At 37.6% G+C, this 144179-nt stretch overlaps 1 protein-coding gene and 1 long non-coding RNA gene across 2 annotated transcripts; one reads left to right on the top strand and one right to left on the bottom strand.

Annotated features, from left to right (window-relative positions):
• Positions 1 to 85067: 85067 nt before the first annotated feature.
• On the bottom strand, positions 85068 to 123204 carry SLC6A15 (solute carrier family 6 member 15). The gene is made up of 12 exons (XM_075057713.1): positions 123185 to 123204; positions 111974 to 112455; positions 103097 to 103254; positions 102458 to 102584; positions 100384 to 100565; positions 98970 to 99080; positions 95190 to 95431; positions 94888 to 95080; positions 93519 to 93711; positions 90587 to 90746; positions 87793 to 87955; positions 85068 to 86343 (listed from the first exon to the last, which is right to left on the bottom strand). Exons 2-12 carry the CDS (start codon positions 112260 to 112262, stop codon positions 85972 to 85974), a joined length of 2190 nt encoding a protein of 729 aa, XP_074913814.1. The 5' UTR covers positions 112263 to 112455; positions 123185 to 123204; the 3' UTR covers positions 85068 to 85971.
• A 301-nt stretch (positions 123205 to 123505) lies between these two features.
• On the top strand, positions 123506 to 141378 carry LOC142044993 (uncharacterized). Its single transcript, XR_012654480.1, has 3 exons — positions 123506 to 123644; positions 126361 to 126427; positions 140913 to 141378. It is a non-coding gene; the product is annotated as an uncharacterized LOC142044993 (long non-coding RNA).
• Positions 141379 to 144179: the final 2801 nt, after the last annotated feature.

Here is a 144179-nt window from a genome sequence, read left to right as displayed (position 1 = left end):
TGTCTTACGGCAGCCAAGAAACAATTCCATCTCTCACACACATACTAGTATTAAATAAGAAGGATGAAAGAAATCCCATGAATGTTTACACATTAAGAGAGCGATAATCAATTTAAAGAGTTTTCTAAATAACTGCCGCTGAGTCACCATAGTGTGCCCCTAGGGAAAAGAGATTTTTGTGCAGCACGTCCTCCCCAGTCAAACAGAAGAACTTCTAATGCATCTCTTTGCAAGACTGTCACAAGTTCAGTAAAAGCACTACAAAACTGTTACAATTTTACTTCTCTGTCAGCATATAGCCAACATGAAATAAGACCAAAAAGTCGTAGTCAATGAATCTGCAGCTGGTGCATAGTCTTCCATTGCAGCCTGAGGATATACTGTATGGGAACGTTACTATGGTGTAAAGAGAAAAAAACCCATTCACCTTCCTTTCAAGTCAATGCCCTTGAGTCAATTTTTCACAGTTTGAAAGAGCCAGCACAGATTTTACTACTTAGCATGTCACACAGGTCCCAAGTTTTTTGAGGGTTTTGTTTTGTTTTGTTTCAGTTCACTCAGGACATGAGGTAAAATCTATACAACTGTCCAGATTTCCCCCTGGCTGAACAGGTCGATTAGGAAAAGCGAACTTCCCGATGGGTCACGCATCTACCTATGAGCCACCCAACAATTTATTGAACTGTAGCTCCTTCATGGTCCTGTTTAGAAACCTCGTGGGCACAGATGCAGTCCTCTGTTTTTATTCTACGACAATAATATTATCTAGGCTACTCCAGTTTTGATTATCCTAAATTTGCATAACATGTCTAAAACTTAGATGATGACCCTTTTCCCCCTATATCCCATCTAAAAGCCTGTCTATCTGCAGAGGCCATATTCAGATGACAGATTGCAAGGGAAGGTGACATATCTGGATTTTAGGTACCTGGAGCGTAAAAAGCATTCACACCAGCTGTTCCCCACAGTTGGTTGACTCCACAGTTACCTAAATTCAATCTGCAAAACCTAGCTGATGGACAAAATTTCCTGTTCAGTTGTTTTAACCAGAGTTCACTTCACCTATCCTGCCTGAACTCCATCATGGTTCTCAGTAAACATAGAGATGCCTAGAGTCCATCTTACTCTTTTTTTATGGTGCATCATCTGTTAAGAGTGTTAGCAACTGATTCTGATGTTTGGTTTCCAGACCTAGCCTGTTATCATTTCCCAACTCTCATGCTTCGCTGCACGGGAGCACTTGCTGACTGCTGTTTCGGGAGAAAAAGTAAGAATTATTTGGGAAAGTCTGTATATAAAGTACCTTTGTATCCCTTCTGTCATTGTTAAACAGGGTTGCTGACTGGGGCCTTAACTTTTCATGCCCACAAACCTTTTATGTTATCTTCTCCACAGTCTTCGTTTCTGTTTTGAAATCTATTCTAAAATTGTTTAACCAATTCATAACCAAATGGCAATTTAATGAAATGAAAATACAGAGCACAAACTGGAGACCCTGGAAGAACCACAATGATGTATCAGATCTAGGAAAATGCTAACAACATCCATATCCTCAAGCTATTACAAGTGCTTCCCTCACTTTATTAACCATTATACCCATGCAGCATACCACAGTGAACCTTGATGTGTACTCTTACCTACTGTCCCAAGTTGATACAGAATTATAATACAACTTGAACTTGGACAGTTGTCAACAAGATTGAGCTGCTGAATTTCTGAATATCTTCGGCTCACTGGTGAAGCAGAATTTGCCATGTAGCAAACTATAGCCATAATTTTCAAGTCAAAGATGATAACTGCTAAGGACTCGATTCTGGTCTGCTGGGTGGTTCCAGTCTGCAAAGGCCAAGCAGCGCCTGCAGCGTACATCTGACCAGACTGGGAACTAGAGAAATAAAACACAACCATAAACTTCTGTTACACAACTCTGAAATCCAGTGACACAGAGTTAGACGATCTGCATGACATGGCAGATGACAGCCTTGTTTCCCTGAGGCCCAAAAGGAAAGATGGGAAAGAGTGCAATCATGCCGTAGGTTAGCAGATACACCAATACATCAGAGGTGACGTTTCCATGGTAGGGGACAATACAACCGCTCACTGAAATTTGGCCACAAACTTCTGCAACATTTCCTTAAACACTCTATAAGCACTTACTAAACCTGCCTGTCAGAGGTGAAAAATTAAATTCTTACTGACATATTTAACAGCGAGTATATCTCCCACAAATTAACTAGGGCATTCCTGTTGACCGGCACTACTACTCTACAGTATCCTGATCACTTAGTTCCACTGTAGGATTGTAAAATTACTGTGAAAAACATACTGGTTTAGCTTGCATCAACATTGTGAACAGCAGCAATATTCAGAGACTAAGTCACAGCAAGATTACTTAAATGAAGCACTAAGTTACATATACTGATGTTTTCGGCACTTATTTGTATGATTTTTCAGGACTGTAGACTTGGGTGACTGCAAAAATAGGTAATAAGTAAATGTATTTTTCATAATGAGAGAAGTACGTTTGTTAGATCAGAGAGATCTGTAAACCTCACCTAGTACAGTGTTAGAGAATGGTAAGTTTATTCTATGAAGAGTTAAAACAGAATTTCAGTACTTGGAAAGAACTGGAAAAGAATGTGTACATACACTATATGGACACTTTATTAAGATATAAGTTAGGCAATATACACTTTATGCAGATACACTATATATGTATGCATGTATACTTTATAGAAGTCATATATATACACATACACTTTAGAAATATTGAAGAATATAATTAAAGTACATAATATGATTTTATTTCATTCATAAGAAAGATGGAAAGCCAGTGTATTATTCATTACTGCAGTAGAGTTTATATGTGTTTGAAAGCACACTGACAGGTATCAAAAACCAAATCTGAAGCTGCTATTATTGTGAAGAAGAGTTATGTAGGGGGAAATATTCTGTGTGGTCTCTGTGAAAGTGAACCTAAAAAATTGACAGAAATCCTGTTTTGAAGAAAGACCTGAATGCAGCAGTTTAGCATACTCATCACAATGAAGCAAGCTCCCAATATTCAAAACTGAGAAATACATCAGATGGTAGTTACAGCTAAAGGGGAGTACAGGAAAGTGAGAACAAAAATGCTAAGAAAGAATCTGTAATTTGTAATTTGTTCAAATAATTTTTTTCCTTCTATAATTGTTACTCTTTCTGAAAGTGCTAGCTTTGTTTCTAAGACTGAAATGTTAGCAGCTCTGAGCATTAATTTACAACTACTGAGGTCATGTTTGGTTTCTTTTTGACTTATGTCAAGATATTCAGGCTACTGAATGTAAATGATGGGACCAAAATGGTATTATATATAGTCTGTCTCAACAAAATGTGGACTCCCTCATGCAGAAATATACACTCTTTGTAATAAAATTAAGAACAAACTGTTCATTTCTTCAGTAGACAGAGATCTATAAGGTAAAGGTATAAGTAGCCTTGTTTATAAGGGGTTTTCTGTCTTGAAATGGTGTTATAGTACTATAGTAATGGGTTCAATTTTTTTTTTTACTTGATCTTCTGACCTTCTTACCCAACCTTCAGTTCAGGAGAGCTCAGCTCCCTGATAACTTCCTCACATACCTCACAGTCTTCTGTATGTCATCAGTACTTGGTTTCATAAGGGCTGCAACATAAACAACATAAAAAAAAAAAATCAGAATGAATTGGTTTACAACAGTAATGACATTGGGAAAATCTGTAGAAAAGCTAAGAATTCAATCTTTGAGGATTTCATATAAAATAATAACATATTTTTCATTTTTATACTGATATTAACCTCACAGCTTTTCATATTTTTCTCATTATTTTTGTAAGCTTGCAAAGAGAATTCTGTTGAAGCTGAATATATATTTTCCCTGCTTTCAAAGTCATGCTGAATAGAAAATGAGGCTTTAAAAGAAAGGCTATTGAGTGTGCACTTTATCCAAACAGCAGGATTATTCCTACTGCTATATACTCTATACTGTAAAATGAGTGATCTAAATTTATACAAATCTATATAATAATTTTTAATGTAATGTAAATGATAGGCAAGATTAGGCTGGTGTATTGTATTTTGCCTACAGGGTGTTCTTCCTTTCCAAGCAGCAAATTAAACCTGCTCCCATTATCTGTGGTGTTTCAGTCTTAGGGACTAGTTGTTACATACAAACATGTCCATTCTGAACTGATGGGCTTGTCTTGTTTTTTTCTAAATAACTTGTTGATTCTCAAAGAGGAAAAAGGCAAAATCCTTTATGTTATTCAATATATGATCTATATTGCTATCAAAGAAAAGTGGAACTTCTGATCTGAAGATCAGATCCTCCTACTCAGAAGCTGTGACTCCTGCAGTCTCCGTTTTAAAAGATGTAATACGTACATTTGAGGCACCGATCTGATGCGCTTCTTTGTATAAGGGACATTTTAACTACTACGGTCATGTGTACACACCAGATACAACAAAGCAGCTCCCAAGATTTTTCCAAGGTCACTGAGTCCTTTTGTGTCTTTGAGTGACTAAGACAAAGAAACGTTAGTTATCTGGATTATCATTTTGTCCTGGTCCCGTACCATACAGAGATGTTGGGAGTCTCAAAACATGCCGTGCCTTGCGCGTGAAGCTGTCCCCCTGGATTTCCTCTGCTTCCAAGGGATGGTGTGGGAAGAGGTGGTGCCCCTTCGCCCTGCTCTCTCCGGACTGGAAGAGGGACAGCAGCACACCTCATCCCTTCCAGCTGGGAAGTACTCTCCCAGTCACAAGAAAAATGTTGTATTGTTTACCACCAAAGGACAGCAGAGACTTTCTTTAACCTTATTTGTGTTCTAGGAAAATTCTACAGTATTCCCTCTTAATAAAACCATGACTTGCTGCTCTCCTTCATTTTCACGTTCCACAATTGCTAAAGGCATTATGCAGGACATGGTCTGAAAATTCAGGGAGTTTCATAGCCTGAACAGGAACTGAAAATTCCGTAGAAGATCTCCATAACTTTGAGTCATTTTCAAACTTTTTCAGTTACTTTTAGTCCAGAAGATTCTCGGCTACAATCAGATTGCCAAGACACTGAGGCAAACACATTAGAAGTCACTGAAGAGGAACATTTCTAATAAAAAATACCAGAAGCTAAAGCAGCCCATGAAAAAGCTGCATCTTAGAAATTGAATGCAGACTATTGGAGAGAGCATAATACACAATCAGTATTCTGAACCTGCATATATTTTCATTCACAGGGCATTTAAATACATTACTGCTTTCTTGTGGGGGAAAAAAAAAAAAAAGATTTTCAGGTGAAAAGAAATAAAAAAGAAAGAACTTCAAGTTCTTTCAACACAAAGAAATGATGCAACTTCTTCCTCAGTTTTCATAGGTGGCATTAGTTATTTGGGTTTGCGTTTTGGATACACAAGTCTTTCTTATGTTTGATCAATGAAGAATGAAATTTGACTTTAAATCCTGGGGTTCATTTTTAAAATATTTGCACAACTTCAGGTTCTGACCCAACAATAATTTTATGACTAGTATTCATATTTATAAAACATATAAGAAAATGGATTTCCAATTAATATAAATGTAAATTTTAGTTCATGAACGTAACATAATACTCTAACTGTATGCTTGAGAACCTTTTAAAACTGAACAAGAAAAGAAAATAAAAGACTTACAAGGTATACTCAGGTTAATGATAGTTCAGGTGGCAATCTCAGCAGACTCTGCACAACACATTAAAAAATGTAAACAAATCTTGATTTCCTTGCCCAGTTGCTTTAACAAATATAATGCTTTCCTGTTCTTGAAATAAACAAAACTTTATGTTTCTTTAGTGCTTGAAACCAGACTTTAAATCTGGGTATGCTTTATGTGGCAGAAATCAGAGGGGGGTGCAAGTACATCGTAATTAAAAAAATAATAAGCAAGTACTTTCTTGTTTTACTTTACTTCCTCTGGAAGTGTAAAGGGATTTTTAGGCTCTACCTCTTTTCATTGTTCCTGCAAATGAGCTTTCTCCACTGCTCGTTCACTTTCAAAACTTCTGCTCATAGAGAAGAAAAATCTCCAACCTTTTAGGAGATGTTAACACATAAACATCAGTAGATCACATTCTTTCCCTGAAATATTTTTGTCTTGCATTCTTAGGCCAATATCATTAGCCTTTCAGCACAGTAAAAATTAAATAACTCTCTTCAGATTCATCAGTGCTTGGAGACAAAATTCAATTCAGCTTTGGGGAGGCTCAAAGTGGAACCTGATGTATTCACAGTGTTCCCAATCTTTGCTGTGACCTCCTTGGGAATAAATCTTTAGTTTAAAAGTTTTGCAAAAGGAATCATGCTATAAAATAGGGTAATGATAGTTCTTGTGTATGACTTACTGTACTTTCCACAGAGATCTTCAGAACTTACTTGATTTGACTTGGTGGATAACAAGTGAATAGGCACAAATTGATAGGTCTGTAGGCCCCGTGTATAAGATGCCACAAGAAATATTCTCCAGGAGTATTTTTTTCAATAGCTGTAGTTGTTCTTGATGATTTATACAGGTTCCTATTCAACCACTTTAAAGTAAACTGAGAAGGAAGGACTCTCTCTGTTGGCTTCCACCTTATCTAGCATTCTGCTCAAGCCAAAATGAATGTCTTTCATTGTTTTGCACATTATGAGGAAGCAACAACAATAAAATGAGCTATTTGCTTAAATCAATTGCTCTTTTGTTTGAGGAGATGTTTCATCCTGGTCAGCAGCTGGACAGTTCTCACTCCTGGGACTCTGGCTCGGTGCAAGTCGGGTGTTCTCTTTTCACTGAGGAAGAAGCATGCTAGGTTGAAAATTACTTATACATTGCAGTTTCCATTCAGAATATGTATTTTATAACCCTGTATTTTTATATGTATGCTAAAGCATTACCAACTAGCAGCCTGATACTAGGTTTTTCAAATGATGTTGCAGTGTATACGGATGCCATAAAATTGTCTCTCCTTCCATGCGAAAACTATCACTCTGTGATTCATTGCAGATTCAGAAGGGAAGTATAAACATGTGGGAGTACAGGAAGGGTGCAACCTGCAGCCTTTCCAGATCACATAATGAAATTTACTTCTGAAGGATGTCATACGTCAGAGAATTATATATATATATAAAAGTGACACTTGAAAGCACAGATTAGCTGTTAAACCATACAATAGGTCCAAAAATATTTTTGCCTATGGATCATCATTTTATAGAGGAAAGGGATGTACAGAGACCTTTATACATCATACTAGCTTCCTTGCTCAGCACCAGATTCTTATAGAAGCAATGAATTGCATTCATCTTTCCCATCTCAGACACCTAAAAGTTGTACAGCTGAGGTGAATGCCTCTTTTAACCTTCAGTGAAGAGAGAGGGGTTTAGGATGAAATGGCTCCCTTTCTTCAGGTGCCTGTGTCTCTTTGCTAATAACAGAGGAATCACAAAAGGAATGATTTTGGTTTATCCTTCCAGACAATGAAGTTACTGCCAATGTATACCACAGAGTGACAACTTAGTGCTCTGCTTTGCCGAGCTGCCAATCGCCCGATCAGTGGCACTTCTCAGGGTGTCGAGGTTTAACCCCAGCCGGCAGCTCAGCCCCACGCAGCCGCTCGCTACCTCCCCCGCAGAGGGATTGGGGGAGAGAATCGGAAGGGTAAAAGTGAGAAAACTCATGGGCTGAGATAAAGACAGGTGAACAGGGAAAGCAAAAACCATGTGTTCAAGCAAAGCAAACCAAGGAATCCACCCACCCCTTCCCACGGGCAGGCGGGCGTTCAGCCATCTCCAGGACAGCAGGGCTCCATCACACAAAGCGGTCACTTGGGCAGACAAACGCCATCACTCCCAACGTCCCCCCTTCCTTCGTCTTCCCCCAGGACGTCCCGTGGGCTGGAATATCCCTGGGGTCAGCTGGGGTCAGCTGTCCCGGCTCTGTCCCCTCCCCACTCCTCGTGCCCCCCTCGCTGGTGGGGGGAGAAGCAGAAAAGCCCTTGGCTCTGTGTGAGCACGGCTCAGGAATAACGAAAACATCCCTGGGTTATCAGCGCTGCTTCCAGCACAAATCCAAAACACAGTCCCATACCAGCTACTGTGAAGAAAATTATCCTAGGCAAACCCAGCACACAGGATTAGGTTAAAAATTTCTTTCCTTATTAAGTACAAGTTTTACTAACCAGCAGAGGAAAAGATAATCATACTTTCATTCCCATCTGAATTATCCTTAAATGAATAGCACTATCCTAAATGGAATGTAAATGTTACTACTGCAAAATATTAAACGCAGAATATGTAGATGTATTTTAAAATGTACAGCAAACAATTTTGTATTTCCTAATCTAGAGGATTTCTTGACAAAACCAGCAGCAGAATACAGTGATACAGCATATGGAACAGGAAACACCACAGGAAACACATAATTTGAGGTAAACTCTCAGCAAATCAAATAAATACAAATTGGCCTTGTAAATAAAAATAAGATTGTGAGGTTGCTTATGTTGAAAACAGAATAATAATAATGAATGCTGGAACACAGTTCTGCTTCTGGTAGTTGAACTCAGAGGCAGTTTGCCTTTGGTTTCAGTGAAAGTACACTCAAAGGCCCAGATGACATTTTCTCCACTGATGAAATATTTTATATTTGTATATTAGCCTTTTCAGTAAATCCTGCTAGTTTGAAGATTTGCCTTTCAAGAAATTTAGCAAATAGTGTAACAGAACTTGTCATTAAATATCCAAATTCATTTATTTGTTTATGTTTGTCAGGGGAGCTCTTGTTTAATAATTTTATAGAATATGCCAAATGAATGTGCCAAATTTGTGTATGTTCTTTCAGAGTAAGAAGAGAAAACAACTAACTGCTACCCTAGTATTGAAAATAGTAATATTTTTAAACTCCTAAGAAGGCACAAATATTACATTTTTGCCATGATTATGTGAGAATGTGGTCTTACTCTCTACCTGCCTGCATCAGAATTTTGAAAAAGTCACTCATTTTTCTCAAAAAATACTATTTATTAAACTAGTTTGAAGGTATATCTGAGGAGTTTTATTCTTAATTATATAGACATACGCATATACCCAGTTTTATAACAATATAGGATGTGAAATCTTATGTCAGAACCTTTCCTATGTCCTAACTACTTCCCTTATATCAGACATTCCTCGCTGAAATCCCTGAACTGTGTTTGGTAGGAATCATATGTTTTTTTCTCAAACTATCCACCTTTCTTGTATGCATTTGAGAATACAGCTGAATAAAGATTCAGTAAAATGTTTAATTTACTGAACACTGTGTAAAAACCCTCCCTCAAGAATTTTCTATGCAGTTATAAGTAATCTCAGTTTATAAGAGAAAACAGTTATTATCTTTACACTGCAAAGGAACATTGGCATTATCTTTTGCATTTTTGCAAGCAGTCTTTTGATTCTTATTTGCATATCAAAATTATCCTTTGTTGCTTTATTCATTTGCCTATAGTAGGCAACTGTTTCTGATTTAAACAGAGAAGCAGAAAGGCTTACTGTACAGAAATGTCACACTAGGCTTAAAGCTCTTTTCTCAGTAGAGTCCTAAACATTCACAATAGGATCTTGGTTATGTATAAGATAAAATCTGTGGTTTATAAGATCAAAACAATTATCACTCAGCCTGGCTCTGCTCATCTTTTTTTCATTTCCATGAAAAATATTAAAATTAAATATTGCCCTTTTCAAAATTGAAATTGGTCATGTTCGCTTTTGGATATGTTATGCAAACATATTTCTTTCTCTGAGATTGTTGTGGTATATGTCAGCTATTTCCCTCAAGACTGCTCTGAAACATAAATCCCATTTCAAGAGATTCTTTTTCAAAGTTCTGAACCATCCTCTCATTTATAACAAAAACCACCAGCAGTCCCAGTAGGACCTTTCATAATAATTGAGTAATTCTGCAATAGTTTATGCTTTCCCCAGCTGAAACACTAACATATAACAGTCTTTAAGTTTCTGTTCAAACATTATAAAGAAGTAAATGTAAGAATAAAATAACAACTAATTTCCAATTCACTCATGATGAAGTGAATTTGAAGTATGTTTGCCTGTACAATTTTCCATATATTTTTACCATGCTTATTCTACTAGTTCTTATCCTCTTTTACTAGGTTTAGTCTATTATTTCTTTATTACTTTTCTATAGAAAAATTCTTAGTGTCTTTGCTGTTGTGCCAGTATAAGACTCATATGTTCAGTGGCTATGACATGCTTGATATTCCATTTGCACCTGTACAGGTGTGATGTTTTTATTTTAGCACAACTTAATAGTAAAGAAATTGTAATATTCTTCGTGAACCCTGTCTTCATGCTCTGATTTTTACTAAAGGTTTGCTGCAGTGCACCTGTTATGATTTGTACCAGCTGTCGATCCAGTCTACCTTTTTAAACTGAAGCCTTAACAGAAGTGTTTGCCCATATTGAAACCTCAGTAAAACCAGATAATTGGCTTGTATGGCGTTCTACATCTTCATCTAGGACTCTGTTAATGGAAATTGCAGTCAACAAGTGTCTGTAAAGAATTATGACATGAAGGACTGCTAGTGAGATGGATGGCTTAGCTATCAATGCTTGATTGCCAAACAGGCACCTAGATAATTAAAATATAATTTTGCTTCCTGAGAAATGAAGGTATTTGGCATACCTCTGAAATTGTCACCGTCAAAATTTGTTCATTTTTTGGAAGGTCACCTTGACGCCCTACGGGACTTCTCTTAGGACTGGCTCTACGGCCCCAGCTGCAGCCTGCCTGAAGGTTACACCAGAGTTGGGTGATGGCCACGGAAGGAGAGAGCTGCGCCGTAGGAACCGGGGAGTTACAAAGCAGCTTCAGAAACAAACACGTCAGCTTACCAAGCAGCATAAAAGACACGTGAAAACTTGTAAGAGGGGCTAGAGACCTTGGAGTGGAAAGAGAAGCAGACAAAATGAGATTTGGCGCTGCCAGAAGTTTCCCCGCCGTCCCCGCAGTGTGAGTGCCTCCCCCCTGCTGCACGCCACGAGCCTCGGCACTGCAGCTGATGGACTGGAGGTACCCAGTGGCACAAGTAGGCACCCACACCTCTCGTGTGCGTACGTGACCTCCCGGGGCAATTTCTCGCCAGCGCACGAATTAGCAGACTGCAGGGAGGCACACGGGTACACTGAACGCCAGAGCACCCCACACGTACACAGCACCCCGGAGCACACACACGAGGAGGGGGGGGGTGTGGAGGAAAGGGGGGGTGTGGATGTGTGGGATGAGAAATATTTGGGATTAATTCCTGAACGGTGCTTGGAGATTTTTAGGTCTACAGTAACATTTTGTATGTGCCTTAATATTGGGACTAACCTTTTGTATTGTTGGTACCGATTCTGCATGTATAGTTCACTGATTGCTGGTTAATTACACATAATTAATGAATCAGTGAACTGCTATCCCCTCTTCAGTGTTTTCCTCCCACCTGGAGCACCCTTTTCCCCTTTCTTGCACACCCAGTCCTCTGCCATCTCAGGTCCTTCCAGGTTGTGTCTCCCTGGCCTTCCTCCAGCCTGCCAAGCCAGGTGACAAGATTTTGTCATTGCCTGCTCTTTTCCCTGCGTACACCCATGGCTGTCCCTATGCCTGTCACAAAAGAAGTTGTTCTTCTCAGCACAAGGTACTTAATTGCACCAAACAAACCAATGGCACGATATCAGTGTCCCTCATGTTTCACTTGTGTATGCCGATCCCTCTGTCACGATCACCAGGCACCATTATCTTGGTGGCATCCCTGATCTCTCTTACAACCAGCTTCAATGATTCATGCCCCAGAGGTGTCATTATGGTAATTCCTTAAGTGAAAAACAGTAAATTAAGACAGGTCAGAGCTGTACTCAGAGCAGTGACAGGTTCAGAAAACTTACCAGTAGGATGAGGGAAAGTGTGTCCTCTCGCTGTTGGATGGGCAGGACTTGCCACTCCACCTGTTCCTGGATGGGCAGGACTTGTCAATCCACTCATTCCTAATTAGCAGGAACTACCTGGAAATGTAAAAATATTTCCCAGTACAACTCATTTTCTCTGTACAACCCTGGCCTCCCATACCCTCCAAACCCATTCACTCCTTCAAACAGCTCACCTCCATATCGCTTCCTCTTCGTTACCTGCTTTTCACCCTTCTTCCAACCCAGCTATGTGGTAGAACTATCTTGTTCCCAGTTAAATTTGCTGTTAATTATTTAACTGGCTTGCTCGTTGACTCTTTATTGCTTGCACATTTTAATCATGCTTAACTGACAACAAGCCAAATACCAAACAAGCCTTCTATGTGCTTTTGCTCTGATGTTCTATTTATCTAGTAAATCCTTCAGTCCTAGATGTTTGAGGACAGGTGTTGAAGCCACCAAGAGCATTGACTACCTGATGAGACTCCTGAGGATGCTGGAGGATTTAATGACAATATTTGGGTGCCTAATGAGGGCACTTGCCTATTCATTCTCTCTGGACCATACCTGATCTGATGCTTAGTTGTCTCAAAACCTTTATATCTAATTATAGGATGTGTCCAGTCAGTTTAAGTCTTTAAAGCATTCAGCTGTGCTGGAAACAGAGCAGAATGCAATGCTAATGTCATCTGAGATGGGTGCACACACTTAAAACTCAGTTTATGATATGGAGAAATGGACCCTACTTAATTCATGAAAGTTCCCATGATTAAAGTATCCTATATATGTAGGTGAGATTTAGGAACATTACTTTAGTCAGCTCTGCATTTCACTATAATTTACGACTGAGGCAAAATGGAAGTGCACATCAAACATAGGCATTTCTAAGCTGGTTTAAGAAGTAGTTTAAATATTCACAGAGTGTCATTCCAATAATGGGCTTTATACCCAGAGAAAGGGGGGGGGGGGGGGGGGGAAGAAGAAGAAGAAGAAAAAAAAGCACTGATAACATGACAAAAGAAACTACACCTAGAATCCTCCATAAGGTGACAAGGTATATTCAGGGGTTTTATCTACTTTTTGTAAATATTGATAATGAGAAATTTCTGATTCTTCCAGAATACATTTAGAAAGATGAGTTAAATTAGCTACAAAAAAAATACATATATAATGTTCTGAATGAGGAAAATAATCCTCTGCACAAACAAGTTCTGACAATTGCCAACTGTACTATAATAAGTTCACTAATGGAAAGCTTATAGTTTCTTAAGAAAACTTAAGTCCATTGTTTTTTTCTTAATCATACCTGACACCCTCCCCTTCCAGACATATTTTTCTACTATAGTGCAAATATCCCATCCAACAGAGATCAATTTGTGCCAAGTTATTATTTGCATGATGGTTAGAATAACACAAACACACAACATCTTCTCGATAATTAGCCAGGCATATAGAAGAAGAATTTAATTATTCTTCTTTTTTAATTAGCTTTGGCTAACTCGAATATTTTTTTTCCCCAATCGTACGTCATCATTCAAGTTGTTTTCCAAACACGGACTCTTTTTCTGTCTTGTTAATTCAATATATTTGATTGTAAGTAGTTTGCTTGTGGTGAACTAAAATTTTATTGCTTAAGCTTTTAACTATTGCTTTGAGGTGCATTTGGTTGGGTAGGAACTTGGGCAAAAAATCAGATTCTGTTTTTGCTAAAACATACCACAGCTCCATGATTCAGACTAAGTCATTGAAACATTATATTTTATTCGCACAAAACCATGGAAGCGCTAACCATACATGCTTAGAAGACAAAATGTTTTTTACTGCAAATATTTCACACAAAATGAAAACTATGAATTACTTTAGCTATCTTAACTGTCATAATTCAAATATTTCTAGTAAATCATAGTTAACAGCTCTAGAGATACATACTTTTAAAAAGAGCATGAGTAAGATCTGTTAAGAAAGCAGTATTACATCTACTTTGGGGTAGTTGTCATCTTTTTTCATACTGTTCTTCATAAGAAGGAAGCATTCATTTAGTCCCATGTACAAAATCCCCAAATACTCATAATTTTTGTAAAAGATTCAGGTGCAGAATACAGCTTGAGAAAGGAATCTTGACATCCTTGTTCATGCAAGCCTTGCTGCAGCTCTGGGCTATCATTCTTTCCCTTTGTTCAAGATGAAACTGTGCAGAACAGGAATTTCTTCACCAAGTTCTGACCAGGAATTGACTTTCTGAACTTCTGGTACATAAAGAGGCTGTACCATGGGACTGACCCAAGTTCTAGTGCTTGCTCTGAGGACACCCCATTTGTCTCCAACTACAACTGATGGTCAGTCTCCATCTCCAGCTTTGGGCACATTTGACTTCTCTGCAGCCAACCAGCCAGCCATTTGCAGTTCTGAAACGCTGCCTTACTGACCTATTTTGTCCTATGTTCAGATAGAACAGTAAGTACAGAGAATCGTCCCCAAATTTGCTAAAATTCTTAGAGGAATTCTGTCCTCTTCAGTGGGATGAAACAACACTGTGCCACAGGCTTCTTAAAATTTACTATAATATTCTTTTCTTTATTCTACAAATTCTAGCTATGCTAGATGATTTCCATGATGTTCACAAGACTTTTAGGCTGCTACAATATTTCATACAATCAGTGTACATAGATTGTAAACTTGACATGCTTGGTTTGGTTTAGTTCATCTTATACAGCAGATAGAACTCATGAATATTAGAGATGACAGTTTTAGAAATAAATCCCTTTGTTCTACTTACCCTATACCGGTGTGATCTCATGCTCTATATGCTCTAGCTAACCTCTAGCAGTACTGTTTTCATATTTAACTTCTGAAATGTTCAATATGCTATCTTGACCTTCAAGAGTAATAAAGACATTCCCAGATTCCTGATTTTCGACTCGAAGATGGTACATTGAGATACTGTATTTTTAACATGTTTAGCTGAAATGAATCAGTCTAACAAAACTAGTTAGTGGCTCAATCAGATTTAAAAAAACGCATCTGAGTATTAAAGCCATGTCTAACTAAACCTTCACATCCTATTCTGATTCATTATGCAGACTATCTAAAAAAAATTAATTTAAAAAAAAGTCATTCTTAAAAGATGGGAATTAAAACTCTTTCATAGCTAGAACAAGTCCTTTTTTAAAGAAGTGGCACAGAATGACCATTTGTTTGGGTACGAGACCCAGCGGTAGGTTCCATTTCCACAGCAGGCCTCTCGGCATTTCACAAAAGCAATTTTGTGCTGTGGAGTTCATAAACAGGAGTCATAGCTTCTGCTGAAATTTTTCACAAGAAATGCTTTTAAACTGATAAAGAAACATAATGGGCAATCGCTTTACTCGGTGATGTGCTTCTATCTTGTTGAATTACTTAGACGTTGCATGCAGTACCAATGAATATATATATGAGAAGAAGTTGGCAGTAAGTAGGCTTCACTATATGAGTTTAACCTTTTAATTCTTGAAGTGGAATTTTCTTCTGACTTCTGAACAAATGTCTAGCCTGGCAGGGCACATAGCTGTTAAAAAAACCAGACTATCTGTCATTTTTAAAAGTTAATCTTTCTAGATTTACTTACGTAAATGAATTTACAGTAGGGCTGTAAATTTAGATAATACTTCTAATAAATCAGGGACTCACTAATCCTATGACAGTTGGCTTCTTGACTGCCTGAATACACTAAGTACTCATTTTTTTAAAGAAACTTACTTAAGGCAACCTCACATGGTAATGCAGAGGTAAGAACAACGGCTCATTTTCCCAAACTGAGTCATCTTGACAGAAGAGGTGCCTTAACTTCTTATTTAACTTCTATATTATTGTCAAACTTCTATGGTCTATCTGGCAGATACACAGAAATATTATGCTGCTCAGGTAGATTATAATATATACATTCTGTTTGTCTTTCTATTTATGTATGTGTAAACCAGCAGGAGCTCATGCAGTACTGAATTACACTCATGGAAAACCAGGGAAAATAAGAGAATAAGGCAGGGTCTGCTGAGGTCCATTTAAAGTAACAGCATGTAGCCTGCAGTCTCCCGGGGAGTGAAAAAAAGTCTCAAACTTCAGGTTGTCCAGGAAAAAGAAGAAGGCAGACTAGCTGATAAACTATGTTACAATAATAACATGCTCCGTGGAGAAATGGAAGATCTTTTATGTCTTCTAGCCAAACACAGTAGAAATAATGAGGAATGAGTGAGGCGAGGCAAGGGGAGTAAGGTTTCTATAATAATAGTCATCAATGACTTTCTGCAACAGAAGTTAAAAACACAAGGGAAGTCTGGAAAATCTTCCCCAAAAGCACTGGGGGTGTGTGTGCTTTTTGAAAGTAAATTCAAAGGAGGCTACAAATGCCACTGTGTCTGGACACAGAGATGGAAAACATCCCAAAGAACTAATTACATGAGGTTTCTTGAGGATCTCCTCCCAAGTGTCATTCTTAAATAATGATGCCTTTTAAAATTAAGTTCCTCACAGTTCTTCCACTACTCTAAACACTTGGCAGCCAGAACAGGCTCTCTGAGCAGAACTGGAAAGAGAAGGAACATCTTAAAATTCCTCTTGTCTTTTCTCACAGACCTGCTTCCTTAGGAACTTTCCCTGGCCTTTATCCTGCCCCTTTTGAGCGATGTCGCGCCTCAGACTCTTCTGAGAACTAACAATACCAAAGGGCAGGCTCTGAACCCAGCTCTGATCGTCATGACGATCTCGTCTCATTAGCGACTGGTTGGTGCCGAACAGCAGTAGATGTAAGTGCCCAGTCTTTAACACCGCTGTCCTCAGAAGAAAGGACAGGGCAAGGGACGGGGCAATAGACCTTCACTGGAATGCTCAAAGATTGCCGCTTTCTTCTGAAGGGATTTAGAGTAGACATTCACAGTTCTAGTAAGAAACCCGTGGGTTTATGTATAGGAACCTTGGAATACGCTCTTAAAAACTACCACTGAAGAAACTGCATTTAAAATTATGATGAAGTTCTTTTATATTTAGATCTCAAACACCTGAATAATTGTCCTTTTTGGAACTCCTTCAGCTCGTGTGGACAGCATGAGCTGTCTTATCAGTACCTTCTGGGCAGCAACATCTATGTTATAAACAGAGACTGGGATCTCTTCTGAAAAAGAGCAATAATACTAACGTATTGCTCTAATTTAATTTGAATTAAATTAATTTCATTTAATTTCATTAATCAAACTAATTAATTTTATTAATTTAATTCATTTTATTTAATTAAGTTCATTAATTCTAATGAAATTTAACGTATTCTATTATTGCAGGATGAATATACAGGGCCTTGACTAACAAAATGACCAAGCATTAAAACTTCTTTCTCTGTGGCCGTGGTTAAACATGTTACTAAATGTTGCCAGCTCTTTTCACTGAGGGGCAAATCTACCAGAAACTGCTGCAGTCTGAACATAAAATGTCACTGCATGCACACAGATGCTTGATTGTATTATAAACAATTAAGATGGGATAGGAGTGGGTGCTACGTGTTTTTCCTTATGCATATTAATCCTTTCAAACATCCAGTACATTAAGTAATCTGGGTCTGGGGTTGAATTCATTACGTCACAAGGCTGCTGCGATTTTCTGAACTGTATAAATGTACAAATGTCATTTGCGTGGGAATTGTGCTGTAGTGGAACATATACAGTACAACAACATGTCCAGGAAGTCTCATTTACAAAGGCGGCATTTCAAAGAGTAAAACATGGGAGAAATTCCTCTCATCTAGACTAGGCAGAAAAATAATAGTTTGCCTAAAGTAACATGCTGACAACCATGGTAGAACTGGCCCTGACCAGTACATCTTGAATACGGTAGCTTTGTAATGGGAAAAGTATGAGAGTTATTATCCTTGTTGCTAATAATGAAGGACAGAACCAGAAGAAGTTACAGAGTTGAAAACTGTGATATTTCCTAGCAAAGTGAAGTGATCTTGTTTGGTGCTCAGTGGGCACTGCTGATCTGCTTGCCTTTAATTTGAGAGGGATTGTTGTGCTTCTATCAGTAAATCGGTTCTGAATAACAAACCTTCAGATGTGTAGCACTGATTTCTTTCTACACTTAGGATAAAGGAAAACTTCAATACCGTCTGTTACTCTGGTGAATGCAGAGATACCCGTGCAAGGCAGTAAGTTTAAGTTTCCCATGTGGCGGACAACAGCGGCAGGAACACCGCTTCGGTTTGGGGGGGGGGGGGGGGAACAGACAGGTTGTTCTATCTTGTCCTTCACCTTCCAAGCTTGATCTACTAACTGAATAGGAAACAGAAGTATCAGAACACCCCCGTGTCACAGCTGGACTGCTCCATTGCTGTACTCGCTTAGGCACTCTAATGTAGACCTACTCTGGCCATTTTTTTGTTCTTTGCTACTAGACTTAAACCTTTCTTTCTTTTTCATGTCTACCCAATTTACATCACATTTTGCTCATTGTTGGTTTTCCCTCAGCATCTTATTCTAGCCCAATCTTTGACCAATCAATAAATCCATCTTTGCATAATGCTGCAATTTTGTATATCTGTTTCTACTGGATTTATTTTATGCCATGCGAAAAAAAAAAATAATTACAATTTGTTGCCCTGTATTAACCTTGTGTCTTTGGAGCCATTAGAAACAAGGTCTGAGGCAAGAGACAACAGTAATTACTGATGATTGAGAAAACAGAAACTGCTGAATTTAATTCAGAGCAGAAATTAATAAGACATGAGGAATAGGATAACAGCTAATAAAAATAGTGAACACACTAAGACAATAAATCAGAGATTTCTACTCTACCTGTTCCTTCAGTAAAATGTGAAGGTGAAAACTTGAAATCTGGTAAGAATTTTTCATTTTATATAGTTAATCTAAAGCATTCAGGTGGCCACACAGTGGTCACAAAATGGCCACAAGTATCTCAAAAACCAAGATAATGGGACATTATCAAAATGATAAATATATTAAGATTTTAGAGTGAAATAAGTCCTTCATGATTCAAGACATAAACCAACAAAAGTCTGCTCAGAATTTGAAGACATTTTCAGTATTCAATTATGAGTCTGTTGCCAGGTTTCTTGACATGAGATATCTGCCAGTTGTAGATAAATTGGATTGGACTGGATTTACCATTGATTTGGTTTCAGTGGAAGTTACTATGAACTTTCTCTTTGCAATGTTTTATTTGTTTCCCAAAATTTCCAATAATGTTTAAAATATTAATAGTTGATATTTATCTTTATAGAGCTACTGGACCTTTGTGCTTATTTTCTCACGTTCTTTACCACAGAAGTTCTTTATGCTTTCCTCCTTAATTCAGGTTTTGTATCTCATTTCTACTTAAAAATATCCACAGACGAGTAAGATCAGTAACTCTCCTTACATTTTCCAATGTGACCATAATACATAATAAACATTCAAGAAAACTACTCTAAAACTTCACCAAGAAGTCCAAGAGAAAGTTTCAGTCCTAAAACCATGTACTGCAATGCGTGGTAGTGACTACTGTAAATAGCGACATTTACTTCGACAGATTTTTCACAGAATTAGTATTTTGCTAGGTGTGTAAATTGGACAACAAGAAAATAAGGCTTTAGAAATTAGTAACTTCATGTGCAAATGTGGTTTTTATTACAAATTATAATAAATAAGTCTAGTTTTAAAATTCAAAGTCTTTTGGGGGCTGAAATTTCATAACTCAACTGTAGAAAATTCAACCTGACTTTTGACCTAATGTGTTTTAGCTTTAAACTCAAGTCTCAATTTATTTCCTTCTGAAAGAAAAACCTTTCAAAAAATACCATGATCAGACCACCAGCATTTGTGGTAAAAATCTGAGTAGCTTTTTTTATAAAAATCCTAACCTTATTTTTTTACTTCTCTAAAGTAAGAAGTAAAAATCTTTATGAATTCAAATTTAATCTAAATCTGTACTCTACACTGATGACTTCTTTTTTTCCCTCTCTTTATATCCATTTGATTTTCTACTTTTAACTTAATGGAAAAGGAAACTTTTTCACATAATGGCACAGTCAACCTCTGCTGGAAGGTGACTTTGTACTATGCTATTCCCCAAATACTCATTTATAATGTTAAGTTTTCTGCCAGCTTAAGTAAATATATTCTAATTTATTTGTACTTGACAGAATGTTTCACACTGATAGACAGCTAGTTGAGGAGCGTAAAAGTGTTGTGAAGAAAAACTTGAGAACTTTCCTTTTTTTTCATTGCTCAGGGAGTTTAAAATGATACATACATAAATAACAAATTTGCCTTTTAGTTCAGTAAGCTGACAGGGTTTATAACTCATTTGACTTGAAATATAAGTTTCCAGATTACAACAGAGAGCCCGAAAAAAATCTAAAAAACATTGCTGTGATTACAGAAAGGCTGCAAGAAGACAGAAGGAATATAAGATTTTTCCTCTCCCTCTGGCAGATGGAGGAATGGAAAAACTTGAAACAAAACAACCAAATGTCAGGCTTTCAGGCTCTGACCTCTTACGTCACATTCCAGAGGAAAAAAAAACCTCAAGCCCTGTAAAAGGAAACCTTAAATCTCTTCTTAAATTTTTCCCTATATAAAGTGCTTTGTCTGAAAGCTGTTAAAGATCTTCCATAACTGTTCACATATTTTGTCCAATTTACTTGGATCCAAGATGAAGTGCAGATATACTGTACTAAAAGTAAATAATTTTTAAAATCTTTGAATATAGGGCGTTATTGCAAATCAGACTATTTGTTTGATACACAGAAATATCTTTCATATGTGTGTGATGAATGTCTGTATGTGTTGTGCTTGTGTATTTATCACTGCTGACTTAAAACCCACTTATTTAATTTAAACTTCAAACATATAATGTATCAGAAGTATTTTTTCCAATCCAAAAAACCAGTGTAATTTTATCTTGCATAAGAAATCTTTGTCATTAGAGACATGGCTTTTGATTTTACTAGCAAAATAATTTTGAATTCATCACTGTTTGTTGTATTGAGCAATCTGTAATTATCTCCCTAATTAATTTTAAAAGTAATTAGATTTTTTTCCCTCAGTGTAATAGAAAACAAAAAGGCAAGTCTGAATTAGTTATTTATTTGGAGAAAACACTAGGAAGTACACGAAGCAACCTGAAATCACTTTACTTATTAATTCTCCTGGTGTAGTCTGTCATTTTAGAAGATATTTATCAGGTATTAATATTAGTTTAAGTGCTGATTCTGTAAACACTGACCTAGGTAAATAATTTCATACTCTGGCTGATACGGGTAAGAATTTAGATAGGGCTCTATTTCCTGCAAACAAGAAAAATAGCAATTATAGTGATTTATAACCAAAAAGTTACACTTAGTGGTGTGATGTAGCTTACAACTTTTATAAATTATCTAAAACGTAAGCTAACATAGAAAAGTACGTGGAACCTGATGAAGGACTCACTGGGGTTGAGTTATAAGGGGAGCAGAAGTGCTGTTTCTTAGTATAGCACTCAGGATAACATAGAAATAAAACCAAGACAGACTGAAAATGTACGGTTGAGGAAGATCAGTAGCTGCAAAAAAAAAAAAAAGCTGTGCCGTTTTCCTGTTCAGATGTAGAAGGAAGCAATGTAGAATATTGTAAATCAAGGACAAAAATGTAAAAAGTTGGCTATGATAGCTAGACAGTAATGTCACATCTCACATAACTTTCCTGCAAAGCAATCAGATCAAATGAGAGAGTCGATTCTTAGAAGTCCATGTTATGGATATAAATTTCCCCTACCCTGTGCAAGAAGAAGAAGGTATCTCAGGATGAATCTAAAATACCCACAAAACTCGAAAAGGGTTCTGCTGTAAGCCACGCAGCCTTAAGTAACATGGAGAGAGTGGTGAAACATAAATTCTGGCTTTTGGGATAGTATCTTACTTCAGAAAGATCCTAGAACTTCTCCTGGAAGTTCTTAATTAGCAAGAGAAGGTCATGAATTTGAGTACCTTTCTAAGTATTAGTTTGGTCCTTAAAGACTCATCTAAAAAATGAGGATTGGGGCCCCTCCTCTTACAAGGCAGTGTGTTATCTGACTCGGTATTGTCAGTAACCCCACAGAATGACATGAGACTTTGGGCAAAATGGGAAGTGGGGCCAAACCAGAACACGGGTGAGGAGCTCTCTGTTCTTCTCCTGCTTGGTCAGCCAGTGTTTGTCTTGACATCATGTCTGGCAGAGGCAAGAAAAGCAAGCAGCTTGTGAACGGAGATACTAAGTACCACTTCGGGATGTTTTCTGATAGTACCCAGGACATTATTAAGCTAGGTATCCATTACCTGGGCGAGTTTGAAGCATATTTCAGGAAATGTGTGCAGCGCTAGGAGCGTTCCAGGAAAATGTTAACTGAGACGCCATTACCTAACCTGGACCTGTACTAAGACTATGACTGCCAACGAGCTGAGCTGTGATGTGAAGCTCCAAAGCCTCACACTGTACAACTTTGGCAGTTAAATCTTGCTTTCAACAAAATTTGTTACACTGAAATTGTAAGAAGTACTGCTTTTATTCCTGTTCCTTTGGGAGTCGGTTAGCGATTTACACTGGAGCCCACCACAGGAGGGACCGTTTACCCGTCCACTAAACAGCTCTGTAGAGTGCAGAGAGTTGGAGCGTTTCCTTCTCCTTTCCTAACCCATTCAGAACCTTAACACTTATGGAAGAGTTTAGACCACCCTGATCTAAAAGTTCAAAACAGATAACTTGACATTTTGGAAAAAATAGTATCTTCCTTTTTTTTTTTTTTTTCAACATGCAAGAAGCGTGGGCCAAAAGTCTTGGCTCTTGTGGCTGACAAACCTCTTTGTATTGTCAAAAATGTGTAGTCAATAACATAAGCTTCCAATAATTTAAAATTACATCCCTAGGTTATAAGACAAGGATAAATTTATGTCATTTCAGCCTAACCCAGACTTCTTTGGGCTGTTGTGTGTCTCACTATGGTAAGCAGAAGTTTTCAAAACAGTAATGCAGTCTCCAGAGATGCACAGCACTTCTGAGCAGAGTCTTCCACCTGGCCAAAGAAGGGACATGGGGAACTGGAACAGGGACTTCCAGGGAAAGTCAGTGTGACAGGACATGGTCATGGCACACCAGCTGCCCTAATCATTACTAAGGGAGTTTATGTTTTGTTTAGTCAATATTACACAGGAGGAGTTTAAGAGAACGCTTTGAAAGAGGCGTGAACATTTGTAAGAATGTTTTTTGTTTCCTGTTTTATATAAGTAACTGTCGTGGCAAATCTGCAAATGATCTTCTACCCTGCTTAGAAACCAAAAAATACAGCAGATGGTTGACTATTTCAGCCATCCCCTAGTAGTTTAACTCCTCTTTAATTACACCAGACAGTTAATTTACTTCAAAAAAACTGGGGTCAGACCCAAACTAAATCATCACGTACAAAAATCAAAGGCTGAAAATTATGACTGGAACAGATGGCAGTGGAGGCATCATGGTTTGAGAACAGCCAAAGAGTTATTGGTTTAATATAAATGAACACTGAAAAGCACCCAGAAATTTTTACAAGGATATGAATGAACAGAGTTAAGGATATTATTGTGAGTCAGTTAAAAGTCAAAAAGTACCTGTGACATAATAGAACTAAAGGTAGAAATTATTTTTCAAAAATAAAACAAAGGCTTTATTTTGGTGCTTTTCTGTTTTTCAGTTTGTAGGATACCTTATAAAAATGCTAAATTAAACTCATACTGCAGTTTGCATGACGTTTCATTTTGCCAACAACGTTGTGATTCCATATGTGTTGGCAACTGTGTATTTCTCCTTGCCTAGTTCAGGAACATTACCACATCTTTTTTTTCTTTCCCCTGCCCAACTGTCTCCCCTCCTCCTTCCTCCATCCTGAAAATAACAAATAATTCAGTACTGAAGGTTTTTTTCTATATGGGGGAATGTAATACAATATGCTAGTTGTGTTTCAGTAAAATATAACAGCCACATTTTCTTCATCCCTGAGGAATCTTCCCATCACATGCCGTAATCTCAGTCCTGTAATCTCTTCCCATAAGCTTCCCTGGGACTTCCGCCTGTAGAAACTTGCACCATCCTACATGAAAGACTTTAGGCTCAAACAACCTCCAAGTAGAGTATGGTGACAACATTCATCATATTGTTCCAAGCATAAGTGCATCACTGCAATCTGCCGTTAACATTCAACAGAGGGTTTCCTGTGGGCTGAAATTTGGCACGCAGTATCTCAATTTAGGAGCACATTTTAGAAGCGTGGGTACTGACAGAATCATTTGGGTAGCCAAGAGTAAACCAGATTAACAAATCAATTTTACAGATGATACTTGTACAAAACTCAGCTGATGCACAAAAATGTGTAGCAAAGTAGATGTTCAGTATTTCCAAAAAGAAAAAGTAAAAATAATGAAGGAAATAAACAAATCTTCAATGTCCTTTTGCTTTTCAAAATCCCAGCTTGGATCTGAAAAGCTAGATTCTAGTTGGTTTCTGTTGCCAGAGAAAATAAAAGAGGGTTAAACATCTTCTGATAGTACTTTTATTTGCTCTTTTATATGTAGCACCTACTAGTTCTTTACTGCATGGATAGGTAGATGTGCAAAACGCATTGCTGAAGTACCTAACTACTACTGTCCATCACAACACAGCCAGTGAGGGAGCAAAGGATGCTTCAAAACTTGTTCCTTGCTTTGTCCTAAAGAGGGTAGGTTTTTTCCTTACAGAATTTCTGAATTCTCCTCTGCCATACCCTCTTGCTTAAGTATGTCTTTCACTGACACTACTGTGCAAGGGCATAAAGACTCCTAGTCCTTACCTCTGTCCAAGTGTTTCTGACATCATTATGCAGAATTAGGAGAAAGTGGATTAGATGCTTTGGAACATGGCACATGGGGTAGATGGAGCAATATATTTGTAACCTTTTGAGCTAAACAACTCTCCTGTGTTCTGTAAATGTTATTTTACTCCCAGAATAAAAACTGGAAGTTACTGTTATGTCTTCAGTAATTATCCTCACATAGCAAGATACCCTGACTCTGAACTATGCCTAACTGGCATAACACCGATATTTATGATGCAAACAGGCCGCAAAGTTCCATTTATTTTCAAACTTGTACAAAGTAATTTAGTCAGTTTTGCAGATAATACTAATCACATTTAAGCCAAAGCAATCAATGACTATGTGCTATGTGAAAGGTTTGGTTAGTCATGCTTGGCCATCCCATGTCTCGGGTTATTCAGATCAGAGGACCTGCTGAAGCAGGGCACATCTGATCTCTAGCTTGCACAGCTTGACTTTATTCCCATGGAAACTCAGATATGATAAGGAAGGGCAGGACTGTGCACCTCAATCTTAACTTGACATGCAATGAGGTCACAGATAAGCCATACACCCACCTCAGGAAACGGGAGGCACACCTGGGGTCCCACGGTCCATAGGACTGTTAAAGACTAGATAAGTTGGTTGGCACATCAATCAGATTTATTTCTTCACTGACATTTTTTTTTCTTTATTTCAGCTTTTGTCAGAAACATATACTTCAATGATGCAGGCATTTTGATGTCACAGTTTGCAACACAGTTAAAAGAATTTTAAAAAAAGAAATGGCAGAAACTGAAATGTTATTGCTCTTCCTGCCGTTTAATTTCTAAATTTATGTAGTTAAACCACAAACTCATTTTTTGCTATTAATCTTGGCCATTTGTTCATTTGAAAAATGTGACATATGGTTTGACACATATGGTTATTTCTATGTTAGTGAAAGCAGATACCCTTGCAAAAGAGACACGGCAGGGAAAAGAAATCTGTGTAATGGTGAAGGTGTTTAAAGGAAGTCTTGTGTTTGCTCTAGTAGCTCCTAGTCTATTGTATCAGTCACTCACTTCTACTTGCATCTACTCAAAGTAAGGTGCCTCAATTCATTATTAAAGCCATGTATGGGCATATTCCACTACTATATTCAAAATATTTTCATGTGTAATTCAAGCCAGGTGGGAAAAATACTGTCTTTGTATTCTGAATTACAAAATAATTGGCTAAAGACCTCTTCAGTTCTACTGACACACGTAGCTGTTTATAATATATCAGGATAGAAATGATCAGAAATATTTCAAATTTTTCTTGCACAAATAATGTCATTTTCATAATTTCATATTTTATGAATGGGATATGTATTTTTTGCAGTGATATAACTTTTCAAAATGAAATTCTCTATCTATAGGCCTAAAACTGAGTTTAAAATCATAAAACTGGAATTGAAAGCTTCAGTGTGACCAAAATGTGTTGATTTGAAAGAGCTGGACCATTTGGGGGTTTAACTTGCTTTGAAGGACTTTTAAAATGTTTCTGGTTTGATTTGGAACAAGAAAAGACATTAAAATCATGGAAATTTTTGTGAAATGGAAAATCTGTTTCTTGCCCAGTCTACTCCAATTCCTCCTCATCTAAAATCTGTTATTTTTCAAAATGCAAGTTCATTAAGTTTTTTTGTCCCATAAGTGTCTTCAATGACCTCATATTTTTCTTCAGAGTATTCTTGATCTCTGCCACAGCCATCCAGGCCTGGCTTTGGGTTTTATTGAGGCTGTCAGCCTCTTCAAAAGTCATACAAATGGAGCTGTCTCTGTTTGCCAGATGGGGTTACAGTGCTAGGCAAAAGAAAAAACAGAGTAAGAGGCAATCTGACTTCCACCCACTTTTTGTACAGTCTCAACTACTGAAACCACTTCATCTCTCAGTGATGAGGCAAAGGAGAAAATAACTACCTTGCTTTGTTCCCCTACGTGTCACACACTTGCAGTGAAGTTTTGGAAGAGGATAAAGAAAAAATATTTCATGGGAGAAAGATAAGAAACAATTAAAAGGAAAGGAGGAAAGGAAAGAAAATGGAGGAAGAAGACACTGCGGGAAAGTGAAGGCTTATGTTAAAGTGGCTACCACTGAAGAACTCATGTTTTAGGGTCACAACAGGGCCAATTGTATCCACGCAGAGTGGAAGATGTTATTTGTATTATTTATGAGAAAGTTTTATTATTTTAATATAAACAAGAAACAAGGATCTTTAAAATCTGACTTAAAACTCTATTCATAATTTGTTATTCTTCACTTAGGTAAAATCAAATTGTCCATAAATTTATTCTTCCCTAGTGGCACATGGGGTAGATGGAGCAATATATTTGTAACCTTTTGAGCTAAACAACTCTCAGTGTTCTGTAAATGTTATTTTACTCTCAGAATAAAAACTGGAAGTTACTGTTATGTCTTCAGTAATTGTCCTCACACAGCAAGATACCCTTACTATGAACTATGCCTAACTGGTGTAATGCCGATATTTATGGTGCAAACAGGCCACAAAGTTCCATTTATTTTCAAACTTATTTTCAAATTTCAAATAAATTTATTCTTCCCTAGTGAAAATAGCATGTCATGCTGAAGCCTAGGGTCATTCTTTAGAAATGAACTGTACAGCATTGACCACAGAGATTTACTGAACAGTGGAAATACCAACAGATCATTCAATAGTTGGAGGGATGTGAAAGATTCAACAGATACTGTGAGATGTTATGTTTCTGAAAAAAATATCTTATGTGAAATAGAAGAAATTTTAAGATAATTTTGAAATCTGTGTAGTTGAAGGAGTTCTGTGGTATCATACTACTTTTTAGTGTATAGTCTGTCCAGTTTTGAAACAAATGCCCAGGTAACATTTACTATCATTTGCTTTTTTATAACTGATTGAAATGTACTGACCCTAGTAAACTTACCAACAAATATGTAGAAAATACAGGGTTTGGGTTCATTGTTGGTTTCTTTGGGTGTTTTTCTTCACGTGGGTTAGACGCTTTTGAAGAATAACAGAAAACCCCAAAGCTAGTGCTGCAGCGCATCGTTAGAAATGTGGTTTTACTTGCCTTGTTTATATTAGGTAGGGTTTTTCTGTCTGCTGACTGAGAAATGGATGAAATCATTTTCATTGTTTACTGTGGCAGGGAAGAGCAGAAATTAAACCTGCTGGATTTTCTACTGTGTGCCCGTCAATCCAGTGGCGCCATTCCTAACCAGCTGTTATTAGCCAAGGAAAGGTTTCATAATGTTCATGTCTACAGTTTGTATCCTGAGGTTTACCACATGCTGTAGTGTCATCCTTTACAGACTGAACTGTGCTTAAGTTCCAGGAAGGCTTTCATGACTGTGCACATACAGAAGTGATATGTAATTTATAGCAAGTAACTTATTTAGCTTTTTTTTTTTTCTGTTTTTTAGTTGTCCAAGAATAAGTCAAATTTTTTTTCTACAGATTTATAAACATGAAAGTCTTCATAACTCATTGAATTTTAATTTTCTTCAGAAGATGATGAAGGAACAAAAGGAGTTCTTTGAAGGTAGAGAAATTCCTGTGAACAGTCATCTTTATGAGAAAGTCTAAATCAAATTACAGAGATGCTTACAAGACAATCCAAACATTAATGCTAATGCTAGACATTTTAGAAGATGTCAGTAAAAAATACTATAATTAATACTGTAAGACGTTCAGACCAACCTAATTGGACTTTGAATAGCAAAATGCAGGAGAGATTTGGCATGGTCCCTTTCAAATGCAAAGCAGAGTTTATCCTTGCAAACACCTGCAGTGACAGGCAATATGAATTACACTTACTTTTATTTACTTATGTTTAGCTAAATTCCTTAGAGCTTCTCCTTACATTTTTGAGGAACATAGTGTCTGTGAAGGCATACAGCCATCCTTGGGATTTGCTCAAAATTAGTTATTTATTTTATTTGGCTTACTATTGCATTTACAATATATTAAAGAAAGCCACATTTTATCATATTTCCTTTTATTTGATGATTACCACCAAAACAATTCCAGCCAAAGGTTATCGTGGCTTTCTAGTTTTCTTTAGCTCTTGCCTTTTTTTCCAAATCTCCGTATAATTTTTAGTGATTTGTGTATTTAGAAGTGTATTTACTTGCTTGGAAGAACAGTCACAAAGAGACAAAGTTCCACACGTGAAAATCAAAGATACTTTTTCATGCATTCTTCATTGCTTAAATTGCACAATATACTGAGTATGTTCAGGTGATAAGGCCAATTTTTTGAGGTCTTTTTGGTTAGGTACCCCACACTTTATGATAGTACAAGTGCAACACCCTCTGCCACCCTCGTCAATCTTCATTTTGTTTAACAGATCTGCTAGACCACAGCATACTTTCTAGACCCTCAACAAGGAATTGCAATCTTACCTTTCCCACAGCTGATCTTAGCGTGATGCAAGCTGCCTGAAGCTTATACACATGCTATATCACAGAAAAAGAAAAAGACACATACATCACCCAGAAGGAGGTACAGGGCAACCCAGCTATTCCAGCAACAGGAACCCATAGAGCAGAGTGTGGATGAATTTGCAAAGTAAAAGAGACCCATGAGTCAGAAATTAACTCTCCAGGAGGATGGAAAAATGCAAGGAGCTGCCTGACAGTGTGTAAAGGTGTCAGCACGCTGTGCTCTGCAGTGTTCATGATGGCTGTAAAGATTTTAGAATACTCAGTAGATCCAGAAAAAGGAAAAAAACACAGTCAATAGTTTAACTAAGGAAGCTGGATTGCTTCAGGTCAACGGATATGTAATTATTTAGGAATGTTTCTAGAAGGTAATTATGAATTATCTATTACATGGAAGAAACAGTTACTTAATTCACTTTAAGATGTGGCTTTGGTTTTTATTTATTACACTAGCTGATTAGCAACATAACTTCTGTTTTCCAATCAGTGCCTCAGAGTTTAATCTATGTTTGTATATGCCAGATCCATAAACAAATCAATGGTACCTTATAATATCATGAATGTATTTTCAAAAAGAAAAAATAAAAAGCAGATCAGCTTTTCAGTGTTCTCTGTTTATTATTTGATTTTTTTCAATGTTTCCTTCCCAGTTTGTTCACACCAGTCTTTACTCACCATCATGTTATGCACAATTCCTGACTTGCGTGCCCATTTTTATTTTTTTTAATTCCTCATTCTTTCTCTGATTAGCGCTGCCTCAACTCGGTTAATTAATAGTCTTCCCATGACTGCTTCACATACCGCTGTTCTCTTAAAACACAGGCAATTAACAAAGTCTGCAAACCTTCCTCTTCCTGTATGATCTGTACTTTTCCTTTATTGCTCATGTGTCATCTCTATTGACACTATGGGATGCTTGGGGAATATTATAATCCAGTGTTACTTCATGTAATTTAGAGAGTGTGAAGCAGAACAAAGGCTTATTCTTGGCTGAATTAAGAAAACACTCTAATATAAAATTATAGAACAAAAAGAAGAAAAAACAAAAACCAGAAAGCTTTTCTCAGATGCTCTCATATTGGGTAAAACATCACATAGCTAAACAGTCATGAATAAATGAACAGTATTAGTTGCAAGTTTCAAAATATTGTAAGGCAATTGATGAACTCCAATTGCAAGTGGTAGAGTCCCAAGTACTTCAGGTGTTACATGAAAATAAAAAGTTACTTTAATAAGGTTATTTTGTTATGTTTGCCTATGAAAATGTTATATTTTTTCTTCAGCTATTCATTAAAATATACAGGACTGTGTGCAATAGTTCATCACATAGTTATTAGTTCAAATGTAAGCAAGTTCAGTGACTTTTTGAAACATCTTCTGGCAGAAAAATGTGTTCAGCAGCAAGAGGCTAGACAAATATCAACTTGTCTTAATATCTAACATAGAATATTACATAGTAAATGAAAAAGCATCTTCTAACGAAAAATATTTTAACCTGCAATGTACTTTGGGAAGTATTGTGCTTCACAATGTATAAAACCCAAATGTTTTGATAAATCTTTAATGTGCTAAGCAGTAAAGAAAAGAGACATCTAAAGAAATACAGTTAAATTTTAATCTTTGACTAAGAATTTGCTTATTTTGGGAGTAAAAATGCAGTGTCCATTAATAGTGAAAAAAATTCTATTTTAATAAAATATTTAGCAAAAACAGTCAATGACTAGAAAGAGCAACTTCTGCTTTTTAATATTTAATGTTAAGAGGCTCTTGACAGATACAGAGACAGTACTTCTACTAATATTTAACACTTAAAAACCTTTCAGCAGCTAGAAAAGAAATTACTCAAAAAATTTAGAATATACAGCTGCACAGTAACTGGAGGACTCCTTCCATGGCATTTCATGTTAAAACAGTTCAGTGACTGAAAAACAACTTTGAAAATATCTTTAAACCTAAACAGCAAGAACAGAATGACAGACTGTGAATAATATCCTGAACAATAGTCCTATCAAGATACAACTTATGTATGATACTATGCATCCCTTCTCTCTTCTCAACCCCATCTTTGCCTGAAAGAACGTACCTTCTCTTCTGGACATTCGTCCTTTATTGCTTCATAAATTGATATCTTACCCCACTTTTTCCAGACTTTGCTTATCTCTTAACATCTGATTTTTAAGCTTTTATACGAAACAAAGTGTCACCTTTTGTCTGTCCAAGATAACCCTGAGTGCAATTGCTGGAGACAGTGTTAATAACAGCCTGAACTTACCACAAGATGAAAAACACTTTTCATAGAACCTCTTCTGCTTATATTTTTCTCCTGAATCCATCAAGATAAGGTCTGCTGGACAATTGACAAAGGTTCATGCAACTCAGTGGACTCTTTTTAAAGACCTAATATGAAGGTCCTTCCCCAAAACTATAAGAAAAATACATACAATTTGTAATGCAAAAGACAATTAGAAAGTGCAGAAAATTTCCTCATATGCAACAATTTTCTATCTTACCAGAAACTTTTAGACAAGAATTAATTGCAGAAGACCATTTCTGGCTGCTCTGAACCTTGAACAACCTAAGCTAAATTGACCCTGCTTTGAGCAAGAGGTAGGACCAGACAACTTCCAGAGGTGCCTACTAACCTGTGCGGATTTATGTCTATACACAATCTTAGACATGTGCATGTTATGTCTATACACACTGTACCGCTCATCAGGCAAAGAAGAGTAATAGTTTAGCCACTGACGGGGAGTAAAGTTACATAAAAACATAAATTCCTTCTTAGGATGAATTTGTCTGAGAAGTCACCACAGCAAGGGGTGCAACAGCAGCCAGAAATGAAAGACATAAGGGACAGAAACTTTATTCCAGTCACCCAGCAGCTGGTTTAAACTGTGGCTAATTTAATGGCTAACTGTGAAGAGATGTACTTTAAAAATAGTTTTATGAGAAAAAATCTTTTTAACCACAGGTTTGGGAGAAATGAACAAAAACTGATTTGTTAGTTTTGAGATACATTTTGCTAGCACAGTCGAGGATAAATCCCATCCCTTCTCACAGTCAAATCAATCAGGTTGTGCCGAAGGTTAGTAACATGGAAGAAAGACAGAGTATGGCAGTAAGGTATATAAAATGGATGTCTTCTGTTAGCTTGTATCTAGCTCAAGTTAAATGCTCTGTGAAATATGTCACCGAGAAGGTGTTGCAAAACTCAGGGGTTAAGTTGAAAGACTGCTTTTTATACCGAGGCATCCAAGACTTTTTTTTTTTTTTTTTTTTTCTCCAGAGAGTGTCAGGGACATGTAGAAAAACCAGCAATAAGTTTTTACTAGCACGCAGTTGGCTGTGCACACTTTGTTAGTACATTTATGTTTTCAATTGCTGTCATACACACCCATTTAAACCGGAGCCCGGCTCCAGTTTTTTTAATGTGATCTTTACATTTTCTTCTGCATTTTCAGTGATATAATGGTTTAAATGCACAACTCCTATGATAACAACAGGTCTGTAAGTAACTCCTGGACTGTAGCTGTTGAAGGGTTAAAACTGCAGAAAAATTTGAATTTTTGAAAACTTTAGCTGCATGTTGAGCTTGGCTAAGAATGCTGGAAAATTCCAAAAGGCCACCAGCAGCAGAAAATATGTCTTGCCAGGACAAGATTTCAAATCCTCTGAAAATTATATCTAATGATTCCACATGCAATGCTTGTGGGGAAAAAAAAATTAAAAAGATACAGTACAATGGGGTGCAGGATTGCCCTTCCGTACAGGAACCCAAAATTCAGGGCTCAAAAGCAACATCTGCCTAGCAGCATTGCTTGCTTGCTTGTTTGTGTGTTTAAAGTCAGCATAGTCAGCACCTTTATTTTCAGCATTCACCGGCACCAGGCATTTCTTTGCCTCTTGTGGGCTTTGATCCATTCTTTCCTTGGGAAGATATTGCTCTAGGTACTAATTAGAAAACCTGTGAGCAGGCAGTTTTTGCTGGAGCATTTTTCTTCTTGAAAACTGCGTTGTTTTGTTTTCAGTCTGATGAGTGCATGTTTTTGTTCTGAATAGTTACATGATTTTCCTGTTAATTTCACTGTTTGTAACTTATTTGTGGACCATCACCCCCATCTCCTTGTCTAGGGTCCTACTACAGTGGGGAAAGGAGTATGCTCATCCTACTGGTGTCTAGCCAGCTCTATGTTGCTGCTTACTCTGGCTCCTGGTAATGGAGCACACAAAGCTTATGAGTCTAAACATCAGTGTTGCAATTTGGCAGGCACCTGGTAAACTCTGTGGAAATAACCATTTCACCTAGATGAGAATTTGATCCTTCTTTTAACAACCTGTTCTTTTCCTGATAGTTTCTATATGAGGTAATTTAATTTCTTACTAAAACCTGTGTGAACCATTTTTATTGGAGAGTCCTCTACTTCATTCTCACCTATCACCCACTGCTTTTGGCACTAGTTTTTTGAGCTACAGTGTTTCTGCAATTTCTTACACAGAGAATGGGGCTGCACCCATGTTCCCATATCATCTCAGATCATGCAGTGCTTTAATATACAGAGCTCTAACTGTACACAAATGGTTTTTTGTATTACCACTTGATAAAGAAAAGCAACTGTTGCAGAATTTTGTATTACTTCAGCGTTCTGCTTTTCCTGCAAATTAGTCTTAGTAAATATCATGGGTTTGCTGCATTTCTCTGATCGTGACAGCCGAATAAGAACTGATCTTTATGCTGCACTTATCATGAACTGCTTTAATCACAAATATTTAAATCCCTGTGAAAATCTATGATGTGTTCTTCACATAATTTGCATGTCTGACTGCTCACGGGTAAATAACATTTCTCACGTATTAACATTCTCGCTGCTGCTGCTGCTGTGTGTTGTAAGATGGAAAACTTTGGAGTATTTAAAAATATTACAGATCTTATGTGAAGTTACTTATACTTTATTTTAGAACTTAATGTTAATTACCAGAAAATAATATTCCTAAGAGTTTCATAGTTATTTACTTGTGGCAATATTTTGATTACTAAATGTTATTACTAAATACATACTAAATTAGCTGTATGACAATGTCTCATTATAAAATGAGTGGCTGCTTTACTTTATATACAGTCTTGCATCCAGTGGTTTTCTGTTGAAATGTCCTGGGAGAGAAGGCGTGTCAGAATCTGCCCTAAAATGTGATTGCTCAATCTGGATCTCTGACTTTTAGGTGGAGACAGTCACACAAATGTCTCTGCGGGTGTTAGAAAAGAGCCCTTTCTGAAAGTCACAAAGGGGAGCTTACAAGAATTTAATTTTGTCTTTAGTTTTACTCAAACTGAATACAAAGGAATTTTCAGTTACCACTTTGGTAAGACTAAAGCAACACAAAACGCAAAACAGCCTGCAGATGCAGTCAGCATTTCAACTCCTGTTTTCTTCTCATCGAACTTCTTAACCCCGAGAAAAGGGAATACACACCAGTGCCCATCAATATGTATCAGAGTCAGGATTTGCTTCCCATAAGCATGTGTAATTTTCTGCTAGTCTGAATCATTATTAGGAGTCAACTTGTCCAACAATCCCCAGGGTAGAGCTCAATGATCCCCCATTTTGGTCTGGTTGGGTCACCCAGGATTTGATGGTTAATCTCTTTCAAATTCCATATAATTTTTTGCCACTAGTTAACCTACTGAATAAATTTTGTTCTATCTGTTCCATGATACAGGGGGGTTTCTAGTGCCAATGTGCTGCAAGATAAACATGTAATTACTGTGAACATTTCCCAACAGAAACGTGTCATCAGTCTGGTGCAGCCATTTAAGTCCCATTGGACAAAACAGCTGCTTCCTTTGTGAGAAAGGAAATTCTGGTCAATTTGAAACATCATTTTAGGTCTGTTTTGCGACTGAGTTAAGAGTTTCATAGGAAACAGATTTTCAGGTATGCTTTCCCAGGAGCAAAAAGGTATTTTAAACAATATAACTGTGGTGATGAACTATGAAGTTCTTCTTGTTTTATTCTCTTAACCTCACTGTTACATTTGTTAAGACCAATGGAATGATATTATCATCTGCATAACACAGAAAATACATTTTAACCTAATGCTGGGTACAGGCTTTCCATCTGAAAACAGATGTAATGGCTCCACTCACAAAAGCAGTCAAGAATTAAGTATGAGGATGCAGGAGTTATATAGGAAGGCAGGAAATCTTGCTACCACAACTATAAACTACAACTCAAAATGAGAAATGAATGCATCCTATCCGTGAAAAGTTATGCTTTCTATTCTAAAATTATCCTTCTTGGGTATTCTCAGGGAGCTGTTTCCCCTAACCATCAAACTTAGTTCACAAAGAATGAGCACTGTTTCATAAAATTCCTGAAGTAGATGATTAACTCTGTCCACTAGGGATAGTCTGACTTGGAACTTCAGACAGCCTTACAGTAAGTTTTTACAATTTTTCTTAAAGACTAAGAGTTGGTGTGTAATTCATTGGAAATTTATTTAACAGTATGGGGGGGGGAACCAAATGCATTTCTCTGTGTTCAGTGTTACATATCAGTTCTGAAAAGCAGGTATCTGTGTGAAAACTCTGGATAGAAGTAAAAAGCTGAAGAATTTCTCCCTCAGTACCAGTCAAAAGCAGATATTTTGTTCAGACAGCAAAACACTTCAGCATTCTGTTTACTTTTGGAGAGCTGTTCAGAATGCAAGTGAGACAGAAATCAGCGTGAAGGATTACTTATCTCCTTCGAAGGGAAAGAAATAGGAATGAGCATTTTTCACCTATTCATTCCATCTACTTTATCGAGGAAGGAGTGGTATGATGAATGAAGTGCTATGCCTTGGCTATTCTTTGGTAACATTCTGCAAGTCTTCTGCAAGAAACCACAAAAAATAATCTATATTTTTTCTATGGCAATGAATGCTGATGAGACAAAATTTGATGCAACCACAAGCATTCCTTCTCCAAGAAATGTCCTCATGGTACAAGTGATTACAACTCCTCTGACTACCTGGAGGCATGGGTTCACTTACCATCAGATACCTTGGCTCTATCAAATGGTTTCAAGCTGATTAGGTCAGTTCTAAGGTTTCCTGCAAAATTAGTAAATTCCTTCCTAACGGTTAAACTTTTTGGAATTTTTATATATATATATATATATATATATATATATATAAACCCTTTAGCAATGGTAAAAAAAATCACTTTATTTTTCAGTTATCACACAACTTTGCAGCTGCTCCCCAAAAAACACTTTGTTTCAAAACCAAAATTCATGCTCATTGCAATAATTAAAGAGACTATAATTAGAGAACCATCCACAAGTTCAAAATGCAACTCACATTATATTCCATTTGAAACACCATTACTTCAATGCTGATTACAGGGTTCAGTACATGTATAAGGGAATTTGAAATGTGACCACAAGTGCTCTGAGCTGCAACATTCTTTTCAGCAGAGTTAATGAAACTAAGCCATGTAGTAAGGCATTAATTACAGAAATCTGTTTTAAAATCTTTTTTTCTGCCATAAATAGGAGATCCTAGATAATTCATAACCATTTGTTTGTTATTAGTGCATTTTGGTTTCACCATTTAGCTGCTGTGACAATCCAAGAAGCTGACAGAAGTTGCAGTTAGTGTGTGTTAAACATTGTTTATTTTGGATAGAACTAGTCATAAGAATTCATTATTATTTATGTTACTGAACAGCTAGAAAGCTCAGATCTTGAATCAGGATCCCACAATGTTAGATGCTGCCTACAGTAAAACGGGAAGGGAAGGGAAGGGAAGGGAAGGGAAGGGAAGGGAAGGGAAGGGAAGGGAAGGGAAGGGAAGGGAAGGGAAGGGAAGGGAAGGGAAGGGAAGGGAAGGGAAGGGAAGGGAAGGGAAGGGAAGGGAAGGGAAGGGAAGGGAAGGGAAGGGAAGGGAAGGGAAGGGAAGGGAAGGGAAGGGAAGGGAAGGGAAGGGAAGGGAAGGGAAGGGAAGGGAAGGGAAGGGAAGGGAAGGGAAGGGAAGGGAAGGGAAGGGAAGGGAAGGGAAGGGAAGGGAAGGGAAGGGAAGGGAAGGGAAGGGAAGGGAAGGGAAGGGAAGGGAGTAGAGGCCTGGAGGCTGTTGGCCTCTGCTGCAAGGGCACACTACTGGCTCGCATCCAGCTTTAGCCAGGTACCCCCAGGTACTTTCTGCAGATCTGCTGTCTCCCCAGCCAGGTCCCAGCCTGCACTGCTGCGTGGGGTTACTCCATCCCAGGTGCAGGACTTCATACATCTCTCACTGAATATCCTGAAGTGTCTGTCAGCTCATTTCACCAATTTCCTGAGGTCCCTCTGATAGCAGCAGTGTCCTCCAGGGTGTTGGTGCTCCTCTCACTATGTTGCCAGCCATGAACTTCCTCAGAATATGTTATATCTCATCATTGCTAACACATGCATTTAGCAATATTGCTCCAATATTAACCCCTGAGAGATGCCACTGTTAATCAGACTGCAGCTGAACTTTGTAAACTGTTTGCAACCTTCTGAGCCCAGGAATTCAGCCAATTTTTACCTGCTTTATCCTTTCCTTATCCAGTTCCTATCTCACCATTTTGGCTATGGATGCTATGGGAGACCATGCATTGCAACCTGATGAGAAACAAAAGCCTCCAGGAGCTGACCCCAGGAGTAATAAGCCACTAGAAGTTACAAGAATCTGATTACTGAACAAGCTTCCAGAAGTTTCCTGAATTTCCCTAAAGGAAAACAACTTATAAACTTCTGCAAAAATCACTGCATCTCTGCTCATGTGCATCTTCTTTTTCCATTTGTTATTTGGCATCTCAAAACAGGACTGCAACAGGACCTTATGGAGTCCATTCGCTTCTAAGAAAGATATCGTATTCAATCACAACTGCTTGCCTGAGGCCTTTGGTGCCTAGACCATTCTTCAGGGTCTCTCATTTGATCATTGGACAGATTTAGGACAGCTTTATCTCTCCGATCAGACAAATACATCCATTGCAGCTGAGCCATTTGAAAGAAGTGATAGAAAACAAGAGGTAGAGATGAAAACATAAGGGTCAAAATGATAAATAATGAATAATATGATTAATATTGCAAAAATAGTCACATAACGTCACATAACTAATCATCATCAAGTGTTTTTAATAGGCATCGGTGCTGACCTCATTTTTAAGAAGGGAGACAACAATCATGAAACTCAGTTTTTCACTGCATATGCTTCATGAACAATGGGATTAGACATGAAAGATTTGGGGAAAATTGGGGAAGACTAACCTTACTGATAGACAGCTGCTTCTTGGCAGGATTCCCTGCTGTCCTGGGTATTAAAAATCAGGAAAAATAATTTCTGTTTATTGAAGTGGAGAAAGAGGACCCAGGTAAAAAGGCAAAACCAGCATGTTCCAGTGATCTAGCAACAAACCAGCACGGTGAGCCATTAAATTTCCATGGTGGTTCTCTAGTACATATTAATCTTGCAGATGATAAAATCGGTTTTAAATTCCCAAAGTGAATTTAAGGTTATTACTGTTTTAAAAAGTAATAGTTTCAGAGTGTTTTTTTCTTGTATTTTATTTCTTTTATTGTACACTTCTTAGGACAGTAAAATAGAGGTAAAACATATCCTGGAGATAAAATTAACACTTTTAGTACTATTTAATGATTTTCTGAGTTAGCAGAGAACTGTGCACGACGTTAAAAAAATACATGATAAGCAATTATAAAGATTTTTTTCTCTGTTGTTTTTCCTTAGTCTTGCTGATTTGAACAGCAAGAAAAAAAAAAAAATGAGTTTTAAAAGACGTATCACAAGACTTTTCCAGATGATGAATAAAGGAAAAAAAAATCACAACTTTGCTCACTAGATTTTGGACTCTTAATTACTTAATTCCATGTTTCAATGGAAATAAAATCATTTAAGAAGAAAACCTTGAAACACACTTCATAGGTTTAGTGTTGCTCATAATCCAAATACTAAATTGTTATGTGTAGCTTCATTCAAATTACATTTTTGTCTGACTCATAAATTCTAACTCTGAAACCATCAAAATGGCAACTATGCTTCAGGTTTAATAAATATATCAGAATTTAGTGAATGTTATATACCTGGGACTGGTAGAGAGGAAAGACTTGCTATGGCATTTAATATTTCCAATATCATACATTTATATCATGTACATATATTTAATCTATATTATCTTAAGTACAGTGAAGAAACATAAGAGTTCTATTTAAGGAGTAGGTGTGGGAGGAAATTCATAATCTTAGGTGTCCACTCATTTCAAAAATCTGCTAATGACACATATCCGACATAAGATATTGGGGGCATTTAAACATGTTGCATCTGAAACAAGTTAAAGTATTTTTGGAAAAAATTGGTCACACCCAATACAATTTCTGTACAAAGGAAAAGGTGTAACCCAAAAGAGTTGGTATTCATGTGTTTTGTACATGAATACTTGTGTTTCATACATGATTTTGGTAATAGCAAGTGCATCTGTTCGGTAACTGAAATTCTCATCTCCTACTATTGTAAGCATTGAGGAGAAAATGACTTGAAACTTGACTTCTCTCTTGCTAATGCCACTAAAAGGAAGTTGTTTAGGATAATTTGCAGAAAGTGAAACTGTTAACTGTTTCATGCTTCAAATACTTATCTGTCATCTTCCTTTGATAAGACAAATGTGGAATGCTAAACAAAGCTGAAACAAAAAAAAGGTTGTGTGTCACCTCTAATATAGTATTTCCAGAAACTAAAGATATTATCTGTAACTCTCAGCTGACTGTCAACAGTTTGGTCAAGCTGCAGTTAACCTCTTCCAATTTCTGGGGATTTTAGCAAATTAGTTGGCTCCAAAATGGCAACTGTATCTCTAAAGGCTAGTCCTTGCACACAAAGTCAAAGAATAAAGATTTGAAGATCTACGCTCTAGATCCGCACTAAAACCATGGGCTTCACCTTACTTAACAACGAACTACAAACTCTACCCCTGGTCTCCATTCATAGGACCTAGTACTTTTGTCTGCAATAGTATGCACTAGCACGTGTTGCTCTTGGACAGTGGCAAAACAGTAGCCACTAGATAGGAATCACTTCGCTTCTGAGTCACCCTTGAGAGGATCCTACTAGCTAGATAGTAAAAAAAGCTCAGAAGAGGTCAGAATTTAAGTGTCCTGTGTTGTCTTTTCAATTTAGGCTACAACGGTTTATTCTTATTTGAAATAGGGGAAAAAATTAATCTTTTTGTAGGAAAAGAGAAGAATAAAGTCATAACAGAAGCATCAAAAATTCCCATTGTTTTGTTTTGGGTGTCTTTAGTGAAATACTGATGTACTTGAATATCATTTAATAAATAAATTTAATAATTTTTTGACTGTATGCACCAGCTTACATTTCCTGCTTTCTATAAAATCAGGAGAAAATAAAAACAGGAAAAAGAATTAAAAGTAATGTGAGAAAGAAAAAATGTACAATAAATTTGACTGCAGATAAAGTGTTGGGAATTTCCAACAATTAGCAGCAAATTATGTCTTTTCCCATAAAACTTGCTCTAATTGTGTTTGGCCCAAAGAAACTTAATTAGTCTGTTAAACATAATGCATATTTCTTTATCTTTGTGGCTGATTGTCACTACTGCTCACCTTTAGACTCATAGAATATGTTGGTATGATTTCTGTGTGTCCTTGACAATGTAAAAAGGGGAAGTTCTTATCAAGTCAAATTTCAGGCTTGGTAATGCACTGGGGCTACACAATTATTAGGCTTCAGCTAAAACGTACAGGCTCCTGTAAATTTCTGAACTGGAAATGAGCAACTGCAGCCTGACTCCTTCTAGTAATGATGCTAGTAATGGGACTCTAGTGAAGATACTCTCCCCAAAAACAAAAAATTTGAACAACTGGATTTATTCCATTCCTATATAAATCATGGTATCTTAAACTGTAACGTAAAACAAATAAGATAGTGTGTATTTTAGTAAAAGTCTCAGAAAATATAGAATAAGAGATAGGGTGGATTTAGCACATAGCTTTTTGAAATAAGCCCATTAAAGCAGCTTATCATTATATTTTAGAACATTAAAAACTTTTCTTATAAAATTTAATCATAAGAAAATAGCTCTAGGAGCAAAGGCTTCTGAAGCTTTAGCCCATCTAGGATTAAAGTAAATTAGTCAAAATATGCAAAAATACAGTCATGTGCACAGAAGGCAGTAATATAAAGGTTCACTATATTTATGTTTTTCAGTTTGAAATTATTTAAACAAGGTTTTTACATTTCATCCTTTTACATTTTGTACTAGTTGGTTGTGGCTTCCTTTTCTAACAGATCTCTCCATGTGACCCTTTTGACATCTTTAATGTTTCTGACTTCATGCTACAGCCCTAACTGTGGTAAGGGAACTACCTGGGGTCTCCTTACTCTCCCTGACTCATCCATGAGACATCAGGCTCATCCATGAGACTGAAGAAACTGCGGCACAGACAAAAGGCATTTAGCTTTGGTGGCCTGGCAGCACTTTTCAGGCTGTCTTTCATCACCTCCTGATTGTGACATGATTCAGGACAATGTTAGGACTAATTGTACGCGCAGTTCCCAGGCTGGTCCTCTCTCATCCCTGATTAGCCAGCTGCTGTCCCTTCTTAGTTACTGATCATGCTGACAGCCAAATATCTTAAATTTTCATACAGTATTTATATTCCCTGGAAGTCCATAATCCTCATCTTATCATCCCCCCTAACATCCTCCTAATGTCATGCTGCTGTTTTCTAGATTGTCACCTTCCAATCAAACTCTCCTTGCAAACCAGCCCATCTGTTGCCTTTCTGTTTACAAAATCAAGGATCTGGGAAGGTAGGAAGGGGCCTGCAGCTCCTATGTTACTGGGCGAATCTCCCTCCAACTTCAGAAATATTGGCTCAGGTTTCTGGCTTAGATTCAGATCCTTCCAGAGGGTTTGAGCAGTGTTCATATGTGTAAGGGAGGCGTTTTGAAATGAGACTTGTGAAAAAAAAAAAAGAAAAAAAACGAGAGAGATGAAGAAAAAAGACCTGGTTCCAATCCCTTCTTAAATGTCCCTGCTTAAATGTATCAAATATTTACTGGAACAGAGACTGGGCTTTTGGAGCAGATTTTGCACATAATTCCAGATATGAAATTGTGCTATACTCTGGTGCTTGTGTGCATTCCAACAGTGACACTTATACTTCATTGAAAATTGAGCTTTATGGGATACAGCACAGTACAGAAGGTGAGCAGATGGCACAGCCAATGTACTACATGCACAAACGTCAAGTGAGTCTCCTTGTTCTTGCACTATAACACATCATTCTGAAAAGAACCGCGTACATCGTAAGAACATGCTTCAGTGTTTCACTAGCATTTTGCTATTTCAGAATCTGCTCTCTTCCTAATAGGAGGGCAGATTGCTTCGGTAAAAGAACATTTTGTTAACCTGCTGCCTACTCATATCACTTTTCACACTGAATCCAATCACTGTCCTCACCCTTTTTATGGCCTCCAGTATATTCTGCTGGCCTCCATAATTAAAATGAGACACAGCCTTTTACTCTTCCTGCTGTCTTTTTTCAGTTTGAGTAAGTCAATATCTTCTTTCAGCTGGCCATTAAACTTCATTTCCATCACTGTTGGTGGATTTTTTTAAACATATATGTGCTGGTTGTTACTCTTGGGAGTAATTTCCTGTAAACATTCATAAAACTGTCTCGATTTCCCCTTCAAATTCCTCTTTAAAATCCTTCTCTTTTAGGAATAGAAGATATCTGAAAATGATTGGCTTAGTATAAGTTCATGATCCCCATACTTGGTCATTGGCCAGGCCAACCAACACTTCCCTACTGTCTCCCTGCTTGTCTTTGTATACATATTTAATGTCTCTTGTCCCCTTCCAAGACCTTTCCTATGCTCACACACACACACACACCCCTGCACTTCAATTACAATCACTACAGCGGTAGGCAACCTATTTATTTGCTTTGGTTTTGCAGAACACTTAGTCTAGTCATCAGCCATGATTGATCTCCTAGGATTGCAATGGTTGGGTCAAAAGAATCTCAGTCTTGTACTTTTCTAGTAGACCCCCTTGTAAGAGGTATGAGAGGCAAGACTAGACCATTCCTTAAAGATCCCAATAAAAAATACAATTCCTTGTTAAAAGTAATAACACTACTTTATCTCATTCTGAAAATTAACATTGCTATAGTGCATTTCCAGCAATCAAAGCCTTGAAGCTTTATTTGCTTAAGCCTAGAAGCAAGTTTTGATTGCTAGATAGATGTGTGCCAATACTAGTTGGCCATACAAAATTTTTGTAAATAGACAAATTTCTGAAGTAGTTGTGCAATTCTCTAGAGAGCTTCTTGTCTCAGACTATAATTAGAACCCTGACTGGAGGCAAAGACACAACACTTCATGCCATAGCTCTTATGCTGACATTACTAAAAGGAGAGAGGTCCTGCCTGTTCTTCTGAGTAGAGACAGGCATGGTTTTGTCTCTTAAAAACCTGCTATGTAGGTTCTAGCCCAGGATCTTATCTGATCTGTGTGGCCTCAGACATTTTATATCACCTAGCAGAAAGACAAAATGAGATTCTGTATGTATTGTATGTACATATGTACAGCTACTTATACAACTATAGGTTCATATCTAAGGATTTTTCTTCCTGGAATACTGAAGAATTTAGAGGGGACCAGTCCCTGAAAATCTAAAGCATAGCACAATAACATGTATAAGTATCTCTTGATAACAGAATAAGGAAGCAAGGAGTGCATAACATTTTACTAATTCCAAGATGATTCTGCAGGGGCAATGACATGAGTTCCCAAGAAATTGTGTCATGGTCATTTTAGGAAGGATGTTTCGATTTAGTCACAAAAGTAACTATGTTCATCTTCTTTGTGAGAATAGGACTCCCTGGAGCCGTACTTAGTAAATATACAGTTATCCTCTTTGTTTTTCCTAGAAGACCTTTTGTCCCACTATATGTATTTGATACTTTAGCACAAATGTTATAGAAATATAATTATCTAGAGAGAACAGATATGCCTATTAGCCTACAAGGGGAAAGGGGCTGTTTGTTTCTAAGGCAGGTAGGGCTGTCTAAGTGTATCTCAAGTGAACAACACTTTTGTTTTTTCTTTCCCAACAAAACTGAATTCCCACATGAATGCAAGGGATTTTTGCATTCACGCTAAATTGTAAAGCAGGAGGATCCACACATCATCAGTCAAATGTCTTCTTTCATCCAGATGCCACACATTAAAACTTGAAAGGATTTTCTATACTACAATTAGGACACACAATGGGAATAATTTCCCAGTGTGTTAAAACTATGAATTGAGTTCTAAAAGACGTACATGGAGCTTGAGCTGGTTTACTGCATTACTGAAAAGTAATGTGGTTTCTTTATAATCATAAATCTGTTTATGAGTAGGAATATTAAAAGTACACAACTGTTTCAAATCCCACAGATGTGACCTATACTGATGGTAGAAAGGGTAGCAGTGAAAGAATTTTGCCTTTTTTTTTTTTTTTTTAAATCTAGTGTCTCAAGGAAATGTCTTCTATAGTTTCTACTAAATACTCTTTAGTTTTAATTATCCTCTTTTGATCCCAAGAGTGATAGATTTCCCAACTTTTCTATAAAATATTCTGTAAATTTAAAGAAACTAGGACTACCAGTAGAATCTTTAATATTGTGTTTGTCGTTGAATATTCAGAAACTGATACAGACTTAGCCAACTGGACATAGATTGAAGCTAGGTGTCTAAATGTCTGCCTTTGAATGTCAGAATGCATATCAATGTCTCTGTTTTCTAAGATAAAAAAATTCATCCTGGCAACTGCTTTATTGGGCAAAAGTCAAGCTGCAGTAAGAGCATGTCTCACTTTAATGTGACTCAGAACACACACTTCAGTTACAATTGGACCTCCAAGCTCACCAAATTCAATTGGAGGCTTTGTATTGATTTTCTGGTTTTGGTTCAGGACCTGGGCATATGGTATCAGAGGATGGATTTACACATTTGAGTACATCTTTGGCTCAATTGTCTTCTACCAGTAGATGCCTTACAATTCAAGAAGCTATACTAGGATTCTTGAGTTTCAGTCATGAATACCTCTGCATAGCAGTGAAGCAAAAGTAGAATGTCCTTTGATTAAAATCTGTTCCAAAAAGAGAAATACTTTTAAGGCTTGAACTTTGCAAGTGTAATTTTGCCATAAGCTCTCATATGGAAAACTAATCAAAAGGATCTTGGAACATAGTATGCTTTGAGGTAGATCCCAAAGAAAAGGGATCGGATTAATTACAAAGATTTACTAGGTGATGGTATGCCAGCACAGCATAATGAAACACTGCACTCAGAGAGCAAACAGCCCTAAGTGAGCCAACTCAGGTATCGGCCACCCACTTTTTTTTTGCGTGGGTACTTTTCACCCACGCAAAGGTACTGGGCTGTGCGGGGCAGTAGCTGTGCTGCTCCCAGGACATGAGCTGCCTCCACAAATTGAGACTTCCCAGGTGCAGGGGAAGTTGCTGCTGCACTTGGTAATGGTTGGAAACCCATTGAACCATTCTTCTGATTGAAATGCGGTTTATCTAAATTGAACGTTTTTAATGTGCGAGCGTTGCATTTTTGTAAAAAAAATCTTTTATGTCAGAAAAGCTAAAATTATTTTGGTGGTGGTGGTCTTTTAGACCTTTCCTGCCTGTATTGGTCTGACCTTTTGCTGAATGAACAAAAAAATTTTATTTAATCATCGTAGTTTATATTTTCTTATTACATTATAGTGTCTGGGTTTTGACTTTTTATCTCTCTGATGGGTTAGCTCTCTTGATTGAGATCAGTCTGCATAATTCAGTATGGAAGATACAGTCTGGGAAGATATCCTAGTTCACAGACAATAGGGAATAAACCTCCAAAATTTAAATGCTATGAGCCCATAAGATTTAAGATTCATTAAACTGACTAAGTTTTTTTAGATAATTTTAGTAAACAGAAATGGAATATATTGACCTTTTAAAATTCTTTTTTTTAATTCACTGTGTACAAAAATGTCTCTTGTCCCAGTATAGGACAAGAACACATACTGAAATATTTGACATGTCCAGCAGAAGAAACATTTGAATTCATTCTCTTTCATTTGACATATATGATTAGGAAGAATTTAAATATTTCCCACTGCTTCTGTAATTCTAAACCCTATTCTCTTACAAGTTCTAAAACGTCACAAGCAATGTCACATTTGTATTACCTTTACTGAAAATTGCACATAAGCACACCGAGGCACAGCAATTTAGCTTTCATTAAGTGTTCTAATTCTGCTAGTCAGGAAGGTGCATTTGTCACAGATGATGTATATAGCTCCCAGGACAATTAAATAAAGGGATTAAGAAGTATCTGGTCAATAGAGTAACTCCCTTGCTACAGTATGATGGATGTTGTTTATCCACAAAAAACAAGGATGTATGAAATCTCTGTCATATAAAAAATCAACCTGGAATGGCTTAAACTAATAGTGTCTTCCCTGAGTATTTCCAAAATGGTCATAATCAGTTTCACAAAGCTTCTGATATTAAATTGTAAATGACAGACCCTATTTTGCAGAAAATTACCCTGCTTAAGGACAAGTTAATTCTAGATGTGAAGTGTACCACTGCAATTGCAAGAACTACTACTTCTTAAGGTACCAGCATTCCCTGATCATTCTGTACTGTTTCTCAGATGTCTCTGTCTACCTCTGCCTACACTATAACTGGCGAACAGGTTGATACATATGTAGCCCTCGAGTAATTGGATTTGTCTAACTGTACACAGAGAAATACTGTTCGCTTAGGACTGAGCTGCTGGGCTGCAGTGGTTATGTGTTTTCCTTTGACTATGATGTTCTGGATTTTATATTTTCTCAACATACTTGTCCATATCAAGAAATCAACACTCCCCACTCATTAGCTGTTTAACTTTCATGAAAACTATGTGAATTGGTAAATTAACTTAGTTCAAAATAATTTCCTACTCTAAAAGTATTTCAGGTTTATTAGATCTTGCAGAAATAGCACTGGAATACTCACCACCAAGCAAACTGATATTATTGTACAGTAGAAATTCATCAGTTTGATTTATCTTCCTCTTTAATCACTAGCAAACACTTAAATCACTACTTAAATTTTAATTTCTGAACAGTGCCACTTGTTTTATACACATGATAGCTTTAAAACTGCAGGTTTTGAAACATTGTACAGTTTCTCAAACATGTGAGATTTACATTTCTCACTGAAGTAAAGTGACAGAAAACCAGAGAAATTATTACTATTATTTCTTCAAAGTCAGTTTTCCATTTTTTGTTGGTTATTTGATACAGCAGATTCCAGAGAAGACTGAAATAAATGTGGAGATTTACAACTACTCCTCAGTGATCTCCACAGAGGAAAATATGAAGTAGTTTGTATTTCCAATCAATATTTAGCACTTCTTCCCTCCTTGCCAATTCTTTTTAACTTTTTAATATATTTCAAAATTTCTGCTGCAATGACTTAAAGTTTAAGAGAATTTTACTTCTTAGAATCATAGCAGCAGTTGTGAATCTGAACCCCTTCTTTGGGAATGCTTGATAAATAGTTCATCTTCATTATGATTAATTTTAGAAACCCTCCCGCACTTGTTACAAAAACATGAAGTATAATCTGTTGTGGCTTTTAGTATGGATTTAACTCTCCTATTTCTAGGGCATAATACCAGTCCTCGTCCAATGAACTGTGCAAAGCTGAAGGGCAGCTTTTCTAAAACAGAAGGGAACAAGGACCAGTGATGGATACCATCCCTGGTCCACAAAAATTGTAGACAAATACCCCTTAACTTCAATTCCCAGCAGGACTGCAGTCTTCAAAACTGATGCACAGGTACTACGCATAAGATTTTGCCAGTAGTTCTGGTTTTTTAAGCACCTCATTTTTTGTGAAGGCATTAAAAACTTCAGCTTCAGTGAATGCTGAGATACCACTGTCTTGACAAAGTCAAGTAGCTCGTTGTTTATCTCACTCAAAATTCTGTTAGGTATTTCTTCATCATAACTACCTAATATGTAGGGTTTTCAGAATTTAAGTATGGGGTAGAAAAAAACAAAATGGAATAGTGACTATAGCTTTCCTTCAAAACATGACTAAGGAAAAGGAAGCAATGTCAGTCCCATACCATGTGTGAATACTGACTATTCAAACTATTGGTCTGACTATTAAAGGAAAATACAAAAGCCAAAGAAGATTTGAAGGTCTAGCTTTCACTGTCTTTGAAAACTTTAACCATGAGAGTACAGCAATCCTCTTTTTTTGTGAATATGGTCTTAATCCCTTTTATTGAAGCTGTTCCACTTTAACTGGAAAAAAACTTCATGGTTTTGTGATAGAGAAGGTGTGAGCAAAGCAGTAAAAGAGTTATTATGACACTCCCATTGAATTCATTGGCTATTTGACATACTCTACAAAGTCAATCTTTACAGCAAGAATAGGAATTTGGGTCTCTTCCTTTCACTTGACCTAAACTTGAGAACAGAGAGACATGTTTACTTTGAATTTTCATTATGACTAAATTATTTGATTATTCATTCAAAATGTACCATTTTATGCAGGAGGAGTAAGAGCACCCATTCAAAACTAATCTTCGGATTGATGGGTAGAAAACTTTCTAATGACAAAAGAGCCCTTTTCTCCCTCCATCCCATCCTGAGTGATGAAGAATTTGAACCATGTTCCAGCATCTCATCTAACCATTATAAAGAGTAAAAAGTCTAGCAATTTTTTTTTTATCTGTTTAAAAAGAGATTGACCAATGCTTCTCTTTTCAGAGTAGGACCCTCATTACATAACCATAGAAGAGCGATGAGAATTGTTAATCTGAACATCTTTTCCTTTATTAGTACACAGCACTTTCAAACAACTGAGAGGTAAGAATGAAAACACTCTCTATACAGTTACCAGTGCTTGGCTTGGGGCTGCCTACTGAGGTTTGCAGACTTTTGCATTGAATTCTTGGTTTCTTAACCCTCTTACATATTGGATAGGATCTAAGTCTCTCAGTTAAGCACTGAAATGCTCTGTGAAATGACACAAAAATCTCTCTATACGTCTAAGCCTGAGTTGTCAAACACAAATCTTTCTAGCACCCTTTGCCAATAAAAGATTGACCTTTCCTTGTGCATGATGAAAAGTCACTCCAAGAGACAGGATATGATTATAAGATATAAGCAAAGTTTTGGATAATCGGTGATAATATCCATATGTTTCCCTTCTTTTCTCCCTTTGTCATTAGAAAGAGAAAAAGAAATGTGAGTTTACTCTTCTGCTTCCAAATGAAAGTTATTAAAGTATTCCACGGCTAGAAATTTAGTGTGGAAGTTATCCTTATGCATTCTCATGACTCATGAGAAATATTTACTTTATGTGAAATTTCATGGAAGTAGGAAAGTTAGGTTTTAAAAAAGACAGAGCTGCTTAGCAGGAAAAAACAGTTCTTCCTTTCGCACAGGTCAAGCAGCAAAGCAAGCAAACAAGTTCAAAAAGGGAAAAAACCCACCCAAATAGCAAGATGCAAGTGGTTCTTTTAAGCCTTTTTCTATGTATTTACTTTCTAGTTGTTAAGAAACTCCTGATCAGACATAATATTTGAAATGAGGAAGCATTAAAGTCCAGTCTATCATTGCTTTAGATGCTTCCTTTACAAAAACTGATTTGGATAATGCAGAGCCTTTAGCTTATATAAAGTCTAACCTATCTGTTTGTATGTTGTAATACATGCTTAAAGAAATACAGACTATTTATTGGAACATCGAACATAACAGCTCCAACACATACAGACTGCAATTAAATTCCTTTCCAACCTGCTTCATCACAATTCTAACTTTCTTCCCACCGATTATTTTTTAAAAAAAATTTGAAAAGAGTAAAAAAAGGCTATGAGACTTCCATTGGTCTTGGGAACAAAAGATTCTGTGTTGATCTGGCTCATCAAGTACTGTATTTGACAGGAAAGGCACAACACAGAGATATCCAGATTGATATAAATAACATATGTGTTTCATTCAACAACTTGCAGTGGACAGAATGGAATAAATTTTAAAAATTGAGATAAGAGCTTATTTTACAATTAAGGTTTGAAAATTCTAATAGCTGGTGTTATAGTAAACATTAATAGAGAAAAGATTAATAATCCAGTTTTAACTGTCATACATCATATTTTCTGGGTTGTGTTTGTTTTTGAGGGCAAGCTATTGGAGCAGACTGCTGATTTAGAACTGCAGTATAGTGGGCTTCTCAGAATACACTAAAAATTCTTCCTTTGCAACTGCTCTCCCATTATGGTCTAGAAAGAGCCATTGCAAAGGAAGAATTTCTAGTGTACTTCCTTTCCATCAAGTTTATTTTTATCCTTCTTCATTTATGTCTGCATCACTTCTTGGTGTATTACATAAGGTAAAGTTCCTACTAAAGATAGCTCAGTTTCTGAGTAAAAGTGTTGAATTGTTAAGTTTATGTGAACGGCACTTCCAGCAAAAAGGATAAGAAAAAAAAAGTTTTTCCTGCCAGCATCATCAAGTAGCCAAAACTTCTCTTTTCTCCAAATGAACATACTGTGCCATTTTTTACTGTGACCTTCTGCTTGATATATACACTTAAACCCTTCTGCTGGACCTTCGTTGCACAATCTCTGATTTACCTTACTAATTGAATCTACATATTTCTGTAATATCTCAAGTTTGTAGGAAATTTTGAGTCCTTTATATCATCCAGAACTTGGGGATAAGACTTTACTCCAGGTTCACTTCCACAACATCTCAGGAAAGTTTCAGGAATTGACAACTCCTTCCATAACAGAACAATAAAATAAGCTGTTTCCAGTCCTCTGTAGAAGGGATTTCTTCTTCGCTTTCATAACTTACAGGTAGTAAATGTCTTATACTCTGAAATCTACTCAGGAAAAGTATCTCTCACTAGATCATAACTGGATGGTGGTTACGTGTGTCTCCTCTGATTTTATTTTTTTATTATGCCATGTGAGTAATCATAAGAATATTAAAAAGTCTGTAATGGCTCAGACCATACAACTAGAGCCCTTCTGCAGAGGTCAGGCCTAAAGAAGGACAAGAAAAGGATATACTGACACTTTCCTGATAACATCCTAGCCTCTGGTGATCTGTAGTTCATGATTTCTTTTAGCAAGCTGTATCACTTTGAGTTTAATAACCTTTGATTGGTTTATCTTTCATAGATTTTGCCTCGTTGATTTTTGGACCCAAATCAAGCCTCGGTTTGTAGAATAGCATACAAAGTAGTTGCCTTCAAGCTGGATAAAAACTTTTAAGGATATCCCAGCTTTTGTATTCATAATTTTTAATCTATGTATAAATCTGTACTTATGTTTATCCAGGCTGTTCTCTTCCCTCCACCACAGGTTGCTTTAATTATAAGCCTGCCTATTAAAATACAGAATCATTTATAAGCCTGCCTGATCCCACATTTCTTTATCATTTCCTCTCTATTGGACCTTCTCTATGCACACAGAGAATACAGTAATAGTACTCTGTGACTACACAGAGTACCTTTACTGCATATTGGTGTAATTCTCTATAGCACCCACATTCTCCACAAAAGATCTGTTGATAAAGATTTTAATATCACCCACGCAAAATGACTGCTGAGGACTATGTTACTTTTTTCCTTAGTCCATTCTTTCACACAGAATAATTGCTTAGTATCTACAGAACGCTAATAAATCCCATCTCATTCCACAATCACCCAGTTTTGTTCTGCAAAATGTTTTTTACTACTCTTGAAGGCATTATCACCAGTTGTTTATAGAAACCAAATGAAGCGTTAAGGCATTGCTGGAAACAATTGTAAAGGAAACAGGACTTAAGTTGCTTCCATTCCTTAAATCAGCAGCAACAGTAAAAAACAAACTAGCAAGTATGGATGCCTATGTTGCTAAAAACACCATCTTCTGAAAATATGGAAACTCAGAACCAGGAACATTAATCGTTGTAATCTTCCCATAAAATAGCGTGAAAAATACTTCAAGAATAATTTTCTCAAATCATCTCTCAGGGACACCGAGAGATATATCTGCAGCCTAGTTGCAGGACAGACCAGACAAGGTTGCCTGCATCTTAATCTTGAGAAAATTATAGGATCCTATTACAAATGTGATAAATAGACAGCAGCGTGCTTTGTCTTCATTCAGTCACTCTTTGCTTTTTTATGTCAAGAGCAGAATTTACTGAGTCATTTAGTGCATTAATTGACTAAATTTCTACCAGCAAGCCCACAGATCAACAAAGTGAAATTCAAGTTTAAAGAATACACAAAGATATACTGAGGTTAATAAAGGAAGCTCTTCAGGCTCTTACACCCAGACAGCTATTGCACAGCAGCAGTCAATGGGATTGGATAGATATATATGACTGGCAGTAACTCCTAAATTGGATTTGTACCTAAGTATTACATTATGGCTCACAAGCTTTTTTTTCATGGTCTGCTTGTCAGAAGGACTCGCTTAAATTTTCAGCATATGAGAATAGAAATCGTACCTTTTGATAAACCTTTCTTTTCCTTTGTAGCAAGCACATAGATTTTTGGTCATCTTACAGTTATAGTCTCATTTCAAAAAGGTTGTATCCAAGTAAATATGATTTCTCTCTCAACTAATAAAAGGCCAATTGACCTGACAGGTCTCCTGAGGGTACGGAGTCTCAGATTTGCCTGGACTTGTCTTGTCCTGAGCTAATTTTGACAACTGTCTAGTGATAATTGTTATTGCTTATCTTGTTTTAGCTTAGCCCTGTGAATACCATGCTAAAAGTCTAATAAACCTAGGCAGTAATTGAATAACAGACAATAGGTCTTTATGGTAATTGGGGTTGAGGGAGGCTATTGTGCAACTTAAACTAATAATTAAAGGATGAAGATAGTCAAACTTTACCTATGAATCAGTGAAGAAAAAGCATGTAATCAGACTCTGTTAGGAAACATAAAAATATACCCAAGCAGATCCAAGACCAAGAAAGAAGAAATCCCCACCAACATCACAGTCCTTCTAGCAAAGAACAAAAGATGTGCACAAGTCACTGTAACCTCCATAGTAGATACTCAGATATTTATGGACCTCAGCCTTAACTGTATTACTAACTATAAGTGTATCTCATTGCAACTGGACTATAGTAATAATTGTTGTTGTCGTTGCTGTTGTTGTTGTTTTTATTTGGATTCGACTGTTACTATATTATTTGGCAAGCAATAAGTTCTTGGCTCCATATATGAGGAGGTTCATCTTTTGGCCATACAAGATTTTGAGTATAGCAAGGAAATATGTAGATTCTCCTAAGTACAGTCCTCCTTAAGATGTGAAAAATACAATCTAGATCAATCAAGAAGTAACAGTACCTGAGTTATAACAAGACTTTTTGGGTTGTCAGACAGGGGGGGAAAGAGGGGGGGACACATATATTTGGCTACAAATACATTTCCAAATACATAATACAGATACTTTTTCCAAAGTATTTTTCAGACTATTACAATAATTAGTTTTTATCTTCCACCAGGTAAGTAAGATTTAAGGATGTTTGCAGTCACCAACCTGATGACACTGCTCTTGAATAAGACTGCAGTACTGCAGGGGGGGTGTCACCAGAGCAGAGCAGAGGGGCAAAATCACCTCCCTCGACCTGCTGGCTACACTTCATTTTATGCAGCCCAGGATATGATTTGCCTTCTGGGCTGTAAGCACACATTGCCAGTTCATGTCCAATTTTTTGTCCACCAGTATCCCCAAGTCCTTCTCTGCTGGGGTCCTCTCAACCAGTTCATTCCCCAGACTGTAATGATATTGGGGATTGTCTCAACGCAGGTGCAGGACCTTGCACTTGGCCTTGTTGAACATCATGAGGTTAAATAGAAAGAGAATCCTGGAGATGTCAGTTCAGTGTGGTAGTATGAACTAAGTGTTTGCTTACCATATCAGTTAATAACATTAAAAGCCTCTGTAGTAAGGTTTTACAGAAGAAAGTCAAAAACAGATATCATAATTCTGGCTAAAAGCTTGTGTATTTAAATGATTTACATAAAACATTTAATATATGTTACTAGTAGCTCTAACAGGGCTTAGAGGTATAATTAAACTACTTAAGCTTGGCAGGAAGTAGTCAGCCAGCAGTTCAAACAAAAAACAATAAACCTTTCTCAGAAAAAAAAGAAAAAAATACCTGCAGTTATATAGACTCTTGTGCTGGGTTTGGCTAGGGTAGAGTTAATTTTCTTCACAGTAGCTTATATGGGGCTGTGTTTTGGATTTGTGCTGGAAGCAGCGCTGATAACCCAGGGATGTTTTCATTATTGCTGAGCCGTGCTCACACAGCGTCAAGGGCTTTTCTGCTTCTCCCCCCACCAGCGAGGGGGGCACGAGGAGTGGGGAGGGGACAGAGCCGGGACAGCTGACCCCAGCTGACCCCAGGGATATTCCAGCCCACGGGACGTCCTGGGGGAAGACGAAGGAAGGGGGGACGTTGGGAGTGATGGCGTTTGTCTGCCCAAGTGACCGCTTTGTGTGATGGAGCCCTGCTGTCCTGGAGATGGCTGAGCGCCTGCCTGCCCGTGGGAAGGGGTGGGTGGATTCCTTGGCTTGCTTTGCTTCTGCATGCAGCTTTTGCTTTCCCTGTTCACCTGTCTTTATCTCAGCCTATGAGTTTTCTCACTTTCACCCTTCCAATTCTTTCCTGCATCCTCCTGTGGGCAGGCGGGAGCGAGCAGCTGCATGGGGCTTAGTTGCTAGCTGGGATTAAACCTCGACAACTCTATAGCTGGTTAAAATATAACCATTTTTCATGAGCTGAGTCATCAAAGGAATCTGAATTTATATCCAAAACCTAACATCTAGAAGCTAACCAAGAGATATAGATGTAAATCTTCAAGAATGCATATATTAGACATGAAACCAGGTTAAGAATGAAAAAGATTATGGAGAACTCAGAAGAGGATGCCCAGTCATCAGTCCCACAACCGCGCAGCTCCTAGCAAGTTTTGTCTTCAGAATTGGTGGAGGTCTTTAGGCAGGTGGGGTTTCCTGAAGTGTCTCAGGGAGGCTAGCTGAAAAATACTAAAGGGGCATCTGGTTTTTACATTTAAGCAAGACCTGCTATTTGTATTTGTTTTACTTGTAAACTTTTGCTTCTGATGTTGTACCTAAAGACTTCTGTTCCCAAATAAATCTTTTCTTTGTTTCACTATGAACTTTGACTGATGTGATGAATCACTATGAGTCAGCACCAGGTGATTCAGAAGCTATGCCTTGCACAGCTGCTGGAAATTGTAATCAAAGAAGCCAGTTTGGTAAGTCCTTGCATGGTGCTCCCAAGTATATATAAAGATATAAAAGGCAGATGACTAAATTAGGCAGTATATCTCAATTAAATTTGCAGTAATTTGTGGTTTTATCCTTTCTGTCAAGGGTTTTAACTTTGGCTTCTTGCTGAGGTGTTGTTTTTTTTTTTTATTAACCTGGGAGGGAGGACAACCCAGGATGAATCAGAGTAATGCAAACTTCAGGAATCTATATGAAGTGGCATATACAAGTATTTGCAATTACGACTAGGTAACCAAGAAGGAAGAGCAGGTAGGTGAAGCTGAGAGTAAGGAGTCTGGGGGTGTAAAATGTCAAGTCTGAATACAAATCTTCCTCTCCTAAGCCCAGAGCTAGTGCCCTTATTGCAAGAGCAGTGAACTACAAGGTATGTTAATGCTTCACGTCTACTTTCAACCTTCATATGAGGAATTGTGCCAATATGTAGTCTTCTTCAAAGTAGAAAAGAGCATCTATATTTGTTCTGATATAAATTTCTCCCAGCTGAAGGCCCAAGCAGCCCAAACTCAAGGCTGAGCAAACTGTATTGATGCTCGTAGAAACAATGTGAGACTCTCATGGCGCTAACTTGAATATGGCAATGGAGATGAGGTTGCTTGGCAGAAAGTCTAATTGCCGTGGTTTTCTCTTGTACACAAAGCTGTTTGTGGCTGAAGAAACAGTTAATGTTTACTTAAATCAGCTTGTTTCAAACACTGCAAACTGGCTGAGAAGGGGCAAGACCAGGGTTCAAAGACAGACACAGGGACTATTATAGACCTGCTTGCTATGGCTGGTACAGATGATACTTTCTGGCTCTGTCAGCTGAACCTTACCAGGGCTGAAGTCCAGCTGTGACACTCCTGCGTTCCCTCTCCACTAAGGTTCCGATAGATTATTACTCATAAATAACAGTCTTTTAGGCTGATTTTGGAGGGATCCCAAGGTAGTCCCACAGATAGTTCCCACAGATGTTTTCCTGGATATTCTGTATCTAGGCCTCAAAGGGGAAGGGGTATAAGAATCCCCTAGAACTGATTGACTCAGCAGAATCAACATCTTTCTGTTTTTATTTCTTTTTGTTGACACTACAAAAAAGTCATGGATGGGTGCTGTGTAAGTTGTTTCATCTGCTTGGATTCAAGGGGTTCACTGTAGAAAGCCAGTCCACAAAGCATTTATTATAGTGTGCTCTTGCACCCTCAGCAACAGCATTCATGTCTCTCACTTTTGTAACCCATGCATGGTATTATTCCTATGTGTAAATGTTTCTTATCAAAACCAGATGTTACATAATCTCCTTTCATAAACTTGCCAGGACACATGATACTAGAGCTGTGATGGCATCCATCCTCTATCCACACACACTAATACCTTGCTCTCCTAATCATACGGCTAACCACCTTTTCAACTCGCATTCGTACTAAACCAACTTCCAGAAAGTAGTAAATTTGAGAGCCCCTTGTTTCTTTGCTGTTGATCTTGTTGTAGCGCATTGAGCATAGATGGTTCAATACTGGGGAATGGCTTGCTTAGCTAGAAATTAGGCTGATAAGGGTGACCTGTTGCGTAGTCCTGACATGAGCTTGCAACCACTGTGAAGACTGAGGTGTCCTGTGTACCCTGGCAGTATGTCCTCTGTACCCGGTGTGGGGCACAGTCAGGTAGGGTGATTTAAAGACAGCTTTTAGACAGCTGTTCAAAGACAGTGTTCTCATAGCATTGGTGCTTTACGCCCTTGAAATCAGTGGAGTTAGAACACTGCTGAATTCCTTCATGGGGACGTACTTGCATCTTGAAGTGTTTAAGAATCTGACTTTTTGAATTGGGAAATTCATTTAGTAAATAACACAAACAAACCAGCTATGCTTTCCTCGGAATAGAGCAGATATTTGTGCCCTCTTTAATAAATGTTACATCACCAGTGAGCAGCAAAAAAGAAAAGTCCCTCTGGAAAAAAAAAATAGTATCTTTCCTTTTTTATACAAAACTGTAATACTGCATTTCTGGCACAATGGGATGCTGTTCAAAGAAGAAAATTAATAGTACTTCCTGTATCACTTTGTCCCTCAGGAATCTGCCCTCAAGCAAAAACTGATTTTTTCCAAATTTTTAGTATAGATGAAATCCAGAGCACACAGCAAAAGGAACAGGCAATACTGTCCTGCAGGAATGTATTACAGTTAGTTTCCCGTCTTTGCTGGAACTCCTTACTAAACTTCAAACTCAAGTTTTCATGTTATCCAGATTATTTTTTTTTTAATATTTTTACTGCCTTTTTCCACTGAGCTCTCTCTTACTGTGATGGTAGATTACTCCCTCACTAAGTGTCTCTTGCTTATGTTTCTGTTTCTGTCCATCTAGCTATACATGTGTGGGTACGCAACATATAGAAACATAAACCAAGGAGTTTTCATCTAGAGTTCTTATGTAATATATTGATTTTATATATTTTGTTACATGGATTTTATTACCTTTAACTAGCATGAAGGAAATGAGTGGTTACAGGTAGAATTCTTAGTCTAATCAACTATAGACACTTGATTTTTTTTTAACTTATTATTTTTTCCTCAGTGTCTTTTGTGCCTTCTTCATCTTGAAGAAATTTTGGGGATGCCTTTATATTTGAAGCTGTTGACAGTAAGGACAGCTGTTTACATACCTGTTATGATTTTTTTCTGTTTAGTACACAACTACTTCTGGAAAGTGTATGAATTACAACTGAGAAAAGCTACAGAAAAGTGAGCTTAGTACTATTTTACACCCTAACCTCACTTAGATGGCCTCAGGAGTAAAAATGTAATTCCTCTGTGTTATCCACGTAATTGCACACATTCTGTCAGAAGAAATATGGGGCAAATTGATTAACCAGTATTTTTTATTATACTGTATGTTTTACAAGGAATAGCTATTAAATAACTTTCTGAACTATATTTCTTAGTGTGAAAGTGAATATTGATTTATTTATTTAGCATCTGTGTTGGCATGTGAGATCAGACCTGTGCAAGTCCTCACACTTGAAGTGGACTTGCCCTTCTGAAATTGCTGTAAGTCTGACAATACTAAAGGAAACGAATTGTGTATGTCATGATTTATTCTCTTAATACAGAGCTTATGTATGTCAGCAGAATAATGTACATTTTTCATAATTGTTAATAATGGTATAGGAACCAAATTCAGGCAGGTCCATAAAATTTAAATGTTTATTAACCCTAATAATTTGAATTGGTAATAAAAATGTGCAAGTCTCAGGATTTCAGTTAAAACAACTGAGAAATTGAACAAGTTCAAATGGCAGAGTCTACAGGGTATAATTTCATTACATGCAGACCTTTATAAACTCAACCTCTTGCAAAGTACTAGAGTTAATTAGAAAGGAAAGATGGAGAAGGTTCCCCATAAGCATATTTTCCTCTTTCCTCTACATTTTTTAACGGGAAATCTACTTTTTTGTCAAACCTAAAAAGCCAAACACTGACGATTCTTCTACTAGAGGAAACTGAAACCTGGACATTTTTGTCCACAAACTTCAAAAATTTGTGTATGTGTTGGCTAAAGAATCAGCATTCTTGCCAAACTCGGGTGTTGGTCAAAAGAGTGTTTGAGGAAACTATGCACTTTTTTCATTTAATTCAAAACTAATTTTGTTATTGAAAAAAAGTTGACAGAAAATATTTCTTAGCAGTAGTAATAAGCCAAATACTGTGTGATTTAGGTTGTCCACCCAAAGGAACAATCACTTATTAATTTCTCTGCCATCAAACATAGTTTTGAAAGTATTTAATGACAGTAGTGGCCAGGATAGTAAGTTTTCATGGTCTGCAATTCTATTCTGAATTATTAAAGAGCCTTGGAAACTTTCTTCTTGGTTCCCTGCAGCTGAAACACTTCAGGGAATATCTGGCTTCAAAAAGAAGGAAAAAAGAGAAAGCAAGACATTCTAATGAAATTTTTGCTTGCACACAAACACTAATTTGATGTTTCATTTGTTTTAAAGTTTTAAAACTTATTTTAAAAGTTTTAAAAGTTGTTTAAAACCTTAGATAGCAGAGAGATTTCTGAGTTTTTAGGTTATGTAGTTATCTAAAGTCCATACAAGAACTTGACTTAAGCCTGTATTCTGCTGCTATGAAAGAAGTAATAATTTAATTTAGTTTTTTTCTTAAATAAACATTTTAAAAGCAACAGTTTCTCAGTTTATAGAAATACAAATATTAAACCCCACAATAAAAAAAAAAAATCTTTCCAGTTTTGACCCTGAGAAACATTTCACTGTGTGGTCTAGACAGGTCCTTCTAATTGTAATAATGTGAGGCAGATTTCATCTCTGCTTTGTGGCAAGAATAAGGAAGGCAATTAATGTGAAATCAAATTGGGAGTCATCCTGTGTAAAGCAATGTACTGTATTACAGGAGGCTGCAAAAGATATGAATTAACGTAAAGAATTTTTAACGAGACATATTCACCCATTCTGCCTCATGGCATGAGGGCTCGATAAACTATGTTGCCATACCTAGCCAATATAACTTTAATTTATGCTGTAGCTTTGGGAACACCTGTGCACCAACCTCCTCATGCCAATAAAGATTAAAGATCAAAACACTTAAATAATTCACCTGGTTTTTTTACCAGAGAGAGAGATATTCTGACACTACAAAACAAGCTGAAATAAACAGAATATAGAGGACAACAGGAATTTCCTGTGAAAGTCATTGAATGCTCCAGATGTCGTTGTGTAATTATAATCTAACAAAAGCAGGGATCGGTTTAATGTCCTGTAAAATAAATGGGAATCTTTCCTTTGAACATTGTCCCCTGTTCCATGCTGCATAATGTGTATTCACCATTGCATTGCCAGGTTCAGTTTCAAAAGCCATTCCCTTTTCAAATGGTGTGAAACTGAAATCTAAAAGGAAATATAGTATTGTATTATGTGTAGAAAAAAGCTTATTAGACTTCAGAAACAGTTAATAAAACGCAGTCTTGAAAAAGAAAATAAATTTAGAAAACAGAAATATGAGATATGACTTTTGTCTCAATCAAGAGGACTTTTTCAAAAAGTGTGAAATGTAACAGAGAACAAGGTTACTTCTTTGTCTCATTTTTAACAGCATGAAAAAAAAGTACTAGAGCCAAAATGTTGCCTTTAATGTTATTTTCAATATTCCATCATGATTTTTATCAGTCCTCTCCCTTCATAACAAGGCCTTTTTTCTCTTTCCATGTTGGGGCCAATCTTAATACAGAGCAAAACAGATCCTCATTTCCTTTTTCATTTTTAACACAGTCAAATGGTGAGAAGAAACATGCCAGACTGAGACTGATATGTTCCCACCCTCTCTTTTTTCTTTTTTAAAATGAGATGTCAATAAAATCCTAAACTATTTCAAAGTGTTAGTTACAGAAAAGCTAGCTATCTTAGGTCCTAAACGTAATAAGAAAATCACAAGCCATGTTTTAAAGAGCATCAGTTTTCAACTGTTTTCAAAAGCACTAGGCAAAGAAGATGAAAATAAAACAATGTTCAAAAATAAGAAAAAAATATTTGAAGGAAGAATTCTTCCAGCATGGGGGGAAAAAAGCTAATGCAATAAAAAACAAGTTTCTTTTAATAGGTGCGGGGGAGGTACTTCCAAGCAGTTGAAAAGAATTGGAAAATGAGAAATCACAGGGTGAAAAAAGTTTAAAAGGTGAAAATAATGAAATGTAAATAAATGAAACATAAATCAGAACCAGACTGGCTAGAATAAATTGAGCAGAATTTACAAGGGAAGGAGGAAATAAAAAGAGGCAGATTTACTTCAGAACTAAAGGCCCTTCAAAGGAATCTGAAATGTAAAAGAAAGTTGACCTAAGTGAAATGATGTGTAGTTAAAACTAGAAACATAATTAAAAGTGAAGTGGTTGGAAATATTATTATGAAAAAAAATCTGAAACCTTAAATATTGAAAAGAACTAAAGAATAAAAATTAATACTGGTGACTGAAATATAAAACCCCAAGTAAATAAAATTAGAATTTGATTCAGAGTGCAAAAATAATACGGCATGAAAAGCTGCAAGAGACTTGAGTTTGTTCATTTCTAAAACCTGCCCCAGTGGAAGAGTTCTGACCTTCATTATAAATATACAAATCAAAATGGGAAACCATTCTTTTTCATAGGCAAAAAGCAAAGCTATCATTTTTTTATTTGTAGTACAGTTAAGATGTTTTTCTTCTTACAGTTTCTCAACATAGAAGTTCAAGAAAGTCATGTTAAAAATACAGATTTTTTTTTTTATTATTGTTACTGACATTACATTGGCAAGTACGTACCCTGAAACAGACCAAGATAATGCTCTTTCAAACCTAATCTAGGATAAGAGAGTATCCTCTTCCCTAATATTTGTAATATCAGGCCCTATATCTTTAATTTTCACCTTTTCAGGGCAGCCACCTGCACAGAGACCTCTTGACCATCAAGTGGCTACACCTGGGCACAGGAGTTTGTTCACATAGGAGCTGATGTTTTCTTTGCATGTAGTTTTATACCAAAGGACAACATTATTATTCTGCTCATTAAGTGGAAGGACAAGTGAGAAAAAAAATCAAAGTTCTAGCAACTTACCTCTGAAGACCCATGAAAGCTGCTATTTAAATTAGACCATTTCTTAGCTGACCAGATGGGCAGCATCAAGTTCATCTTTATTTTATGTACCGTTACAGGCTGCCTGATGTAGGAGCCTGTTCTTTTTCTGTACTCAATAATTCACAGAGAGCTCTGAAGGTTGCTTATCTCTCTGAAGGTTCCTGTGGAGGAAGATTACACTTTTAACTCATTATCAAAGACTTAGAGGTATGCATCTGGGCTAAAATACCCTTTCTTTTCACTTAAACTGTCTATTAACTTCAATTTGAAAACAGTGAAAAATAAGAAACTGCAGCGTGAGTCTGGTGAAATGAGGCTGCCAGGGTGTGTTTCAGATATTTTTACTTATTCTGTTTTTAAAGCCTTAAATTTACCAATTACCTTTTTTATTCATAGTATTGCCTTGAATCTACTGTCTATATTAAGTATGCCTACAATAAATAGTTTTACTTCTTGTTTCAGTGTCATTTTCAAGTTCTAAAATATGGATCATAAATAAGGAAAAGCAACGCTTCTGAAATTAAAATACCATGCCACCTTAATTTTCTTAAAATACCTTATAAGAATACAGTATGAAGTTATTCTGATCTACATTTACAGTAAGTATGCATGTGAGAATGAGACTTTCATGACATAAAATCTTATTAATGAGTATTGTATTTCCTACTATTGGAATAATAATATACCATTCTCTTTTTAAATAGAGTATTTTATTTCAAAGAGTATTAACTTTGGTTACGATTATAGAAGCAACCCCAAAGGTTTTAAAGATCCTCTTAAAACTCATTCTGATGACAATAACAGTGAACATGTGTTTCCTTTGAAAACTCTGAAATGCATGGAAGAAGCAGTTACTTGAGTAGATATCCTTAAATAGGAAAGATTACCTAATCCAACATGGAACAGATGATAGCTACTCTCCACACTATGGAAACTTTTTCTAACTTCATATAAACAAAATGGAAAGGACACTGTTCTTTATGATTGTGTCCTTAAATCATCGAATGGTTCATAGAATTGTTTGGGTTGGAAAGGACCTTAACTATCACCTAGTTCCAACCCCCCTGCTGTGGGCAGGGACACCTTCCGCTAGACCAGGTTGCTCCAAGCCCCATCCAACCTGGCTTTGAACACTGCCAGGGATGGGGCAGCCACAACCTCTCTGGGCAACCTTTTCCTCACCTCCCTCACAGCGAAGAACTTCTTCCTTGCATCTAATCTAAATCTACCCTCTTTCAGTTTAAAGCCATTACCCCTTGTCCTATCACTACATGTCCTTGTAAAAAGTCCCTCTCCAGCTTTCTTGTAGGCCCCAATTAGGTACTGGAAGGCTCCATACCTGGAGCCTTCTCTTCTCCAGGCTGAATAACCCCAGCTGTCTCAGCCTGTCTTCACGGGAGAGGTATTCCAGCCCCCTGATCATCTTCATGGCTCTCCTCTGGACATCTCCAAGCAGGTCCATGTCTTATGTTGGGGGGCTTGGAGCTGAACTCAGTACTGCAGGTGGGGTCTCACGAGAGCAGAGGGGGACAGTCACCTCCATCGACCTTCTGGTCACACTTCTTTTGATGCAGCCCAGGATATGGTTGGCTTTCTGGGCTGCAAGTGCACGTTGCTGGGTCATGTTCAGTTTCTCATCAACCAACACCCCAAAGTCCTTCTCTGCAGGGCTCCTCTCAACCAGTTCACTCCTCAGACTGTATTTGTGCTTGGGATGTACAGTACCATATTGTAGGCTGGCGCTGAGCAACAGAATTAGAGAAATGAACATTGCCTGATGATTTGGCTATTGTTTTCATACTAAGAGGCAACTTGTTTCCTATTCTCTGCAATTCAGCTGGCACAAAGCCTCATGATGGAGAAAAATAGTAGTCTCTCATTTTGTTGAAAGAGAGAAACTTCAAGGACACCCTACACCAGGATTGCAAATCCTTCATGAACTATAGGGCTGACTTATAGGGTCATAGGGTTGTCACAGCAATAAAAGCATTGACATAGTAACAGGCTAAGAGAAGAAAATTCTTACGTTGAGGGAAAGGAAGGATGGACATCTGTTAGTGCAGCCAAAGGCTTCATTGGTGCAAATTCCTGGATAAAGTCCTACAGGCTATATTCCACAAGATATCAGACTAGGTGTCAGGAACATTCAACTTTTTATTGGTTTCCTTTTGCCACACACTTACTATTTTAACAGTGCCAATGATGTTGGGTTTTGACCTATTCAGACAAGGATGCTGTGTCCCTAAGTTAGATCCTTCATTGTAGAAGGGAGGGAATGTTTGCTATGGACACTACGCAGCCTCCACTGCCTCAAACACAGTTTCTGAAAAACCTTTGTGAACTTTTCCTAAGCACAGGAGGGGGAAAAAAAAAAAAGGAAAAAAATATTCCTTGCTCTTCTGTCCATGCTTACTGGGCCAGAGAGGGTTTTTGCACACAGTTTCAAATTCTTAATAAGTTTGCCAGTTAAAATACGGCCCTATGCTTTAGCATAATTCTTGGTACTGTGTTTTCTTATCCACAGTAAGTTAAATCATCTGTATCAAATGTTATTATGTCGGAGGAAAACTGTCTGAGGGAACACTGTCAAAGGTTTATGAAAAAAGGTATTGAAGTTCTAGAAAGATGATTAACTGCTGCTTGTCAAAAAACTGGTGTGTGATTTGGAAGTTTTAAATACATTTATTAGTTATCTAGGAAAAATGAGCAGATACGAATAGAACATGCATTTGCCATTAAGCTGAGTTGACGGTTAAAAATAAAGAATGAGAATAAAGGATACAAAGGAATCTAGTTAATATGTATGTGGCTAATGATTTTCAGTATGTTTATCAGTGAAATGAGAGAAAACATGAAATTGTTCTTCATTAAATGTGTAGATTACACAAGAAAATGTATTTGTATTGGATTTACATGGCCGGGTTTTGACAGTGGGGGGGCTGCTGTGAGAAGAGATCGGGTTAACCCACCCCAGTCCTTTCTGGTGTCATACGTTGGCTCTGGAGGAATTCCAGATAGGAGCAGTAACTGGGAGAGGTACTGGGCAAACCTTGGTCTGGACATTGCCAGAAAGTGGAATGTTTGTGGGGAATTTTTTGTTGGTTTAATGTGGTAAAGGGACAAAGAGTGGAGTGTGTGTATATTGTCCGCCTTTGCTGGTGCAGCGATGATATTAGTTTTACTCAGAGGGGGAGATCTTTTTATTGTTGTATGTGAAGTTTGTGGAGATTGTGTGATGAATGAATATTTTAATAATAATTCCTAAATCCGTGTTTCACAGAGGTAAGGGGTGCGGGTGCCCAGGCGCTGGCAGCGGGAGCTGCAGGGCGGCCTCTGAGGACGAGGCCGGGGCTGCCCCGTGCCGGACACAGCCGGTTCCAGCCGGCTCCAACCGACCCTCTGCAGGGCACGGCCGAGCCCCTCGGACAAGATGGCCGAGCCCCTCGGACAAGATGGCCGAGCCCCTCAGACAAGATGGTGGCTCCTCTGGGAAAATGCATTTAAGAAAGGGTAAAAGACGCTACCTGGCAGCTGGGAGAGAGGAGTGAGAAAAATGTGAGAGAAACAGCCCTGCAGCCCCCCCAGGTCAGTGCAGAAGGAGGGGAGGACGTGCTTCAGGCGCTGGAGCAGAGATTCCCCTGCAGCCCGTGGGGAAGACTGTGGTGAGGCAGGCTGTCCCCCCGCAACCCATAAAAGACCACCTTGGAGCAGATAGCCATTCTGCAGCCCATGGAGGACCCCATGCTGGAGCAGATGGATGTGACCTGAGGGAAGCTGCAGCCTGTGGAGAGCCCACACAGGAGCAGGCCCCTGGCAGGAGCTGCAGCCTGTGGGAGACCCACGCTGGAGCGGTTTGTGAAGAACTGGAGCCTGTGGGAAGGACCCACGCTGAAGAAGTTCACGAAGGACTGTATCCCATGGGAGGGACCCCCACACTGGAGCAGGGGAAGAGTACAAGGAGGAAGGAGCAGCAGACCTGAAGTGTTATAAACTGACCGCAACCCCATTCCCCATCACCCTGCACTGCTTGGAGGGGAGGAGGTAGAGGTGTTAGGAGAGAAGTTGAGCCTGGAAAGAAGGGGGGGTGGTGGGAAGGTATGTTTAGTTTTGGTTTTGTTTCTCACTATCCTACTCTATATTTAATTGGCAATAAACTAAATTAATCTTCCTCAAGTTGAGTCTGTTTTGCCTGTGATGGTAACTGGTGAGAGGTCTCCCTCACTCAATCCACCAGCTTTTTCATCTTACACCGTCCCCTTGTCCTCCTGAGGAGCAGGAGGGAGAGAGTGTCCGGGTGGGCAGGCAGCCAGCCAAGGTCAACCCACCGCTATATTGAATAATGAAAGATTACTTCTTATCGATATCCACGTTGATACACATCTATGCAAAGTCTGTGCAGATAAAAACAAAGACAATAAGCTACACAATCTGGAGGGTGATTTTTAAAATGTAGTGACTAAGGAAAAGATACTGAGATAACCATCTGAAGGGTAATCAGTTGAAATTGCCTTCTGGCAAATGCAATTTTGGGGTATGTCACAGTAAATCTCTTATGTGTAAGCAGAATGTAAGGATTGGAAGGTGCAAGAGTAGATACTGTGATTTCCTCCTGCCTTTCTCTGCATGGCATTTGCGAAATCATTATTTGACAATGATGTCCACCTCTTGTGTTTACTCAAGAGAAAAATAAAGATGATTTTATTACATTCCGTAGGTAAGTATGCAATAAATTTCTTAAAGTAAGAGCATCTTGAATCTAACAGGCAGAAACTACACAGTATGCAATGGCTGGTGGCTAATGTAAGGCAAACTCAGACAAATATTGAGGAAAACATTTTTTAACACAGAGTAGCTAACCCTTGAAACAGCTTCCCTAGTAAGGCAATGAATTCTATATCATCTGCAGTCTTTAAATAAAGGCTAGACCATTTTCTAAAAAATTCTTTAGCTCAGAAGCTGTAGACTGGATACATCACTTACCAGTTTAAAGTCTACATCTGCAAGCAGGTCAAGCTATGATAATTCCTTGTAGACTTGAAATCTATGCTAATTCTTAAAACGGATATTAAATGTGAGTGATACATTGGAAAAGCTATTGCCAAGAAGACCAAGGAAAATTAGGCACAAATTTACAGTGAGGTGCTTGCAGAGGTTAAAAAGGAAAGCACAGATTTGTTTTATAAACACAGAGGTCTGCATCAAAACAAAATGTGTGGATTCTGTGCATGACTAGTGATTTCATTTTAATGCATCTTATTCTGGGCATTATCTGGAGACAAACTGGAAAGATTTTGGAGAAAATCAACAATTCCATAGGGTAGAGATTCTTTTTTTATTGAGGTATTTGAATTTAGTTATGTACATTGCATGTCTGAATGGTAATTATGAAGTAAAGGGATATTTTAGTAAATGGGTACAAATGGCAAGGAAAGTAAAGATAAGATGGTTCAGGATACTCATCAACCCATTCTTTCTGTATAATTACCCACATACAAACCTGCTTTAAAAGCAGGATCACTAGCATTTTAGCATGTCTAGATTTCTTATATTTTCACTTTTCATAATTCACCTGAGATTTACTGGGGAAACAACTCTAAAATATGGTGAAGCCATATGCTTATCATCAACCATATTGCACATATAGTCCCAGATCATTTGTTATGACTATAGATAGCCACATCCATTCAGGCTGAAACTTTCACTGATTTTTGGAGATGTTTACAGAATGCTTTGAGCAGCTACAGAAGAAATTGCTCATAAATGTGTCCAGCTCTGAATAACTAGCGCAGTATTTCTCCCTGACCTTTTAGACAACAAGAAGCCGACTTTTATGCAGTTGCTGGCAGCAGCAGCAAAAAACAGCAAAAATAAGGTGTCTACCATTAAACCTGAAGCAAATTTACAGTTAAGCAAATAACTCTAATATACTGTTGTGGCTGGCATCATGCAAATGGTTTCTAGCTTTCCAGTCTACGTTTTCCATCAGAGTAACAATATGCTGTTATTACACTAACAATAATGCTCTCTTCCAGAAAATAAGAGTGATTAATGATTGATTAGCCATTGTTCCATACGTTACCATGTGGTTCTTACTATGCTTCAATTTAAATGCAGGCTTTATTGCCAACAGCTTTGCTCCACTTCCTTCAAATCTTGCTTTTGCACAGTAGGAATAGCGAGGAAAGCTGCCAGAGGAAGGCCAAACTTTTCACATAACACCTGTGCACACAAGAGCTGCACACCACTAGTCTGTCACAGGGCCGACCAAGTTGATCAATACGGTTCCCCTTTCTTTTAAGGACACTGTGTCTTGTGGAAAAGCAGGGTCTGAAGTTCTACTGAATCTTTCTTTTGACCTCCTGCTATGCAGTTCCTAGCCTGACAAACAGAAATGAGAGTTTTTCCCAGTTCGTGAGGGCTGTTCAGATTTGGGAGTCACGTATAGTGCTAGTTTGTTGGTATCAAGTCCATTTTTTAAGCACTTCTGGTTCAATTCTTACCCTCTCTGTCGTCCCCCAGGTGTTAGCAGCCTACCTTGTCTAGCCAACTGTGATCTCGCCTTTTCTGGATGGCATTTACAGGCAGCTCATTTTTCACCTCCACACTGGAATAGAGGTTTCCTGGAACTGTTCTCCCTTCTCAGAATTGAGGATGGCAGCTCAAAAGTTCCTAGAGCCTTTGTTAAATGGATTTTGGATGGTCTCTTAAGAATAGGCAGAGCTGGATACTAATCAGGATGTCTTGCTCTACTAAACCAAGACGCATGGGTGCAGCAACCTTAACCCCTTTTTCATTTTTCTCCGTGGCTGCAGGGAAAAGGCATTGTGTTAAACCACAGCAATGTAGACTCAAAAAGAAGCAGAGTCTGGTGTAATTCTATGATAGGTATCACTTGATTCTCCCTCTTCTTGTGGGGCCCACCAGTTCTGCCTCTTAACTAATCTGGCACCAAACCCCCATCCCTGTGTCCCTTAGAATATAGGGATTACTTTGAACAAGTGGAGCTGATGTTTTTCTTGTGCAATAGGTGGAACGGCAGCCACTGACACATTCCAATACTATATCCCACTTCTAAACACTGTTTAGCCTGAAAAGCACATTCACCAAACAGAATCCTATATTATCATGAAATCTTTTAGCATTCATATTATGTATCAGACGATATCCAATATCTTTTCCCCATCAAAAAAGAAAAAAAGAAATCTCTTACATATGCATTTATCCTGATTGCTGGGTGTTGACTATGTGGGAGTCACTGGGGGAAAGTACACCACTACTTGTGAAATTCAAAAAGATACACCATGGTTCTCATTGGGTGGTTTTATGAAAATGTGAAGTAATTAATTGGTTTGCTTCAAATTATTTATTATTTGGCTCCTGTTGTACATGAGGATAAAAAGTACTTTCCAAGTACAAAAACAGAACAGACCATTTTTATATCAAAACATTCATCTCCCTCCACAAAAACAAAAAGCTATTTCCCTAGAAAAGTTGCAAAACAGACCATACAGTCGATTTAGGAAAATTGAGTTTTGCTCATAGCAAAATGTGACTAGCTGGTAAGTATGCATTTCTTTGCAGGAGCAGAGAGAATGAAATCTCTTTCTGCTTTATGCTTGTGGATTGAAATAAATAGCTGCAAAGTTCTCAAGGTGAGGGGGGTACTCACCTTTAGAAATATGTCTCCTTTCATAGCTTAAAATTAAATTAATTTTCTGTATATGGAGAAAAGAAATTGAAGTTCTATGATAACTGGCTTTTTCGGCATTTTGAAGGGTGTCTCTAGTCCCTTGTTACTAGACAGAATGACACACCACAGCAGTACATGTATTTTTTTTCTGCTTAACTTATTTGGCTAGCAGTACTGTACATTTTCAGCACCTACATGACTATGCTGTACTGTGTCTTTTTGTGTCCATGAGTTGGATCTTTCCAAAGCTCAGAAGTCTGATTCAAAGAAAGTACTAAAATGCACAGGCAGCAGAAATGGTAACCTGCAATATCTTCTGTGGTTCGCGATGAATTTGAGCCATGACTTCTGACTCCTATTACTTTGTGTGGGTGGTCATTTGACAAGTTATCTGCAGGGATATTACTAATACACTGATACTTTTATTTGAAGTCCGAGCCTATCAGTTAGAATGAAATCATTCCGAAGAACAAACACATTTTACAAGGACAGGGAAAACTTACTTTGAAATGAAATTTAGCCTCATGAAATCCACAGCTCTGGCAAGTGTCTCCGATTGGCTGACCTACCCATCACCGGCAGTTTCTGCAGCAGGTTGAGGAAAACTATCAACAAAACACCTCATTCCCATGAGCATCGAAACATCCCAGCTGCCAAAAATAGCCTCATTTTTATGACTGTATAACCTGCCAGAGTCTAAATATGACTATTAGCCACAACACTGTGGAGAAAACAACTGCTTTGATTTTGTGAGGAGCTGAGTACTCATGAGTTCCCCATGATATAATAGACCTAATAAGAAAATCAGGCCTGATATGGCCTGCGGTTGTCTAAAACAAGCTACTCCTGCTGAAGTCCCAACATCTGCATGTACATTAACTACAGGGGTTCTATTTCACTGCATACAAAAGCCACCAAAACTGCTTGCATCTGTCTACATGTGGTAGAGTTTTTCTAAAAAAGAGAAATATATCCTCCCATTATGATTAAAATCAGGCCTTAGTACAAGGTTGCAAAATGTGATATTCTCACCTTGTTTCCTTGACTGTTTTTTACCAGAGATAGCTGGAAAAAATGGGATATTTTCAAGAAAATGTCATTACCAAATGAGCGTCTTTCTTCCACAAAGAATTTCCAAGCTACTACCAACTTCAGCTTGTCATCTTTGCAAAATGATTCCAAAATCCCAAACCCTCCTTGAAACCTGCACATAAACCTTTCATTTTTGTTCTATAGTCCTCTCAATGAAAGCAGCCTTACCCACATTCCCCTCACTCTATGTGATGTTGACTGAATCAAACCTGGAGTAAGAGTGCCAAATTACGGTGCTAAACCGCTTGAGAAGAGCTCCAGCTGATGTCCCTGATGGATGCTTTTTCAAGTTCCCATTCTGTATGGGGCAGCATTATGCATCATTCTGTCTAACCCACTTCATACTTGATTACCTCAAGCCTTTTTCCATAAAACTGAAATATTATGCTCCACACTGTATTGAATGGGCTGGATGCACACTTATGACTACACTTGAGAGAATGAAATAGGTAGACGCTCTGCCCAGAATATAGTGCTCTATACTACTATAATGGAGAAAACAGATTCGTGTCATAGACAGCTCTGAGGCATTTCTGTCATTCAGAGAAATGGTTTTCATGGGGATTGACTGATCTATCTGTCTCTGTACCTATCCGTATTTCTGTCTCCTTTAATCTGTTTCCCAAAAGCTATGCAGTGGTTTGCCAGATGTGTTGCACAGATTAGAATCAGTGCTCTTATCAGCAAATCTTTGGACCAGAAGCACTTTAACAGTATACAATGACAAGAAATGAAAATGTACTTTCGTTAACAAATCTGTTAATCTCAGCTGGTATTTTACTATTTTGTTTTGAATTTATGAGCAAACTTTTGACTGAAATTTTAAAATGTACCTGAATTTCCTTTTGCCTATGAAGGGGGATAATTGTATTATTCTGCAGATGAGGTACTTATTATTGTTATTACAGTGATTGGATTCATGGTGGTACTATTCCACTCCCAGTGTAGTAATACTGGTAGAAAATTGGAACAGTATATCAATGACTCCTGCCCTTACAAAGAGGATTTCTGTCCTCACCAGCCACAGCCTAATTAAAAAGGACAGTGAAATGAATTATACACCTAATTACAAAAGTACAAAACCAGTTTCCTTCAGAGAAAGAAAGAGAATGTATTTATCTCTCCAAGTGGCCCCCCAGCATATCTGGCTTCAGATATAAGCAACCTGAGCATTACCTGACATCCCAGGCTACAAAAGATCTGTTTAGGCTAAGTTAGATAGTGGTGAATGTTTTCTGTGGAGAGGAAAAATGAAGGGAATCTCTACTGCCTGTGGAGCTGCCTGAGTCTAATACAGACTGTAAGACACCTACCACTTTATCACTGCAGATCCGACATAACTTTCCTTCACCTGAGTGCAGCTAGAGTCCCTTATGCCTTCTTGAGAAGAAATTTAATACTAAAAATAGAAAACTTTTATTAACTAGAAAAAGAATACTTACTATCCCATTTTGACTGTCTTCAATGAATCAGTGAAAAAATTTATTGTTATGGGAATATTAACATATGGGTTGCAACATATTCGTACTTTAAGGAGAAAATAACAGGTATGAAGAGAGGTGAATTAAATGATGTCACACAAGAAATCTGTGTCAAAGTTAGGTTTAGCATTGGTATTCCCTGATGCATAATTCTGTACTTGAGCCTTAAGAAATTCTCTCCTGTCAGTTATTTATAGCAATTGTTTGTAGACATTCATTGCATATGCAAAACAGGCTTCAAACTTGCATTGTATGCCTGTCATGACATTCTTGGTGCTCAGCTGTTTGGACTTTCATTCACCTTATGTCAGAGCTCCACATGTACATTGTCCGTACAGCATCTGCTGCCACATGATCTCATTCTCCCAAAGGACACTCAGGTGCTATACATAACTACACATCGTCAGGAAATGTCAACACGCAGTTGAATTTTTTACTTTTAAAGCAAAAAGCCCCAATTATTTTTTTTCTACCTTAAAAGCAAAAGCAATGGGAAAAAGGATAGTTAAAATCCTCAGCTAAACTAGGTTACTGCCTGCTCTTGCTGTTAGTTCAAAAAAGCTATAAAATAAGCACAGAAGAAAACCTAAGGTAAACACATTGGCCAAGGGCTATAGTGCTAGACTGCTCTGCACTAGCCATGTGAAATTGCACCTGTATCCAGCATCTCCTGATCCCAGCAAAATATGTTTTAATGTAAGGACACATTTCTTTCTTTGGCTTCATAAAGAAAGTGTCAGCTCCTTTCCAAGGAATGTGATCTGGTCTTTGTATCTGGATCTGTCATAAACTTCATTTGTGATCTTTCTAGTCTTTGTCTTCCCTGCAAAATGGAGATCACACGTCCTATTTCATGGGAGCTATGTGCAAGTACAGATTTAAAGTAAGAAATAAGAAAAAAAAAAGTGCATCGTGGGCCTCAGAGTTCTGGGAAGGGGCTAAAATGATCTAAACTATTCTTGCATTCTCCCAGGCTTAAATTGTTGGAGAGTCCATATTGCCATAACTCCAGCAAACAGGGAAGTCCTGTGTAGGTTGTGCAACCCCCTTTGCACTGCATTGCTGTTTCCAGCAGCTCTCACAACCCTTATTCCTTCCTTCCCAATTGCTGACAGTGCCCTGCCTCCTGTAGGCTGGTACCTGACCCTTTGCAGGGCTCGTGTACTTGCTGGGAAGGAGGTGTACCTCATGGAAATTGGACAGCTCGATCTGCTCCAGAAGAATCCTCACCCATGCTGGTTTGGAGGTTTTTACATTACCAGGCATTACTCAAAACAAAGATGACAATCTCACAGCTTTGGTAACAAATCTGGCCTCATTGGAATCAATTCCTAAACCTGTTTTCATTCCTATATTTTTTAAAAAGGATAGAGATGAAAAGTTAAAGGTGGGGAAATACCACATATACAGTCACCTGCAAGTCATACTCTTCTTCCCTCCCATATAACATACAGTCTTGGCAAAAGTTTTTTTTTTACAAATAGAATAATTTAGTCTTAACAGCACCTACCAATGAGTTGAACTGCCTCCTCCATGTGAAAAGGAAGCACTTGCCAGCACAGATGAATTCTTTCTAATGCTGTTGATGATGCAGCTATATTAGTTCAAGACCAGACTGTCAACCTAAATTAGGGGCCAGAGCACTGAAAATGAAAAAGATACTGGCACATACTGCACAGTTTGGCTCAAATATGTGACATGCGAGCCAGGATGCATAGTACATGAAAGATTAAAAAATGAAAATCTTCATCCTTAATGGTTGCATAGAGACACGTCTTCACAGGGTTAAGCTGCATGACACCCATTAAAGTAAACAGAAGTTTAAAGCTTAAATCTTCTGTCCCACTTTCAAGACTTTCTTCATTGTAGCATATACAGAGCATGAAATATCACATTTTCCCCTTAAGACCTGCAGTTAACAAAATGAGGGGTTAATTCATTTGGTTTATTATGCACCACCTGACTCACCTTCTTAACACCATAAAAGCAATAAAAAAGAGGACTTTCTTTCTCTAGTTTTGGAGGGGTTTACTCCTGTACTTTCTTTGTTAAAAAAGGAAAGTGGAGAGGAACATAACTGAGCGTCCCATTTATTATCTCATTTTGTTGCTGTTGTGTTTCTCTCCCTTTTTCAACAATTGTCATAAATCTCCTGGGGTTAGGGAGATGCAGGCTGGGGAGACAGAGTGATGCTACCCCACGAGTTATTTCTGTCATAAAAGGCAATTGTAAGAATATTCAAAATCTCTGAGACAGGATGAGGTTTCCTTGGCTTTTGTTTGATTCACCTCCAAGAATTACATCCAAGTCTCACTAAAGCTGAGCACTCATTTCTCCTTGCTCAGTAAAACACTACCTTGAGGGAACAGTAGGTGTCTTCCACTGTATCTGGTTACCTATACAGATTGTGAACTGTAAGCTACGGTTCTTTATTAGTAGAGTAGACTGTTTGAGAGAAGGGACTGATCTCTTTGTGCGTGTGTGTGGTAGGGAGTATTTCTGGCTTTATGCTGCTTTCCACAGTGGAGTATATACCCTAGCCAGGCTCCTAGGATGTGCTAGCAGAATAAATAAATAGCTCTCTGGACCTGTTTGTCCCCTGCGAGGCTGCATTTTGATGAAGGAGGGTCCAGAAGCATGCACTGTGCCTCATGCATGTAGTAATATATGTGAGGGTGTACAAAGGCAGAGCACAAAGAAAATTTTTGCCCTCTCTGTTGCTGTTTTCTTGTTCCAAGCAAGCAATGTTTATAAAATACCTTTCATTCCTGATGCTCACAAAAGTTAGGAACATTGGAATTTTTTTTCTCTTTATTAATCAAATTAAAGCAAATTATTTTCAGGTCTATATCATTGAGATATTAATGTTTGGACATCATATACTTTCCACGTATAACGTATTCCGGAGGAGCTGATTCACTCTATGATGATAAAAGGGTTAACCTTCTGCCTAATATCTGCTCCTGAAGCTGCTGAGACATGGGTATGCTTATGCCTCTGAGAGCAATGTGATGCTTGTTGCCATTTTTTTCTTCAAATCTTCCATCTGAAGAAACTGAACTGTCTAACATAGTTGCAAACCCTTCTGTTTTTATTCCTGATGTTATGTTTTCAAGTGAGATCTTCTACATGTTGTATGGCATATAAATAATTATGCATAGAGCCAGCAAGGACACTGAAGTGTTACATTTTCACTATGCATTTTTCTTAATTTCTAGACAAAGTCTTAAAATCTGTTATACCACATGCTGAGTTTCTGAAGAGTTTTGCCTGGGCAGCACTCAAATCTTCATATATGTGTGTAAATGTGCTAGGAGTCAAATCTCAGATCTGACTTAGAGACATTTGCGTTGTCTTTGAAGAAACAGGTTCCCATAGCTAAGTAATGATATTCTGTAAAACAAAATTAGCCATTCAGTATTAAGAGTGTGATGATGAGAGGTCAACAGCACACTCAGGCACACATCAAGACAGGGAAACCTACTGAGTCAGTTCAGCAGCTGCAAGCAAGCAGAGTTAAGAACAAAAGGAGTGGCAAATTATTATATTCACATTAAAGACATGATAAGGCACTAACATTTCCCTCACAATTTGTTCTAGAAGATTATTAACCTGCTTTAATAAGAATGTGCTTTATAAATTCAATTAGCAATACATACCGTGAAAGTTCATGTACACATAAGACAGGTTTTTTAATGATATTGGATCTGAGAATTGTTCTTACTAGGCCAAAATTCAGATTATCCAGTCATGTGTCTCCATCTTGGGCTAATGTTACATGATTGAGCAGATATAATAATTTCAGTACTACCAAAAGAGAGAGGCTCATCCCCCACCCCACTCCAAATGTCTGTTCCTTTCCGACTGTACAGTCACCTCCTCTCTCCTGCATCTGTGCTTGCACACATTTCATCCTGTGATGAAACAGTTTAATTCACAACCTAACAAAAAATAAACCGGAATAAAATTTGAAGTATTTTGCTGGGCTAATGAATTGGATCTGTCTGTGAAGGTCTGATGAATGCCAAAGTGGACAGGAGTGAGAGTAGGAAGATAAAAACACCCTCCTCATCTTCCTCACCAAATTGCTAGAGTTGTTCAGTTGCTTTTTGAGAGCACAACATCCAACAACAGGTGCTTCACCTAAGAATGGTTTGAAGTGTTTCAGAGAAAGAGAATTAGATCCCTGGGTCCTTTACACAGCCAATACAGATTGATGCAGCATGTGTACACAGTCGGAGTGTGATGTGGACCAGACTCTTCTGACCTCTGCAGTATTGGCGTAAGCGTTTTTGGTCCAGCGTAGCAATACGGACTCAGCTTCTCTGCATTCAAACTGCAAAGGCAATTAAGAGATCCAATGCAGACAGTTAGAATGTAATTTTTATGTGTGTGATAAATGCTGCTAGGCTGTTTCTGCAAATTCCAGGTGCTTCACCAAACTGTTAAGTGAGTCCTGAAGGTTGGTGATCGTGTAGTGGGGAAAAGACAGATATGGAAGGCTAGAAAAAGTTATCCCTGAAAACAGAAGGAGAAGGCTGTGGAAAGAAGTTTAAGAATTGCAATTCATTCCGTTCTGTTGTTTTTTAATGATTGTGATAAACTCATGATTTAGTGTCACCAGCGCTTTTTATACGGCTATATGGCCATATAACTGTACACCATGTGTTGGCTAATTTTCAGCTACCTGCCAACAGTAAATTATGTAAAACCCTTAAGAGACTGCGGATATTTTTGCTATTGTTTAGTTGTTCATAACACAGTTTTCACAGAGAGAACCGAGTATTTCTAAGGCTGAAAGCGAAATTCCATGTTTCTTTCTTCAGTGGCAGCGCAGGTTTAAGTAATTTCCGCTCTCAGCCCTTCCTTCCTGTCTCCACACCAGCACATCCATGGTGCCAGCACAGCTGTTTGTGCAGCCTGGGGTGAAAATGGGAACCAGCTGAGAAATCCTGGGGCAGCAGAGAGGAATCAAAATCAAAAGGAAGCTTATAACAACGTGTGAATTAAGATGTATGAGAGACTGGCCTTGCACTGGGACATCTACGAGGTATACAGAGGCCTTGTTAAGCTGACCCGAGAGGATCTGAGGTCTGGGGAAGATTTTATGGCTTCTTATGATATTTCAAAATGTGTCTCAAGAACCCTCTTATTTCTCTAATTCAAAAGCTCTTTCTTTATCTAGTGACCTTACTTTTAGCCATTTAGCCAAGACTGTTTATGGCATAATCTTAAACTTATTGAAAATAAATCTTCTTGGGGAGTAAAGATAGAGCCTTAAGGGCCAACTGTTCCATCCCTCTTTTGCTCTTCCCTCAGGAAGCCAGCTGAATTGTAGCTAGATGTATGTTTATATATATGTATACGTATATGTATAGGTAATGTGTACATATATTGCTTACAACATTTTTGCAAGCCGCTCTATTTTTTATGTCAGGTAAGCAGTTTGTCTTTTTATGTTTTTGCTGCCTAGGGGAGAGCAGAACATTCATGACATCTTCATTAAATACAACATCCCTGTTATTAAACACTTTTTTATTCAAAATATATTATACTTGAACAGAGCTGAACACTCAATTTCCGTAAAGACCCACAGACATTAATGTCTCACCTGTCTGATTTGGCAGTTCCTCCAGAGTGCCTCAGTTTCTCCTCTTTAGAGAACAAGGAGTTCTGTCACACATAAGTCCCACACCAAATGTTGCCCATTTATAGATCTATAATTTTGGAACACTTCACTGTCCAGATGCACTGCATATGGGAGGCTGGGTATCTGGTTTCCATTCCAGGGACCAGGCAGTAAAACTCATATCATTTAGGTGTTTTGAGTTTTTGGCTAATTTCAAGTCTGTGAGTAATGGCTGGGACTATTCATATCCTTGACACTAGGCAAATGCTCAGGAGATTTACTACAATGTTAAATCACAGTAACACAGTGGTCTCCGACTCAGAGCTTTTAGTCACAAACTCTCATTTTTCTTTACCTCATATCCTCATTCATTGACTTTTCTGTGTTTTTGAGTAATTATTTTTCTCCTTAAAACTTAAATTCATGGCACAACCTACCTGTTATTTTACCGTGATAGTTTTTCTTCAAATCAGACAGCTAAAATGAAATAATTTTGGAAGGCTGCAAATTTTTAACATCTTTCCCCAGAACATCTCAAAATGCTTTATGAAAAATAACCAAGTTTTTCAGTATGTCAGAGGCACTTGAGTAGTTAAAGGGAAATTGATTCTGACACAGCCCAAGACTTTCTTCCCAGCCCAGCATTCTCTTGTCCTGATTCATTCCTCCTCTCTCCCTCTCCTCCTATGCTAACAAAACTTCAACCACCTTTGATTCATACCTCTTTTTAACAGCTATATCTAACTGTAGACTATTTCTTCTAAAGGCTTGATTATACCATACTTCACATAGCTATCAAAACCTGTTTTCTTTCTGAAGTCCTTTTTTTTTTTTCCATACCTCTTTAATTTCCCGGTCACCTACTACCTATTCAATTTACACTTTGTCATTCATTGAGTAAGCCTTATTTCTGCAGTATCTTTTTCCTTCTTCCTTCTTTTAATGAGCTCCATTTCAGTTCCACCCCCTTTCACGACTCTTTTAACATTTTTCTTAATTCCTTATTCTTTGGATTGCAAAGCTGACTCTTCCTTTGCATGTATTTCCTTTTTGCTTGAATAAAAAAATCTGAAAATTAACTAGACTTGCTTTGAAACAAATTTATTTTTTCTTTCCATACCATTTTTCTTTTTGCTAATCAGTTCTACTTCTTTTAGTTAAGAGAGTATCTCTTATTCTTCAACTACTAGTGATGGAAGACACATTCTTCTTTTTTCACCTGCTGAGTTTGGATTGAACATAAGACATCCAGAGGATATCTCAAAAGCAGAAAAAGATATGGATGGGACTGAATAAAAAGGGAGAATGTCTACATGTGTTTGTTCACTGAATAAATTCTTTATCTTAACACCATAATTTAAAGGCTATGGCGTGGGAGCTCTCATTGTCATTCTGTGTACTTGGTTGGGAAAAAATCAACAACAAAGACATGTATTGATGCTGATTTGAGACAAGAGTGTCAGTTAATATTTTTCACTCATTTAGTACTAAGTAACGATGAATACAGTATGGATGAAAGTTATGGTGGTTCTGTCAGAGCTAGTGAGAAATGCTTTCCACCCTCTTTACCACGAGGGTTAAACAGCTGCCCAAGGCATGTTTTAGTAGCCGTACTACTTCTAAAACACTACCAGATATCACGGTAGTTGCTTTCCTCAGAAGCAAAGTGGCAGGTTTGGGTCTCTGCTTCAGCTGCTGTCCCTCCGGGCGCTCCTTTCTGCCCCCTCAGCTCCCATCTACCTCATTGCAACTTTCAGCTTTTACTGATGATGGCAGCGAGAAGCACTGAAGTCTTGAATATTATTATTAGTGTTAGTAGTAATATTATGGTCTGAGATTCTCTTATTCCACTAATTAATTTCCTCACTAATTAATTAGCTAATTTAAGAAATGAGAATAGTAAGTAAAAGGATATTTTTAAAAAGGCATGTTAGAAAATTACTGATTTCAAAATATTGACTCAAGAAGATGCTGCTTGTTCTCAAGACCGAAAAGTGTACAACTTGGCGCTGGGATACTGACAGTGTGTTGTTGCTTTTAACTAGCATTAAAGATTTGTTGTGTCTTTCTTTCTTGGATATACAAAAATCAAATATCCATGAAAGCAGCTGAAGGTACAGAAGATTAGTAAAGTTCTGAGTTTTAGCGAGACCATGATCATTCTGAAGATTTTTCTGTCTTGGTAGAGAATAAAAATACAGCATTCTCCCCTTCTTAAAACTCCTGAGCAGGCCGTTTTACGAACACACATGAAATATGAGCACCATCCAGTGGTAAAGGAAGTAAATAACATCTTGTATTCCCGATTTCCTCCTCTTTTCCTCCAACCACAGAGTCTAACTAGGCATTTAAACGTTTATATTAAATTTCCTGCATTTTTTAACTGGCATAACTACATTTCTGCTAATTTCTCAAAGATGTTGTAGCAGTAGGAAGCTTTTTTTGTGTACACTACATCTCAGCTGAGCAGTGCATGTTAGTCTGTCATGGTGGTCAATACAGTTCAGTATTTTCAGAGTATCTAAACCCCTTTTGCAAACACATTCTTCTTTTCTCTGCTACTGCTATCACGAATATAACTGATTCCTCCCTAGTGTGACAAGATCACTGTTCGCCTTATGCCAGCATGAGGTTTCATCAGCTAGGATGTACCTGCTGGTCTCTGAGAATAGGGTTATGATTGTTCAACTTTTTTTGTTCTTTTCTTTTTCTTTTTCATTCTTACTTCTTTTTTTCTTCTCTGCATGATACTCTGTAAGGTATCGATAAAATTTTGATACATCAGAAAAGACTAAAAACAGGCAACAGGACTGTATAATCTCTGTTCTGCACTTCACTGAGTTCGAGAACCTCTATTGAAGAGCATGGAGGTAATGACATGGTCTTCATTTGTGCCATACTGGTGCTGACTGATTCTGTTCTCTTTGGGAAAATCAGATCTCACAAAGCATATTGGTTTCAGAAACCTTAGGCCCTCTGCAATAAATTGTATTGGAAATCTATTTGCGCTTTCCACATAGGTGATTTTGCTCTTAGGCTATTTCTGATTGTGTAAGACACAAATAGGATTTTCTTTAATTTTAAGCATGACTGCCTTTTGCAATGATCTTTTCCTTAAAAAAAGAGGCAAATTAATCGTGGTTATGACTGACATGACACACAGACATTCTGGCTTTTAAGTAGATAAATATCTGAAACCTCTCTCTCCTGCCCTCTACTCTTCTTTTACTTCTTTTTATCCGTAAGGACAGCAAGTAGCAATATGCTCCCAAAGTTGAAGTATGAAAGCAGTGTGAACTCCCTTGGTTTTAACAGCAACTGTACATAAAATTTCGTACTTTGCTTCAGCAGTTCTTTCATTAATATCCAAGGACTTGGATACATTATTTTTAATGTTTTTAAACCTCCACATCTAGCTATTTTTTTGGACCAGTCCTGCTTCTTTAGGCAGGACAGACAGTTCCTTTATTTGTAGCCCATCAGACTAACCCAGGTTAAAGGAACTTCTGCACTTCAGGGTGTTGTCATGATTAAGATCAAATTATGAATCGAGCATCTGGCAGTAGACAGGACATACATTCTGGGCTTTCTCAAGCCTGAAAAATTTCATAAAGCTGAGGTGAGACATGCTAATCAGAGTTATTAGGAAGCAACCAATTGAGAAGCAGTGGTTTAAATGAGTGGAAAATCTAAATACTCATTAAAAGTGTTCAAGGAGACAGGCAAAAGGGCAAAAACAAGACATATATTCCCCTTGCAGAATAATCTTCAGCAGTCTGCTTAAATAACATTAGTCCCCTTTGTGATGCTTTAAACACAAGTGCACTTTGGTAGTAAGATATTGCTCACATTCTTTTTAACAGGTCTTTTGTAGCAGCAGATATTTGGCCATCACTTCACATTTAAAACTAGGGTCTATATAACTAAAAGCATGTGTCACTACAGGTAAGCAGCTTGTAACAACAGACTTCTGCACTCTGTGGGCTGGGCACAGAGGGGATGCATGATAACTACCCTGAGCAGTCACTTATTTTAGAAGCCTGATGTGATATGATGGTGGAAATCCTCTGCTGCTCTGCCACAGCAGGAATATTTTGTAAATACTTGGTCTCTGTCTCTAACGGCGATCCACTACACACATACTAATATTGCCAATTGATCAGTTATGGATGAGCAACCTGCCTAAATTATGCCTGCTCTCTCCCATATGTTCTAACGCATGCATTCTAATACAATACATTTTAATACATGAAGCCTACAGAGGGTGGAATCAAGGACAGGTAGCCTGGGAGGAATACAGAGAAATTGTCCGAGCAGCCAGGGATCAGGTTAGGAAAGCTAAAGCTTTGATAGAAAGAAACCTGGCCAGGGATGTCAAGGGCAACAGGAAAAGCTTCTATAGGTACGCTGGTGATAAAAGGAAGACAGGGAAAATGTGGGCCCTCTCTGGAAGAAAACGGGAGACCTCGTTACCTGGGACATGGAGAAGGCTGAAGTACTCCACGACTTTTTTGTCTCAGTGTTCACCAGCAAGTGCTCCAGCCACACCGCCCAAGTCACAGAAGGCAAAGGCAGGGACAGGGAGAATAAAGAACCACCCACTGTAGGACAAGATCACGTTCAAGATCATCTAAGGAACCTGAAGGTGCACAAGTCCATGGGACCTGATGAGATGCCTCCATGGGTCCTGAGGGAACTGGTGGATGAAGCTGCTAAACCACTATCCATCACATTTGAGAAGTCGTGGCGGTCAGAGGAAGCTCCCACTGACTGGAAAAGGGGAAACATAACCCCCATTTTTGAAAAGGGAAAAAAGGAAGACCTGGGGAACTACAGGCCAGTCGGTCTCACCTCTGTGCCCAGCAAGATCATGGAGCAGATCCTCCTGGAAACTCTGCTAGGGCACATGGAAAATAAGGAGGTGATTGGTGACAGCCAACATGGCTTCTCTAAGGGCAAATCGTGCCTGACAAATTTGGTGGCCTTTTACAACAGGGTTACAGCATTGCTGGATAAGGGAAGAGCAACTGAAGTCATCTACCTGGACTTGTGCAAAGCATTTGACACTGTCCTGCATGACATCCTTGGCTCTAAATTGGCGAGACATGGATTTGATGGATGGACCACTTGGTGGATAGGGAATTGGCTGGATGGCCACACTCAAAGGGCTGCTGTCAACTGCTTGATGTCTGAGTGGAGACCAGTGACGAGTGGTGTTCCTCAGGGATCATTACTGGGACCGGCGCTGTTTAACATCTTTGTCAGTGACTCGGACAGTGGGATTGAGTGCACCCTCAGCAAGTTTGCCAATGACACCAAGCTGTGCGGTGTGGACAACACGCTGGAGGGAAGGGATGCCATCCAGAGGGACCTGGACAGGCTTGAGAGGTGGGCCTGTGCGAACCTCATGAAGTTCAACAAGGCCAAGTGCAAGGTCCTGCACATGGGTTAGGGCAACCCCAAGCACAGATACAGGCTGGGCAATGAGTGGATTGAAAGCAGCCCAGAGAAGGAGTACTGGTGGATGAGAAACTGAGTATCAGCCCGCAACGTGCGCTTGCAGCCAAGAAAGCCAGTCATGTTCTGGGCTGCGTTAAAAGAAGTGTGGTTAGCAGGTCGAGGGAGGCCCTTCCACCTCTCTGCTCTCGTGAGACCCCACCGGCAGTACTGTGTTCAGCTCTGGGGCCCCCAACATAAGGACAAGGACCTGCTGGGGCGAGTCCAGAGGAGGGCCACAAAGATCATCAGAGGGCTGGAGCACCTCTCCTGTGAAGACAGGCTGAGAGTTGGGGTTGTTCCGCCTGGAGAAGAGAAGGCTCCGGGGACACCTTACAGCACTCTTCTTCTAAAGGGGGCCTACAGGAAAGATGGGGAGGGACTCTTTTAAGAGGGAGTGTAGAGACAGGATGAGGTGTAACAGTTTTAAACAAAGAGGGTAGATTTAGATGAGATATTAGGAAAAAAAACCACTGGAAGTGGTTGCCCGGAGAGGCTGTGGCTGCCCCATCCCTGAAGTGTTCAGGCCAGGCTGGATGGGGCTTTGAGCAACCTGGTCTAGTGGAAAGTGTCCCTGCCCATTGCAGGGGGGTTGGAACAAGATAAGGACTACTTCAAACCCTATTTTATGTGCAGAACTTCTAACAAATGTAAGATATGCCCAATAATTAAATATAACTTTTTCTCAAGTAATGTTGCTAGTTCAACTTTCTGATAATTGGAAATTACTTCAAAAGTTCCCAGGTTAGAAATGGAAAATTATCTGGGATTACCCTCCAAAGACAAAAGACTTATCCCTAAGGAATTTTATCAAGTTGCTAAGGTGTTTTGATTTGTTTAAGACTTTGGTCCTTTTCATTTGTTTTAGCATAGCTTTTCCACACTGACACACTCAAAACCCTACTCTTGAAGCACACAGCTTCTGAGACTCGCCTTTACCGCACATTAATCTGGTTCTTTGTCTGATGCTGGGACAATATAACTAAGTTCTGCCCTTTGCTTATGAGAGGTAGTGAAGTCAGAGTTTATGCCTAACTTTAAAGCTCTTTAAGGTAAGGAATAAATCATGTACTAGCTTCCAGAGTATCACACCAGTTTACAGTGCTACATCAACTACTGTATTCACAGTAAAAGTCCTTGTCCAGTGGTTTATTAAGATGACTGATACAGCATTTTTTGTGTTCAAGTTCCTTTAGCATCTCTATTCAGCTGGTAAATGTTATTTTTTCAGATAGCCCAACTGAGGGAAAAGGAGGCTGTGTTATAGTAAGTGTATTTGGAAATCACAGAGAAATACTTTGTCAATCTCTTTATTTATAGGTTAAAATGTAATGCCATACATTTCTTAACAATTACTGACTGAAAAAAATTATTTGCATAAAACAGAAGCAAAACTGAAGGAGACTAATTAAAAAAGCCATCTTGCTTCAACTTTTGAAACGATTACATACAGAATAATATACATATTTACATTACAAGTATATTATATAAATATAATATATATGTAATCTTGTAACCACAATAAATATCAAGAAGGTCTTTTTTAGGCACACAGCATAGAAAAAAATGCAGAATCTGCACAATCCTTAAGATTCTTGGAGTGACTCACTCTAACATTGTTTTCACACTGAAAAAGCAAATATTTTACACAAAATATACAGCCACAGTTTATGCAGTCCCCAGTGAACAGGGAATCTTTCCTCACCTTTCTGTAAGTCTACTCCTTGATTTTCTAGTACTATTGCTCTATACAGCTATTACATAAGAAAATAGTTTGCAGGTTTGTTTTTTACTCAGCTAATAGCCTAAGTAATTATCAGTGCTAACAAAATAAGTACAGCATATCTACACAAGGTATATACAAGTGTTTACACAAACACGGGTTTGGTGAACTACTTCTGAGCTCACTTTTAATACTGGGGAGTTAACTTGAAAGCAGGAAAAAAAGGATTTTCAGTTATATTACCTCAGAAATACTTTATCATTAGAGTGAGACCCGGACTTCAGAGATAGCAATTTTTAAATTTAGAAATTAATTTAAAAAATCAAATTCTTGGCTGTGCTGGCAGATGTAGGCTGCCATTGATTTTGAATGTGTTCCCTTCAGTGCAAATGAAAATCCAGAAAATTAATCCAAAGGGAGTTTTTTCAACCTGTACGTACAGTCATGACATTTTAATGACTGTCACTATGGAGCACCTGAGATCGCACCCTAGTAAGTGAAGCTGACCACTTCTCGTAGGAGAGGCATGATCAGTGAGAGCAGAGAAACAAACACTGTATTTTTTCTGCAGTTACAAATCAGACTCCGGCATATCAGGCATATCTGCCATCAGGTACCCAATACCATAACGTCCATTTGGAGCAGTGTCCAGAGTTGGTGATCCAGTCTGTTTTCGATATATGTTTTTGCCAAAATTTGGAGACGGCACTTCACTTGGACTCTTCCCATGAATCAGACTTGTATTATCTCCCTCCAGATTAACAGGGTCCTTTATTATCCGGCCTCTTTTGTAGGATACAGATGCCAAACTCCCAGAGCTGTCATCGATAAGGTTGCAACGGCGCACCATGAAGACTATTGGGACTGGCAGTATGGCCAACACCATCAGAGATATACAGACAATCATTCCCCATGTTGGATAGCTGTGGAACTCTTCCATAGCCTGAGGAACCCAAGAGAAAAACTATTAATACATCTTTACTTCAAAAAGAGCAAACCTGCAGTCTTCACCAAGGCCTGCAGTTTTCAAACACATACTCATCTTTGTCACCTTGCACCCACAATGTGGGCACCACTACAGATCTCAAATTTGAACAGTCATGGAGATGTAGGATTGCTATCCTTCTGCCAGTAAGTAGGACCAAAACATTGTCGCACATTTTCTGAGATGCTCAGAACACTCTATCAGAACCCAAATCAAGATTTTCACATTGGGCTTTCTGCTACATTTGACTGTAGTTGTTCCCTATCCTTTAAAGGATGTAGAACAGACAAGTGTGCAGTAGTATCTAACTGTGCTTGGAAAAAAGTCCTTGTTCTGTAGGCTAGTAGCTGGTCTGGAGGGACTGTCTCAGATCATTCTGTGGAATTGTTCCACTTTGTATAAACTTCATGTAAACTATAACACATTTACTGGGGCAGTGACTGCACCCCACACCTCTACTGCATCCATGAATCACTGGCCAACAGACTTAGTTTGTCTAATTTTACGCATGGAAAGGAATGGTATGTTTGGTATTCTAAGGTATTTCTCTTCCTAATTTTTGAGGGCAAGAATCAAACATAACAAGAGCATTTTTCTGAGAATCCTGGGAAAGTATTAGTGATTGTCTGGTTAGAGGCAGGCATCTACCTACAGTAAAGCCATCCTCTTGTATTTACACTTCACCTGTCTTTGCTGCAATTTCCCCTCCCTGCTAATTCAGACAATTGTCCATTCAGAAGGGTCCCCGAGATCCATTTCTCTGACATTTTACTCTCCCTGTATTTTGCATGACAAGCCTGTAGAAACAGCTGAGGGCTGATGAGCCTACAAACTAGCACAACTCTTAGGAGCTGCCTTGACTGAATGTCTTTTTTGAGCCAATGCGCAGCACTGACTCTGCTGTTCACACAGACAAGTTTTTTACAAATCAAACATTCTTATCAGAGACAGGTTTTAATGCAGCTGTTACCTACATGTGATATGTGTTCCCAAAGGGGAAAATTCATGACATGGCTAAATCTCAGTATTTAATTTCACATAAAAAGTTGATGTGAAATCTGAAATGATTTATTCAGTGTTATCACCCGACTATTTTCTGCAGTAAAGTAAGATTTAATGGAAGTGAACAAACTCTCCCAACCTTAAGAATTTCTTCAACATATATCAAAAAACTAAAAGTCACAAAGAGCATGAATGTTCATGTCAAACAGTTGTATTTTAGAGCAGAACTACTCTAAAATTAAAAAGTGGTTCGTTTTACACTAATGTTACTTGAAATAAAAACAACCATGTCATTACTTATACTGATTTTGAGTTTGTAATTGCAAATTTTTTGTCTTTTCATGTATTTCTGAAATACTTAAGATATGATCATTATGGTGGTGATGGCATCTGTTATATACATACCGTATCTTCAATCCAAGCATTGTAGCCAGGAGGACTTAATCCCATTTGGACAATGCTAGCTACCAGCAAACATAACAATACTAGAGGTGAAACATACTTCCACATGTAGTAATAATACTGGCTTGGAGAAAACCCAAGCATATCTTTCAGATCCTCCATAAATCTGTGAAGGGAATAAAAGGTTATTGTTAGTGCATACACTGAGATTTCAAGTACTATAATTGATACATAGCACCTAATTTGAGAGAACAGACACACTGAAAAAATGGACATATAGAAATGGCTGCAATTCAAGATTACTTGATAGGCTGAAAACTAGAGCTTGTATTACTAGTTCAGAACAGATGAACAGAAGGAATCACTACACAGTGCAGTGACTTAGTAAACTGCTTGCAGGACCGTGCTGGAAAGATACTTAAACTCACCTTTCTTCTTATAAGATTCTTTTTTACATCTTATATTGTCTGCTGGGTTGTTTACTAAGGCATGTGTCATTCCTTTTGAGGACATATACAACCAGCACATCTTACAGATTCTGCAAAATTAATTTTGAACCCACATGTGTGCTGCAGTGTAAAAAATAACTTTATGCATAAGCTATGTTTTGCATCATATAAGTTGCTGAAATAAAGCTTTGTGAAGTTTTAAATCTGCCTCCTTGTGCCTCAAAATTACAAGTTACAATATGAACGAAACTCCTATTTTTGTACTCTTGACGAAGGAGTACATGGTTCCAGAGCCAGTAGGAAAAGAGAGAATATTTTTAGAATTAATTCTTTTGGAGTGATGCACAAGCACTGATTCTGTTTTAACTCCCTTGTGGTCCCACTCCCTTTTGAAATGTGCATCTCAAAAAAGCTCTTACAGCAATAAATATGGTTTCAAAGCAGTTACACATGTGAAGCTACTGTCATATAAAGTCTCAAGAAATTTTTTGAACTGCATAGTTTGGGGTATTTTATCCTTTGTTTACACTGCAATGAAACATATTGTTAAAAAGAAGCTGAATCTACAAATGGATTGTGCCCTCTATAGATAGCCTTTTCTTTCTGGGATCTCCAGTTGAACATAAAACTATTATTTTCATTTTAAAAGTCTCTCATCCTCTCCATCCCATTTATCCTCTTTTAAAAGCTACCAAAGCTCCTTTAGCACTGATTCCAGCATAGCAGATTTTCCTTCTTGGCTACAGGGATTCACATGTTGTCTTTTTTCTATCCTTTGGCTGTAATCCCTTTGGATGCAATTCCCCCCCCCCCCCCCCATCTGATCAAAGACAATATAATAAGACATATATACAGATCTTCATCTATGAGGAGGACCCCTTGGTGCTATCACAGCCAGTGACAACCTGAAGTTGTTGATTCTGGCATTTTTTGCAAGCAAGAATGCTAGGGTCCTGAAGAAGGATATTCTGGAGAAATATATATCAGAAGAAATATTAGGAATACTCCAGAAGGAGGTTCAGGTGACCATTATGAATGAGAAATTGGGCTGTTAACTTTTCCCTATAACCTGACAGAACCTCTTCTGAAAACATGAATCAACCACACTCCAATTCAGAAGGAAAGTACCATATTTTATGCTATGCCTAAACACCAGCTTCCTCACAAGTAAGTTGCTGACTTTTGGCATGTCTACCTCCCTTCACAGTGGAACTCTACCTGACTGGACATTATCAACCTGATAACCAGGTCATCTGTTTTATTTTTTGTTTGCATGTGTAAAAACATCTATATGGTGGTGTTTTCATGTATAATCCTATAATTGATCACATAGACATGTGGCCCGAGTGGGAATTCTCCCTTAATAAGTAGACCAGGCACTACTTGTGTAGACCAGAAACAATGTCTGGAAACAATAAAATTAAATTTTCTTATTATAGTTTTATTTCATTATGGCAAGGGACTGGCTGATTTCTCGGATCGAACAAGTAAAAAGTCAAATGAAAAACCACCCATTCTATGTCACCCTTTGTACATGCAAAGGAATCACAGATGTTTAAATTACCTCAACATGCCAGTATAGCATACTCTGTTTTATCTGTGGATGCAATGAGTTATTTTTTATACAAACTCTCCCATTCCTTAAGTGTGGCACCAATTCTGGTAATTTCATTCATAAGATGTAAAAAAACTAGAGGGACTTGACTGCCTTTTCTCTTCAGCCATCACTGATAGAAGGTCACTTAACTTCACTGTCAATGGTGCTGCTTCCAAGTAAATTTTGACCCTGTTCTTTGCTATCATTTCCTCTATTTCCTCTCTCACAACTAATGCAAAGAACGATTAATTGCTACAACACTGCAAACTAAATCTAGTTCATAAACCGAAACTTTCTTATTGTTACTGCCATTAGTTTGCTTTGTTCCTTTCTCAGGCTGCCTGGAATACTGCAGATCCATTCAGAATACTCATCCTCAACTGCTGCTTAGACCATGATTATTACTTCCTGAAATCTTTCTCTTGCTGTCTTATTTCAATAAAAAAATTTCTCATACTTGCATAACCAGCCTCCTTTCTAACCCTCTAATTTAATGTCTTTTACTGCATACTCCTCTCTTTGGATCTGTTGCAATCGCTCCTTGGGTTTCACTACACTGTCCTGATGCAGTATATCTTGCTCCAAACCTGTTCTTAAAACCAGACAAGATTCATGTCCAGATTGACTCACTTTCTACTTACTTGTATTTATGTGTACATTGCAAATACTTAGGGCAATATAACTAATATAGTAATAATTATTGTAATGAATACTGTTAATATGGACAGGGAGATACATTTCCTTCACTTACTTGTCTATTCCATAGATTCGGGTGACTGCAATATTCTCCAAAATGACCACAATAAGCAGGGGGAGAGTAGCCGAGTAGTCATCAAACATCGTCACAAAATAATTTCCAGAGCGCTGCACAAAGATCAGGCCAATAAAAAATGCTACCAAGCAGCAGATGACTGGAATAAAGGACAGAAATGTGAGCTGTAATTATGACAAAGTTCCATAGACAAAGAGGAAATAAAGACAGTTCAAAATAGCAAAGATCTGCTTTAGCTCATTATTTCATATAAACAAAGTTGGTAACATTTTACTTTTTAGGGGGTCTCACTTTTAAGAATATTAGAAATCCCACCTACTCCCTACATAACAGAAAAGTTATAATATTATAATTACTGGAATTGCCATATTACAGGACTCCTGATTAAGCAGCAGAGATTAATCAAGTGACTATTTCTCATTGAACTTTTAACTTGATGTGAATGCAAGGCTAAAATAAACAGAACCGGTAACCTAAACATCATACATCATGTTACTTGGTCACTAGATCACTTTTGGGAATTTAGATGTGAAAAGAAGCAAAGTTTCAGACTATGAGTCTAAAAAATATAAAAGCTGACTAGACTTCCCCTAAAAGATCATTCACGGCATGCAGTTCCATTAGGATCTGACTAAATGTATTGGTGCACTAAGCAACAACATTTCTACCCCTTCTTTTGTTTAGGGACAACCTGAAATATATTTCCTGAATGTTTGATCCTGCATAATGAATCTCAATACAATTTTTTTCCTACTAAATTCATCGAGAATAGGACTGAATGCCTAAGTAGCCATAAAATAAGTCAAATGTCAATAAATTGTTAAATCAATTGTATGTTGAGCAGCAGTAAGACTGATTCTCCCACTTAAAGTGCCTCCCCCCACCCCGGGAACTTAGGCTAATGATACACCTAAGCAGTCCAAAATTAGGTGAAATGAATCTGAGCCAAAATATAAAATATCCTTACAGAATATACTTATTGCATAAATCCCAGATAATCAATTAGTATTGATTATAGTAGTGAAAGGAAGACAATGACACTTTTAAAAATACTGTGGTAGAAGACCAATCACTTTTTTCAACCTTGTAGGAACTATTGTTATAATGACTTTCAGAGAATAGAATTAAAAAGATCATTACAAATCGATGTGAATTCCTAATGCAAGATAACAAAACCAAAAGAACACAGATAAAATCTCCTCGACCCAAGTCTCTCTTTTCACACTGAGTTTTATTACTAACCCTGAGAAAAGAATTAGACCACCAGAACGGTGTGTATGTGAATTTAGAAATCCTTGCTATTCTTATGTTCTCCCATTGTATCTTACCATTACACCGCAAAACCATGCATCTTTAGTTGTAAACTAACGCTCTGGTAGGTATGCCCATAACCCAGCACATACACATGCAGACTCCTACTTGGAAATACTTGAACGCAAAATTACTTAAAGCACATGAGTTGGTTTCCCTGAACTCAAGACAGACTGAACTGGAACCATAGTGCAAAAAGTTGCAAATATGCTCATCCACTTCTGTAAAGGATTTGTGGGTTTTAAGCACAAACTCCAGTGCAGGCATAATCCTTGTTAAATCCCACTGATACTGCATGAAGTATAACCCAGGCATTTTAATTTTATAAGTTAATTATAAAAACACCACATCAAGTTGTAATCCTTTGAGTACAACTGAGTTTAGCAAAAATCATGCATGCATACCACTCAAAAAAATTACAAGAGAAAGGCAGTTCCTGAATATTCCTTTATCTTAATAGGGTTTTTTGTCAAATGCACTAACAAGGAATTACTGTAAAATGCTCCAATAATACAGAAGTAATGACTATATATCATAGTATTTGCATATATACTTAGGAAGAACAGCTAATTTCTAAATGTCACAGTGGTTATTCAGTAAGAATTTAAGAGCTGATTAAAAAAACCTCAGAAAACCCAAACAAGTGCTCAATACGTTAGGACTTCTGAAAAATCATTTGATTTATCTTTATGAAGAATTTTATTCTTAGAGCTAGCAAAGCAAAAAAATACATGTTTTCTGTTAAATACTACTTATTACCTAAGTAAAGAAAAGCAGTCAGGAAAATGCAGTGCTCTGCTGCATCATGGGGTAAACTCTTAAAAAAATATATTTTTATTTCCTTCATAGAGCTAGATAATGCTAAAGCAGCTTACTATATTTTTTATTTTCTATCCTTCCTGTCACAGATATTGATACAAAATCTGAATTTGTGCATAACACATCAAGTCCCTTGAAGCTGTCCTGAGGATTTTCGGAAACCTAACTTTCACACTTTATGATGATGTTCTATCTCAAAAAGAGAAATTGCTACAAGATCATCAGAGCTACATGAACAGGTTACACTTCAAATAACTTTGGGCATTTAAATAAAATAAAAGAGACATCTTGTTTAACACCCTTTCCACATTCAACTGGGAAAAATATGTTCTTCCAGAGAGTAACTTACTGATTTTTAACATAATAAACATTTAATCATAAATTAAGATTTCATTTGGCCTACTTAGGAATAATTTGTAGTAATTTGCAATGTATTTTCATTCCTTCATTTCCCTTTGTTTCCCTGATGAGTGACACAGGCTGGAAAGGAAAGTATTCTGGAAGAACTCAGAAGGACTGACCATACAGTAACCTGTAACAAAAATCCTCCATTAAAATTTAAGTTCTAGGATGTTCCTGCTCTTGTAACATTCAAGAAAAGGTTTTACTTGCAGATGTTAATGTGCCTGTGCATGGAAGTACAGTCTGAAATACAGTGATTTACTGCTCTGTAAAATGTCAGCACTGAAAACTTTCATGTCAAAAAACAAGACTTCATGCTCTCCAAAAGAAAAAAATTAGCTTACTGCTCTAGTGAAGAAAGAAAGTTTGTGCCACTCACCAGTAAGAATTTCCTTCCTGACTTTGAAGGTATCAACAATGGGTGTGATAATGCCTTCAATGGTTCCAAACATACTTCCAAGTCCCAAATTTACCAACATGAGGAAGAACATGACTGACCAGAAGGGAGAAGCAGGGAAGTGGGTCATTGCTTCTGTAAAGGCAATAAAAGCTAAACCAGTTCCTTGAACCGCCTGTCAGTGAGAAAAAAATCCACATTGTTATTCATGGACAGTACTTTTTTTGTAGTGTGACAGTCTGACTTTGTGTTCATGCAATGTCATTGATTACATCTTGAAGGCAGAGTGGGAAGCTGCTATCTAACATGTGATTCTTCCAAGCCTGCAAACTTAATTAATACTATTTACTGAAATACTGGATCTGGCTGAGAATCTGTAAGTTGATTGATATTAACAACACACTTCTTTCATAGAATACCAGGTTGGAAGGTACCTCAAGGATCATCTGGTCCAACCTTTTTTGGCAAGCCAAATCTTAAAAGGGTCCAATGTTGGGGAATCCACCACTTCCCTGCAGAGATTATTCCAATGGCTGATTGTTTTCATTGTGAAAAATTTTCCTCTTGTGCCCAGTCAGAACTTCTTTCTCCCTTTCATTGATAATTTTGCATGAGATCTATTATTATACAGGACTGCTACAAAATACACTCTGTCTTCTCCAGCAAGTATATAAAGGACTTCCATGTCTATACCTATGGTTTCAAATTTAAATGGCAGGAATAGTACAGAAACTTTTAATGTCTAAGTTACCGATTTGACATTTTAGTTTCAGATGCTGGTGCAACTATATAAAGGTCAGTGTTTAAAACTGGAAGTCCCTCTGAAAAAAGCTAGAAAAATGTCTTTTCTTTTACAGATCTGGCTTACTGTAAAGATTTCAAACCAGGATGATATTCATTAAATAATTATCTAATAAGTAAAGATTAACTTTCTTACTTTCTCGTGAAGTAGTATTTATACTTAATAACTGTATCTTAACATTGGAAGACATCGTAGTTTGAAACGTTGAAGAGGTACACCTCTGTTTAGTCTTTGGAAAAATCCTCATGCTCAACTCTTCTAAAAACCAGAACTTTAAAAACTTACCACCTCCTGAGGAGAGTGATATAATGATCAAAATGTTTTACATATCAGTGAAGACTGTATGAATACATCAGACCCAAAAGTCCTCAGGTGAGCTGGAATGCAACCCCGCACAGAACCATGTTTTCATATGGATCTCTATAGATGCACTGCACATAGGTAGACTGCACTGATACTCTGTGTAAGTATACTTCACAGTTTATTTCAGGCTTACAAATATTCATCTGTTCATAACCTTTGTATTTAAGACTTACTTATTACTCTCACCTTGTTAAGTTCATCTTCAATTTGACAAGATTTCAGACCGAGAGAATCAAACTCTTCTTCTTTAACTTTCTGAATAATGTCATAAACTAAATTGTAATCTTCTGCTGTAATGCTTGAGAAATTGATATGATGTGGGATCATATCCTGGCTCAGATTGCCTATTTTCAAAAGTTTTAAAATCTTCTCTGAATTTCTGTAAAACACAATAAAACAGAGAAGTCAAACTCAGTGATCTGTGTTAATTCATAAATGAAATATACCATAAAAATAATAGTAATAAAAAAAGAAATGGATATTCATACTGGATAACACATTTTTCATTTATGATATTTGCTTTGAAGCCCAGAACTGCAAACACCACCAAAGTTGCCAGCACAGAAGTGAAAAAATTGATGAAGGACACCAGTACAGCATCAAAATGGCAGTTGTTGTCTCTCTTGTTGTAGCTTGAAAAGGCAATGACTCCACCAAATCCAAGCCCTAAGGCAAAGAACACCTGAGTAGCAGCTTCTCTCCAGACCTTGGGCTCCAGCATAATTTCAAGCTGTTTGAAATTAGATATAATATATGTCAGCTATAAAATGCATTTCTATTATATGAAAAGACAACAGAAAAAAAAAACAGGAATAAAATCTATATCATAAAATGCTAATTCTCCACTACAAATGTATTTTCATTATGACAAAATGAAAGCTGAATGTGACACCTAAAGTTGAGCGAACTTATGGCCAGAATTTCTATTTATTTTACAATATAATCCTTAAAGAGAAACATGCTATACAGTATGTTCCCAACAATGAGACACTACTGGAGCTATATGATAATGAGAAATGAGAGAGGACTTTTTTTTTTTTTTTTTTTTTTTTTTTTTTACAGTATTTACTGTCTTTTTTTTTTTACAGTGTATGTATTGATGTCGTTAGAATTAAGATGTATTTGGGGATGATCAATCCTCTTGTAAATGCAATAAGTATGTTAAAAGTTGCTTTGTTGTTACTCTTAAAAATCAAAAGTGAACATGAGATACACATGCTTATATGGAATTCTATTACATGCAAATATGTAAAGCAAAATGCAACACATGAAATAAACTCTGGCCACCACAGTCTGTATAGTCCACAAGTCAAATCTCCCTTAAGCCAGGTGTCTTGAACTTACCCTAAGTTAAATGGGTCATGTATCTGAGAGACAAGTAAGCCTTTTATCAAAAAATTGAACTGTATTGCTCATTCAGATGACCATATTTCAAGAAATATCTTTGTTACGAAGTTATGAGTCATTAACTGTCTACCTCAGATTTTTCTAGATACTGAATCATAAAAAAGAAGTACATGTGTAATTTAAACATTAGATTTTCTCAAGTTGATTCAGGGCCTCCATTCATTTGACAGTGAAAGACCTTACACCTGTGCATGTTGATTTATTTTTTTTTTAAACCCTAGGCTTATTGAAAACAGTAAAACTAACAAGCATCAGCATAGATGCCAGCATCATTAGACTGACCATCTCACTCTGAGGAAAAAAAAATCTGCTATTGTTATGAAAAAAATTTTGAAAAATTTTCCAGTTCCCCATAAAGGTATATTTGTTATAGATAGGTAGCAGATACCTTTGTTATTCATTTATATATAGCTAAAATACAATATATTGGGGGGGGAGGTATTTATGACAATAAACTTGTTCCTGACTTATAATTTTTGTTGTAATTACAATGCACAAGTAGCTATCGCCCATATCACACGGTCATGCTACAGCTTCTCCACTAGAGTGAGCTAGAGGAACAGTTTTAATTTGACCAAATCTGTAAATGCTTCAAGCATCGGAACACTTCTCGCTTCCTGCAATATATCATTTGGTATCATCAAAGGTAGTACGTTCTCAGATACACCTTGCCTAGAATTTCAAAATAAACTTGTAATTGATTTGCTATTATAACATATTTTCTGTGAAATTTTGGGGGCTCTGTATTTAAGCTTCATACAGTCCTACAGTTTCATTGCAGTAGTTGACTTGAGCAGGCTTTTCATATACCTTTCTTTAGATTTTTCATTAAGATTATTATTTAGAATTTCTGCTTTGTTCATCAACCATGCCAAACAGAGAAATTCTCCCCTTCTTCATTAGCCCTGTGCTCTCACACCTGCACTGATGTGTGCCAGTTCTCTGCTGTGCTGACACAGCTCTTCTGTGGGAATGTGTTGTGATCATCCCTGGTCAAAATATGGTCATTTGCTGAACTTGTCGAGGCTGAAAAGATGTTTCCCCCTCTCCTCTCATGTCCACGTACCTGGATAATTTTCAACCTAGATCAGTTCAGCAAACCTTTTTACAGTCTGCCTACCCAAATAAACTGTTAGCACAATGGAGCAAATGGAAACAACAACAGGTGGGGGAGTCTGAATTCCTTCAGGTAGTTTCATACAAACCTACAGTCCAAATCAGTGCTCAAGTACAGAAACAATCAGAGATCATAATGAAAATACTTTTCAAGGTTTATATTCACATATACTGTGTGTGACATACAGGCCTCCTAACCTCAAATTTAAACCACAACTTAAATTTTTAGATACAGAACTGGAAACCAGTAGAAGAAATTAAAAACGTTTTTTCTTTCAAGATCATTTATCTGAACACCTGAAACAACTGTATAATTAAGTTGTAACATAACTATAAAGTAAGCATCAGCTGCAACTTATTTTAGGTCTAACTCATGAAAGATGAAGTAGTGAACAGTGCACACAGGTGTTGCTATTCAAGGGGAGTTTCAGTGTTTACTTTCCCTCAGTATCTAGTGGTACATCTCTAGTAAAGAAAGGATTAACACTGTGGTTGAGAAACCAGATTATAACTTCAAGAGGTCTGTATTCCATCTCTGCTACAGACTTCCTCTTCATCAGTAAGCATTATGTTACTCTGTTCCTCAGATTTCCCAAATTTGCCTGAGCAGCTTGCAAGGTCCTGCAGAGCCTCGTCCCTCTAAAGCAGTGACAGCAAGTGAAGCAGAGCACAACTGCATATCACAATGCAAGAAATAAGAATGTGATAGCTAACAAAAGTCATTTTTATAGGATGACAGTTCTCCACAGGCTCAAAACACCTGGAATCAAAACAACTGACAACACCCTGTCATCTGGCATTAGCCACTATGTGCATTGATTTTATTCATCTTATTATTTGGCTTTCATTTTCGAAACATCAGTCCTGTTCTGCTCAACTGTATTATGAAATGGACTTCTTGGAAAGTCCATTTCAAAATACAGTAAGAAGCCCAGCATTATGCATTCCTGAGTATGGCTCTGACTACTCAAACATGCTGTTCCTGTAGTTCAGATACAGTTACAAGCATCTGAGATGGGTGTGCGTAGAATTTAGATCTTCAGGCTAAACAATGTTTTGCAACATCCCTTCTCACCTCCGTAGTTAGAAAATCTAAAGTTATGTGAGACACATCCCAGTAAAAATGTTAACAGCAAAAAATGTATGCTTAGCCCTGCTGCTATCTTGGCATGACAACCATAAGAAACATGGTAAGGAAAGTTTGGTGAGTACTTACACTACTTTAGTATTAAAAACAGGTCTCCTTTACTTCGGGCTACTATGCAAACAGCATTAATTTATTTCTAAAAAGGAATAAATTTGTCCTCTTTCAAAAGGGACAAGTTATGTAAAGCCATGACAGCATTCAAGGTAAGGCATTTCACTGTGACATCCCAGAACTAGGCATTTCAATCCTAGAGAATGGTAAGAGTTAAGATTCACTTCTTTTTTTAGTATCTGGAGCTCTCTAAATATCCTGAATCCTGTAAATAGCACTTTCAGTTGCTTAGCTTTGTAAAGGCATCTAACTCTGGGAACCCTTCACCTAAGGGAGGTAACTCTGCACAGACCCTTGGAACACTTAGCACCTTTGGACCTTAGGGCTTGATATTGTGCCACTGAGGTCAACGACAACTTTGCAATTTAACCAAACAGAAATATGGCCAAATGTTCTAGGAAGACAATAAGCTTAAATGAGAGCATTCATAAATGGTCAAATTGCCACTGAAACTTTAATACACTGCAAACAGAAATTAAGCACATACCTTTGGTGTGAACATGTGACGAATTCCATCCACTGACCCATTAAGGAGCAGTCCTCTGATCAGAAAGCATAGAAGTACCACATAAGGAAAAAGGGAACTAAAATACATGATCTGGAAAACATTAAGAAGAAATTTAACATGACATCCAGGGACTTTATTTTCAATAGCTTCATTCACTACTCAGTATCTTTTGGATATATATCTGAATTGATAATCATATGCTCTAAGAAATATGCAGCACTCTTCCCATTCCTCTTGTCTCTGCAGAAGAAAGCAAAATCACATGACTCTAAAATAAATTCTGTATTGTATTAAAACAATACGGTCGCCATTGTGTTGACTAACTGATAACACACTGCTGGGCTCCCAGGGAAATTCAGTGTGAATTCAATGAGATGACAAGGACAGAAGCAGACTGTTTTAGAAATGCTTCATTTTACAAATGCACTTTAATTCAAGTACATAGTACGGTAAAGATACGCAGCATGAAAAGAAACTCATTCTGTCTTCAGAAGGAGAGAAGACAAGAGTCAATGGAAAGTATATAACCAATGGATTCAAATCACTAAGTAATGCTTACTAATTATTTTGGGGGGGGGGCAGTAATCAAATACAATCTTTCATGCTTCATCATTGAAAAGCAAATCAATTCTGTACTTCAAAGTTTAGTAAAAGGATTCTCTCACTAAACTTGCTAGTTGTTTCTTTAACTGAAATACACTAAAGAGGTCACAGAAATTTCCGCCTCAGTGCCAAACCTCTTAATAGCAACGAATTTTGCTATGAGATTATTTTTCATCTGAAAATCCCACTGAGATGAACAGAGCTAGCAAATCATTCACTAGCCAATCCAGCTGGCTGCATGGAAAGGAAAGAAGATAAGGTGACGCACTCAGATGCAAAGGGATGGTTAGTCATTAGTCAAAAGAAACAATCCAAAATCCTGAAAAGCAGCTGTGTTCATGTCAGAATGACATGTAACAATAAATGACAGTTACAATAGTAACAAACAATGACAGTAACAATAAAAAGAAAAATGGCAAGGCATTTCAAGGGCCTGGGTGCACTGCAAACATACTGTGAGTATACATGGAAACAGAACACACAGACTTAATGCTGCACAATAAAGCTGAGGTACAGTTACTTGCAACAGTTACGTTGATGAGAACAGAAATTATTCTTCTTCAGATCTCAATTCCCACTAAATTACTACAATTCCCACTAAAATTACCACAATTTTAATGCTTAACTACTAACATTCCTCTACTTGAGATTATACAAATAATGGGGTGAGTCACAGCTTCTAACCTGCTCCTACAGATTTCATGAGAGAGTAAGCGGAGGTGTGGTGAACAAAAATGTCGTGAAATGTTTCAAAGTAAAACACTGTCATTTAGGGAAACAGTATACTCACTTTGCCTGAAGACTGAATGCCTTTGATCATGGCTAGGCATACCATGACCCAGGCAGCCAGCAAGCAGATAGTCATCTTCCAATTTAAACCCCCGCTCTCTGACAAAGAGCTGGAAATATTCAGTGCTTCTCTATACCAGTAATAAGTGGTTGCAGAACTTTTTTCACACTCTGGCTCCACAACTGTCAAGAGATGTTAGCAAGTAAAGAATGGGTTCAGGACAGAAGTATTTTCCCAACATTTCATAACAATGTTCTACCAATTCTTAATGTTTGCAATTGTGCCATCATCATTTACTGAGAAACTAAACTCACAAAGACCCTTAAGACATTGTCTAAAAGAAAAAGTGACTGCCATCGGTGAAAGGTTCTGGATATATCTTCTTAAAACACCCTTTTGGGATATTGTATTCGTCTACATATGGTCAATCCGAGTCCTAGGCGGAATTTTTTTTTTTCACTTAAGTACTAAACAGTAGGCAGGCCTAGATGAAGACATACATTCCATTTATCACATGTAAGATTAGATTACCTACATATGATACTGTGATTTATATACTATGGAAAGTATCTCTCTGAAATTGAACGCAATTTTCAAAATACACGGAAAATAAATTCTCAACTATATCTGCTTTGTTATGACACTCAAATCAACAGGCACTTTATTACTATTATAAATGATAAAATAATAACATAATGATACCAAAGTGATGAGAAAAGGAAAAAAAGGCTCCTACACAGCTATGCTAAATGGAAGTTGGCTGTATGTATTCCATAAGTGATTTTTTTATTATACTGTAATTCTGTTTTACTCACGTTACCAAACAGTTTCAGAAACTGCGTGCATCCAGACATACAGCACATATAAATAGAAAGAATCCTTTGAAGAAAAAATTTACTTAACTTTTCTATAAATTATTTATATCTGACAATCAATCATATCTCTAAGCTAGGTCCTGAGTCGAGGTAATTAATGAAAAGAAGGGAAAAATATACTAATTTTAAGAAACCTAACACAGGTGTCAGACCTTCACTGAAATAAACCATCAATTTGACTGTTACCAAATATAATACCTTTCTTTGTTTAAGCTTAGTTCAGGTGACCTCTGCTGAAGTTAGGCTGACACACTATATCTTAGTATTTAGGCAGGATAAGGGTATGTAAACAACCACTGTGACTCAATTAATGCACAATAGCTTGTGGAATACAGTCGATTTGACTGTGTGCCAGCATTCACAAATACTGATTATTTCAAACAACTGAAGCAAGCAACTCTGGCAAAGACACTATAAAAATGTCATACAACTTTTCAAATGTCCCTGGTTATGTTCTTTATTAAAGGGGTAAAAAAAAAAAACAAACCGCAAAAGGTAATTAAAGAAAATTTAGGATTTGAAATAAAAAGAAAATAAAAGAAATATTTCATATTTCAGCAGCAAGGATAATGCAAAGTGTGTAACTATTACAACATAACCAAAACCAAGGGATAAGGAACTTCTAATGCTGCTGTATAATATGTCCATGTGAGACCATCTCATTATAGCAACAAACCAATGACCAAGTATCTCATTTCTATTGGTTTACAAAGCAAACAATGCTTTTATCACGTGCATTTCATTGAGGTTTACAGTTTTCCATTTTCTGCTTTGTTAGTAACGCAACACTTTTTGCTTTTTCGCCAGGAAATATCCTACTAATTGAAATGTAGAAATATCCTTGTTCCACCTTTGTTTTTCACCAAGTAAGCATAAAAAGCAGTATCAACATCAGAAAAAAAAGTAATCAGATTTTTTTTTCTGAAACACATTAAATAGTACTCTCCTAATTCCACTACTCTTTAAAATGCTGTTGACAGTGATGATCCTTTCCAAATACAGTGTATTTATCTTATATTAGGTTTCTGTTGTATTTTTTTCCAAGTATTATGACATCTTATTAAGATTGAAAACCAGCTTTCCATACAACACTTTTTCCCACAATTATCTCTTTGAAATGTATTTTTTCTCCTTTTTGTTTGAAAATCTCAAATTTTACATATTTTATTTGATTTTTAAGAACATTAATATAGACTTACACGTATGAGATGTATTTTTAACTAAAGGACACTGGTCCCATGGTAATGGATGCTGAAAAGACTGGGAAAAGTAAAACAGACTCCATCCAATAATGACATTGTAGTACAGGGCCACAAAGAAACACACCTGTTAAGAAAACAAACAAACAAACAAAGAAAACACAGATCAAAATGTTACATTTATTAACAACATTTGTAAATTTAAAAAAAAAAATCCCTACTGAACTTCTGCATATTTCTGCACATCAGCCACTGAACGTAATTTTAACTAAAATATATCAGAATAAGAACTGAATGGCTTGCCCCATTAGAGCACCTGATAGTTTCTAAATTTTCCACTTTTCTCTGTATTTTATCATGTGTAACACCTATACTTTTATAGTCCTTTTTTTCTCCAGAAGACTACTCTGTTCCCTAGTTCCTAGTTTCAAAAGAATCACAAATGCAAGTTGACTGGTTTTACAGACACTTCTATATCAACATTTTTTAATGTACTAATTTAACTTTTAAGATCGTCCAGAACATTGTAAACTGACCTTGACACCCAGCTACAAATCAGTGGCCTTTCCCTGCAGCAGAACAAAAAGTCTAAATCATACAGACTGAAAGCAAACCACACAATTAATGTTAAAAACTTACTACGCAGCTTGCAAATCCAATTCCTCCAAGTTTGGGACTGATATAATTCCACACGCCAATACTCCCTCGGCGGATTCTCTGCCCCACAGCAAGCTCCAAGAAAAAGAGTGGAATTCCTATTATCAGTAGCAAGATTAAGTATGGCACAAGATAGGCACCTGTGCAAAGAAAAAAGTATAAATCAGAGTGAGTGGAAGAAGGGTCGAACTCAACACATCAAATGCAAAACCTAATAGCTTCAAGTTTGAATTAGTGTCATTCACTGCAAAGTTTTTTTGATCGCATGCAAAGAGTAATTTTACCTGAATCTTGGCCACACTTCTTGTAAGGTATGAAACACCCAGAGACAGTGAATTTCTAAAGCACTCTAACAAACATTACTGAAGTCAGTTGTTATCTAACCTAGTTGTTCACTTGTGTGAAATTTCAGGCATTTGATCAAACTTTTTAGAAATACAGTGAGGCAATCAGGAACTGAATCAACATTTCTTAACAAACTCTACACCTTGACTTGTAACAGAGCAGCAAGACTGAATTTATAAAAGAAATATAGAAAATACTGTGCATACAACATTCCAAATTTCATCCAATCTTACACAGTTTCAGAAGATCGTCTGCTGAGTTCTCCATGTGCACCTCAGATACTCAGAAAGGGGATTTCACAATATACAGAATAATGATTCTACCCAGCTAAGCAAGAAAACTGTGTCAGCCCACTTCTACCAGGCTCCAGACAGAGACTACAGACTTGAGGTGGAAATGAAATGGAGTGTTGTAAATCTAGATCTTGCAGTACTCACAAACTCCCCGTAAAGACATATTTGAAAACGCAACTGTTACTTCACCTTTAATACATATATATAAAAAACACAATTCCTTTTTTCAAGGTCTTATTGCCAGGAAGTGGTCATAGACAATTCTAACTTAAGGATGTATCTCCATTTATTTCAGTAAAACTAATGGCAAGCAAATATATCACACACTAAGCACACTGACAAGTTCAGAGCCTAACTTCCTCCTTGATGTTGTTGAGTATTTAGTACTAGAGCTAACAAAACATTTAGGCATCAGCAATTAGCAACATGGCACCTAATTTTCAAATGCATGGCTCTTACACTGCAATATAGAGTACTGTGCTGGCCAACTAACTCAAAGGGCTTAGGACTTTTGATTGCAACCATTGTAAGGCTAAAAAAAAAGCACTTGAGAGATGCAGACTGCAGCATGTCGGAGCAAGCTACAAAGCAAAGATCTGAAGACCTCAGATGCTTAGACTCAGAGCTATTAAGTTGTATAATCAGTCTATTCATCTCTGTGATGAGAGAGAAGCTGAGCAAAGTTCAGAAACCAATCTGGGATTTATCCTCAACTCCAGCTAAGACCTATTTTAAGTTTTTCATCCAGTGTCAAATTTCTAGGGCTTTCTTAGGAGTCTATCAAAATGCATTGTCGTTTGCCTATCCTTAGTAGGCAGCTTATCTCATGCAATACAGTTTATTTTAGAAAAGTTAAACTTTCCTAAACTGTGCAGGAGGTTTCAGATTTTCTGGTACCATTCTTTCCTACTTAGGTCCACTTGCTATTTTGCTCTTCATGAAATACGCACAAATTGGACAAAATCTTCCATTATAAAGACCTTACAAAGATGCTAAGCATGGAGTAACTACAGTCTTGAGTCTAAGAATAGTAGGAAAAAAGACAGAAGAAATAAAATCTGAGAAAACCTACTAGTGGACCAGACAAAGAATATTGATCTTGCTTACCTCACAGTCTACAGGCTATTGTTAGCAATAAAATAGCTCCCTGTGTTTTATTTTCATGACACAATAATATGATACGCAATGGTATTGTTTGAGCAACATTTGGTCAAAACCTATGCCAGGGTCCGAACAACATACTGGTTTTGACGTTACAATACTCCCTTCACAGAGCCAAACATCATGGCCTATCTACCCATTTCAGCACACTACAGAGCATCTACTTAAGTATTATTTCTACTGAGGTAGCAGCTACATTCCCGTTCAGTACTTTGATGTCTCTTATGGTTCATCTTGTACATGCACATAACGGAAAGAACGCGAAGGACTTGCATTCTACTACGAAAAGAGAGACAACAGAGACAGAAGGAAATAAATACGAGGAAAACTGAGGAATAGAGTAACAACCACATTCCAAAATGAGGGTGACTATCTGCCTTAAGAATATGTGAGACGAATAATACCGTTAAATACCCTTGACTTATCATCAACATTCTCTCAAAATTTCTGCAAGACAGAAGTATACTGTTAATTCACACTGTAAATGAGAAGCTTTGGCATCACAATCTTTAAAAATTCGGTCAGACAATTAATTGAAAGCTAACAGTACATAGTGTTTTTAAATCATATAACACTACTTCAAATGATACCTGAGGTCTTAACTAGACAGGTGTTGCATAGCTGAGCAGAGACAAGCTCAAAAAAATTGGGGCCTAAGTGACTTACCCTGTATCCCACTGGATGACTGTACTAGAGCAGGAACTGAACCCAGCTCTTCAGTGTCCCAGTCCACAACCTTAATCACAAGGCTGCAAAGTTAAGCACATGTTTAAAGACTGGGCTGACACGGGTGTTTTACTGTGCAGTATCAATGCAAGTTGCAAGATTTATCAGTTAGATTCAACTAAATGAGTTAAATAAATGTGGTGTTAAATCCACATTACATTATACATGACATAACCCTGTAATTCAACATGGGTAGCCAGCAGTTCACCTCTATACTGCAGGGCTTGTGCAGAGCACCTGAAGCGCTGGTCTTCCGATCATTCAAACCTGGTGAGCTCCTTTCTGATCTTGTGCCCCCCCCAAAAGAAGGATATAATGGCAGATAGTGCACGTGCGAGCTTCAGTGCAATACAGTTTGGACATAGTTGGATTCTACAACTGCGTATCACAGCTGCAAAGGGCTTCTGTGCCCTATAGTCAACATGAAACCACAGCATCTCTGGACAAGTATTTTGTTTCAGCCTTCCCTTGAAGCTAGACATACTTCAAAGAACTGTAAGACATCTTCACTTCACCATAAAACAGAATCACTATGGAAACAGCTCAGCATCTCTCTTATTTGTAAATGCAGGAAAACATAGCTAAGCAGCCTTATGAATATTACAATTCTGCGCGGTTCAGGATCCCCAGGTCCCCTTTCTACATTTTCAAAATTTTTCAGCTGTAAAGACACTTTTTTGCATATTTTGGCCTTAAACATTGGCTTTCTTATTAAAAAACTCATCTCAACTTCATAAGGAAAAAAAAAAATCTAAAAAAACCCCACCCCTCATCCTTCTTCTAGAATGAATGACAAAGATACAAAAGATTTCAGCTGTGCACAGCACTATTTTGATTTCTTAATTTTCTTATTTAACCAAGCACCATAATGGGATACCTGGTAAATTGCCTCTCTTGCATTACAATATGTACTACATTTGGCAACATTATTGATAGAAGTGGAATATTAATATTGGTTTTGATTTTAAGTTCTTATAAATGCTCAGGGGGGTAAAAATAACATAAATGACATGATTCATAGCGATTAAAGAGTTGGAAAATAATTTCAGAAGCAGTAATGCAAGACAATATAACCATTACCATCTTGATACTACAGAAGAACTTTTCTTCTCCTAGCCGTTCTTGATGTAACCTGAAAAAAACAACTTTCCAGATTTGTTTCAACTGCTGCTGTACTAGTTTTTTAGTTAGGTGTCTAGGGTCTGATTTAATTCTTACTCAATGAAGGTGAGATTTACCACTGTTTTGAAGAGACATCCCAGTTCTTATAGCTTACTGGACATTTAATAATAGAAAGCTAGCAAGAACCTAATATTCAGATGAAGACCAACTTATTTTCAATGTTGAATGTTAAAATTTTCAAAGTTATGACAAGTGGGCAACAAAACACTATAGGTTTACAGTCTATTAAGCTCCTACAAGTGAAATTATTTACCATTACAAAATACAAACTGCTTTTACCAGGAAAACTCTGATGAAAGGTTTTATGTTTTGCTGGTAGGTTTGTAGTCTATTATACTGATAGGATAGTCTTCCTGTCACTAGTCTTTCACAGTTTAAGTATGTTCAGGTGTGCCTATTTACAAAACTGTGCTTAAAGGATGAAAATCCCCTTAGTCAATAAGCTTTAAGAAGAACTACACTTGCAAAATAAAAAAAAGACATTTTCAGCACACTGAAGTAAAACTAAATTTTGAATCTGATAATGGTTTAAATCAGAACTCACAAAATAATACTGAAGTCATCAATGAATTCAAGGCACTGATATAAATTATTGATCAAAAGCTAAATAATGAAGCCACTTGCTTTGCTCCCATTCTACTTCTATTAGACAATCGGACTGTAGCTTCTAATGACTACTCAGTCTTTAACAGTTTACATATTATTTCCTCAGCAGTTCTCAGCAATAGCTGCTGTGCTTTTTATAAGACCACAGAACTTAACTGTTCAATCTGCTGGTACTTTAGTATGAAAGCCGGATTACTTAACTGTAAAAACTCATGATGTAACTCTACCCACGTCAATCTTCAAAACATAATGGCAACATAATCTGCTACAGATTTCCCTATGCTGCTCACAGCTTTTATCCATCACTGTTTACCAGTTCTTTTGACTTTTTACGTCACAGAGATATTAAAAAGACTAACCTAAAAAAAAAAAAAAAAAAAATCAGAAAAATTTAGCTAATGCTCATGAAAATGCAACACAAAATCTTTGGGTGTGCTGTACTTTGTAGGCTCCCAGTAACAACTGCAACACCCGAAGCACCTCTTAGATAACTATGTTCACTTGTCTTCATAATAACACTCACTCAAATATCACTTATTTTAGCAGAACAGCTAATTTAGTTTGCTTTTGTTACTTCTAATATGTGAAAGTACCATTTTATTTCTGCTAATCCTAAAGGAAACCAACAACCAAACAGAATAAACTTTAAATAATTCCTTTGTTTGAAAAAAGTGAAAGGTGTGCAAGCTATTCAGCAGTTGATAGCAAGAAGCAGCAGGAAAAAATAGTCTAATTTGTCACTGTTTATTAGCCTCATGGCAAGACTGGATAGACCTGCATGGTTTATTTTTAAGGCTCACTATCATTCATAGGAAACCAAGGCAGCTCTGAAGCTACTGCACACTAACATAGGTTATGAAATTGTTATATAGGAACTGTGCCTACCTGAACAAACACACAGATTTGTCTTGATATAGTAAAGGAGTAATAAATAAACTGTATAGCGTAAAAAATTATAAATATAAAAAACATTTAAAGCTAAGTTCGAGCATACACAGCTCCAGTGCAAATCACCTTTGTCAGGCATCAAGGAAGAAGGTTTTTTTATCTGTTAGGCTGCAAAGAGTAGAAGAGGTGCCTTAAGTGTCAGGTGGGGACTGGGCATTGACTACTGGGGTAAGGAAGACCTGTGGCGAGGACAAAGGTGAAGGAGGCAGAGATCTATAGCCAGTTCCTCAAAACTTTACTGAACACCTTCAGCCCCTCACTCACAGAGCCTAAAACTCCTTTGGGCCCAACCTCTCATCCCAAGTCATGAAAATAAGCACCCTGAAGAGCTCTCAGTCTCCTCCCAACCTCTTTTTTTCTCTTGACACTTCCTGCATTGCAGCTGTATCCCCAATGGGGATCGAAGTTCGTCCAACCTGCACACCAGCCTCTTCTCTCATGACAGACTTTTTTTCTGGGAAAGAACCAAGTGTGAAAGCCAGCAAGAGCTACCCAGCCTAGCTGTAACTTAGTTGAGCATAAAAAAAATACCAGATATTACTCTAAATGCTTATGAATTAAAGCAACGGGAAAAACTGTTAAAGGATCACGAGAAATAAAGCGAAGGAAGTTGTTCTGGTGGTACAGACCAGACCCAGAAACAGAGATTGGAAGGCTACCTATGGACATCCAAGTATCAGTGCAGTGTAGCGATACACGAGTTACCTTTAAAGATGGTATCACAGATACCCCACTGAAGCAGTACAGAGCTCTGAAGTGTTGGCATACCACAGGCTGTAGCCATAAACAAACCCAATCTCTCTAGAAAACAGGGCAGTAAACACCCAATTTCTTCTCTACAAAATCCTCTAATAATATACATCTATTTGGGCTAACTTGTCTGTGTCTTTTCTATTTTTATTTCATCGGTTTTGCTGTTCTTGTCACAGACATTTTAAAAAAAAAACAAAATTGAAGATTACTACATGGTTACGATTTGACCTCTCTTTTACTGGTTGCTCTGGAACACTTAATGTTGGAAGAAACCTGTGAAGGACACTAATGAGTAACTATGGAGTTTTTACTTATTTTTGGTTTAAATTTGAAGTATATTTATTGGTTTACCACTTTTTAATATACTCCCCTCACCTGATGGTATTTGCCAGATGTAAGTTCCTTAAACATGGGGAAGAAAGTGAAAAATGTTTGGACAAAACTGAAGGTGGAGACGTAGCCATATGCTTCATCAAAACAATTCTAATGAAAATCCACAGAAAGGCCATTAAGCTTATACTCAGAGTCTTCAACAGGTATTTATAGTAAAGCTTTCTCATCATAAGACTACAGAACAGTTCTGACACTGATATTTAGTATGGGTTGCATAAAACCACTCTAATTTTACCGAGAATGAAACATGTATGAAATAATATGTATAGCAGAAAACTGCAACATCATATAAAATGTGTGTGGGTTTTCTTATCATGTGTTTGAACTTTTCCCTCCCTCTCCCCCACTATTCTTTTACACATTTGTGAGAATTATCTGTCCATCTGCACACACATATAGAGGCACCAATGTACTTTACACATTTCAATGTTCTGTGTCACCTTTACCATCTTGCATTATGGTTAACTTGAAAACCAAGAAAGCTTTAGCTCTCATGATCACTTGCTTCAATTCGCTAAAATGGTGCAAAATTATTGTTAAAAGCCAAATACAAACTTGTCTCAGCCACGTGCAGAAAACATTATGTCTTCATAGACTATGTTATATATCCAAGTCCCTGCAATCACAGCACAGGTGAGAACATTGAATTTCAACCTGAAATGACTCCATGTTTATTTTTTCGAGTTTGATTAATGAAGTGCCATAATACCTGAAGGTTGGTTTTTGTTTGTTGGGGTTTTTTTTCTAAAATGAGAAATTATTAATTAATTTAATACCTTTATATTTGATCTGAATTAAATTTATACTCACTGGCAGACTAACTTTAAAAGCACCTGACAGTATGAAACCAACAGCCTAAGGAGCATACAAACAGATCTTTTCTGTTGGTTCAAAGGAGAATCCAATGGGCTTGCAAAATTAGTAACTAACTACATTAAACACAGACTTTCAAAAGGGACACAACTACACAAAACAAACTGCTGTAATGTACTATCCTTGAGACATCTTGACACCATACTTAGAATGAAATGATACAGAATATAAACATTTAAATAGCTACACCTTTAACTATGAATCAGTTTGTTTCAAAAATTGTTAATTAACAAATGTATTAATTTTTTCAACTAGTAGTGGTACGTGATCAATTCTACACTGTCTCTAGTAGACTAGATAAGTCTGCCATCCACTGAAAAGCTATGTTTTTTTCAGAAACTACATTCAATGTGGTTTTTTCAGTTAATATTAGTTTCAGATGTAGAAAATTTTAGATTCCACACAAATTATCACAGCAACCACTTAATGACTTTCTCTCCAGAATAAAGGAGAAAAAAAAAAGAGTTAAATGATAGTGAAAAAAAAAAATCTTACAATAACTAGTTATAAAAGAATTTAGACTTTATCCTGGAGAAGGAATATTTGAAAGTATAAACTCCATTTTTACTGCTTCAACTGACTAAGAGAAAACAAATAAAAGTACAGAATTATACTCTGATTATATTCTAGGCTCATTTCTATACTCCTCAATTACATCAGTTTTGTCACTCAACTTTTAAAATCCAGCATGAAGAAAATGTGATTCTTTATTTTCTATTCTGTAGTACAGATTCACTTTTTGTATCATAAAAAGTTGATAGGTTTGTTTTGACTTCAGCTAAGTAATTAGCTACAATAGGATGAACATTAACGTAGTATAGTAGGGTACAGTATAGCATAGGATAAAACACTGATCCTGCATTGTTAGAGGCAGGAAGGTCTCCAGCCTCATACTTCATACTACATTCAAGACCATAGATGGACAGCTAACAAATAAACAGCTTGATGTTATTGTTCTAAGTGAAAGGTAACTTGTTCTTTAGGAAAATAGTTAACCACATAACAGAACAAAACAGATGGATAATTTAAATCATTACATTAAGGGAATACATTATCAGTAAAAAAATCCTTTTTACTCCTACAGTATTTTGTTGTTCTTGCAGAAAGTAAATGGCCTAGGAGCTAAAAGCAATTAAGAAGTAAAGGTGTGAAGCTTAGTGGGTTTATACCAAACACAGCTTTGGTCTTTAAAGTGGATGCAGATTTAATGCCTTGATTTATTGTCCAAGTACTATAAAGAACACTTTAGCACAACAATAGCCAGGTCCTAAATAATGCAACCTCTCCATAAATATGTGTTTTACTTAGCCACTAGTTCAACCACTAGTTAAGGTCATATCAAGAACTCTCTTCCCTAAAAAGAGGAAATGGGAATCTTAAAATAAGCAGCAGATTCTTCTTCTAACAGATGTGTCTCTCCACACAAAAAGAATACGAGTTTTTCCTCATAAGCTCTGGCAGAAATTAAAAGAAAAAGCTGACATGCTGGAGCAGGTTTTACTGTGGATATCTCTGCTAACCCTGAAATCTGAAAGGTTAGCTTCATCATTTAGCTATGACTAGCTATCACAAGACTTACCTCCACCATTTTTCTGACACAGATACGGGAATCGCCACACATTCCCCAATCCCACAGAAAATCCAACTTGTGCCAGAATATACTGGAGTTTGCTGTTCCAAGCAGGTCTTTCATCTTCTACATCTGAGCCTTCTTCAACATCTGCATCTTTTTCTTCCTGGTCATCGACCATAAGTTCACTCTTCTTAAAGGCATCATCTGACGAGTCTTCATTAGAGAGAAGGTCCTTAACTGACTCAATGACCTCATCATCCAGTTCTCTTTTCACTACCTTGCTGTTCTTAGGCATTTGTAATACAAGAAAAACGGTAAGGAAGTAGAGTTCAGCTGAGACAGATGCACAAGCACTGAAGAAAGCTCTCCTTCTTCTTGGCCAAAAATATTGAAGAGATAAGACTGAAGATGGTGCCTGATTAGTCCTTGATACCAGGGAATCAAGAGGAAGGCCTTCTGTTTCTGAACGTTTGTTCTACTGAAAGTATCTGTGAAAAAAATAAAAAAGGATATTGCACCATTATGCAGAAGAAACTTAATTGAGAAATCATATGCTTTGGTTTATCCATTTCTGCTTATCTCAATGATTTGACAAGAGGAGAAAAAGAAAGGGATGTTAAACCAGTTCCAAATTGTAGGAATTAAGTCCACTGTTTGATCTTAAATATTTATGTAGAATATATTTCATTCACTTGCTGAGGGTTTTTTGTTTTGTTTTTTTATTTCCTAAAGACTGATAGGTTAATTGCTCATATTTTGACAGCATAGCAAGATTCTTCTTATCAGGCATAATGGGGTATGCACTTCACATAAAATTTAGGAGCCCAATTCCATTACTTCCCAACTTAATAGCTGTACTTGTTTAAAATATATTTTTAATAAATTCAAAGTAGATTAAGTTTTTCAGACCATTTCAGAAAGTCATGCAGCAATTAAAACTTTGATATACAGGACACATCTAGTGCTTCAAAAGAAAGGGTGACTTATTTTCCTGTATTCTTCATCAAGGAATATATAATCACAATCAAATTTTCAAAGGAGATGTTCATCTCCTATAAGCTTTGATGCTTTAGATAGTTTTTTGTAAATAGGAAATAATTAAACATATCTGAAACATCTGAAAAGCCAGCACCAAATCCATTTAAAAAGTCTGCTGTTTCAAACGTGTATGTACAGACATGAAAATGCCTGCATTTGAATATGTTTTTCTTTAACACAATGAATCACTTAAAAAGACAGACACACTTGCTTGCAGCTGCCATACTGAAGGTAAGCGTAAGATTTTGGGGAGGAATGTTTTTCGAGAAATTCTTCACTAATCACATGGGATAAAACTAGTATGTGCAAAGCCATCTGCACAATTAAGAGTCTTAAAAGGGATTTAGATTATGTGTTAAGCTTCATGAAAACCCTAAAGAGGGAATACACAAGGAGTCTAATCAAGAACTGCTGATGAGAATCAGAAATTACTCCAGAATATGAGACCTTTCAGCTTTTGCCTATGGACTTGCTCCAACATCTGGTGATGAACTTGCACAATAGCTGAGAACTGCAAGGTGTTACTGGACTGTTAGCACAGTAACTGAGAGATCAAGCACCTCACCGCTGCTTCAGTGACAGACCAGAAGGAAAGACGTTAAGCCACTGGAACCCTGCCCACATCTTATCAAGATGAGACTTCACACCAGCAGAACTAAAACCTCTGTCACCACAAGTGCCATCGCCAGCCTCGTGGCCAACAAGACAGGACAATTACCTTTTTCAGTAGTTTCCAAGGATTTGGAAGTTGAACGTCACTCCAGTTGCCTACTAAACTCCACTGTAACCTCTTTTCATTCATTCCCTAGACTCCCGTCACTGCCTTCTCACTTCCCCCCCTGTTACTGCCTCCTCTCAGCAACTCCAGCTCTGGCAGTCAGCCCACATTTTTTAAGCACAGTAGAGCCTACCGGCTTGTGATCTGCTTCACACTCACCACTGTCGCTGGAAGAGTTTAAGTCCTATAAACCTTCTTTCTGACATGCGGTGGAACTAGTATCAGGCCTTGTTTTGACTGATACCAGTTCTTAAAAAAAAAAAAAAATTAAGTGTATGAACTATACACAGAACAGTGTAACAGGGAAAGAGAATTGTTAAGGCAACAGAGAAATCCTAATACTGTATCCTGTATATCTGGGCTAAATGAATGTCTGTTCAGGCCTCTTTTTATCTGCTTTGTCTTTTCGGTTGTAAACTCTTCAAAGGACTACACCCTCTTCTAGTCCATGTATGGTTCAGTAGCTCTTAGCTCTGACAGAGATATCTAGGTAGATCCAGAATGCAAACACCAATAATACATTAAGTTGAAGCATTTAAGCAGTCCTAATGGAGCTTTGGGACTATAAGCCTCAGCATCTGGTACTCCAACCACTAACTTTTAGTCATGTTTCTAACTTTTCTTTTCCTTTTGTTCCACTGATGTAAATTAGAGCAGCTTCTCAGTTCCAGTAATTAGTAGTAAGTTCAGGGAGTACATTAAAATGAAACAACTTTGTCTCTGTATTTAATGTAGCAGCTGCACAAGTGAAACTACATCAGTATTTGTCTGTAGGACTGAAATCCTTCTCTAACTGTAATTAGCAAAAGATATTTTCAGTCAAAAAGGCACAAGCCATCCATTAGTGTTTATTTTAATGTTTTTAAAGGTCATACCTGTATTAATTATTTTAGATATAGTAACTTGCAGGGCAGCAATATGATTATCTGGAGCTCTCACAGATGAGTCAATTCCAACAGAAATTGCATCATTCTGTCCTGTCATGCATTAAACATTGCATTACTACACTTCACAATAAACTGGGCTTGATACTTTTATTCCTAGCACAGTATCATATTAATTTCCCTTTCGTTCACCTTCCATTAAGCAGCATGTTATCCATAGCACTATCACTGTACAGACTTGCAATACTTGCAGGGCTTGAGAAAATGTGGGAGGCATGCTCAGCAGACTGGTGCTTGGTTCTAACAGTACTGGTTTTCTAATTGAGTATGTATCATTGGCCAGACTGCATCAAGGACGCAGGATAGCCCATCAGGGTACATCACAAATCCACAGATGGTCTCCGACTGTCAGATTTAACAACTTCTTCTCTGTGCTAAAGGAGGCAGCACCAAACCAAGGGAGGAGTCCTACCTCAGCAGACACTACCACCAGGTACAAATGTTCAGAGCGTGGTCCCAGCTGCTGTGCACAAGGAGTCTGCCGTTCCATGCTCGCCGCTCCCAAAACACGCTCTAAGACATGCACAGAAGCCTCTCCCTTTGAATCCCAATCAAACTCGTGTGGAAGGTGGATACTGAACTACTCAGCCCAAGCTAGGTCTAGGTACGAATGCTCCCAAGCAAAGACTGAATAAGGAGATACCCACCAGAGTCACTCACCAGCACAGTTCAGCTAAACACGAACCACTGAACAAGCTCTGTTTTTTCTTTTTTTTAATAATGTCAAGGTATTGGACTTCAGCACTTTCACCTACAAAATGCTATTTTAGGTTCCCACATCACTTGGATCTAGTACAATATTGAAGTTCTTCATTAGCATCAAATAGTAATTAGGAAGTATCATGCCAAATTCCATTAAACTGCTCTTTCAGTTAGTTCAACTACTAGCTGCCTTCTACACAGCCTTGTGCAGTAATACAGCATTATGTGAAAGGACCGCTTCTCCCAAGTATCATTAAAAAACCCCTACATAACAAACCACCATATTTACTAATGAACTACAGAATTCAGTATCATAGACTCAGCCACTACTAAAATAATTTTAAACTCCAAGTCCTAAATCTTGTCATGTATTTTAAAATACTACTATACTATACTATTATGAGCACCTTGCATTAAAATTAAAATGTCTAAAATAAAACTTAGCCTTATTAAGGCTGTTTGTTTGGGGGTTGGTTAGTTGGTTGGGTTTTTTTTCCTCTTAAGATCTAGATCATGGAATTTGATCAATTGATTTAATTCTGGTTTCCAGGCAGTTTCACTCATCCTTTTCCTAGCTTAAATGATGTCATGTGTCAGATGAAAACACTGAAGGGAAATTTTTATTATCACATTTACTGGAGAATATGATACTTCTCTGGACTTTTCCATAACTGAAATGAACAAATAAAGATGGTATCCCTTTTCTTATGTAAAATCCCCTTTAAAAAAAAAAAAAAAAGTCTAAAATTCACCTTAAATTGACCTGACAAGTGTCTGTATTGTTTGAGGGAATTTGACAGCATGGAAATTGCTGAACAGTACCTGGTTCAGTTAGAAGAACATTTAGAAAATTATTCTGTCACTGAATTAACAGTAATCAATAATCTAAGTTAGCATAAACAAACTTTTGGAAACGACTTACTAAATCAAACAAATCAGTAGATTTTTATGTCTTATTAGCACTGTCCTTGGCATGTTCAAATCTCCATTTTTTTCTCATACTGAAAAGTAAAACATTGAATCTTTTTTGACACATCAAGCAAACTGCAGTCCCAAACTTACTTTCTCAGAACACAGTGGGAATTTTGTTATTTTTTTCTACAGAAGAAGAATCAAGCCTTAATGCATCAGCATGCAGAAGTAAAGTAACCTGATTAGACTGCCACATTATTAGCAGATTAAGCAATAATAATCCCTTGTGACAGGGAATTCAGACCCAAATTAGCTCCCTGGGAGATCTGGGCTCCCTATAGAACTTTTACTTCAGCTTCAGGCCCGCATTCAGAAATGCTGGCGCAGGGAGATAAGACCTGCAAAGCCTCCACTGACCAAACTGCAAGCGTTTGCAGTAAGACTCAAAGGAACTTCATTAGTCAAAGCACCAAAAGACACATTGAAAAATTCTGCTGCATGCCCTTTTCTCCCTATCTCTCTTACACGCAGTGCCTAGTAAGGCAGTTGTACTAGTTCTGTCCAACACTGCCTGCTCCTCTTCACCCTTACACTGGTAATTAATCTTACGGCAGGCTCCCTTTCGATGCATCTCTATATTAGAGATCTGCATGCCAATATACAGACACTTACTAGATGAACATCTAGTTCTCTCAACTGTGTAGTACCAATAAACAATTAAAAGTTATGAGGCTGGAGATTTTCACAACGTGTACAGAAAAATAGGCACAAAAAAATCCCACTTGCTTACAAATTTGAAAGTATAATGAGTACAACTGCCCCATGTTCTTGCAATTACAGCACAAGTCTCTATAAAAAGCCATTTGTAAAGCAATTTCATGTTTAAAACATCCCACAATACTACTGCAACAACTGATATAACTAAAGAACTTTTAGCAATGCTTTTCTGACATAAATTAAAACCCAATTATTTTTACATTGTGCTCCTTTTTAAAACCAGCATTCCTCTCTGTAAGGGAAAGCCCAATAAAACCTCCTTTCTTTTCTAACACAGTGTACTTTATTACTTCTATTATCTTATTTTTACATCTGATGAAAACACAGCAATTCAGCAAAACTATCCACATTCAAATTTTAATGCATTACAAATAAACTTCAAATCTTCTTTGGTTATAAATGGTTTCAATCTTCAATGTGAGTGGGAAGGAAAGGAAAGAAGGGGAAAAAAAATTAAAATAACGTGTTTGTACTTCACAGAAGACTATCAAGAAAGTCCAGACAGAAAATAACTTTCTAGAAGGCTACTGTAACATCATAAAAAATAGAAAAAGGAAAGAATGGATACCTTTTTAAGTTCAATGTTTGCCATTAAAGGGAGAAAAAGATTAACATTCTGTTCTTCAGAGCTCTGCGTTCTTCTCCAATGAAGCAGTTAACATACCAACATGCTGCTGTGGGGGTAGCAAAACCCAATATAAAGCTGCAGCCAGTTCACATTACTATAATCTGTGCTTTGAAGGTAGAATGTGATAGCACAGCATACCAGTCCAGTCCCACAAGCTTACATCTTATGCTCCTGTTCACAAAATCTCCACCTTGACTCCCAGTGAAGAAACCAGTATGATTCAGCAGAGGACACAGAACTAAAAGTCAGGATTCTCACCTTGGCAGATGTTCACAAAAGATCTTGACTGATACTCATGCCAAAGGTTTTAGTCTGTATGAAATCACTGGACAAGAGTTATATGCAAAGGTGAACAAGAGGAGCTTTTGCACCTTGAAGGAAACCTATAAAATGCATCTGAAATACAAGTCTATGAGCTAGGCAGAAGAAAGCATGATGGGAACAACCAATACAGAAGAAGGAAAACCAAAGTTTTAGGAGCAAAGGACTGCTGTAAGTCTGCAAAAAGGAATCGGGCCACTGGTGCAGACAGGATGGGGGGGAATAGCTAATGACCATCGTATCTGAGTGAGAAAGAAAGAAAGAAGACTGCAGGAGCAAATGACGTTTTGTGGGAGTACTGCGATTGTGAAGAATGGCTATCGCTGGGGGAATCTGTGTACAGATAATTATTTCACGAAGAGTTACACTATGTTACAGCACTCATTGCACAGACTGAATTACTGCTGCAATGCAGCATTGTGTTCTTTGGTGGTAATAAGAATATGCACCATAGCCTTTTTTGCCTAGTCAAGCCCGTTTTTATCTATCTACGGAAGCAGCCATTATGCTGCTCTTCAGCGTGAACTACATGATCTAGCATTTTGCCCTAGCTAGTTTAATACAGGCTGTCAGTAACAGATATAGATTCATTAGGTACTTAACTCATCATAATAAAAGATAATTATATTACATACAATGACACTTACATTTCTCTGCATTCTTCAGTGATGTTATTTGACACACGCTAATGCATGTTACACATACTACATTACACTGTAAAAAATAAGAGCTCTTTGGGCTACGGGAGACTTGAAAGCATTAGAAAAAGTGAATGGTTTTGATTCTGGTGTCTCTATACAATCAAACCATTTAGACTATAGCAAAACTAAATATATTTAAAGACACAAGACTAAATTCACACCTGCTGCAAATACAGGTAATTACACAGACTTCAGTGACACTGAATTTCCCAGCAATACGAAAAAGATACATTCTCAGTTCCTACCAAATGTTCTTCCTGGCTTTATCTTACATCAAGACCCTGCAGAGTCTCAAATGCAGACAATTTCTCTCCCAGATTAGTCTCCTTAAAATTTTAGTTGCAGGAGAATACTTTCTACTATTATAAGACTAACACAATGATTTGACAAAAACACCAAGATTTCTTTCTTGGACTTGTTCAGTGTCAATAGATTGGATCTTAACAGCTTGTATGATTTCTTCCAAATCACTGGCCCAACAGAAATGTCTAAGAGAGAGAACATTACAATCTAGAGCTCTTGAGTGTCAATTTTTTCTTTTCACTGCATTTAACCTCTAAAGACTTTATTGGCCTTACTGTAGTTTCTCACCTGCTTTCACAGATTTCTCAGTATTTTCTTCTCATAAATCAACTTCACTGAAATACTTCACAGACTTACATGATGCACTAACTGTAATTTGCTATCCAGATTAAGAAAATGCATCACTTACTCTGCAGTCCCTTCTTATACTGAAGGAACAAATTCAGTAGTTACCACCCCTCCAGCTGAAGCTGAGTTAAGTAATCTCACCAATTCTGACAATACTCCACCCTTGACTGGTCAAGCTCAGAAGACATTACTGCTGGCAACTTGAAACAAAATCTCCATTTCTCCAAGTTCACCATATAAACTACAAAAGGACCACAACTTTATTACAAAATCTTATCACACTTCTGAGAAGTGAGAGGATATAAAAGTATATTAAGTATTTCATTAAAGTACTGAAGTTATCTAAGTTGCAAAATCAAGTACTGAAAGTTAGACGTTACCAGATACATAACTTGCCTGAGACCTTACTTCTCTGCCCTCTGTGCTTCAGAATGGATCAATAAGTAAATCAAGTTGTCCTTGGGAAGAATTTATGTGATTACTTCTTTGTCTGTTTTTTATACATAAGCAAAGAAGCTGAACTATTCATAAATAGGTTAGCAGAAATCTTGCTTCTCCTCAAATCTGATAATTTAATTTCACGATATAAATCAGGCTTTCAAGTTAGATTACAGTAAATCCCCATGTCCTTAAAAAGAAAATGATTAATACTAATTCCACTATAGAAAATCCAACACTGTAAATGTCCTGTTCTGGTTTTGCATCCCTTCCCCATTTTGGCTTAAGAAGAGCATGCTGAATCATTAGCACTGCAGTACACATTTCTGACACTTGAAATGCAAAAATAATATAATTTGCCAGCAGCAAAAAACTACTGGCACTGTGAGTTAGGTTCAAGGCATTGCCGTACACACCATTACACAACCTTTTTCCTCTCTCTCCCATACAGAAATTAAGGAAGCCCTAGTCCTAAGAGCAAAGGATAAGAATAAAGAGCTCTGTTTCAGGGTAGGCTTCTGGGAAGCTCAGCCCAGTCACTGCCATTGCCTAGAGCAACTATTCTGGCAGTTACCACTGCTCTTTCACACTACTTTGTATGGGCTTGTCAGGTTTTGTGCATCCAGCTCTTCAGTAGAATAGTGTTCAGTTTGTCAATGACACTTTTTTCCTAAATTATTTAAGAACATTTCCTGAGTAATGGCAAGGTTACTTTAAATCAAATTTCAAGGAAGAAGGGAGCTGCTTAAGTTTTGAGATGCCACCTGCTGATCTGTCAAAGTTATTCTGCAACCAACTGAGAGTTCAGAGATCTTTAAAGTCACATGGAAAAGCTGCTACTGGTATTATCATTTTTGACAACCCATTGCCATTCTGATCTATAAACTTTATAAGCAAAGGACCCAAAACCATCCTTCCAAAATCAACGGATATTTTGTCTTTCAAGCAAGAACTTTATTCCTTGGTATCAGTGAAACAATCAGCACAGTGGAAAGTAGCTGGGGACACAGGTGAATGCATCCTTTATGTTGAGGACACTTCTGGTTGTACACTAGAGAATTTCAGGGGAAAAAAAAAAACAAAACACAACTGTCTTCCCAAAAAGATTCCTACCACAAATACTTCTGAAGTGATGTAATACTTCCCAAGTGATGTAATTCCATACCACTTGAGCAGCAACTACTCCAATATATCTTAACAATGCAATTTATACAAAAAGGAATAGCTGTAATTAGTAGATTATGTTTCTGAATAACCTGTGATTTTTCTTCGTTCCTGATAAATTCAACACTTTAAAAGTTTTGTGCATACAGACTTTTGCAATATGCAGTAGAGAAAAGAGAGTTGACAGAGTTGTTCAATCTACATGGTTCTCATCTGCACTACTTTTTCGCTTGCTTGCCTGTAAGAAAAAAGAAAATGGTAAGAATGACAAGACACTAAAGGTCAACAGGAATCAGCTTATGCTGCAAAACTAGTTTCAAGACGCCTTAGCAGTTTCACTCACTCAGTTTCACTATTGGTGGCACATCTGAACACCTATGAAATGGTTTGATTTTTCACTCACAGATCAAAACCAATGGGATTTTTTGTTCTTGAATCTGAAGTACAGAGATGAGCCCAGAGGGAGTGTTTGCTATGCACCGAATGCAGGCTGTAATTCTACGGTTATCTTACTATGGTCTATGTGTAAGCTACAATCTTGTATATTAGCCAAGACAAAATTAAGCAATCTTTCCTAAGTATTTTTTAAAGTTTCCTTTTTAATGAGATGTTGATAGCGGGAAACACACTGCTAAATAGAAGAAAACTGAGGATGTTATCATCATTTTTTAATCAAAGGGAGTAAGCTGCCTGCGTAAGACACCCAGCGCACATGTACATGACATCGGGTAACAGAATCTTTACTCCATTTATACTTTTCTTCGGAGGGGGAAACAGAGATTTGGATCCCTGTCCTAGAGTATGCCACAGTGCCATATCGATGGCGACATACTATTAAAAAATAATTAGGCTTCTCTTAGAAATCAATACGACAGCAGTGAGCTGCTTATGTAGCAATACCAGACAGAAAATAAAATGGCTGATGAGGACGAGGTCTCGACTACATCTCTTACAAATAAAACAAAGTGCCATTTACTTAAATGGAACGAGTCCCACCGCACCCTCTCATGTGGCAGGTCAGTGTGACTGTGCAGACCCATTTCAATCATCCCATTTACTTCCACTACAAAAGCAAAGCCTTGCGAAGAAATTCCAGTTCGCTCCGATACTAGCAAAATCGGAACATAACCAGCCAACACGGGCATGGGAAACAGGAAGAATTAGTAAGAAAAGCACTGAGAGAAAACTGTTAGGTATGAAGCCAGCCAGCGGATGCGCCGTCGTACACAGAGGACTGCAAGCCCCCCCCCCGCCCCAAAATCCTGAGCAGAAAACCAACCCGAGACGCACAAAGGTGGCGAAAAAAGGTCCTCATTACCATACCCACCCAAACATGGCTGACACCGGGGTGCACCAGCCCGCCGGGGCCGCTCCAGCCTCCGCGGGGCGAGGGATGCGGGGGGCGGCGGGAAGGGGAAGAAGCCTCGCCGGTCCCCGCCGGGCGACGCCCAGGCTCCGCCGCAACAATGCAGCGCCCGACGGCCTTCCTCACCTTCCTCCCTCCTCAGCCCAGCCCAGCCCAGCCCTCCCCACCCGGCCACCGCAGCCCCTCGCCCCGCGGCCGCCGGCACAAGGCGGGGATGGGACACGATATTCCGGAGCGGCGCGGCTCGCCCCTGCTCCCCGCCGGGCCATCCGCCCGCCATGGAGACGGCCCTCGCCCCCCTCTCCCACACACACACACACACACACCCCCCCACGGCAACACGCGCTACACATACATTTGAGGTGTTTTACGCAACACGCAGGAGATGAATGAAATTTCTATCGCCGCTCACGGGAGGAAAGGGATGTTAAATTCCCCGCCCCCCCCCCCAACAATAACAGTAGTCACAATAATAAAACCAAGCCCCCCGCATCCTTCCAACCTACCGCCGAGTTCAAACCCACGGGCGGCTTCCAGCCGGCGCTCGCTATTGTCTCCCGAGGGGCCGGCTCTCCCCCTTGCCAGGCGCCGGGGTGAAGGCAGCCTCCCCGGGGACGGGGCTGGGGGACCCCCCCCCCCCTTTCACTCAGAAAAGCGGACACCGAGAGGAAAGGGACCCCCCTTCCAGCCCCACACGCCTCCTACTCCTTTCCCGCCCGGCGACGGAGCCGGCCATGCTCTCCCCCCCCCCGCACGGCAGGGCTGGGAAAGCGCGGGTCGCCTCGCCTTTACCTCACCTCAGCCGGCGGGGCTCGCCGGGCGCCAGCTGCGGGGATGGAGGAAGCCGGGTGCCGCCGGCGGGCGCGGGGTGGCGAAGGGGGCCGTGAGGGCGCGGAGCTCAGCGGCGGGCAGGAGGAGGCGGCGGCGGTGGCAGGCACATGTGGCCAGCCCTCGCTGCGACGGTGTTTAAAGACAGACATAAAAGCGGCGGGGGGGAGAGGAAAGGGGGAGGGCAGCGCCGGGCCGGGGGAGCCGCACCTCCTGACGCAGGGAGGAGCGGCCGCCCCCTCCTCTCCACGCCTGCAGCGGCATCGCCTTCGCTGGAGGCGGGCGGGGAGGAGGCTGAGGCGGCTGAGGGAGGATGAGGACCGGGGGTGTGGGGGGGGGGGAGGCCCGGCGGGGCGGCCTGGAGGCGGGAAGCAGGCGCACGGGTGCGAGCTTCCTCTGGAGAACGTGGAGGTTTTCCAGAAGAAGGGGGTGAGTGGGAGTGTGGGGGGGGGGATTGAGGAGCTAGGCGGGCCGCAGCGGGTACACCTGCGCGCTGGGGGCCGGCAGGCAGCTGAGGCGGTGGGGGGGGAACGAGGGATGGTGGGCCTGGCAGGGGCGAGCCTGGGGGCTGAAGGGTCTTGTAGCCCGGGCTGGGGCTTGCGGCCGCATGAAGATGGTGTTTGGGTTCAGCACCGCCCCCCCCCCCTTAAACTTTCTGTCACGAAGTCTGCCCGCTGCCCTTCTGCCGGTTATTTTCTTTGCTTACATCTTTCTTAAAAAAACAAACAAACAAACAAACCCCCCCAAACCCAGGTCGATTCTGGCTGGAAAGGAAGGCTTGCAGTAGAGAGGAGAGAGTAAGCTGATCCAAGGTGCGGCAGGGGGTTGACTTCGGTGAAGATAGGCACGATGGAGCGAACGGTTTTAATGTTCACTCTGAGTAATTATTGCAACAGCTTCAGTCTTAACACATGCTGGATAAAAATACGTAGCGTTCTCACACCGGATGAATCAAGGAGAGATTTTTCTACCAAGAGTTGTGAAGTTGGTCTGCCTAGCTGATTTGCATTTCCTTCATATTCTACGGAGAAAGCTGTGGTGCACACTTATATTTCTACTTCATTATCAAAAGCAATTAGTCATAGTATTGTGCATTTCTCATTATTGTTGCTAGTACACTTCACTAATAATTTCCACACTGTATTTCAGTTATGTGTAGAAATGGTCCTATTGTAAACAATAGATTTTGCACCTAATGATAGAATATTATTTGGAACTCGGTAAAAATGAACTTACCTTGAGTAAGTTTCCAAGTGCCAAATAAAGTGAGTACTAAAAAGAGGAAGAATTTATGCTTTCTCTTGCCAGATCATGAGTGATGCTTTTATTTATTAAATTAACTAACAATGTCATCACATGACTGCATAGTTAATTGACACAGGAAGAGGTCATTCCTGGATCCCTTTGAACTCTGTGTGCCGTTAATGATGAGCTTAGATCTGTAATCATGTTCCCAATTATTTGATGCCTTTAATTTTACCATAGGAAAGGTATCATTCAACTTTTAATGTCCACCACATGCATCATCAGATATTTGCAGCTTTTCCACTTCCTTGAGGAATTTGCAGTTCCTCAAATACCATGTAAAATACCACACTGGTTACCATTTGGTAGCAATCTTTTCCTCTTCTTCAGACTTTCTGCAAACTAGCAACCTACATTCGGAATAGACAGATTAGGGTATTTTTACTGCAGCTCTTGTAAACGGGGTATTTTTTACTCCTGTGCTGTTAATCACCTTTGTAATCTTTTTTATTAGGTTTATTGGAACTTAACTGTCTTTAAATTCCACATTGGTTTAATCTTCAAAGTGCAGGTATTTCCAGCTTCAAAACTGTAGAAGCAGTTCCACTTCCAGTGTAGAAGGATTTCCACTTTTGCTTTTGGGTGCAAATGACAAAAATATGATACAAAAATAGCTTACTATTTTTTGCCATTTTTTTTTACACACAAGAAACCACTAGTGGACACAAGGTTTGCAATCTAGCCGGTATGAGATTGAGCTACACTGGAGGGAAGCTTATCATTCTCTGAGTAATGGGCCTACACACAGAGAGAAAGCCTCATTTGCTGGTCAGACTCTCAGTGTATCTGTGCTTGTGACTCAGGAAGTTTGAGGACAGAGAGAAGCAATCTAAGTGGAAAGCAAGAAGTGCCAGCATGAGGAAAAACATTATCCTAAAGCAAAGCTGAGTTGCTGATACAAAACCTCTACCTTGTCCAAACTTTAGCGAAAAAAATGCACAAGCAGAGAAAATGAGTGTATGGTGTTTGGAAGAAAATGTTTTAGGTAGCAGTTATGCCAATTTTATTTTTCTGCTAGTTATTACTATCTTGTCACTTGCATAGAGGTTTTAAATATAACACATTATTTTATAGGTTTGTTGGAAGTAAACATGTATGAAATAAGCCACTTAAAAAAAAAAAAATTTTACACCTCTTCTGACTATTGAATAACTACAATCTTAAGAAATAATGTATTGAGTTCTTCAAAAAATCTCTTCTGCACTGAATGATTTGTATTCCTTAGATCAATGGTGTACCATTCAGTAATAGGTGAAAGTTAGGAATAACATTCTTTAACTAGAATGAAGTAGTCAAGCACATACCAAAATAGAAATAAATATGAGTCACTATACAGCAGCAAATTCGAATGGAAACAGTGGTAACTGATTGTCATTATTACTGGTTAAAAATCATACCTCAGCTTCATAGTCCAGGGCTTGAACTTTCAGGACAGAACCGTTGAGTGTTTCAGACCTCTCTGTAAAATCTGTTGCATAGTGCTTCAATAAAAAATGAAAGTTTCTTGTTAAATGGGTCTTTTGTATACAAGTATCATTAATATTCTTAGTGCATATAAATGACACTTTTTCACATGTGGGCTAAATGTGAAATAATTAGATAATACTGCATCTTGCACCTTTTGAGTCTTTTGCTATTGTTAATGTTCTCTATTTGTCTCGGTATTAGCTCAGCACTGAATTTTAGCTTAAGCTATTGCAATTCAGAATATTGTGCAGTGTAAGCTGAGCTACATCAGTAATTATCAACTATACTAGCTATTTGACCGTTCTGCTATAGCTGTACTGTGAGGACCTAAGTCTCTGGAAGAATGCTTTACACAAATACTTTATTTTTACAGATTTTAAACTATGATTGAGGCACAGTAAGCATGCAGTTGCTACGCGCAAAACCCCTCAAAAAGTCAGGTATGTTGTCAATAGCAAGTCCAGAGTTTGTGCTTACGAAGCAAGATGATTGTTCTAAGGATCATGTTCAGCCTGAATTTTGATCTTGTGTTAGTTTCAAACTCTGTTAGAAGTTGAACAAGAAAATATGCTTGACTTTGTTAACATAATTTGTCAATGCCTATTGTCAATGCTGACCTCAGTTTTAGACAGCATCACTTGATAGTGTGCTGTCAAAATAGAAAATTTTTAGATTTTCCACCTTGGCTTGCCATTTACAGTTTTCGGGTCAGCATTTAACTTAGTGAAAATTAACTCCTAACCTAAGTTTTTAGCACCCCTCCACTCACTTTTCAAACCTGCTCACAATTTTATCTGTGTATGTGCGCTTCAGGTTTGCAATTATCATCAAACAGAAACTTTCAACTGGTTTTGAAACTCCAGTTCTGGACAATTGAATAGCTTTTCAGCTTATTAAAAAACATCCAAATGATTGTGATCACATTTCTGAGTGCATTAATGGGCACTGCAGCGTAGAAGAGAGAGAACAATCTTGGATTTTTATCTAACTTAACTTACTCTTAAAAAATGAGAAAATTTTAGGCAGGATGACATTTAAGTCTGACCCTACAAGGCTTCTCACTGTAGAACAACCTGATGACACTAGCAGACTTCCTTGGACGAGCAAACAAGTGTAGTAGTTGTATTCCTGAGTGTTCTTACCAAATCTACAAAAAATACTGTAGACTTCGGTGTGGTTCTTTCATGAATGATGAGATACAAACAACATGTCAGCATATCTTGGATCAAGTGAGAAGCCACTGTGACTTAAGAAATACCAGGCAGTGGTTGTATAGCAAGTGATCTGTTGAGATATCGCCAACTACTGTGAGCAGTTGCAAGCCACAGTAGTTGCTCCTACATGTTGCAGTAATGATAGAGTCCTTAAAGTCTGTCTCTACTTCAGTTTTTTACATTTTCATCTCTAGATATTTTCTAAAATTTTAACATATATAAGAGATTTGCTACTTTTTGCTGGCTTTCTCAAAGGACACATCTGTTTCCATGTCGCCAAAAACGTGGATTGTCTGTTGCTGTGTGTATAACTTCCTTGCAATATTTAAGAGTTTGTTGAGAAGGTGACCAAAACATTTTTACAATTGCACACAGAAATTACTAACAGCTAGGTGACATAAGATGAAAAATTGGTTGAAAAATCCTCTGAGCATACCAGTGGCACATTCAATCATAGTGGCAGGGCAAAGGGGTGTCTAGGATTAGCTACTAAACTCATATTCTCACCCTCACTTTCACTGGTTTTGGATGGAAGGTGAAGATTTCAGTGCATAGGATTTCTGTAACTCTACAAGGGCACTGCAGGAAGAAGTGGTCATAGCAGTTGTCTGTTGCTTAGAATTACAGTATGTTAATAATCTCTCAGCTGTGGTCTTGTGTGGCCTTGCCACGAGTAGAAGAGAGAGAGACAGTGGCTGATGTGATTCCTGCTGTCATTGCTGTGTGTATCCTGCTGAGTGGAACGTCCTAAAAGTTAAATCTTGCCTTCAGGCTTTGTCTTTTAAATATATATATTTAGGCAACTCTGGCAGCTAATTTAGGAAGTTGCAGCGTACCTCATCCTAGTAGGGAATAACATGAGATATAAAGTCCTGGAATTTGTGAGCTATTGTAGAAATCTGGCTAGAATAAATGTGCCCTTCTGTCACCTATTGAAGAAAAAATTTATTTATAAATAAATAAACATCATAAACAGATAAAACGGAACATTAGAAGAGTATGCAAATCACAGATGCTCAGAGCACCACATGGTTCACTTCAGGTAAAACATACATTAGTTAGCATCCAAACCAAGCAGAAGACTCATATATAAAGTCATATTTTAGCAGTTAGTATCTTAACATAGATGATTGTGCTACTTGTGAAAATGTGGAAAATGAAGATATAGTTCTGATAATGGAGCCATCCTCTGTAATTTTGACAATTTAGAAATCACCAAAATAAGGTTGATGACAGCAATGAAGAAAGCTAGCAGCCACCCAGCTACATCTTCTTTTCTTGAATATAAACCAACAGATATAATAACTACAAGAATTTATGTCTATACAAATCAAATTTCAAGACACCAAACTTTTAAAAATAATATGGTTGAGGGGGTTGAGAAAGACGCTAAGGCTAAGCAGCTAAGAAGTCCCCCAACAAATGCACAGCAACTAGAAAAATAAAATAGGCTATGTAAACATTAGCCACAACTGCAAAACACTGAAAGAGATCCTGGACAAAGCTAAAATGTGAACTCTTTAACGTATTATACATTGGAGTCTTAACTACAGTTTTCAAGCAGCTATCATTCCTGGTTTTTTCCATATTTTTCAAAAAGCCTCATGATCCAGTAATTCTAAATCGCTTATGACTATTTTCAACTTAAAATTTTTATTTTAAATGTAGCTGGTTTGGTTAACAACTTTATTCATGGAATTAAAAATATACTTTGTCTCCAACAGTAGCAGAAGAATTTAAAAAAAAAAAAAAGAGTAAAAGCATTTTATGTAAGTTGCCTATTTTCACTGATTTTGTGATAATGAACATCTTGAGAAACTTCAGCTGAATGGCACAGAACTACTGACAAGTCACCATGACTTCTTATTGCAGCATCGTGCCAGCTTCTCTTAGTTCTCTAGGAGATGACATCTGGTCAGGTTTCTGAAGGAGATTTTTCCTATCCCTTGGGACATGAATTATCCCTTTGGACAGAGCGAGCATGGTTTTGCTGACTACATACCTGGTTTTGTGTTCTGGAGACATTTAGGAAGGCACCTTATTCTCCCCAGTCCAGGGCAAATCAAAGTGCATTGCAAGACTTGGGCACGTACAGAGGTTAAAATACTCAGCTCCAGGAACACTGTGAGTTGAGGGTTTGGCTAGCTAGGTTTTGAAATGTGTATTTTAAATATAATTTTCAGTAAATTGAAGATTTAGGTGTAATTAATGGAACGGTACATTGACCATCATTTCTTCAGCAGAATAAATTAACTAAGTACTTTATTTTATTCAAAGAAAGAAATAGCATTGAAAATATTGTTCAAATGGATACAAAGTATCACGAAAAGTGGAAGTGTAGCCATAAACATACAAATACTGTTTTTGAAAATAATACAGATGGATACAAAGTATCAGGAAAAGTGGAAGTGTAGCCATAAACATACAAATATTGTTTTTGAAAATAATACAGAACGTACTGCTTACTAAGGAATAATTCCATGTGTTATGTTCATCTATATAGGACATTATGAGAATCTCAGAAATTATATTCTCCATTTAAGTCCAGAAGACCAATATACTTACCATAAAATCATAAAATCATACCAATAAAATCATAGCCAGGGGAAGTACTTTGTGATTCCCAAAACTCACTGAGACTAGAAGAAAAAGACTGTAGCAGCTCAAAACTGTGCATGAGTTAAAAATAGTTTCCTCTCATGATGTGTTTGTTGTATCTGAGATGACACATTTTCCAGAAAATTGTTGGGGATGTATTTTTTAAATACATTAATACTTCTATGATAGAATGCAACAGGTAGGGACTGTTATTTCAATTACTGCAGTTCAGAATACCATGTAAATAACTGAATTTAATATTCAGATGAAAGAAGAGGGTTTATTTTCAGAAATCCCCAAAAGAGTCTTTGACAGATTGAATCAATGATAAATTAATTTTTGAGACAGCAAGGAATAAATAGCATAGGATGTTCAATTGCAAGCCATCCATGAGAGATTTTTAAATGCATTTAGGCAAGTAAATGCACATTTGTACAGAGTGTTCTACATGGCCATCCAGGACATGGGGAAAAGAACAAATCCTCTGCTCCAGAAAACAGAAGAAGAAAGATGTCACAGTTACAAGTGCCATTGCTAGGGCTGGGCTAAGACAATAATTACTTTGAAAATGAAGATGCCAGCAGTTTATTGAGTTGTTTTCTTTACACCAGAAGTCTGTGTAGATTGGTGTTGCAACACAGCATTCAAAAAATTAAATGTTTAAATAAAAGTGCAATGTTTTCACCTTGTCATATACTCAGCTTTAGCAGATTTAAATTGCATATAAAACATTATTATTATCTTTTAGGCCACACACACATACCTTAACATTTGAGCTAGGTAAACTATTTTAAATATATACTTTTGCTATGCTTTGGTGGTTTTTATCATCTCAGAATGAAATCCTAGCCTCACCAAAATGTATTCTAAAATTCATGGATCTAGGATAATATGGGCTAAATTTATGTTAATCTGTACATTGCATGAAAAAAACTGTGGTTTAAAGAAAAGTTGCAAAATGTCTGTGGCTGTGTTGGTTGTCTCAGTGAGATTTCAAAGCAAACCGGTTTGACAGTATATTTTAACATATGACCTCAGATTGCAGCCTTCTGGGCTGAGAAAATCCACACATTTCTTAATCTCGGGACTGGCAAGGGCAAACGTAAGGCTCCACTCGTGTCTGTAATCCTATCGGTATCGCTGCCCACAGAAGCTATCATTCTCTACTTACAGCGTAATAACTGGGTTATTTCATAATAATATGAAATCCATGTTAGATTTTGCCCATGTCTTACACATGCTGTTTCATACTTAGTTATTGATGAGCAAGGGTGGAAATTACTTTTTTACTCCTGCATGGAATTTTCTTAAAAATCTGTGGTATAAGGGACTGGTATATTCCATATGCCTCAAGCTGAATACATTGTATGAATGAACCACCACTTGATCCTCCTGTCAAAAGACACAAGCAATTCATTTGAAATAATTTCATTTTAATACATTACAATCACAAAGCAAATCTGAGGAAATGTAAGCTTATAGGATGTTCATAGAATGAGAATTTAGTTGTTGGCCATCAATTAAGGTCAGGGAGTGAGGACCAAGATGTGTGTTTCATTCACAGGAGTAAGAGACTGGGGGGGGCAACTCGTATTAGAAAATCCAGCTCTGTGATATCCTAGTCAACCTACCTGTATAAACTCATTCCTAAATTTATCATATTCAGTCTTAAAACTACTTAGATTTCACCACTGCATCTAGTTGAAAAGTTTCTCCAGAACTTCTCTCCTGTGATGGTTAGAGACCTGCAAGCATCCAGTTACAGCCTATTCAACATCATTTGTTCTTGTGCCAAAAAGTTCTTAGACTGTTTTCTGTCTTTGTATGTTATGTATCACCATGTATTTATGGAGAGTAACACTGTCCCTTTCTCCTGTTTTGGAAAAGTGTATAAAACTGAGGTCTTTTAGAGCAATGAAAGATAATCTAAAACTATCCTCATGCATATTAGTTAGGCACATCATGAAGAGATACTAGCTTGAGTCTTAGAAGGAGCAGGCATGTGATGGTTTACTGCAATATTGTAATAGTGAAGTGTTATCCCTGAGGTAATTTATTACATCTCTGTGAAAGACTAAGTAGCTCATGCACAATACAATGCCCGTGTAGCACATGCTGTTTCCAGTTATATATAGGACCAGAACAAAGGTCCGCCTGAACAGTATCTGTCTCCAGCAATGGTAAATGGTAGATGTTTACAGAAGAGCATTAAGAACAGTGCAAGTATGATTTCCCATTTTATATCAAATGCTTAATACATTTCAGACAGAATTTCCTATAGTTAAAGAAAATACTGGTTTATCAAAGTAAAACATGAAGCTAATATGCATGAATTATCCTTAGTAAACCAATATAGAGCTTGCTGATTTTTATTTCTTTCTTTGACTACCTTTTCTTTCAAATTTCATTGAGAAAACTGTATGATTGAATTCCAATGAGTAGTCTCAGTGTTTATCCTTAAATATATTTATTTCCATATGTATTTGCAATTGTTGACTTTAATTTATTAATTTTAAAAAATTGCTAAAAAAATTCTTAAAAACATGTATTAAAACATATAATGCATAGTACTTTTGGTGTTCTGGGACGGAAATCATGTGCCTTTTTCCTCCCTCAACTGTCTCCAGCTACACAGAAATGGCAGTTTTATTGTTGAGGTTTGCTTCATTTTAATCATTCTCATTAAAAAAGCTCCCTTTGCCACCAAGAGTTACACCACCAATTTTCCTGAAGACTCAAGCAAGCTCTCTTAATTTTGGTATATTTTACTTCAAGAGATTCTGTACTTCCTCATTGTGTATGTCCGCAAACTTCCCTAGTAAGTTTCCTGACTTCTTACTATTGGCTCCTCTAAAACCAAAAATGTTAATCACAGAATTATTTAACCATTCCGTTTATGCAGTTGAACTAACTTCTGATCACTCAACTCTTCCTTTAATTGTTTTTTTTTCCCTTATGACTTCACTGTTCCCCAAAACAAGTTAATGTTAACGTATTTTTGCTTCATTAATTATTCGTAAAAAAAAAAGAAATCTATCATATTTCCTACTCAGGAATAGTTGCTGTTGATAGCAATATTTCCTCTTCAAAGTGTCTGTAGTTTCTGTTTGCATGACACAGGCTTCAGTAGTATTTATCTTGCCAGTAACATTATTTTCTTCACATTAGTGTCCTTTTCTGAGGGTTTATAGTAGACCTATGCCATTATTACAAAAAAAACCCCAACCTTCTGCCACCACCCCAAAATATTATTTAACTAAAATGTATTTTATTCATGCTCAAATCTGATTTAATTAAAGCTTGCAGCAGCAGCTTCCAGAATACTACACATATCATTAGCTTTGTCGCTTTTCCATATCTTACACCAGCAGTTCGAAGTCTTTCATTTTACTTTCAGAGGTCTTTGCATTAATGTAAAGATATATTAGTTATTTTCTCTTTTGAGTTCATCCAATATCCTAGCTGAATTAGGCAATCTTCCTCTGTCTTATATCCCTGACTTCTGCTCTTGTCATTCTCATCACTGTTCATATTTTCTTACTCCTAGAATACTATTCTTCATTTTCTGTATCCTTTACCACTCCACTTATCAATTTTTCTCTTCTTATTTTCTAAATTTAAGTAGACTGATTATCTGAGACTCTGAGATCTAAAAAAAAAAAAGCTGTGGGACCAGCTTTGATCTTAGATACCTGGGCTTACTTGCATGCTTAGAATCGACTCCATCTGTTGAGAAGAGTCCTTTTCCTGCAAATACCTCCCAGAAGTTGGACATCTCCCTTAAATCTTCTGTTCAGCCTCGTTATCTAGATCTGGATTTCCAAAAAACTCCTGCCTGCAGGCTCCACTTCTGAAGGGCTTATAACCCCAAATACCAATTTAAATAATCAAAGCAAGTCTTTGCTGTCTCACTCAAAAGTCCTAAAACTCCATTTGTGGTCAGATTCCTGCTATGAGGACTGCTGGACTAGCAGCACTCTTGTGTTCACTGACTTCTCACTTTTACGAGTTTTGCCCATGTCTGCTATTTATTCATGTTTTTCAGTGGAAATCAGGAAGTTGTTTGGCTGGACGTGAAGAGCAGTCAATGGTTTTTCTGTGTTTGAATCCTTTTCAGTGCACAATCAGTATCTTAAATCTTTATTGTGTCTGAATCTGCTCAATGGGCAGGCCTCTTTATTCTTAATTTCTAACCACAAATACCCGACTCTTTTGATGTTGTAGTGAATATCGGACTCTCTCCCATCTGTTCTATTCCTGTCTAAGGATCATTCTGCCTTGTAGACATTCTCATGTTTCCTGTGTATCATCCTGTCTTTGCTTTTCATCTGGTTGCTGATTGTCTCTCCTCTTCCTTAAATTTTACTACTGAGATAAGCTTTCCTCCTCCAGTCTATGCCACCCTCTCTTATTTTGGTAGAAATAAGGATACATTACTGCTACTGCTCTGCAAAGCTACTTTGCAGTTTCCAGCAAATTCCTAGTCCCTCTAACTTCCTCCTGAATGGTGCTATGTGAAAAAAAAAAATATCTTTCACGCCTTCTGTATTATTATTGGCTTAATCACTTTTCTGTGCATCTTTTCAGCAAGTATTTTAACTTTTTCAGTTTCCCTGTGTTTCACATAATGTTGATCACACTGGCTGTTGTAAAACCACAACTAATAAAGTACTAATTTACATTATACTAATTAATCAAAGGTTTGGGGGTAAATAATGTCAAAACCAGTTTATTTACCCAAAAGTTGGTTTTGATCATTTTACTTTTATTTCATTATTTCCATTGCCCCACAAGAACAATACTGAAAATAAAGTTTTGATTCAGACAGCACTTTTTTTCTTTAAACTACTGGAAAACTTCAACTAGACTTAAATACACACAGAAAGGATCTGGATTTTGCATTTTGTCTCTTTGTTTTAAATATTTGGTTAGGAAGAAGTTACTCTCTAAAGACTATTAAGTAGTAACACTGATTAATTTAGGAGTAGTTTTTAGTGGGGAAAACCACAAAACTACCCAATCACTCATTTTTCCACAAAGAAAGGTAGTTGTTACAGCTACAAACAAGCTAAGGCTGCTTGCATGTAGTTTTAAAGGCCTATTTTATGCTTTAGTACTTTATTTCTTTAATAAAAAGGTTAACATCGTGCCATCACAAGGGAAAACAGAATTGGTAACATATTGGAAAAATATTTTTCATAGTAAATAGATGCATTTGTTTTAACTACTAACATGTGAGTACAAGTTATAACATTGGAAAATAGGTTATATTTTTAAAAATGCTGATTTTAGTAGTTATTTTTTCAGTTTTGTGATTACAATGAGTCATAGCCAGTATTTTTTTTTAATTCTGTATCTTGCTTAGTGTTCATTATAATTTGTGAATTTTAAACCAAATTCTAGTTTGCAGTGGTGCCTTTAAGATCTAATCTGGACTAGAAAAATCAATAATTCTTTCAAATGTCAAACACTAGCTTACTCTTGAAAATCAGAAGCTTTCTTCAGGTTTGTTTTTGTTTGGGGTGGTTTTTTTGTTGTTGTTACAGGAAATGCATCATATATGGGTGTATCACAATTGCTTCAAAGGCAGAATTTATCTAACAAACACAGCCATCCCAACATTATTGTTACTTACATTCCTCTGGTGGGATGGGATAAATTGCCCTGTGGATACGTGTTCTGTCCAGCAGCTGAAAAGAAGACAAAAGCTTAGCTTAAACCAGACACCTAACTTTGAGGCAGCTGAAAAAATTCCATCCCTCACCCACGCACCTTACATAGGTACAGCTTTGAGATCCCAAGTCCTTAAATTAGTCTCAATATGACAGAAATATTTTAACATAAGCTTGAGATTCAAACTAACTAGTTGTACACTTTGCTAAATCTGTTTTATGACAATTTATTAAAAAACAGTGAGGTTAGAATAATACCATTTACTGCTAGATTATGTAAAAATGCTAGTTTAAAAATAACAGGCTGTAGGAAAATTGGCTGTGTAGACTACTTTGGATTCTGCGAATTATTTTGCATTTTATGTATTATATTAATATGAATATTATATAAAGACTACTATGATTCAATCTGGTCATAAAAATCCCTCAAATTATATTTTTCTGAATATATGTTTACAAATGCTAGAAATCATTAACTAGTATTTGCTTGAAAGTACAATAAACACTATTTTCAGTATACAGAAGTCAAAATATGCAATATTTACACTAATATTCTTGAAGGATGATTTCTTTATAGAGCCCTCTAATTTGGTTCCCCTTTACTGCTAGACAAATGATATATCAAGGAATTTTTATTACTTTGGTGAGACTTTTCTATGGCATTATATCTAGACTTTGAAGAGTCATGCTAACAATGCAGTTTAAACTTTCAAAATGAGAGACAGTTGGCTCTACAGGGCTTGTGACTGAAAAGCAAGCAATTTCCAGAGGTCATAGTGCAATTTGTAGGTGCTGGTGTGCAAGACCAGGGTTTGGAGTTTGGGGGGGTCTTGTTTGGTTGGTTTTTTTCCTAGAGCTGTTGATTTAGCCTGGACACTACCGTATACCTGAGGGCAGTGTGGGGTTTTATACTGTGGAACTGAAATCACTAACTAATGAGTAGACTGTGAGTTTAATTCTCTGTAAATGTGCTTTTCTTATGATATTGCCTGTCTTGCACGGTTCAGGGCTATGACAGCAGGGCTTGATCCTGTGCTTAGTGAAGTCAATGGTAAAAATTTCCATGGTAAGTAACTATTAGAGTCTCCCCGTCCTTGACAATGTGTAAGTACATGTGAACAAAAGCTTTACTTTGCTGCAGGTATGAACTAGCAAGAAATAACTCCCCAGAGTACGAGAAATAGGCAGGAATGTGCAGCGCAGCGATGTGGATGTGTGCCTCGGGGCAGACAGTCATGGTACCTGTGAGTGCTGCTGCTTTGTGCATCAGACTTGCTTTAAGCTAAAATCTCTTAAGGAAGTCAGTACACAGAACCAACATTTCAAGCTGCAGTTACAGGTTGAGAAAGTTTGGCAAGCTTGATATCTTTGTTCAGGTGAAGTATATGATTAAACAGACAGAAAGCTTCTTTACAAATACACATTTTGTTCACAAAAATAGTATGTCCAAAGTAATGAATCTATTGTGAATATGTACAAAGAGACAATTAATGCTGGATTCACATGAAAGCACCAGTTAGAAAGCTGATTTTCCATGTCTCTTATCTTTAAAATGCAATGGTCTTATGTGGACATGACAAATGGGGACCACAAGACCCTGCAAAACAAGCCTTGTCTACTTTGTAGTGCTGATACCATTGTTTAATCAATGAAAAGGATGGATTTTGTTATAAAAAATGAAAATATATTATTAATTTCCTAAGGGATCCCAGTGAAAAAGCATGCAAACAATATTATTCTCTTTTACCTGTAAAAGTAAACAGATTACACACAATCAAACTTTAGTCTTTAATTATGGGGAAATGCTTATTCAGATTGGGAGTAGACAGTTAGAGCCATGTTTACCCAATAGAACTGATAAATGCTACTCAATTTAACTGAGTATTTTTCCAGCTGTTTTACAGAGGATTATGTATTTCCAAAAGCTTTTCATAAATTTTCCAAAAGCTGGAAAGAAGTGAATAGAGCACAGAGCTTCTTGCTAAACAAATAAGCTCATTAATATGCCAGAGGGTGGGAGGATGAGGTTTGCTACATACTTCATGATGGCAACTTGAGTGTTGTGTCATTATGGCAGCCAGATTCATGCATGTATAACGAGTATAGCACTGGAGGATCAGCACAAATGATGGGTATGGAGATACCCAGCAGCACCCAGGGCTCAGTTCAGCATTTAGTGGAAGAGCCAAGAGTGGACTATGCTGAAGAAAGTGATTTAGTTTAGCAAGTCTAGTTCTCCGAATATACATGTACACATATTCACACTCTTGTGTAAGTGTAACGTGCCATGTTTCAGTTTTTATTCATTGACAGAAATTATGTGCTTATTTGGGGATTTTCACAAACTGAGAGAATGTTCCAGTCATTGGAATTTCTCTAATTATTTTCGTTATCTCAAGCTACTTTGATAATGATAACATTGCTTTAAGTAACAAGATTACAGACATTTAATACATAAAAAAAGACAATTGTTGAAAACAAAGATTTAAAGACAAAGCTTTAAAAATCTTAGGTAATTTGAATCTCTCTCATTATTTTAGCCTAATTACTTTCTGCACCAGTAGAATATTTATGTCTTTGAGAATATAACCTTGTATTTGACAGAGCAAATTATCTGTTGTATAAATTCACTAGGTCAGCTCCTTAGTTCATGCAGTTTGAATCTGGCTAGAGTTACAGTACAGTACATACTTGAGGGCTTGGCCTTTTCAGTTAAAAACTAAAATGGGATTAGAGGAGGAAAGGGTGATTTCAGCCATTTTAGCTTTGTTTATTTAGAAAGTTTATTAAAAAAAAAACCAAAGCCACATGTCCACATGTTCTTATTTTCTCTTTACAGTGGTTTAGCAGATTTTATGTTTGGTTTCTTCTTCAGAATTTTCTCTCTTACATCTGATCTAAAACACTGTAATCTTTTCTATGTCATCTCCTTTGACGTGAGAAATAGAAGTATTATAAATCACAGAATTCCTGCAAACAGAATCTATTAAGTCCCTTGGAAAACATATGTAAATGAATTTGGATGCACCACTGTGAAACCTGAACTCAAACAACTTGTGTTGCAAGAAGAAAAAAAGGAAAAGGGAGCTCTTACTACCTCACACCCGCCAAAGGATGATAGTTACTATTTGCAGAATGCCTGATGTGAAAGATTTAGCTGTAGTTTTTACACAGATTAGCAAGTAAAGGGAAAAATGAAAGGAAACTTAATAGATCTGAATTCATAACGAGAGGCTGGTAAAAAAGTTCTGAGACTACCTACAAAAGAAAGGTTATAATTCTACAAATGCATTTAGAAATGTAGTATCTTTGAAATTTATGAACTGTATGGGATGAAATTAAGTCTTTGAATAAATAAGTATTGTTATGAAATGCTTTATAGACTAAAACACCTGTGGCTCAAATTCAAGTTCATTGAAAACAAATGAGTTAGCAATCTAGCATGTAGTGTTTTACTTTAGCAAACGGACTTTGTTTTATGATGAGTAAAAGAATGAGTATGACTGTACATTTGCGTTACTTACATGGATAGTGATTATATTACTCATCATCATACCACTTGCTTCTTATTCTTAATTGCAAGTCTGGCAGTGATCAGATCAATCATCCTACAAACAATGGACTAACTTGAAAACAACTTCAAAAGTTAACTCTTGTTGGCTGGCACGTGTTCTTATCAGATACTACTTGTAAAATTATGTGTATTTTTACTGGAGCTGACGCATATGCTCTCTCTATAAAAATACATACATAAACTGTTCATGTATATGTACACTTGTATATATATACACATGGATATCTATGTGTGTGTGTGCATATGTATGTATGCTCACCTATAGATAAATCATATATCAGAGAGGTGCGGGGGGAGCGGCTGCGTGGTGCTTCGTTGCTGCCTGGGGTTAAACCACACCACAGATGCATATCCATTTGTCAGATCCCCCAACACTCACAGGTCTTTGAACTGCTTGTCTGTGAAGACGAGGACTGACAAGGTGCTGTCGCTAAGCTCAATACGGATTTGGATTTGCCGTAGGAGTCGCATGGTGACAATTGATGGTCAGGAGATCAGTCAGGGCTAATAGCATGGTCAATGGAGAGAGGTAGTCCAAGGGTGGCATTGTGGAACTCTGTGTCTTCTTCTGGACCAGCGTTGTTCTAGCCATAACTACAGGGATCCTGGAGAGACTGTGCCTCCTAAAAAGGGCATCAGAATAAATTTGTGCCTCACTCATTCTGCATGGTAGAAATGCTATACTCTTTCAGTGTCTGTGTGAGTACATTCTTATACAACTTAAAAACAGGTCAAAGTAGAGTAATGGTAAAACATTAGCATGAGGAAAATCTACTTAATTGATATATTTGCTTCTTTTATTTGCCTGGCTTAATTGAGCAGCTAATGCCAGTTTCTCGGGCATATATTGGATGACATTATGTCTGTTGTATATAATCAGGAGAATGATATCCTGCCAGCTTCCCAGTTATGAGCCATAAATGTTGTCCTCTGGCTACACAAAACTCAAATTTAAAACGTTGTCATAACTTGCAAATATGCAGAAATTATTTACTTGCTGCATCTTGATAGACGAAGTATAAACTGCACCATTTATTGTTTTATTATTCATTTATTTCTTTTCCTGTGGAGTAGAAGAAAGTCTTCCTGAAAGCTGTTGGGGATGAGGATCAGTGCCAAATGAAACCTGAAATAAAATAGTCCAAAACAAGCAGCGAAGTTGTACATTCCTCTGGCATATTTTGGTATATAGATTATAATCATTTCCCTTAGGATATAATCCTATTCTCCTGACCATACATACTTGCTTCTGGCTATGATTTTCAAAAGCATATAAGTTACTTCAAAGCATGATTTTTATCAGTTTGAAATGGAGCCATGCCTCTGAATTATGGAGATACTTTAAAATTGCCTTCCTTTCACTTTAGTAGTACGCTCAGATTCTTTAATATATGAACACAGATTACTTTTTATCTTTGAACCATTTCTACATATGAGAAAATATACCCTTTTTTTGATACTACACATTCCTTGCTTTATTATCTGAGAAACAAATTTTTTGGCTGATATATCATTTTAGGACGATAGCATAGAGAGTACTCCCACTCTTATCCCATAGTGGAAAATATACTTTTTGTGACATCTCAGATAAAACAGTGATGACAGTAAAATGAAAATATTACTCAACCACTTGTTTAAACGACTGAATTGTCCAATAAGTGAAAAGCAGATGCATATATTATTTAAAACAGGCACAGGTTTCTGACCACAGAAACTTCTGAACTTGCTTTTATTATGAAGATTAATGTCAATGAAAAACTCAGCATTCAAGGTGTGGGGAGTAGGACACATTTATATGTCAACTTAAATATACTATATTTTCCTAATATGTAATTCAGTCATCTTTTTCTTCTCTCTTATTTGTAAGTTGACCATTGAGTTATGAAGTGGAAGACTCTTCTGCCACTACTGTCTATGCTGAAAAAATGGACCATGAGGGACTGTCTCAGGGCTACAACTCTCTGGGATGGAGCAAGACAATCCACAACAGGATGGGCAGACCTTGGAAGCATGGACACTGGGCAAAGGAGGTTGTCTCCCTGCTGATTCCACATTTACTCTCCAATGAACCAGATACTACTCAGAGCCCAGTCATTCTCTTTTTTGAGTGACAATATTGGAGGAGTAGAAAAGCACCAACAAATTGGATACATCATTCTTCAGGCGTAAGATAACCAGAAGGCATGTCCAGAATTTCATTTCCAGCTGCCAGGTTCAAGGGTCTGGACAAGGGCTCTGGTAGGGTACACCCGTTCTGCAGTGCCACAACAACAAGTACAAGGTCCCCTTCCTGATGCCAAGGAAGGTAGTTGTCACCTTGCTCACCGAAGTCCGCTCACCACTGGCTCGTAACAGTTGTTCGGTGATCAGTGTAGGGTGGGCAAATTCGCAAGTGCTTTGGTCATAGCCTAGCTAAGTAAGCAGTTCCTGTGTTTCTGTAAAGTTCACATCTTTGGCACCCCAAAGTCATTACCAGACTGACAGCTCTTCACGATCTTCCTTTCTTTTGCCTCCTTTCTCCAAAAATAGTCTGGTACTTCTGGTCTGGATATGGTTATAAGCACACTCAAAAGCAAAAGAGGTAAAATGATATCTAAAAAAAAAATAAAATACAAAATTAGTCTCCAGTGAAAATCAACTTTCCATTTAGCAGACATTTGAGTTTTGCAATTCTTTTTATTGCTGTAAAGCCAATATATATGTGTGAATATTGTAATCTATTCAAGTATTGAGCCTAAAACTCAATCACTCATCCCTCAATTTTTTAGACTGCAGATAATTTGGGACAAGGGCACCTATTTGCTTATGCAGTGTGGAACACAGTGGACCTTCTATACTTCTGCTCCCCATGCATGTAAACGTGACACAATGACTTTCAAGATATAACCTAGCTTTAATATAACCTAGCTTTAGATTTACGCTCTTACATTGTAAGACATGGGAAATAAATTTGAATGCTGGAACTTTTTTCATACTAAAAGTTGAGAAAATTTGGGTTGTGCTAATACAGAACAAAAATAAAGTTTGAAACCTTGAAAGTTACTGTGAAAAAGAATTTCTCTCCTGCTCACTCCAGAAAGGAGCTGATTCTTGGCTTGGGTGATTTCAAACATACAGCTGTATTTTGTCATGACAAGGACACCTGCAGGCAAAAGATATGCACTAAAAAATTAGTTTGAAAATTCTAGCTACTCAGAAGTTTTCACAAAACAATGTTTCTTTAAATAATATCAATCCACAAGCAGAAAAGTGAAATCCATCACTTTCAAAGTGTGTTGTAGGATCAAGGAAGCTTACACTTCATTAGCAATTACAAATTGTTTTGTATCAGGCCTAATTAAGCCTGAAAAGAGAATAAAGAACATTAATCAGAAAGTGTTTGTTGGCCAAAAGGTAGTCATAATTTAAGTCAGCGTATGTATATTCTTTCCCTCCAAACCCCACTGATAGTCAATCACATGCAGAGGCAGAGAAAAGCCCCTATGTCATGGCTGCGCATGCAGATAACAACAATGAGAAGTGGAGATAATTGAATCCATTACCAAACGATCACTGCTATAATGGAGGTGGCAAAATACAAGACATTTTCAGGTATTAATGAGCATGGAGAGAAAGAGTGTCTTCTAAAGAGGGAGGAGAAGAACCATCAGCAAAAGATAAAAGCAGTAATGTGGACTCAATACTTATTCACTGAAATTTGTCAGCTAAAACATGTATTTCATTAAAGCTATAATTTAGTGAAATACTTCACATCAAGTCCAGCAATTTTAAACTTTCATGAAAAATCTCAGCATGCATCTAAATTAATACTTCATTTAGCTTTGGATTATTTTCTTTTTCTGCTTTAACATCTTGTTAGGAATATTTCATTATGTTCAAAGTTCAGGGCAACATCACATGTTGCTCTGCATGTCTTAGCCTGGCTGAAAGAGCTTTTTGTCTTTACATTCTTTTTCCCTCCCAACTGATTAATTCACTTTAGCCATTTGCTCCTCCTTTCCCTAACTGAAGGTTTGTTTATGTTTGGCTGATGCTGTGCATTTTGGTAGCAAGAGTAAACTGGTTTCTGATACAGCTCCATTAGTACCTGCAGAAAACCAGATGGATGCTTATTCCTCCTATATCATCCTCCTCTCTTTCATTCTCTTTTCTCTCCTTATTACACAATCTGTTTTTCAAAGACCTATCCTGATGTTCAACTTCTTCTCTAACTTGGTCTGTGAAATTTAGTAAAAGTTCAAATCAAAATGGTTACTTACAGCATTTACTGCTAACTGCAAGATACTGAATGTGTGTTGAGAAACGATGCCCAAAATGTTTCTAGAATTGAATTTGTAGGTTTAAGGGAGTTAAAGAGAGGGAGAGATCTGAGGAGTAGAAAAAAATACCATGTCATCCTGAAGTTTTGACACTGGTTTAACAGTACAGCAATTCTGCTTTTTAACTTTCCTTTTTGAGGAACACACTAAGATACTAAAGATACTAACCAGCGATGCAGTTACTACATACACATCGGTATAGGGTACTACAAACTTTTCCATTAGTAACAGAATTTCAGGATCAAGAAATGTATTCTTCAGACATCTACTTCAAACTATTTCAAGTACTGAAGAGCAATCAAAAGCAAATTATGAATATGCTGTCCTCCTCCTTCGTGTTATTATTGCTGCTACTTAGCAGAATGTCATGAATTGTACTTCATTGGAGGGAGAAGGATATATCATGTAAAAATACAGATAAAGCTGATAACCTAAACACCTTCCACATGTACAAAGCACACACCCTTGGATTGGAGAAGCAGCATACTTTTCTTCCTCATGACTTTATGCGGATTTGCACCATGATTCACGGCAGCGCGGCGGTCTGGGTGAACCCCAGCGTGCCCCCAGTTCCCCATGGCAGGATAGCTGCAGGCAGTCATACCGAGGAGTGGAGCAATTGTTGTGACTCGCCTACCTCCAGCAGTCAGCCTGCTGCTGTGGTCTGTTCCCCAGTTTACACACGTGTTCAGACACATAAGCACATGCATGCACCCCTTTTCTTATTTGGAGAGATTTCCCTACCAAGATGATGATAGTAAATACGAAAACCAAACATCAATACACAACCGAATGTGTGCCACTTCTAGCCCATT

Source organism: Buteo buteo, chromosome 26 (assembly GCF_964188355.1).
Source record: "Buteo buteo chromosome 26, bButBut1.hap1.1, whole genome shotgun sequence".
Lineage (NCBI taxonomy): Eukaryota > Metazoa > Chordata > Aves > Accipitriformes > Accipitridae > Buteo > Buteo buteo.
This window is presented reverse-complemented; position numbering and strand designations above follow the sequence as displayed.

Bases quoted from the DNA above. Each gene is read 5' to 3' on its own strand.
- SLC6A15 (XM_075057713.1), bottom strand. From the start codon at position 112,262: ATGCCTAAGAACAGCAAGGTAGTGAAAAGAGAACTGGATGATGAGGTC. The intron at 102,585-103,096 runs GTAAGTTTTTAA...TTTTCTTAACAG, and splicing joins TTGGATTTGCAAGCTGCGTA to GTGTGTTTCTTTGTGGCCCT. The intron at 90,747-93,518 runs GTGAGTGGCACA...CCTTTATTCCAG, and splicing joins CAGGAAGGAAATTCTTACTG to TCATCTGCTGCTTGGTAGCA.